We start from the raw sequence: 142,567 nt of genomic DNA on the forward strand, positions 1-142,567 counted from the left end.
CGTAAAGAGGAAGGAGAGCCTCCCACATGTTGAATGCCCCTCCAGAGCCCTCCCTGGGCTGCAAGGAGCTGGTTGATATCAAAAGACAAATACTGCCTAAGTCTCCTGCTGGGGACCCAATAGTCTCAGGTCTACTGGGGCAGGAAACAGGATGGAGTGCCAAGACTGGAAGGAACTGTGACTAAGTGAGCGGCTCATGGGGATACAGTTTCAGTTCAGAAAGACAGAGAGTTCTAAAGGTGGATGGTGGCAGGACTGGCTTGATTGCACGATGCTAGGGCTGCGATTTGTGCTTTGGGGCTGGGCACTCAGACATGGTCAGAATGGTTTTAAAATTAAGAAACTGAAGTCAGGCAATAGTGGTGCATGCTTTTAAACCCAGCACTTGGGAAGCAGAGGCAGGTGTATCTCTGTGAGTTCGAGGCCAGCCTGGTCTAGAGAGCAAGTTCCAGGACAGCCAGAGCTACACTGAGAAACTCTGTCTTAAAACAAAATAAAACAAAACACCAACAGCATCACAAAAGAAAATTCTTTATGAAGGAGAGTATACTCGCTGGTTTTGTGTGTTAACTTGACACAAGCTAGAGTCATCAGAGAGGAAGGAGCCTCAGTTGAGAAATGCCTCTATGAGATCCAGCAGTAAGGCATTTTCTTAGTTAGTGATCAATGGGGGAAGGGCCCAGCCCATTGTGGATAGTGCCAGCCCTGGGCAGGTGTCCTGGGTTATAGAAGAAACAAGCCCAGAATAACAATGGAAGCAAGTCAGTAAGCAACACCCTCCATGGCCTCTGCATCAGCTCCTGCCTTTGGCATTCTGCCCCATTTGAGTTCCTGTCCTGACTTCCTTCCCTGATGAACAGCGATGCTGAAGTGTAAGCCCAATAAACCCTTTCCTCCCAAACTTACTTTTTGGTCATGGCGTTTCATTGCAGCAACAGAAACCCTAAGACATAGATGGTAATTAATACAGAGACCTGCAGTTGATAAGAGGCTTCAGAATATTCCATACCCCACCTCCCAGGGCTGAGAGATCATTGTGGAAGAGATGATGGAAAGAGTGTAAGAATGTAAGATCCAGTGTGTGTGTGTGTGTGTGTGTGTGTGTGTGTGTGTGTGGAGAGAGAGAGAGAGAGAGAGAGAGAGAGAGAGAGAGAGACAGAGAGAGAGAGAGAGAGACAGAGAGAGACACACACAGAGAGAGAGGGTGAGAAGAACGGAAAAGGAGCTGAGTTTGGTGGTGCACACCTTTAATCCCAGCCTTCAGAGGCAGGAAAATAGCAAAGAATTCAAGGTCAGCAAGGTCTACATAGACCCAGAAGAAGAAGAAGAAGAAGAAGAAGAAGAAGAAGAAGAAGAAGAAGAAGAAGAAGAAGAAGAAGAAGAAGAAGAAGAAGAAGAAGAAGAAGAAGAAGAGGAGGAAGAAGAAGAAGAAGAAGGACAGTAAACTGATTAGGCTGCCCCATGAGACTACAAACACAGGTCAGGAAGTAATGTGGTCCAAAGTCACAAGAAGTTACCGGAATTGAACTCAACCAGCGTTATCAGCAACTTCCAGAAAGTCTCACAGGAGCATGCCGTGTATGGAGCCAAATGGCTAGTCCTCAGCCATCCCAGACAAGCTGCTTCTCAAGCAGATGATTGGCCAAAGAGCTAGGGACAGAGCTCAAGGGACATCTCTCCACCTCTAACAAATCTGTCTTCATAATCCCCAAATGTAGATGACTTTGGTCAAAATACAATCCCATCAAGGGTTCAAATGTGAGAGCTACAGTTATGTTTTAATTTGAAATTCCTGTGCTTAAGAGATGTATAAGACAAAAATGCCTCTAACCTGTAAGCCCCACTCGCCCAAAGACAGTTAATGAGTAACCTGCCTAACTTAATTTTGATGACAGGAGCCATCATACTGTATTGTTAAAAATAAGTTTCCATTTCCTTTAAGAACTGAGTGGCTGTTTTTATGACTGTTTCCTGGAGACTGACATGCTCCAACACACGACCTTGACTTGGTTTTGAGAATTTACCCTTCCTAGTCGCATGGTGACCACATGAAATTTTTTGAGACTTTTTTGCATTTCCTTATTGCCTCACTGTAGAGGCGAGTTTTGAGGTCTCATATGCTTAAGTCATGCCCAGAGAGAGACCACTTCTGTCGCCTGTATGTTAATATGTAACAGCTCCTTTTCCAGCACTGTGTCTGCCTGCATGCTGCCATGCTCCCCACCATGATGAAAATGGACCAAATCTCTGAAACTGTGAACTGCCACCTCAATTAAATGCTTTCCCTTATAAGAGATGCTGTGGGTCATGGTGTCTCTTCATAGCAATAGAAACCCTAACTAAGACAGGGACTAACCTGTAAATTTTCTGGTGAACATAGGTGTAAACAGAGATTGTGCTTTCATTTCCGGGCCACCCAGACCCAAATAATTGCACAGAAACTATATTAATTACAACACTGTTTGGTCAATGGCTCAGTCATTACATCTTAAATTAACCCATTTCTATTAATCTGTGTATCGCCATGAGGCTGTGGCCTACTGGTAAGGTTCTGGTGTCCTTTACTGTTGGCAGCTACATGGCATCTCCCTGACTCTGCCTTCTTTCCTCCTCTATCTCTGCTTGGATTTTCCACCTTGCTATATTCTGCCCTGCCATAGGTCAAAGCAGCTTCTTTATTAACCAATGATAATAAAGCATATCCACAGCATACAGAGAGGAATCCTACATCACACAGGGGCTACTTATTTAGTATTACAGAAGACCCTATGACCTCTTACAATTGAACAAAGAAAGTACAGGAGCAACAGGGGTTATCAAAGAATACAAATGGACCATAGTCTGGAGTGTTAATTAAGGAAATGTGACTCATTACTGCTATTTCTGAATATCATTATTCTTTACTGGGGCAAAACATCCAGAACAAGCTCCAGGCAACAATATCATTCTCAGGGTACATTTCTAGGTTGCAACTGGGAAGCCCTGCTAAGACTTACCTTACCTGCCCAATAAATGATGAATTTCTGTTCCTCCAAATTCCAACCCAATCCCTGGAAGGGAAGTGGAAAAAGTTAATAATTCAGGAAGTTCCTACAGTTTGGGCAAAGAACAATCCTCCTGGCTTGGCAAAACATGTGCCACCTGTCATAGTGTGTCTAACATCTGGGGTAAAGCCCAATTCCAATCAAGCCCTACACCATTAGTTCGGAAGCTAGGGAAGTGGTTAAGATTCACATCAGGTGCCTCCTTGAAGGAGGCACACGTATTCCTTGCCAGTTAGCCTGGAATACCTCCTTGTTTCCTGTTCAAAAGCCTGGAACTCAAGACTATAGACCAGTACAAGACTTGAGGAAAGTAAACAAGAGGGTAGAATCCACTTACACAACTGTTCCAAATCCCTACAGTTTGCTCAGTTAATTACCACCTGGGCATACAGTTTATACTGTTTTGAGCTTAAAAGATGTACTCTTCTCCATCTCCAAACTGAAGTCAGCCTATGTTCACATTTGAATATGTAGACGATTTATTATTAGCTGCTAAAGATGAGGAGGACTGTGTGAGAACCACCAGAGGCCTTTTGGAAACTACAGCTGAGTTAGGTTATAGAGTTTCTGAAAAGAAAGCCCAAATTTTCTAGCTTTGGATTATCTACTTGGGATAGGATCTAAGAGAACAGGAAAAGACTACTGTGCCAAGCCCACATAGTGGCCATAATGCAAATCCTAACTCCAACCATCAAGAAACAGGTTAGGGAATTTCTGGGAGCTGTTGGATATTGCTGTCTTTGGATACCCGGGTTTGCTGAAATTGCTACACCCTTGTACTCTGCCACAGCTGGAGGCAAGTCCTTTGGAATGGACTGAGGAACATGAGTAGGTACAGGCCTATTTTCACTCTTCCTAATAGCTCCAAGCCCTTTCCTCTTTTTTATTTTAAATTATTTTATTATGTATACAGTGCTCTGCCTGTAGGCCAGAAGAGGGCATCAAATCTCAATACAGATGGTTGTGAGCCACCATGTGGTTGCTGGGAATTGAACTCAGGACCTCTGGAAGAGCAGGCAGAGCTCTTAACCACTGAGCCATCTCTCCAGCCCAAGCCCTTTCCTCTTTACATCCATGAAATAACGGGCATTGCCAAGGAAGTCCTGTCTCAGACTCTGGGTCCCTAGAAAAGGCCGATAATTAAAAGGAGCAAAGAAAAATATGAAATGTGCAGTTTGAGGAGAAAAATAGCCAGGAAGTTGAATGGAACTGAGCCCTGTGTTCAAGGAAATAAACAAATAACATAATGGGATAAAGGTAGTTGTGACCTCATGGGGTCAAGATCCCAACCAGCTAAGTTTCCAACTTGTGAAAATGAATTAAAGGAAGCTTAGAGCTGGGTGTGGTGGTGCATGGCTTTAATTCTCAGAAGGCAGAAGATGGTGAATCTCTGAGTTTGAGGCCAGCCTGATCTATAGAGCAAGTTCCAGAACAGCCAAGCCTAGGCAGTGAAGGAAACCATTGAAAACAGAAAGGTGGTGACGATGTAACTGAATGAGGGGACCATGTTCCAGCCCCAGGGAGCAGCTACACTTGGCAGCTTCAGCCCCATTGTTCTGAATTTAGAATCAATAACAGAAGAAAGGGTTTATGTAATATTCCTCTGTTACTAAGAAAAGCTGCTGAGGCCAGGCGTGAGTCAGGAGTTTCTCTGAATGGAGGCCTAGAGAGGCCATTGTGTGAAGCTATGAAGATGAAGCCTGGATTGCCTGGAAGACCTTGAGGCCTTGAGGTGTTAGAAATGCCAGAGTCATGGGATACCTGCTGGGGAGAGCTGCTAACAAGGAGTGGAACCAGCCCAAGAGAAAGAAGTGTGTAGCAGTCAACCAAGCTTGTAGGAGTTGGAGATCCGAAGAGCATTTTGACATCAAAAATGGAGGTGGAGAGTTTAAAGTTTGCCTGGCTGGTTTTCGGTCTTGTTTTGGTACAGCGTTTTCTCACTATTCTCCCTGAAGGAAAAATGGGGAACATCTACAGAGATAGCCAATATGCATTTGCCATGGCTCATGTTCTTAGACAGATAGATAAATGGGGTTTTCCCTTCAGACTTTTAAAAATGAAGATGAAATTGTCTAGTTATGGAGGCCATCTGCCTACCAATGAGCTGGTCATAATCCACCAGCCAGGACACCAAAAAGACAAAAACATCCAAACTCACGGTAACAACCAAAGATCAAGTTATCAAAGAGGTTGCTCTTGGGGAATCCAAGCTCCAGACTGTTCTGGAACTATCTGATGTCCCTGAGCCCCTCCTCTTCCCCAGTGGAGATGTTTCTAGGTACAATCCAGAAGAGATCAAGTCATATTCTGACTTGGGGACTCAGAAGACCCACAACAGATGGTGAATTTTGCCTCATGGAAGAATCTGCATGCCAAAGGTACTGGGCCAAAACTGGCTAACTACCCTGCATCCCGCCGTGTGCTTGTCATCGAAGAAGATCTCAGAACTCAGTTCTCCTCATGCCTGGTTATCTGGACACCGAGAAAAGCTTCAGAGCATGTCAAACCACCGCCTGACCTGTGCTCAAGTAAATGCAAAGAAGGACACGCTTCTCCTAGGTCAGCAGAGTCAAGGTACAGTTGGATTTGGGGATTGGACTTGACTGAAGTCAATTCAGGACTGCATAGCTACAAATATTTGCTCGTCCTTGTTGATACAGTCACAGGCTGGGTAGAGGCCTTTTCATCCCAAGTAGGAATGGCCCAAGTGGTAGCTAAGAAATTAACAGTAGAAATTATTCCCAGATCTGACCAACGTCTCCATATCTCTGGGGTCTGATAATGGTCTGGCCTTCATTGCCGAGCGATCTCAATTGTGCTCTAAGGCTCTTAACATCAGTTGGGAATTTCATTGTTCGTATCATGCTCAGAGCTCAGGAAATAGAGAGAGGATAAATAGAACCTTAAAATAGGCTAAAGAAAATATACTCTTGAAACTGGGGGTAACTGAGTTGACCTCTTGCTTTATGCCCCCTTCAGGGTCTGATGTAATCCCTACTGAGAAAAGTTCACCCCACACAAAATAGTCATGCTGGGCTGTTATCAGATTGCCCCCACTCCAAACTCGTGAGTTCCTAAAAGGATTGCAATTAACCTTGGATAAGAATTCCTTGTGTCCAAAATGCTCAGCCTGTTGGGTACCACCCACCTGACCAGAGATGCTGTATTAGACTGTCACATTAACTGAGGCTTGAAAAAGGAGACCTTTAAGTCCTCCCACACAGTGATACACTTCCTCCAACAACATCCACACCTACTTCAACAAGGCTGCATCTTCTAGTAGTGTCACGCCCTCTGGGGGCCATTTTCTTTCAGGCCACCATAGTCATTCAGTGGGTTTTAGATGCTTGTTATCATTCAGGGGGATTGGTTACAAGCTGTTATTGGTAATGGTCAGGAAAAAAGCTGAATAAAGGAGATTAGATTCAGGTATCTCTTTCTGAAGAGAAAAAGAGGGATAAAGTATACAAATGATGGGATAAAAGGGTAGATTGCTGAGTCTACTTTTGAACAAATACTAATCTCAGACATCTTACATTGGTATGGATTTTGTATATTGATATCAATTTAAGGTTATTTTTGTTATACTATATATGTTTCTACTGTTGTTTAAGGTATTGTACTTACATAGGTCATTTTAAAATGTAAAGTTCAAGTCCTTAAAAGCCATTACTATAAACCATTTAGGATAACTAAGAAATGCAAGTTAGTAGTTAGTCATCTATAACAACTAAACTTGTAGTCATGTTTGGTATGTTTTCTTTTTTTTCTTTTAATCATTTATTTATTTATTTTATTATTATGTATACAGTGCTCTGCCTGAATGTCAGAAGAGGGCACCAGTTGTTTCCTATACATAGACTTGGGAAAGTAAAGAAAAAGGATAGAGAAAGTCCTTAAAAAATATAGTCAGGCATGGTGGTTCACACCTTTAATCCCAACATTTGAAAGGCAGAGGCAGGTGGATCTCTCTGAGTTCAAGGTTAGCATGGTCTACAGAGTGAGATTCAGGATGCCAAGAAAAAAAAAAGAGAGAGACACCCTGTCTCAAAAAAACCAAAAACTAAAACTAAAAATAAAACAAATAGGTTTTTAAAAGCCACATAAAGATGGAAAATACACAGACAATCTGGATACTGTATTAATGTTATTGTGTTGTCTTTGAATTGTTTGCTAAGGAAGAAGCAACATCTGCTAAAAAGACATTTGACTATAAATGCTGCTGGATTGGTCCAACCTATATATTTTGAAAATGCCTTGAATTAAAATTCAAATTTTAAGTCAAAAGATATGTTACTTTAGAGAAAATGTTTTGCTTTTGTTTCCACAGGAAATGAGAGGCTGTAGATTCATTCTGAGTTAGAAAAAAAAATCAGGTTTGATCAAGGGATAACCTCCTGAAAAAAAAAAAATCTCTGTTAGGAGCAGATGGCCCAGATGATTCAACATTTCAGAGCACCTCTGTTGTAGTTTCTTCTGAGTTCTACACCCAGAACAGCCTCAAGACTGCTGGCTGACATGATTCAGACTCAAAGAATACTCTAGTCAGGACTTGACCATAATCCTAAATTTTCTTTGGGTCCCCATAAGATTATCAGCAACCCCAATCAGCAGGAAGTAGCCTAGAAAATTACACCCACATTCCCACAATATGAATTATGTATGTTTGTCTTTGTTTAGAGTGTTGGTTACAAGTTGTTAAGGATAATGGTCAAGAAAAAAGCTAAACAAAGGAGAGTAGATTCTGTAGTGGCATTTCAATCGCAATTTAGTAAATACAGCCTGCCTGAAGATCAGACAGTAAAACAGCTCCACTGGTCAGCCTTACAGACCAGGCCATGGTAACACACACCTTTAATTCCAGTAACCATGCTAGTTGCCATAGAAACCAGGTGGTGCATGCCTTTAATCCCAGTGGTGCCCACCTTTAATTCCAGCCCTAGAGAGGATTATAAAATGGGAGGAAACAGCTCTCTGACAGTCCCATTCTGAGATTCCTGGAGGCTGGATCACCCTTTTTAGACTGAGGTTGAGGTAAGAGCCAGTGGCTGGCTGCTTTGCTTTCCAGATCTTCAGGTTGAACCCCAATTTCTCACTCTGAGATTTTATTAACCATGCTTCAAGATTCAGAGCTCTTGTTTTGAAAAGAAAAAAAGGGGAAGTGCTGTGGGATAATGCTTTTGTACCCTGTAAAGATTTGTCACTTGTATTGGTTTAATAAAATGCTGATTGACAAGTAGCCAGGCAGGAAGTATAGGCGGTGTGATCAGTCTAGGAGAATTCTGGGATGAAGAAAGGCTCAGTCTGTAGTCACCAGTCAGATACAGAGGAAGCAAGATGAGAATGCCTCACTAAGTAAGGCATCAAGCAACATGGCTGAACATAGATAATAATTATGGATTAATTTAAGTTGTAAGAGCTAGTTAGTAATAAGCCTGAGCTAATAAGCCAACCAGTTTATAATTAATATAAGCCTCTGTATGTTTTATGTTTTGAATGGCTGTGGGACTGGGCAGGGCAGAAACTTCTGTCTATAGTGGCTTGCACTGCACATCTTGTTTACTCAGGTAATATATCTTTTTGGATTCTTTGATGAAGTTGAAAGATCAAGTAGTTATAGTTGTATTTTTCCTTAGTCATGATAGAAAGTTAATTAGGTAAAAAGCTTTGGACTCACCAAGATAGGATAAATAATAGAATATTTTCTTTAAATCTGCCAATTATGACTGGATATTGTAAATGCAATCTTTACTCGATAATTGTTCTTATTGTACATATTTTTTACTATGATAGAGTTATTTTCTTTTTATTTAGACACAAAGGGAGAAATGTTTTATTTATCAACATAGCAGCCCCTCAAGAAATAGATCCCAACTGACTAATGGACAACCTGGATTGGTGGGCCACAGAGGAAGCCAGCATCTTGCCCTGCTGCTGCTGTAGATGGCAAGGTCCTGAGACCAACATTATGTAATATAAGGCATTTTCCTGGGTGGTTAACAGGACACCAAGTTTTCCAGTCTAGAAAGTAAAGACATGACTGCTCCAAGGTATGGTTGAGAGGAAGTTCTTTATTATAGATACGAGGGACAGTGCAGAACAGGCATGGGAAGAGTCCAGAGCAGGGAGGGAAAGTAAACTAATGACCAGTGGACTGAACCAGACCATAACGAGAAGGGGAGCAAGAGAATGGGGGCTAAGATAGCACCGAGAGAGAGAGGATCAAGAAGGCACATGGTCAAAATGACAGAGTTATGGAGGAAGGAAAGTCCCTGAGTTGGAGAAGTTTAGGGTTGGGGATGGGGTGAGAAGAGTTGAGAAGTAAGATACTGAGTGATCCCAAAGGCCAGCATGTTCTTTGGTATGTTCATAAGCACCATAGTTAGCCATTTGTCCTGAGTTCCTTTTAGATCCAACATCCCAGCCTTTTTGTTAATGATAAGGGGTGATGTAATCTCTCTGTAACTGCTTCTTAGTGGAAATTAGGGTGTTGTCGTCAGGACTCAGGAAGGCTGGAATGCTGGTCAAAGGCCAGGGAAAGGAGTGCAGGCTGGCAAACATTTGTTTCACTCCTGCCCAGGTTCTGTGCGATGGCCTGGGGCTAGGAAGTAGTCCGCTTTGGAGTAGTCTGGAAGTGCTGGTTTGAGTCAGGCGCTCAGGCTGGTCGGAAGGTCTGTCGGAAGCATCTAGTTTACATCAGTCCAGGGCTAGCTGGTTTTGATTAGGAGCATTTTGCAGTCTTCTTTGGAAATCTATTTGGATAAATACAGCCTAGTGTCAGAAGTTAAGGTTAAGGAACTAGGGGAAAATATTTACCTTGGGTATACACTTGAAACTTCCAGGTCTGTGGCCCTAGTCACAAGACTAGGGGGAGGGAAGAGAGAGAGAGAGAGAGAGAGAGAGAGAGAGAGAGAGAGAGAGAGAGACAGAGAGACAGAGAGAGAGAGACAGACAGAGACAGACAGAGAGACAGACAGACAGAGAGAGAGAGAGAGACAGACAGACAGACAGACAGAGAGAGAGAGAGAGAGAGAGAGAGAGAGAGAGAGAGAGAGAGAGAGAGAGAGAGAGAGAGAGAGAGAGAGAGAGAGAAAACCTACTTTCCAGAACAGGCAGAAGAAGGTGGGAAGCTTAGCCTGTTGGTTGACAGGAGTGTCTATCTGAAACCTGTTTGACCGATGACAGGCAGAGTCAAGTCAGGACTCCCTGAAGCTGACATGAATTTTTCAAGTTTACAAAAAGAGATAAAAGTTTTACATATATTATCATTACCATTGTTTGTAAACTATACTGATATTTACACTGTGGAAAATTCACAGACCCCTGCCTTTAAATCTTGTGACCATGATTCTAGTAGACAATGCTTTACCAGCGCTAGATTAATAGTTTATCAGAACTTCACTTAGTAATGTTAAATATCTGAAATTTTGAAGTCTATTTTTACAACAATAGCATAGGAAGAAGAAAGTAAATCTGAAACATTTCTAATTTCTCACACACCTTAAATCACCCCCTCGGACCTTTATGTCTTGCATTTGTATGTCTTAAATCACTTTCTTAGACCCTCATAACTTACTTAAGCTTTTACATCCTCGGACCTTTACAATTTACATTTACATACCTTAAATTACATAAACATCAAAGATTTTCTCTTTCCATCCATAATTTACCATGAGACACCAGTGATTAGTGAGAGTAGTCATTGTAAAACACGTTCCTTTAAATAAAGGAATAGTAAAAAGTTACACTGAAACCTGTTTTGTGAGTTTATTTCTTTTATAGGGAAGTCAGCCAGCAAGGTAAATTCTCTGTAAGTTTGATTTTTATACATGAAATAGACTGACCAGGCAATTGAAGCCTTGTGGGAGGAGCTGGGTGCTTGCTGCTGTCAAACTGACAAAGCTAAAATTAGCCATCAACATCATCAGCGAGCTGAGAAGGATACATTAGAGCATGAAGTATAACCCAAATGGCTTCTGTACCAGTTAAAATGACAGAGACTCACCCACTACCTGGAGAGTTACCCTAGGTTCCCCTGTGGCACACAGGACAGCATTAATTCTTCAACTGCTAAACTTAGAATGTCTGAGAGATTTTCCTGTGGAGGAGGAACTTGGGAAAACTGACATATCTTGGGGAGACACAGAAGGGCTGTCAATCTAACAGTGGCTACAGTTTGGGCAGGGCCCTGATGGTGTGTGAGGCATGGGCCAGTTCTTTGCCCAGGGGCAAACCCAAGTGTAGCCATCTGTGCCCCATCTTCTTCTTTGGAGATCTTAGGGTCAATACTAATAGCTGGCATTTCTGTCTATCACAGGAAGCTTTTTTGTTAAACACTTTAAATGTCACATTCAGCAGACCTCTGAGAAGTTTGAGAACCATCTATTAAGTATACCTAACTTTAACCAAACTTTGTTTTTAGTTACTTGCTTTAGGCTTAGCCTGGAAAACATATACAAGAGGCTAAATAAAGCTTGTCCCTGTAAATGAATTATATATGTACTTAGTATGGCTATGAGCATAGTTCTGAGCACATTAAGTAATTTGATTGCTGGTGACTGAGCATTAATTTACATGTCAATAATTTTTAACAGCTTATAGATTAGCATCTTATACAAGACTAGGATTTTACAATTTTATCCCTGTTAAGTCTGGGCCTTAAAAATTTGAATTGAATACAGTCACAAAGACAAAGAAGTTAGATATATATCTTCAAGTCAGTTTCTGGTAGCCTGAATAGACCTTAGGAATTTAAAAACCTTTTTTTTTTTAAATCAAACATATGTTGTTCTCTATTTAAAAATTTCTCTAAGTCTAGAGTGGAATACAGTCAGAAAATACACAGATAATTAGACATAACTCTCTAAGTTAGCTTTTGATAATCTGAATAGACCATTATAATTTAGGAATTTATAAACTTTATTTATCAAATATTCCTTATTCATCAAGCATGCGTTGTTACCTAAAGTTTTCAAGGAACCTGGTGTTGAACAGTTAGCAAAGACGTAAGTAGTTAGACATCTTTAAGTCAGTTTCTGTTATAGACTAAGGAATTTATCATCAGGCAAAATCTATCCTAATCCAAAATAACTTGGAGACCTGCTGTTACCTCTGTAGTCTCAGAAGCAGACACAGTGGTGAGCAGAGGGCTCAGGAGGACTCAGAAGTTCTTTGATTGTTGCCTTAGTTGGTTTATACCACATGGTTACCTTAATCATTGCATGTACTCAAGATAGCTGCCATTCCGAAGAGGTCATCAGCCAAAGATGGAGGCAACCCACATCGCTGATTTCTTTTTTCAAGACAGGGTTTCTCTGTATAGCCCTGGCTATGTAGACCAGGCTAGTCTCGAACTCACAGGGATCTGCCTGCCTCCACCTCCCAAGTGCTGAGATTAAAAGCATGCGCCACCACTCTGCTATTTTGCTAAACAAGAGTTGAATTCAAGTTCCATGTTCAGATACAGTATACTACAGCAGATCTATTTTCTGAACAAGAGTTGAATCGCATATATTATATGTGATTAATATGTAGCAAATTAAGATTACCTATACATAGATTTTTTAAACTATCAGCCTTTTGTTAAGTTAACTCTTTATTACAGATTTTGCAAATTTTTAACCATACCTAATGAATTTACAAATCCTGAGATAGAATTCACACAATGGTCTTAAGAGATTTTCTTTGAGAGCAGAGAGCAAAGAAACCATAGAGAAAAGATTTTCAAAGGTGAAAAGTAGAAAAAGCTTTGAGAAAGAAGAGGTTGGGAAGTGTAGAGCAGAAGAAGCTGAGGTTTAAGAGAGTTGGGGATCGTTTGTGCCATGGCAGGCGTGGTTAGCACCTGAGAGAATTTAGAAGTCTGGTGTTCCGTCTGGGCCGTTGGCCTGTACTGAGGCCAGGACATTTGCACTAAGACAACGGGGCTTCAGTGAAATTTCTGAGTCCAAGGAGGAAAAGAGAAAGGGTTGGAGATGAACTCCACCAGAGGGAAGGTTCCAAGAGGGAGCTGAGACACAGAGACAGGGTCCAAAGGAGGAGGAACTCCATGCAAGGAAGATTCCATTATTGTAGAGGTCCAGGAGCATGTAAAGAGGAGGCAGAGCAAGCAGTTCTGAAGGGAAGGCCAGGAAAGGGTATAAACAGAAACTCCAACTGGAGGATTCCAATATCCTAGAGGCCGAAGGGGCATAAGGAAGCTGCAGGACTTGCAGGAGGGAGCTGAGAGATAGAAGGGACCAAGGCAGAAGAGAGAAGGTTAAGTGTCCTAGTGACAAGAATTTCAATCCAGGGCATCCCCAAGGGGACTGAGAGACCTGTCAGATATGTCCTAAACCATAGAGGAAAGGTATCCCTTTCCATGTGATGGGGGCCCCTGGAGGGTGAGAGGAAGCTTCCTGACACATAGGTGTGACTTTTACAGTAATAATAGACAAAGCAGGCAGCTCCAGGAGACACTTAGCCAGTAGAGGAGGAGGGATGAGTGGGTGGGGCAGTTAGGGAAGAAAACAGCTGAAGAGGCAAAACTAGAGAGGCTTCTGGGAAAAGGCAGGGTTTCAACAGAGGAAGGGGGCAACTCTCTCAGCACTGTGATGCCCATGTGGTGGGTACCCAAGAGGGCACAGCAGGCCCCAGGAGCCAGAGACTGAGAAGAAGCTGAGTAGGCAAGAAGAGACAAATAGAGTAAGGGTAAGGAAGAAGCAGCTGAAGAGGTGAACTCTAGAACTGAGGTCAACCATGGGGGCTGGCATGATGTATAAAGTTAGGACATGTGAGGACATGTCTACTCCAATTACAGTGGGTTTTTTTTTATTGTAGGCATGAGGGAGAGTACAGCTAGAGGCATCTGGAAGACTCCAGAGCAAAGAGAGAAAGTAGAAGATTAAACATGGCCAGCAAACTGAGCCGGGCTATGAGAAGAAGGGGCAGGGAGGAGGGAGAAAGAGAGAAAGAGAAGAAAGGACCAAGAAAGAGGGAGCAGGGCTGGAGAGATGGCTCAGCGGTTAAGAGCATTGCCTGCTCTTCCAAAGGTCTTGAGTTCAATTCCCAGGAACCACATGGTGGCTCACAACCATTTGTAATGAGGTCTGGTGTCCTCTTCCGGCCTTCAGGGATACACACAGACAGAATATTGTATGCATAATAAATAAATAATTTAGAAAAAAAAGAAAGAGGGAGCAAGAGAATGCCCCAACAGAGGGATAACCAAGAAGGCACATGGCTGAATGACAGGGTTCTATAGAAATGAGAAGCTGGGAAGGGAGAGCCCACGAGCTGAAGAAGTTTAGAGTAGGGAGTGGGCTGAGAAGAGCCACAGGAACTGAGTGGGCCTGGAGGCCAGCATGCTCTTTGGTATGCTCAGAGGCACCATGGTTAGCCATTTGTTCTGAGCTTCTTTTGGACCCAGACACACAGGATTTGCCTTCAGTTAACCCGTCACTTACTCCTAAGAAGAGACTCCACCAGGTTGCTGGTCACCTACGCAGGTAATAGCAGAAAACAGCAACAACAGCCAAGGTTGAAAGAACAGTTAGTAGGAATAGCCGATTTCTTTGATCTAAAAGTGAAAAAAAACAAACAAGAAAATTTTTCGACAAGAGCAGACTTTTTTTTTTTTTTTGGCAGTCTATGATAAAGAACAAATGGAGAAGCCAACAATCTTCTTCCTGGATGGGAGGGGGCCTGATGAACAGGACAAACACAGGCGGAACTGGGTCAACTTTTTGTCAATTTGACATAAGTTAGGGTGACCTAGGGAATGTTGGTTGAGAAAATACCTATATCAGATTGCCTATAGGCAATTCTGTGGGGCATTTTCTTGATTGCTAATCAAAGAGGAGGGTCACCCTGGGTAGTACCACTCCTGAGCAGTCTAAGAAAGCAAACTGAGCAAGCCACGAGGAGCAAGCCACGAGGAGCAAGCCACGAGGAGCAAGCCACGAGGAGCAAGCCACGAGGAGCAAACCATGAAGCATTTCTTCACAGCCTCTGCTTCAGTTCCCACCCACGTCCTTTCATAGTGAATTGTAAGTTGTAAGCAAATAAAATGAGTCCTTTCCTCACTTGCTTTAGGTCAGCATTTTATCACAGTGATGTAAAGCAGACTCACAGAGGATGGAAGGGAGGCCACCATGCTGCCTGGCACTCCCGAGAGCAGAAGGGACTGGCCTTGTGTTCCAAGAGGAAGGAGATGTTCTCATTCCCAAGGGTTTGTTGACTATTCTACAGTTTGGTAGAACACACATCACACGAAACTGTCAGAACACAGCCGATTAATCCGAGGTGTCTTTATGTGACTGTGCAGCCATCTCCACACCAGTCTCTAGAACTTTCTCATCTTCCCTCACTGACCTCTGTCCCCAGTGGACACTAACCGCCCAGCCTTGCCCCCGACTGTGGTTCTCCATGTTCTCTATTTCACGTCTGTCAGCTTGTTGCCCCAGGACTGCCTGGGAGTACAACTACACTTGGCCCTAGGGCCAGGCTTATTTCACTTAGCACACTGTCTCCAAGGCTTATTATAGGGCTGTGTCAGAGCGTCTGTGCTTTTCAAGAGTGACTACACAGACTGCATTTGTGAGTTCATTTATCTACCCGCAGACCCTGGGTTCCTTTCCACCCTTGGGCTGTTGACACTCACAGGTATACATACAGTGCTGGAACTATAGGCCAGGGCCAGTGTATCCCAGTCGGATTTTACTGGGGTTTTTTTTTTTTTTTTGAGTCCTAGGGGTTGAATTTAGGGCTTCATGCATGCTAGGAAAATGCTTTACCACTGAGCTTCAGCAAAGTCCTAATTTTTGCATATATTTTTAAATAAGGTCCAACTTCATTCTTCCCCACATGTACGTTCATTTGCCAGCATTATTTGTGGAAGAGGCTGCCTTTTCCCTACTGGATGTTTGGCTCAAGAGTCTAATTACTATAAAGAATTATTAAAAATTCCACTAACACACGAATGAAGACAATGTGAGTTGTACATGATGGTTCAGGCATGAAAAGGAATGAGGCCCTGACAGCTTCAACCTAGATCAGCCTTAAAACATGCTGCTCAGGTGGCTGGAGAGATGGTTCAGTCGTTAAGAGCATCGGCTGCTCTTGCAGAGGACCCGGGATCAGTTCCCAGCATGCATATGGTGGTTCTCAACCATCTGTAACTCCAGTTCCAGGGAATCTGTCACCTCTTGTACACATAAGGAGCACAGACATACATGTAGCAAAACACCCATACACATAAAATATTTTACAAGAAAACATGACGGTCAGGGACCCAGGCACAGAAGCTACACATGGTGACGCTACCTCTTTGAGCAGTCTAGACTGGCCAGGCCACTAAGGCAGATTGCCCTAGGAGAGTCAGGGTCTGACGGAGACAGAGATTCCTTTTAGGGGACGTGTGTTTTGCAACAGATGGAGGGCTGGTTCTCGGTGTTATTTTGATGTCTGCTTTGAAACAGTTAATGTTGTGCTGTGTGAATTGTCATTCACGAAGAAAATAGTCATGGTGACTAAGAATGAATCTATCTTACTTGTCCCAGCTGAACTGCACACTGTGTTCGCTCTGGAGCTGCATTCCTGGAGGACAGGGATTCCCTGGGGACACCTGCAAAGAGACACCCTCAGTTCTTCCTGCCAACCAGCAGCAAAGGATGCCCAGACAGGCTTCATGCCTGCTTCAAACCACATAGGCATCATCATGATCCAAGATCTGAAACAGGGCTCTGACCACACAGCTGTGACCAGCCCCACTGCATCTCAGACACTATTGTGTGATTTTCACTAAATATGACACAAAATTTATTACATTTCCCTCTTCTATTGATTTCCATAGCCTCTTTGGTGGCCTTGGAGGGAGAAAAAGGACAGTCCTGCCCTGTTGTCATCAGGGACTGATTTCAGATTTCCCAGTGCGACAACACTCCCCAGGCCTTCTGCTTGTGCTGGCTCCCCCTCGTGGTTTGAAGATGCAACAACTCCATCTGATCCCATACAGTTTAACCCAGACCTATATCTTCCTGGGAATGAATGAGGCTTTCCCCAGCCCTCCCAAATCCTGATACACTGAAGAACCCTCCTCGAAGATATCACTCAGGAATACTGAGTCCCTTGGCTGGTGATATCTACTTTCTGTCAAGGGACATTAGCCTTGGATATGTCTAGCAATCCCTCAGGGCCACAGAGTTCCCACCTCCCCTGACAAGGAATGACACAGACTGTCCCCTTTTCTGGACACTAGAGGTCACTCAAACAACGTATAAAGCCACCACCAACCCATGCCACAGTGTTCTTACTTGCTACACGGGAGGCAGAGTTCAGGGGATTGAGGGTCAGCATAGAAATGACCCACTCGACACTGGCATTTCCGGTCACTGGTGGCAGAGCAATCGGCCACCATTTCCTGGTCTGCAATCCAAGGAAGAGTAGAGTCTGGTCAAGGTGAACATCCTCAAATATGTACACAGACCCCACCATCACCTGAGAGGAACAGTGTGTCCCGGCACAAGCCTTACCAGCCATCACAGATGTACTGAACACTAAAAAGCACTGCTATGAACCTCTTACTTGAGACTGACTTGATGGCTTAGGAAAGAAGGTGACTTTCCCATTGGGGTGTTCCATCTAAACCTGTGTCTACAGCTGAGTGCACCACAAGCATCCGACCTGTAAATGTCACCTCTCACGGTGCTCTGAAGCTAGGCTGTGTCCATTCTAAGAGTTCAGCAGCGGGCACAAGCAGGGAGGACTCTCAGCCCTGCTCTCTGGAGGTGTCTTAGAGCATCAGGGGATCTGTGACTGTGGAATGTGGTTCTGTCTGTCTGTTCGAGATAATATTTCTCTGTGTAATTCTGGCTGGCCTAGAGGTCACAACACAGGTCAGGCTGGCCACACACCAAAGTGACCTATCATCTATCTATTTTTCTATCTGTCTGTCTGTCTGTCTGTCTGTCTGTCTATCATCTAATTATCTATCTATCTAATTATCTATCTATCTAATTATCTATCTATCATCTATCTATCTATCTATCTATCTATCTATCTATCTATCTATCTATCTCTGCCTCCTGAGTCAGGGAGCAGAGATGTGTGCCACCGTACTCAGCCTGCTTCCATCCTTATGCTTTGGAGATGCCTATGGCAGTGCTGAGGCATGGGATATTGTGGGATTTGTCATTTAGTTTAACATGATTCAGTATCTCAGGAGTGTGTATACATACACACATCCATGTACACACAAAACAGAATTTTTTCCATAATGCTAGCAACAAACCCAGATCTTTTGCAGGCAAGCACTCATTCACTGAGCTGTATCCACTGCCCCAGCAATTACTTCAAGTTTGTTTGTTTCACTGTGTAGCTCTGGCTATCTTTAAACTCACTATACTTGCCTTGAGCTCACAGAGATCTTCCTCCAGCATGCTTGGATTAAAAGTATATACCACTGTTGTGGAATATTATTTTAAGATGGGTTACATTTGTTTATGCTGTGAAATACTTGTTTTAATGATGCAAAGATGTGTTGCATTCCTTTATTCTGCATTTGTTTAACTCTGTGAAGCTGTGTTATTGTGCATGCCTAAAACATCTGATGGTCTAATAAAGAGCTGAATGGCCAGTAGCAAGGCAGGAGAAAAGATAGGCAGGGCTGGTAGATAGAAAGAATAAATAGAAGGAGAACCCTGGGAGGAGGAAGAAGTAGCAAGAGAGATCCAGGAGCAAGAAAAGAAGAGGCCGGCCACCCAGCCAGTCACGAAGTGCAAGTAAGATGTACAGAAGTAAGTAAAGGAAAAAGCCTAGAGGCAAAATTGGGGATAATTTAAGAGAAGCTGGCTAGAAACAAGCCAAGCCAAGGCTGGGCATTTATAAGAAAGAATAAGACAACATGTATGGTTTTTTGGGAGCTGGGTGGCAGACCAAAAAGCCAAAAGGGTAAAAAAATTAAAACAAGCAGCAACATGGCACCATGCCCGGCCTGCTTAAAGTTTTTGGAAAACTAATTTTGTTACATACATTTCCATATCCTCTTGGTTGACTCCTGCAGGCGTGTGCCTCTTCTCTGAGCTGCCTCCCAGACCCATACGCCCGCCGCTCTGCTCTTTAAGCTCTTCTGCGTGTTTGGGAACTTGCACACATGGTGCCTGTCCTTGGAGGGGGGATTTTTCTCATTACCTGCGTGTGTTTTTACTAGCTTCTGCATTCAGTTGACAATTAGGAGAGAAATACTTAAACCATGGCAGAAGGCTATCTTTGTGGTTGTGATTTTTTTTCTGACATTCTTACTGAGTCCTTCTCATTCATAAGGGCTAATTTTTGCTTGGGTTTGGTTTTGAGACAGGGTCTCACTGTGTAGCAGTTGCTGCCCTGGCATACACTATGTAAACAGGCTGGACTTGAACTCAGAGATCAGCTGCTTCTGCCTCGGATTAAATGTTGTGCAACCATGCCCACAAAAAGAAAACAAAATTTAAAGGAAACAGATTTTAGTGGGACTCCCCAGCTGCATCCTGGTATCCATCAGTCATGGCTACTCCGTCCCAGTGGTGGACAAATGCTTCTGACTCTATTGCCAGTTCTCACAGCTGGACAGTGAATGTCATTACAAGTCCAGTCTCTGCTCAGTCACATACTTACTTTTATCACAGCTGGAGCAAACTCTACAAGAGTCGAGGCCATTACCAGCCTCTGTGAACATCCCTGGATGACACGGCTCACATTTTCCTTGGGTGTGAGGGACCGTGCAGGACTGCTGGACAAACTCACCTGTGGGTAAGGGCAGATAGGGATCAGTCTTGCTCCAGGCACACAGGGCTAAGGCCTATGTTGCTCCAGGTGGCCTTAAGTCTTTGACACAGATCTAAATTATCTCTGGGCTGTCACAAACTGCTTGAGGATCTGTAACAGCTGGTGGCTTCCTGAGCTGCACCCATTCCTATGGATACCTGACCTCCAGGGTCTAGGAACCGAGAGAACCAGTGGTGAGTAGAATGGGCTCCTTAGGCTCCCTGCGGGGCTCAGCTTCTAAGCCACAAGTAACGGACTCCTGCCCTTCAAGTCCTACGTTCTCCCCTTTGAGTGGGCAGTCCCAGGTTTCTGAGAAGCATTTGAGACCAGGGTGAAGTCAGGTTACTTCCATTAAACTGCCTCATAAACATGTCACTTCGCAAGAACTTTCTTTCTCCGGCCTCTTTTTGTTGTTGTTGGTGGTGCTAAGTCAGGGTGTCATGGTACAGCTCAGGTTGGTCAGAAATTCATAGCAATCCTCCTGCCTTAGCCTCCCGAGTGCTGGGATTATAGGCGTGAGCTATCATGTTTACCTTTTTATCTTTCTTACTTTTTGGGGGGGTGGGCAGGTAAAGTCTTATTCAATAGTCCCAGCTGACCTGGAACTCACGGCAGGCCCATTGCCTCAGTTTCTCAGTGCCAGCATTATAGCTGTGAACCACTACACTCCACTTCTTATGTCTTTCCTAAAGGCAGGACAGTTCTTAGTCCTATCAGGTTCTCCTGGGACCATTTTGTACCTCTGGGTTCAGGCTCTCTGATGCCAATTTAGAAATGTTCAGATGGCCCTGGGAATTTCCTTTCCTATGAATTACAAAGGAAAGTATAAACTACTAATTTTGGGGAAAATGATCAAGTCCAGCAAGCATGGTCTCTCATGTGTTCCCCGAAGGACAGTTGCGACAGACATGACCAGGCGACAGACACGTCATGGAGAAGACACACGAGTGGCATGAGACTGAGACGTGATAGGGTCAGAGATGCACTTGATAGACTGCGGCCATGTCAGGCAGGTCTTCAGCTAGGCCTGAAGTGACTCCAGCCTGGTGGATGACCCACTGAGTGCTGGCATTGGTTCTTGTATCTATTTGGACACCAATAATTTTTCATTTGCATCAATTGATGGTTGCTGCTGTTTTTAAGATTTTTAGTGTGTGTGTGTGTGTGTGTGTGTGTGTGTGTGAGAGAGAGAGAGAGAGAGAGAGAGAGAGAGAGAGAGAGAGGCAGGTGCCCATAGGGAGCAAAGAGGAAATGTACCTGATGTAGGTACTGGGAACCAAACTTGGGTTCCTGATAGAATAGCAGCTCTCACAACTGAGTCGTCCCTCCGTCCCTGTTTCCTTTTTGAAACAAACCACGTTGAAATGGGAAAGTGAGAGATCATAGAGAAGAATATTAAAAATCAAGCCATAAATTTTGGGCCTCCTCGAGTCATGAAGACCTTATGAACTACAGCTTGGTGAGCCGTCCTGCCAAGATCCCACTGAGTGAGGGCAGGGGGTCTCCTGGCACGTGTCGCGAGTACAGGTGGGTGCTATTAACCCTCCCAGCTCCCTTTTCTGAACTTTCCTCTCAGCTGGGTAGGTGGGCGAGCTTCCACTAGTGAGGCCTTGGTGGAAGTATTGGCACCAACTCTTTTGAACACTCAAAGAGGCTCCTTTGGGGGTCTGTGCACCTGGGTTAGGAGGCACTTCCTAGAGTCTGAGGGAGTAGGCAGTGGCTGAGTTGAGCTCCCTGTCCATACCTTCCTCATCCTGTACAGCCTCTGGTGTGCTTCAAAGGCCATGCCTGTCTGTGCTCGGCACTGGGTCCCATTGCAGAACTCACCCGCACTACAGAGTTTGCAGCAGAGGTCCCCAGACAAGTACTCATCGCCGCCGCAGTCAAAGTGGTTCTCATTCTGTCTGGAGCGAGGTTCTGAATAAACACTTCCCAGTAGCTGGAAAAAAGATAAGGGACAGCTTACGTTTATTGATAACTGCAGAGGGTGGTCAGATTATGGTGGAAAAGGCCATACCAAAAAAGGAGCCCCTTTGTGGTCAGCTTACAGGGCAGGGACTATGGGAAGCTGTGCTGTAGAACGCTGGAGAGCCTGCAGTTGTCTGGAGAAGGCTGCACAACAGATCACTGCAAAGTTGGGTGGCTCTCTGCTGCTTGCACAGAAGTATTCCCCAGTTCTCTTCCAGCAGCCAGGAGAGCATGTTCTAGAGCAACTTGGGACCTACAAGGACCCTGTCATCCAAACATCAGGCTCTCGTGGCTGCTTCCTGTGGTGGGGCTGCAGATGGAGGCACCAGTTGGAACAACTTGCAAAGGGTTAAAGGAGTCAGGGCTCTGCTTGGGTTTTGTTTGTTGTTTTTTTTTTTTCTCCCCTATGTGTCCCTGGCTGTCCTGGTTCTTACTATGTAGACCAGGGTGGCCTCAAACTCACAGAGATCCACTTGCCTCTGCCTCCAGAGTGCTGGGATTGAACACATGCACCACTACTGCCTCACTTTTTTTTTTTAAATTCACCTTCATATATTATTTCTCCGAGTACCCAAATGTTTTAAAAGTTTTTCTTGGGCTGGAGAGAGATGGCAGTCAAGAGTATATGCTGGCTGGGCATGGTGCATACACCTTTAATCTCAGCACTCTGGTGGGCAGGCTAGTCTCTGTGAGTTCCAGAATAGTCAGGGCTCTATGTAGAAAGACCTTGTCTTTAAAAAAAATAAAAAGACTTGGTGGTGGTGTTAATCCCAGAATTTGGGATGCAGAGGCAGGCGGATCTCTGTGAGTTCGAGGCCAGCCTGGTCTACAAGAGCTAGTTCCAGGACAGGTTCCAAAGCTAAGAAACCCTGCCTCGAAAAACAAAGCAAAAGGCTTGACGTGGTGGTCATTGGTGGGGGATTGTTGGAAGGACAGTGTCTGTGGAGACATGCTATCACACAGGCAAGTCCAGAGCCTCTAAGGTAGTAGGTGACACACACTGGAAAAACTTTCACCCTTGTCACGGCTCACCTTTCTCCTCTGTAAAATGAAGATGGTGACATCCTTACTACTCAGGGTCGTGAGATTAAATAATGCAGGTAAAACAGTTGGCATGTCCCCAGCATGTTCTCTCTCCTCCCCACTTCCTGCTCTAAGTGACCAGCCTAAACGTAAGGGACCCAAAGTAAGAATGGAGATCATTTGAGCTCTGTGCCAAAGAAGTCAGCAAGCGAGGCCCTCTGCTTCATGTTTGCATTCGTATGGCACACTTCTGAAAACTCCCCACAGCAGCAGCCCTTAGGACCCATCTGCACATTCGTGGGAGCTGTCCTCTCTCACATCCCCACTGCTCTCTGCTCCCATCTCATGGCTAGCATCCTCCCCACAGTCTTATCTTCCTCTGGTTCTGAGCTCCTGCCTTCAGCAAGATTTCCTCAATAAGTGAGAGAAATTCCTTGGCTGCAAGATTTCCTGGCTCAGAGATTAGGATCATATAACATGACCTCCCACCCCCGACACCCTGCCATAGTCTTGGCCCGTTTATTCTGTCATTAAGTCAGGCAGGAGTTTCTAGCTTCCTCACCTTCCTCCCTATGTCCTCTTCACCCCCACTATCTGTCGAATATGACAACTTGTCATCAGCACTCGGAAGGCAATGCTCACTATTGTCCCCCTGCCTTGCAAGGACTGAATGCTTGCCTGCTTCGCCTGTGCTTTCTTTTAGGTAGACTACAGGTCAGACTGTGGATTTGCTAAAATATCTTTATTTTTGGCAGGGCAGTGGTGGTGCACACCTTTAATTCCAGCACTCTGGAGACAGAGGCTAGCAGATCTCTGTGAGTTCAAGGCCAGCCTGGTCTATAGAGAGAGTTCCAGGACACTCAGGGCTACCCTGGGAAACCTGGTCTCAAAAAATAATAAAAAAATAAAAAATAAATCTTTATTTTCAATATTCTTTGAGGATAGTCTGTTTTTTGTATTCTTTAAAGAGATGTTATCTTCAATATTTTATTTTATTTTTATTTATTTATTTATTTTTACAAGACAGGGTCTCACTACACGGCTCTGGCTATTCTAGAACTCCCTATATAGACTTACAGAAATCTGCCTGTCTCTGTCTCCCCAGTGTTTGGGCTAAAGGTATGTGTCACTACACCCAGCTCATCTTCAATCTTTCTTTGAAGTACCTTCTTTTTGTGACAGCATTTGAGTCAATTATTTTTTTTTCTTTACCACTTCCTTTACAACATTGTCTAGATTGCTTCTGGAGATTTCTGGAATTACAAAATGCAGAGCCAATATGTCTCCAGAGATGCCTCAGCAGCCCCAACTTGGAGGGCCAGAGAAGTTTGCCAGGTTAAAAGCTACTCAGGATGTAGCCATTCTCAAACTACTGTTAACTTTGAAGTCACCTCTGAGTCACCCTTATTGCACATCTGCTGGCAGGCAGCCTGTGGAGGAAATCCCAGGGACGATCAGATAGAGTGGCAGTCCCTGCCAAGTCTGCTTCTGAGAGGAGAAGGTACAGGAAACAGCCAGCGAAGGGGTGCTCTTAACTAGTGAAGTACTTCTCCAGCCCCGGGTGATTTTATAAAGCACTGATTGATGTAAATGGTCTCTGACTGCTCAAATACTATCTTAGAACAACATAAGGATTATTTTTTGCTGTTGTTGTATCTAAATGTGTCACACAAATGCTATATCCTATCGGGTTTATAAAACATAAATCTTTCCCTGCTTAGCAGGGTTTTTTTTTTTTTTTTTTTTTTTGGTTTTTTTTTTTTTTTTTTTTTTTTGAGACAGGGTTTCTCTGTGGCTTTGGAGCCTGTCCTGGAACTAGCTCTTGTAGACCAGGCTGGTCTCGAACTCACAGAGATCCGCCTGCCTCTGCCTCCCGAGTGCTGGGATTAAAGGCGTGCGCCACCACCACCCGGCTTGGCAGGGTTTCTTTGTGCAGCCTTGACTACGGCTGTCCTAGAACTCTGTTGACCAGGCTGATCTTGAACTCATAGAAATATGCCTGCCTTGGCCTCCCGAGTGCTGGGATTAAAGGCATTTACCATCACCACCTTGCTGTTTTAGTTTTGAAGACAGGATATCACTGTTACCTCAGCTTAGTTTTGAAGACAGGATATCACTATGTTACCTCAGCTGAGTTGGAATATTCTTACAGAGACCAGGCTGACCTCAAATTTGTGACAGTCCTCCTGCCTCTGTCTCCTGAGTGCTGAGATTACAGGTGTGTGACACCAAAACAGGCTTAAGAGAAGTCCCATGAGAAAAGATTGACATAAAATTAAGTTGACTGTAACCAAAAGGTCGTTTACAGGGTTGTCTAGGCTTCTTGTTTGTTTTTCAGAGTCTTACTGTGTGTGGCTCTGACTGGCCTGGAGCTTGATATGTAGACCAGGTTACCCACTAAAATTTAACTGCTGTTCACTATTAAAATGACAATGAGCGATCTGACAGAGATCAGAAAGGCCCCTGAAAGGCAATGGGCAGAGTTATTTTTGTAGTAGAATAGTTAGCATACCTCGGGACCAGCTTGGCTGGACCCATCCAAGGAACAGAGGACTGAGCCACTGAGCGCCTACATCTGCATCTGTGCGCGCCTGCCCGCCAAAGGAAAAGAAATGCCCCAGCGAAGCATCAGAAGAAATTTTTGTGCGTTTAGACGCTTTCCAATGAGAGGGCGGTGCGGCATACCCCGCTTGTCCCAGTGCTTAGAGATACCGATGCTTCTCTAGGCTGTGCACTGAGGAGCTGCTAGGCGGTGCCCGGACTGATCCCGGAGCGCCGCGCTCCGGGACCTGTCCGCTGCCAGCCGCCGCCAGCCGCCAGCCGCCAGCCGCCAGCCGCCAGCCGCCAGCCGCCAGCCGTAGCTTACCTACCCCTGCAGCCCAGAAACCCGGTGCCAGGACGGGGGTCTCAGTCCAAGCCCCGTGACGGCTGTGTCCACCGCCAGCCATAGCTTACCCCTGCAGCCCAGAAACCCAGTGCCAGGACGGGGATCGGGGGTGGGGTCTCAGTTCCGAGCCCCGTGATGGCGTCGCTCACCAGTATCAGCAGAAGCAACTGTAACCAGCGATCCAGATTGAAGGCCAATACAGGACAGAAGATCATGACTTTGTCAAAGTACCACGCTAGGCTACTGACTGCTGTGCCTAAAAAAACCCCCCAGGGGTGACCACGCCTCTCCTCCCATGCTTCCTGAATGGACTGCCCAATCTCTGGGCTCTACAGCGCCTCCCCGACTCGGCCCCGCCTTCCCTGTACTTATTAGTCATTCTTTGCCTCTCTACCTAAGGCCCTGGGAGCAAGGGAGTGGAGCCTAGTCCACCAGCCCTCACCTAAGGGGGGACAGTGGGAGGGGCCAATTCTTTGGCCAGTTTGTTCCCTTTCTAATTTCTTGTCTTCCCTCAGATCTGGTGTCTGCTCAGGCCTAAATCAAATCAAAATACAAAGAAGTTTCCTTGGGAAGTTTGATGATCCCCTGAGGTACTCAACACTCTGAAGTGTCCCCCAGCCTTGAGAAGCAGAGGGAAAGTGGAGGAAGGGAGAGGAAAGGAGTATTCATGGCTCAATGCTATTGTCTCACCTGCCAGCCAGCTCCTCTACTAGCTAGGGAGCTGGGGGAGGTTAGTGACCTTCCCTTCCTGCACACACACACACACACACACACACACACACACACACACACTCCAGGGCCTGTCTATTCCACTCTGCAGGGGGAGGGAAGAAGAAAAGCCTTGTCTACTCCAGTAGATTTTTGGACCCCAAGCCCCTCTCTGATCCCTGCCCTTTGCTGTTTTAAAACATTTTTTTTAAAAGGTGTGTGTGGGAGTGCAGGTGGCTCCAGAGGCCAGAGGTGACAGATATGCTAAAGCTGGAGTTACAAGTGGTTGTGAGCTGCCTGATGTAAGTCTGTGAATCAAACCGGGGTCCTCTGCAAGACCAGTGCATGCTCATCTCTCCAGCTGTGTCCACCCTTGCTCTTTAAAGTGGAATAGCATCCTGGTCCAGGAACTCCGTAAGAGTTCAAGGCAGCTGGGTGACTCTCTCACATGAGTGTAATAGCCCTTGATGGTCTTTCTGCAGAGATGCCCAGAAGGTTGCCCACATGGAAGTGAGGGGCTGGCTCAATACTGGGGGAATCTTCTCACCTCTAAAACAGATGCGGGAATCTCTTCTGGGGATAGTCCCAGGTTGCTGTTGCTTGCTGCTGGGAATATGTGAGAGATTCTGCTTGTGCTCTGCCATTTCTGGGGCTGCTGTGTTGATCTCGTAGCAATCATCACCACACACAGTAATAAAAGGCTGTAAAGGGAAGGGAAAGACTTTGGTGGGTGAGGGTAGATCCTGAGCTGGGGCAAGAACTCAGTGGTATAGAGAGGCCTGGTAGTTAGTGTGACTTATGGGCCCAGCCTGGAGCTTTTCTCTTTTGTATTCATTTTTTGGACTGACACATACAATGGGAAATGTTCTTAGGGTGAATGTAGTGTAGTATTCTGTCCATCTCTGGGCAGGTGATACACATGTTACTACATACGTCCAGTCTCTTACAGATTCAATATGGTGGGAGTCATTGGAAACTTAAATGTTTCGCTGTCTTCAAACACGTTTGTATGCAAACTGTATACAATACCTATGGCCCCATGTGACAGAACATCTCATCTCTGTGCTAGTTTGTATACAATACCTACAGCCTCAGGTGACAGAACATCTCATCTCTGTGCTAGTGTGTATACAATACCTACGGCTCCATGTGACAGAACATCTCTGTGCTAGTTTGCCTTTGCCTCTCTTCACCAAAACCAACTTGGGGAGAAGAGTTTATTAGGCTTTCAGGTCACAGTCCTTCATGGAGGGAAGGCTAGGGCAGTAACTTGAGCAGGGCAGGAACTTGGAGATAGAAACTCAAGCAGAGGCCATGGAGGAGTACTGCTTACTGGCTTGTTCATTGTTTGCTCAGTCTGCTTTTTTATTACAACCCAGGACCACCCTGTTGTCTGGACCATCCCCTGTTAGATAAGAAAATGCTCCACAGCTATGCTCACAGGCTAATCTGCTGGAGACAATTCCTCAGTCCAGGTTCCCTCTTCCCAGATGACTCCAGTTTGTGTTGAGTTGGCAAAGGAACTAACTATGACAGTCTCCCAACACCACTGTGTGAAAGACTTAGACAGAAAACCTTGGAAGCTGGAGAGAAGGCTCAGGAGTTGGTACTTGCTGCTCTTGTTTGTCAGGTAAAAGACCTTGCTATCCAAGTCTGAAGGCCCTAGTTTAAATCCCCAGACCCCACATAATGGTGAAACCACAGGCCTGGAGGTGGTGTCACGTGGGAGGTAGAGGCAGTCGGATCTCTGAGTTTGAGGCCAGCCTGGGTCACAAACTGAGTTCCCATACAGACAGGCCTACACAGAGAAACCCCGATTGAGGGTAAAAAAGGTGTGTGTGGGGGAACCAGAGAACCAATTGCACTAAGATGTCCTCCTACTCAAACACCATACACACATATGCACTCATGTGTGCACTTGTACGTGTGCACATACACACATCATGCACACACAATAATAACACTTTTTAAGTGATTTGAAAATAAAATAGGTGGACTTGGTGGCACACATGGCTTTAATCTCAGCACCAGATAAGAAGAGAGATGAGGAACCTTGGACTATATAGTAAGTTCCAGGCCACCAAGGCTACACATTGAAAAATAAGACAGCTAGATTGTTTTACAGACTTTTCTTAGAGCTTGGCTTTAACTTGTGTATCATGGATTGGCTATATTTTGTTTGAGTTCAGTCTTGAAGGTTATGGGTAAATTTAGTATTAAAAAAATCATTATTTGTAAACCTCTGTTACTCAGTTTGACCAAAAAGGAGAGGAGGTGTTTCCTTTAGAGACCAGATCAGACTGGATGGGGTGCTATGTTATGGTAAAAAATAAAATGGCACCATTCCCTGAGTGGTGGCAGTGGGCAGCAGGCCACGAGACCACAGAGGGCCATGAAAGCAGCTGGTCCCAGGCAGGGAGTCATGCAGTAGGTGAGAGACCTCAATGGGGCAGCCAGTCCCACAAGGAGCTGCAGTCGTGGTGGGTGACAGAGAGAGATAGGCACACACCATACAGAGAAAGGGGGTATTTATTTAGTGGGTTATTGAAGAGAAGGGAGAACTCTCAACAAAGGACTCTAAAATGGCTGAAAGATACTTAAGGAAATGTTCAATATTCTTAGTCATTAGAGAAATGCAAATCAAAACAACTCTGAGATTCTATCTCACACCTGTAAGAATGGCCAAGATCAAAAACCGTGATGACAACTTATGCTGGAGATGTTGTGGGGAAAAGGGAACACTTCCACATTGCTGGTGGGAATGCAAGCTGGTACAACCCCTTTGGATGTCAGTGTGGTGATTTTTCAGAAAATTGGGAAACAACCCCCCTCAAGACCCAGTAATACCACTTTTGGGTATATATCCAAAGGATGCTCAATTGTGCCACAAGGACATGTGCTCAACTATGTTCATAGCAGCATTGTTTGTCATAGCCAGAACCTGGAAACAACCTAAATGCCCCTCAATCAAAGAATGGATAAGGAAAATGTGGTACATTTACTCAATGGAGTACTACACAGCAGAAAAAAAACGACATCTTGAATTTTGCAGGAAAATGGATGGAGCTAGAAAACATTATTTTGAGTGAGGTAACCCAGCACAGAAAGACAATTATCATACGTACTCACTAATAGGTGATTTTTAAATATGAAACAAAGAAAACCAGCCTACAAACCACAATCCCAGAGAACTTAGACAACAATGAGGACCCTAAGAGAGACTTACATAGATCTAATCTACATGGTAAGTAGAAAGTAGAAAAAGACAAGATCTCCTGAGTAAATTGGGAGCACGGGGACCTTGGGGGAGGATTGAAAGGGGTAGAGGGAAGGGAGGGAGGGAAGCAGAGAAAAATGTAGAGCTCAATAAATATCAATAAAAAAAACAGACAAGCCCTACCCTCTCCCTACCCTTTTCCCTCTCCCCGTACGCCAAGGTAGTCAGTATCTTTCTTCCACTTGTAGCGCCTTCCTTTTTGCCTCTTTCTCCTGAAGATGTAGCTGTTGCTGTGGCTCCTCCCCATCCCTGGTTCTCGTTCTCTCTCTCTCTCTCTCTCTCTCTCTCTCTCTCTCTCTCTCTCTCTCTCTCTCTCTTTCTCCTTTCCTCTCCTCCCTCCCTCTCCCCCTTTCCCTTACCTTCTATAACCCACTAAATAAATACCCACTTTCTCTGCATGGCATGCCTGTCTCAGTCACCTGGCCCCCCAGGCTGCGGCTGCTCAAGGGACTGGCGGCCCCTCTGAGTTCTCTCACCTGCTGCATGGCTCTCTGCCTGGGACCCACTGCCCCTCGTGGCCTGTAGGCCACTCAGGGATCTGCAGCATTTTATCTAAACCATAACACGTTACCCAATTTTTTTTCATGTCCTTTGGGGCTCTTGTGGTTTCCCTTGGGAGCTTCAGAAGACCCAGGCTTCCTCCCAACCCAATCTCCATCTTCGTGATGTTACCCTCCCTGCCCTGCTCTCTCCCTTCTACTCCACTGCTGCCCTGCAGGGTGAGCAGTGCTGCCCAGGTCGCAAGAAGCAGGGTAGGCCTTCAGCCTGATACTGCACAGGGAACCTGCAGTTCCTGTTGCCTTTTGCCTCCTGCTGCCCATTAGGAGAGTGGGTTCTCTGCACATGATTTCTTGGGTAAGATTCTTAAAGAGATTTCTACCCAGGTAGATAGAGCAGGCATACAGGAAGTGACATGTTCTGAACATTGGTCCCTCTTGCCAGGGCTGTGGAGCTGGGCTTCATCAAGCTGGGCTGAGATCCAGGCACTGACTCAGAGCGAGGGCTGTGGAAGAGAGGGTGGTGCTGGTACAGGAGCCTCTCAGAACTGCTCCTGTAAGAGTTGAGAGTGCTAGGAGCTGGAGAGGTGGGTTAGAATATTTGCTGCTCTGGCCATCTGAGAACTCACTCTAGAAACCAGGCTGGCCTTGAACTCACAGAGATCTGCCTGTCTTTGCCTCCCAACCCCAGTGCTGGTATTAAAGGCAAGTGCCACCACACCCAAAGCAATGTATTCAACCTTGCTGGGACCTTAGCCCCCGCCTGACCCCTGACCCGAGCCCAGCCCTGCTGAGTGCTCAGGCAAAGAGACAAAGGATCATACTTCAGCACTGAACAGGAAGAGGGGCGGCTTCTAAGGTTTCTTCTCTTCAATCCAGGACACCTTTCTCCTCTTCACGCATGCCTGGGCATTTCCTGCCACAGTTGCTTCACGTGTCTGGGGCTCAGGCTTGGTTCATGTTGTGCCCAAATCCGCGAAGTCCCCCAAAAGCCAACAGGGAGACTGAGTCCCATATGTAAAAGCAAAGAGCCTTTATTTTATGCAAGTTTGCAAACTTGGTCTCCCCACATGTCCAACATATTGGAACAAACGGAGAGCCCCGAGCTCAGTTAGAGTAGGGTTTTTATAGAAGTAAAGGGGGGGTTGAGGGGTTTCTGAGGTTCAGGACTCCTGATTGGCTGACATTTGTCTAGGGGTGTCCTGGTGAGTGTGTCCTGGCAGGTGATCCTATCTACAGCGAACGTTAGGTATTTCCTTTGGATGGTCTGTTCTTCGGTGGTGCTTGGGTAATCTCAGTTTGTGGTTCTTCCTGCAACCAGGTATTGCTTCAGAGTAAACTGCTGAGACTCAAGCCTCTATTACATTTATGGATGGCTGAGTTCTACTATGGCAGGTGATAACAGTCGGAAGTAAAGAACTTCCTTTGGGTGATCTGTTCATATTTAGCTTATCATGGCTGGCTCCTACAGTTCACAGGGTCCTCCCTCCCAGTTCTCTCCTCCAGGAGTTCCAGCCCTGATCCTTTCTGCTAGCTCCAGCCTCACTGGCGGAAACACCTACCTGCGTTAACAGCAGGGTTGCCACAGCAGAGTGGAAAGGCTCTTCCTAGGCGTTTAAAAAGAGCTGCAACCTGTTAGGTTCCTCTTTTGGGAGTTTACTTAAATATCCTGTGGGAGTGGTCCTGACACCCTCCCCCCCCAGGTAGGTGTCAGGACCTGGCATCCTGGGATTTGGAGTCCAGACCAACACAACTCTCAGGCCTGGGGGCTGGAGGCTATGCGCCCAATTTAACATTCCAGGCTCTAGATATAGGGATGATAGGAAATTTAAGTGATAATTGTGACCAACAATTTGGGCTCTCTAGGAAAAAGGGGCATTGACTGAAGTCTGGCTACTTCCTGCAAGTATAGGGTAACATAGGGAAGAGGAGAGCTAGGTGTTGATGGGTCCACGCTCAGTGAGAGGAATTGGCTGGAAAGATATCCCATATACTGTCATCCCAGAGACATCAGGCATCTGTTCCTTGGGGGAGGTGAGAAGGCAGATGTCTAGCAAGAAAATATTGTTATTACCAAAAATGAGTGTGCCAGGATGAGGAGCAGGTATGCCCTTCATTGTAGCATCCTGGAAAACTGGAGGGTGGAAGGTCCTGTTTGCTAAACAGACCAAGTGTCCTGAGTAGGTGCCCATTTGAGCCTAGAGAGATGGTACCAGCATGGGTGTCCCAAGAGCTTGACAGCTGAGGGGCTGGTGAGGATTACCGTGTGAGGTCCTGTCCATCAAGGTTCGAGAGACCCCTGGGGAGAGCGGAGCAGGTTTAGGGGTATTAGGGTCTACTGGTGTGGTGGCAGGGAGACAACTGTCAGCATGTGAACGGAGAAGGAACCTTAAAAGGGAGAGGTAGGGTAGGTACCCCGCCAGTGGAGGAGTTTGAACTGGGAGGTGATGGTTAAGGAGTAAGGGCCTGCCAAAAAGCAGCTCAAAAGGGCTCAGCCCATAGGGGAATAGGGGGTGGTCCTGACGCAAGTAAGGGCAATGGGGAAAGAAGGGAGGGCCAAGATAACCTGAGTTCAATGGAGAGCTTGGTTAGTTGTTTGATGAGTCCATTGGCCCTCTCCACCTTTCCCAACGATTGTGGATGGTAGGGGGTGTGGAATTTCCAGGAGAGTTGAGAGCTTCTGACATGAGCTCCATGACCCTGAGCCACCACATCTGCTGTTTCCCTGGAGACCGGAAATGCTTCTATCCATCCTGCAAAAGTGTCCACAAGTGTTAAGAGATCACGAAGTTTTTTTTTTTTTTTTATGAGTAGGCATATGAGTGAAATTATCCTGCCAATCTTCGCCCGGTTGGTGTCCACAAAGCTGGTGTAGAGACTGACGTATTTGGAGAGCCCCTTGTGGGTTGGCCTGGGCACACGTCTAGCAGGAGAAGTGAACTTGTAAAATAGAATCTCAAAGATGGGTAGGGTCAAAAAGGGGCTCCAAGAGGTGGAACAAAGCTTTGGGAAAGTGGCTAAGAATTTCTTGACCCAGTAAAGTTGCTGGGCAAGCAGGTATCACTAAGAAAGAATGAGAGAAAAATTGTCCTGCAAGAATGCAGGGAAGTGGCAAAGTTTTAAATGGGGAGAATCGGGTCCTGTCTACCCCCATAACTGAAATTGGTGAGGGGAACGTAAGGCCCAAGTGAGAATAAAAGTAATGGACTTACCCGCTACTTGCAGCTTTACCCTGGGCTTCGGGATATATCAAGTCTGGGCAGCGTCAATCCTCAACAAGGCTGAGAAGTTCGAGGGCTGACACAGTTTCACTTGTTGATGGTGATGTGGCCAGTGTTATTCTTTTGGTCCCAGCCCCTTTCCACGCCCACTCCCAGCGACCTCTGGTCTCTTGGAGTCATCCTGAATCTTTTCTCTTCCCTCTCTCTCTTCTCACTGCCCCCCTTTTGCGTGTGCACACGCGCCTCTCTCTCTCTCTCTCTCTCTCCTCTCCCTCTCTCCTTTAATAAAGCTTTATGTCTATTTTCTGTGTCTGTGCCCTTAACCCGCCGCCGTACCGTCTGTTCACCCGCCGCCCTGGTCACAAGTGTTCCGCGAGTCTCCGCGCAGCTACACGCAGCTGCCCAGCTACTAAGTTTTTAAGAACAAAAGCCAGGGGCTGGAGAGATGGCTCAGAGGTTAAGAGCATTGCCTGCTCTTCCAGAGGTCCTGAGTTCAATTCCCAGCAACCACATGATGGCTCACAACCATCTGTAATGAGGTCTGGTGCCCTCTTCTGGCCTGCAGGCACATATACAGACAGAATACTGTATACATAATAAATAAATAAATAATTTTTAAAAAAAGAACAAAAGCCAGACATCCATGGCGTGGCATAGAAGACAAGCCCGCACAGGGGCATTGTGATTTCCAGTTTCCAGGTTGCTGGCAGATAGGGCATAACCTCAGGGGAGGCATAGTGCAGTATCATGTCATGTGACCATTTAGGATACACTTGAAACAGCTTGCCTGTGAGGTTGATTTAGGCTGGGCTCTATCAGGGTAGAGCCTTGTGGTTGGCTTCCCTTGTCCCCCTTCCTGCGACCTTAGGGAAGCTGCTAAGGCCTGGGCCTGTAGATTGTTGTAGCCCAGGTCGCATGGAACCGAAAGAGAGAAAGTAGGACGGTCCAGGGTGTGGGGCAAGTTGTAGTCAAAGACTAGAAAGGGAAAAAGGAAAATCATAATTTTTATCCAGAACTCAACCCAGAAAGGCTGACAGATTTAGAAGCTCAGAGCTGGTAGCTACTGCTTCAGGAGGGGGGCTTCTGGGAAGAATAGATACATTATTTCACTAAAGGGATACTTTTCTTCCCATCTCCTTAGCCTTTAGGTGAATCATCACCTGTGTGGGTGGCCAGGTGATTTACAAGCTGAGTGGGGTTGAGCGAGAAGACGACAGTATGCAAATGTCATGCCTCTAGGGCAGGAGTTAGAACTCCCTTTATTCTTTAGACCAGGAGGAGCTAGCTTCCCGTGCTGATTTCAACTAACTCCAGTGCTGCAGCCTCTCCAAAGGCAATTTTGCAGCTTTCCTTCCCAGGTTACCAGGGAAGTGGTAATTAGTGTTCAGAGCTGATTGTGAAGGAAAGGTCCTTCATTAATGGCCTCTGAGCCTGCTAATGTCAGCCTTGAAAGCTAACAGCAGTCAAATCACACAAAATATTAAGGTCCTCCCTTACTAGGATCAAACCCAATGTCTGCCGTGTTAAGCAAGCACTCTGCTACTAACCCATGCCTCCAATCCTCCTTTAAGACAGGATACTAAGTAGCTCAGGTTGGCCTTAAATACCCGATGTAGCTGAGGCTGACTGTGAAATTCTGATTTGCCTCCCGAACCTAGGGATTACAGGTATAATGATCTGTCCTGTCCCTTTAAAAGACAATCCCCTGCCCCCATCCGCTGAGGCAAGCAGATCTTCCTTCCTGCTTGCAACCTGGGTCTCTTCCTTTTTCTGTCTCTCCCCTGCCTGCCTGCCCCCCCCTGCCCCCTCAAGAGACAGCTTCTACCTCACCTCATTCTCCCCACTTCTCCCCTTCCCCCCTCTGTTACTCTTTCTCTTCATCTCTCCCTCTCTCATACTCTCTTTCTCTCTTACTCTCTCTGTCTCTCTCTCTCTATACACACACACACACACACACACACACACACACATATGTATATATATCTGTCCTCTTCTCTCCTTCTCCTCTTCCCTTCCATAACCCACTAAATAAATATCCAACCTCACTCTGCATGGTGTGCCTATTTACGTCTCTGTCTCTCACCCAGCACAACAGGTCTCCCTACCGGCGACCATCCCAGGACCTGCTGACCACTGCCGCTGCTCAGAGATCTGCAGTGTTTCTGATGCTGCAGCCGCCGGGGATCCTGCAGCATTTTTAATTAATCCATTACAACAGGTGATGTTAAGATAGAGGTTTGGAGACAGGGAGTGGTGTCCCGCTCCCCCCTCCCCTCCAGGGCCACAGCTGCTGTTGCTGTGGAAATCTGGAAACTCATCCAAGAAGCCTGTGCTTACGCGGAAGTATGGGAAACCAGCCAAGAAAAGAGCCCTTGCAGGAAACCAGCCAAGAAGCCCGTGCTTACCATAAATAAATAAATAAATAAATTCAACAACAAAAGCCCTGAATTAGTTCTGAATTCCAAATTAAATAAACCTGCACTTTATGCTTTTTTTATTATATTGATATTTATTGAGCTCTACATTTTTCTCTGCTCCCCTCCCTACCTCTCCACTGCCCCCTTCAAAGCTCCCCCAAGGTCCCCAGGCTCCCAATTTTCTCAGGAGATCTTGTCTTTTTCTACTTTCTACATACCAACTGGTGTCCAATTCCTTGAGTTCTTTGTATATTTTGGAGATCAGACCTCTGTCTGATGTGGGATTAGTGAGGATCTTTTCCCACACTGTAGACTGTTGTTTTGTCTTGTTGACCATGTCCTTTGCTTTAAGAAGCTTTTCAGTTTCAGGAGGTCCCATTTATTAATTGTTTCTCTCAGTGTCTGTGCTGCTGGGGTTATATTTAGGAAATGGTCTCCTGTGCCAAAGCATTCAAGTGTACTTCCCACTTTTTCTTCTGGCTTTATGTTGAGGTCTTTGGTCCATTTGGACTTGAATTTTGTGCATGGTGATAGATATGGGTCTATTTTCATTCTTCTACATGTTGATATCCAGTTATGCCAGTACCACTTGTTAAAAATGCTTTCTTTTTTCCATTTGATATTTTTTGCTTCCTTGTCAAAAATCAGATGTTTGAAGATGTGTGGATTGATATCTGGGTCTTCTCTTCGGTTCCATTGGTCCTCCTGTCTGTTCTTATGCCAGTACCAGGCTGTTTTCAGTACTGTAGCTCTGCAGTAGAGTTTGAAGTCAGGGATTGTGATGCCTCCAGAAGTTGTTTTATTGCACAGGATTGTTTTGGCTATCCTGGGTTTTTTGCTTTTCCAAATGAAGTTGAGTACCATTCTTTTGAGGTCTTTGAGGAATCTTGCTGGGATTTTGATAGGCATTGCATTGAATCTGTAGATTGCTTTTGATAAGATTGCCATTTTTACTATATTAATTCTGCCTACCCAAGAGCATGGGAGGTCTTTCCATTTTCTGGTGTCTTCTTCAGTTTCTTTCTTCAAAGATTTAAAGTTCTTGTCATACAAGTCTTTCACTTGTTTGGCTAGAGTTACTCCGAGATATTTTATGCTCTTTGTGGCTATTGTGAAGGGTGTTGATTCTCTGATTTCTTCCTCAGCCCCTTTATCATCTGTGTACAGGAGGGCTACTGATTTTTTTGAGTTAATCTTGTATCCTGCTACATTGCTGAAAGTGTTTATGAGTTGTAAAAGTTCCTTGGTAGAATTTTTGGGGTTGCTTATGTAAACTATCATATCATCAGCAAACAATGAGAGTTTGTCTTCTTCTTTTCCAATTTGTATCCCCTTGCTGGGAGTTTCTCTCAATTTAGGTTGATGTTGGCTGTTGGCTTGCTGTATATTGCCTTAATTATGTTTAGGTATGTTCCTTATATCCCTGCTGTCTCTATGACCTTTATCCTGAAGGGATGTTGTATTTTGTCAAATGCTTTTTCGGCATCTAATGAGATGACCATGTGGTTTTTATTTTTCAGCTTGTTTATATGGTGGATTACATTAACAGATTTTCGTATGTTGAACCATCCCTGCATCTGTGGGATGAAGCCGACTTGGTCATAGTTCTGATGTGTTCTTGGATTCTATTTGCTAGTGTTTTATTTAGTACTTTTGCATCAATGTTCATGAGTGAGATTGGTCTGTAATTCTCTTTCTTAGTATTGTCTTTCTGTTTTTTGGGTATTAGGGTAATTGTAGCCTCACAAAAAGAGTTTGGCAATGTTCCCTCTGTTTCTATTGTGTGGAATAATTTGAGAAGTATTGGTATTAGTTCTTTTTTGAAAGTCTTGTAGAATTCTGAGCTGAAATCATCTGGTCCTGGGCTTTTTTTGGTTGGGAGAATTTTGATGACTGTTTCTATTTCTTCAGCAGTTACAGGTCTGTTTAATTTGCTTATCTGGTCTTGATTTAATTTTGGTAAGTGATATTTATCCAGAAAGTTGTCCATTTTCTTTAAGTTTTCCAATTTTGTGGAGTACAGGTTTTAAAAACATGACCTGATGATCCTCTGTATTTCCTCCCTGTCTGTTTATATGTCCCCCTTTTCATTTCTGATTTGTTAATTTGGGTATTCTCTCTCTGCCTTTTGGTTAGTTTGGATAAAGGTTTGTCTATTTTGTTGATTTTCTCAAAGAACCAACTCTTTGTCTCATTGATTCTTTGTATTCTTTGTTTCTATTTTGTTGATTTCAGCTCTCAATTTGATTATTTCCTGCTGTCTTGTTCTCTTAGGTGTGTTTGCTTCTTTTTGTTCTAAAGTTTTCAAATGTTCTGTTAATTCACTAGTGTGGGATTTTTCCAGCTTCTTTATGTAGGCATTTAGTGCTATGAAGTTGCCTCTTAACACTGCTTTCATTGTATCCCATAAATTTGGGTATGTTGTGTGGTCATTTTCATTGAACTCTTTAATTTCCCCCTTTATTTCTTCCTTGACCCATTGATGATTCAGGTGAGCATTGTTTAATTTCCATTTGTTTGTGGGTTTTCTGGAATTAGTATTGCTGTTGACTTCTAGTTTTAAAGCATAGTGATCTGATAAGGTACATTGGGTTATTCCAATTTTTTTTGTATTTGTTGAGGTTTGTTTTGTTACCGAGTATGTGGTCCATTTTTGAGAAGGTTCCATGAGGTGCTGAGAAGAAGGTATATTCTTTTGTGTTTGGATGGAATATTCTATAGATGACTGTTAAGTTCATTTGAGTAATAACATGTTAGTTCTCTTATTTCTCTGTTCATTTTTTGTCTGATTGACCTGTCCAGTGGTGAGAGGGGAATGTTGAAGTCTCCCAGTATTAGTGTATGGGGTTTAATATATGATTTAAGCTTTAGAAGTGTTTCTTTGACATATGAGGGTGCCCTTGTATTTGGGGCATAGATGTTCACTGTTGAAATTTACTCTTGATGGATTTTTCCTGTGACTAATATGAAATGTTCTTCTTTGTCTCTTTTGACTGATTTTAGCTTGAAGTCTATTTTGTTAGATATTAGGATAGCTACACCAGCTTGTTTCTTAGGTTCATTTGATTGCTATATTTTTTCCCAACTTTTTACTCTGAGATGATGTTTGTCTTTGAGGTTGAGATGCGTTTCTTGTATGCAGAAGAGGGATGGATTCTGTTTTCGTATCCAATCTGTTAGCCTGTGCCATTTTATAGTTGAGTTGAGTCCATTTACATTAAGGGATATTAATGACCAGTGGTTGCTATCTCCTGTTAATTTAGTTTTCATCGTTGGTGATGTTAATTTGTGTATTTTTTCTACTTCGGGATTTGCTGTAATGAGATCATCAATTGTGTGTGTTTTTGTTGGTGTAGCTATCTTCCTTGGGTTGGAGTTTTCCTTCTAGTATTTTGTGTAGGGCTGGTTTGTGGTTAGGTATTGGTGAAATCTAGATTTGTCCTGGAATATCTTGTTTTGTTCTTCTATGGTGACTGACAGTTTTGCCTGGCATCCATGGTCTCTTAATGTCTGCATAATGCTGGACCATGACCTTCCGGCTTTCATTGTCTCCACTAAAAAATCAGGTGCAATTCTGATAGGTCTTCCTTTATATGTTACTTGGCCTTTTTCCTTTGGAGTTCTTAATATTCTTTCTTTACTCTGTATATTTAGTGTTTTGATTATTATGTGGCGAGAGGACTTTTTTTTTCCAGTCTATTTGGTGTTCTGTAAGCTTCTTGTATCTTCATAGGCATATCTTTCTTTAGGTAGGGAAGGTTTTCTTCTATGATTTTGTTAAATAAACTTTCTGTGCCTTTGAGTTGAACTTCTTCTCTTTCTTTTATACATATTATTCTAAGATTTGACCATTTTATGGTGTCCCATATTTCATGGATATTTTGGGTTAAGCTTTTGTTAGATTTAATGTTTTCTTTAACTGATAAGTCTATTTCCTCTATTGTATCCTTTTATGTTTTAATTCGACTCAATTGGATTTAATGCAGCAGAGGTGGAGGGGTGCATTCTGGTAACCACTATGACTCATGAAGGGAGTTCCTCTTTTCAAAGTAGAATTACTTTTTTAAATGTGTATAGTTGTTTTGCTTGCATGTATGTCTGTATACTCCATGTATGCAGTACCCAAGGAGGCCAGAAGAGGGGATCAGATTTCCTGAAAGGGGAGTTTCAAATGGTTGTGAGCCTCCATGGGGGTCCTGGGAATTGAAACTGGGACCTTTGGAAGGGCTGCCAGGCTCCTAACTTCTGAGCAATCTCTTCAGCCTCTGGCTTGAACTTTTGATCTTCCTTTGCCTTTGCTGCTCACAGCCAATCTAACCAGAACTGCCCTCTAGGCTCAGCGCCTCCTGACCTACCTATCCCCCAGCCTTGCCCTCCCATGCCTCCATGGCCTGTCAACCAGAGCCTGGTTGCTGGAACGACCCACTTGCACCAAGAGCATGAAGAGCAGCAAAACCACTAACGTGCCCATGAAAGCAGCAGCAAGAGCCCAAACAGACTGTACCACATGGGCACTCCCAAGGACAGAGGGGACTGACCTCTGTCTTCCAACACAGGAGACATCAATGTCATAAGCCTCTCAAGCCACAAGAGTCGCCAGGTCCCTCCCCTGAGGACCTCTAACTGCCCGGTTCTGCGCACAGAATACGCTAACTGCTGGATCCTGCCTTCACCCTACAGAGTAAAAAGCCCAGTCTCTGGCCATGAAATCCTACCAATCTTCTTCCTGGAAAGCTCCACCCTGAAAAGTTCCACCCCCTTCCCAAGAACAGCAGATACCTGCCTGTATCTGCTTCAGTTTGCTGCTGTTTCTCACCGGAGCAGAGGCAGACACCCTCCTGTTTATTGTGTTATTGGGATACATCATAGTATCCCTTAGCGCCCAGCTGCCAGGATGCCTTTCCATCCGAGCTGTAACACTTACACATGTTCCCAAGAGTTTGCTGAGTATTATACAATTTGGTAAAACACACATCACGCATAACTTAATATCTTATCCACTTTCAGAACACAGCTGGTTAACCCGAGGTGTCTTTACGTCACTGTGCAGCCATCTCCACACTAGTCTCTAGAACTTTCTCATCTTCCCTCACTGACCTCTGTCCCCTAGTGGACACTTGCTTCCCAGCTTTGTCCCCAGTCTGTGGCTTCCCGGCTGTCATCTTGTTGCTCCAGGACCGCCGGGGAGTACAACCACACTTGCCCCTAGGGCCAGGCTTATTCCACTTAGCATGCTGCCTTCAAGGCTTATCATATTGTTAAGTCAGAACTTCTGTTCTTTTCAAGGCTGAATGTCATTCTATTGAATATACAGACTGTATTTCTTAGTTCATTCATCTACCTGTGGACCTTTGGCTGCTCCCACCTTTGGGATGTTGGATGGGTCTGAGATCTTGTAGGGATATACCCAGAGGTGGGCTGGCTTGATCCATTGATGCTATTTGTAATATTTCGAGGAATATCTATGCAACTTTCCACAGCATCTGTACGACTCCTGTGCCCACCAGCAGTGTGTAAGGTTACAATCACTCCTCATCCTCCCAAACATTTCTCGTTTCCCTGGCTTAGGTTTTATTTTGTTTCAAATTAGTAGCTGCTCTCATGGATGTGAAGTGTCTTGCATGGTTTCGTTTTCTCATGATCAGTGATGCTGGTCCCACTCTGTGCTCTCTTGTGGGTCTTTTGGCCGGACATGAAGGTGCATGCCTGTACTAGCATTTGAGAAGCCAAGAGGGACTCACATAACGCAGGCTTACCTCAAACTCAGGTTAAATAACCTTTAACTTCCTTCTACCTCTACAGAGCAGGGATGACATCTTGCTGGACTTGAATTCAGAAGGGTCCAGCTTCACTTTTTTACACATGGATATCCAACTCCCTGAGTCATTTACGAAGGAGGCTGCTCTTTCCTCCCCGAATATCTGGCTCAAGTCTATTAATAGAAATAGAAATCAAGGAACTGCAGAGATGGCTCAGTGGTTATGAGCACTGGAAGCTCTTAACAGAGGACCTGGGCACACACTCAGTGACTCACAGTCACTTTTAACTCCTGTTCCAGGGATTTGATGCCCTCTTCTGACCTCCACAGGACCAGGCATGAATATGGTGAACAGACATACATGCAAGCATAACACATGTGAATAAAGATATAAAATTAATAAAATAGAAATCAACATTTTAAATCTTTCTTTGTGCTTTTTTTAAAAAGTTTTTTTTTATGTGTATGACTGTTTTGCTTGTGTATATGTAAGTGGACCATGGAGTTCAGAGAGGGCATTGCTCACATCCCTGGAACTGGAGTCACAGATGGCTGTGAGCTGTCATGGAGGTGCTGGGAATAGAACTGAGGTCCTCTGTAAGAGCATCGGTGCGCTTAACTGCAGAACTATCTCTCCAGCCCAGTGTGTGCATGTTTTTATAAAGGGCTGAAGTCTGTATCACAGCCCCCTACTGAATGAGTTTGTTAAGTTTATAAAGAAACAGGAGTAGAATTCAAGAGGACATTCCAAAACTCCAGGGTGTATGATGGTGCTGTGAGAGACAGGCCCTAGTTCCGCAAGGGCACAAGGTGCAGGAGACGAAGTGAGGGGTTCAGGGCTTCCTGTCTATACCAGAAAGAGATGTCTGTGGTATAAACTGGCCACCTGCAGATACTCATGTTCCAGGGTGACTGGCTGCTTCATGGAGGTCCCACAAGCAGGGTCCTCTAGCGTCCTGGGATGTGATCCCATGTGGCTCTTCTTTGCCCCACCCTCTCCTGGGGGTTGCCTGGCTACCTTGGTTCCCTCTGGTCTCTGTTATCTTCCAAGTGTTGTTAAGCAGGCTACAGCTTCCCTTTGAGGTACCATGGGGTGTGTTGCCAAACACCTAGGGCTACTCTGGATACCTCCAGGCTATGTGAGCATACAGAAGCTTAATCATTTCAGCAACACCATGCTGGCAACAGCAGGCTGACCAGTCTTAGAAACTCCTTTGTGGTGACTTAAAGAACCGGGCCCCCATCCCTTCCCTCACTTTCCCAGTTCTGGTAGCTCCCAGAATGCCCCGACAGGCATCATCCTTCCCATGTCCACAGTTGCTCCCTGGCTCCCAAGGGCTCCAGAGGGGCCATCTTCTCACTCCACACTGTGAACCTGCACCCCATCTTTTGGATCCCGCATTTGGTACCTCCAGCTCAAGACAGCCCTATTACACTGTTTTTCCACCTCCCCAGAAGTTCTTCCTTGTGCTCAAGGATCCCCCAAGAAGAGAACATACATGTATTTCCATTTATTTCAAGGCATGGAGCAGACATACCTCCGGGCTGGGGAAGGAGAGAAACAAACGGATACAAAACTTGAAAGGGTCAGTTACAGTGGAGATGGCACCAACAAGGTATTAAGGCTCCGAATGTGAGTACGTGTAGGTGCCCACACATATGCACACGCACGCACAGAGGGCCATCCACACAGGGCTGGGGCCGGATGCAGAGGCTGGTCACTGCACACAGCTGCCTGGAATATTGCAACTCTATGTATTCAGAATGTCAACAGAATGGGAAGACTGTGTTGGTCAGGGCATGTGGCAAGCCTGAGGCTCCCTGGCCTTTGGGGGTACCCCCTGGGCACTTCTCCTGCTTACAAGCTCATACTGCAGTTGGCCAGGGTACTCCCCTGGCACAGGTAGGTTCCTCTGGCTGTAGGGCAGATGTGGGTGCAGTAACTCCCTGAACAGGCTCCTGTCCAAACAGCTTAATAACAGGATAAAAGTCCCAATGTCCTCACCAGAGCAGCCACTGCTTCTCAGTGCTTGAGCGGGCAGACTGTCCAGAAGTCAACATCATCACACAAAGAACCCTGAGAAGTCCTGGGGTCTTCCTTCCCGCTGCTCCTGGAAACCTCCTTGCTTTCCCCTGCACTGCGGTGAGGGGCTGTTCAGAGCCTGCACAGGTCCTCCTGACCCCCAGATCTAAGTGGGGGCTGGCTTGGGAGTGTCAGCTTGAGATGCCCAGGGGCACACTGCAGGGCAGAAACTGCATTTGGCTTTAGCGTTTAAGGCCGGTGCTAGGTGGAGGGCCCTGGAGGGGAGGCCAATGCTCCCTGGAGTGTCCTACAGCTGGGGTCACAGCACCCTCAGAGCCCCAGGTCCCACCTGTCATCCTCTTGTACGAGGACCTTTCTGTCCCAGTGGCCATGCCTGTGGGCTTCACTGCCTCTGTGGGCTGGTGTAAAGTGCTGGGTGCCTAGGAGGGGGCTCTGCAGGCATTACCCTGGAGACCCCAAGGGCTCTTATTTGAGGATATAATTAATGAATAGCTGACATGTCAGGAAGATGCAGAGCAGGAACCAGGAGCGGGGGTTCTGCAGGAGGCTGGGGGCTGACGGTTGCCCAGCACGCACTGTGGAGCTCAACATGGCTGAGAGATGCCTGCAAAGACAGGAGCGGAGGCTGTGTCAACGCCAACATGGCTACCCTCCTAACCTACAAGGGAGTATGAGACAGGATGGCAGGCCTGCCTGCCGGGAACATGATTACAGGGTGGGTGGGGGGCTCCTTAGGGAGAGGGGTCCCAGGGCAGGAACCTGGGCTGTGCTTCCTGGGTATCAATTGTGGGACAGGAGGGTCTGGGCTTGAGGAATAGGCCTCTTGCATCCTTCCTACCATCCCTGGGGTGGTGGCTGAATGGTGTCCTCCTCCTCAGACCTGTGCTAAAGTCCCCTCAGCTATTGGAGATAAGATCTCAGAAGAGGTAGCTACATTAAAAGGTTCACTAGGGTGGGCCCTTAATCTAGACTGGGATCCTAAGAGGGGATTGAGACAGAGACACCCAGAAGATGACCATGGCTGCAAGCCAAGGACAGGGCACAGGGGAGAGACGGGCCTGAAATTTCCATCTTGAACTTTCAGCCTCCAGAATGTGAAATGATCAGTGTTGACATCCCAGGCTGTGTGCCAGCCAGGGGCAAAGGAGCAAATCCACCAAGCTTGGACTTTGATGTCTGGGCTCTGTTTCCTGGATGGCAACAGTCCTTTTGGGGGGGTGTACCAGGTTTCCCTTTCTTTGCCCACACTGCTTGGGTAAGAAGTGGATGGAAAGACAAAAGTCATTGTACTGTTGAGACATCGGCTAGAGGCGTCAACCTGGATTGACCAAAGGATACCTAGGAACCTGGTCAAGCACCTCCGGGAAGACCTTCTCCTCAGCAGGCTGTGCACAGCCCACTTCACACACACACCCCAGCCCTCTGTCAGCCTTCTGGGTCTGCGTCTTCCCACTGTGACACTGGAAGAACCCCAGAGGTCCTCGAACTCCTCACTCTCATTAGCTGATGTGTATTTATGTGGCAGCAGCAGGGAGAGCAAACAAGGCAGCAAGCACTGAGATTTTCATGGCTTCACTGACGGCCGTCTGTAGGCAAACCATAAGACATACAGTTCCCAGAACAAGAGAGAGGTCATGTTTGACTCAGATCCCAGCACCTTTTGCCTCTGATGGCAAGCCAATTTTCTCCACACACGCCTGTGGATTACTGAAGGTTTTTTGTTTGTTTGTTTGTTTGTTTTGACCTCTAGAATTCACAGATATGGTAAAGAGAAACTGGCACTTGGCACGGGGAGCACTGCTAGGCTGGCAGAGACATCAGCTTTCCTGGGGTGAAGATGCAGCCACTCCAAGCTCTCTGCCCCTTAGGCCCTAGGTTTTTTTTTTTTTTCATTTGTTTGTTTTGTTTTGTTTTTCCCAGACAGAGTTTCTCTGTGTATCCCTGGGTGTCCTGGAAATCACTCTGTAGACCAGGCTGGCCTTGAACTCAGAGATGTGCCTGCCTCAGCCTCCTGATGCTGGGATGAATGGTGTGCACCACCACTGCCCAGCAAGGTCCCAGGGTCTTAAGTCGTTCCTCCCCCTCCTTAAAGGTACCCAAGGGCTTCTAGTCAGTGACCTATCACCTTCCAAAACTACAGCAGTTGACTTCAGCCAGCACATAGTCAGGTATCGAGATATCTATGTGGTGCTGTATAACTGGAGCCGCCTGACCCAGGAGGTACTCAGCACATCCCACTCCTGGCCCCACCCTCCTCAGTACCCAGCCCTGACTCATTTCTCTCTGCTCCATGACTCATCCCTATCAACCAAGAGCTGAGAAAGAATCAGAGTCAAGTACCGTGCCAGGTGCCTAGAGGATGGGCACAAAACTTGCTGTCCATACCCTCTACATTCTGCCACCCCCTCAGTTGGCTCTGTTATTAACTCCTTTTACAGGCAAGAACCAAGTGTGATGGCATACGGTGCCCTCACATGATGCTGTGTGCTGACAGGAAGGAACTGTGTAGCCCTGGTTCGTACCCACTGAGGTCACATAGAATAGCTCTCAGACACTCCCTTTGCTTTGAGGATAGTCTGTACAGAGGTACTGGTGAGCTGCAGGGAGCCTGGGACATGCAGGAGGGCTGCTACCTGCTTTCACACACCTGGAGTGGGTGGGAGGAGGGTCTCCCCTAGCTCTGCCTTTCTTCTAAGCCCCTTGCCTGTGCCCACTGGCTCCTGCATGAGGGTTGTACTCTCCTACGCTGGCAGGTCCCTCCACCTCCTGTGTTCTTACCTATGCAGTTCTTGCTGAGCTTCCCGAATAGACAGCACAGCCTCTTGTAGCATCCGGAGTCGGTGCGCCTCTCGCCTGCACCGAGGGCATGGGCTCTCGCTACCTGGATGTCCAAGATGGAGACAGCAGGGAGTAAGAAACCAGGGTGAGCTGGGATGTCCTGGCTGACCTAGGTCCTGATCAACTACCTGAGAAATCCTCAGGAGCCAGCCACAAGGAGACAGGGAAAGTTAGTATGGGATGCAGGCTCAGCTAATCTGAAAGCATTAGAGATGAGTGACCAAGACAAGGCTGGTCCACTGCAGAGGTTGGGGAGACATAGATGGCTCAGTCACAACAAATGAGCAGAGTCCCATCAGGATAGGGTCAGAGTCAGGGTCAGGGGCTGGGCAATGAACAGTATCCAACCAACCTCTCACAGTATCCCCGAAGCTCAGGAAAATCCTACCCTGGGACCACGTCCTCTCCCAATCCCCACTTTTGAAAGTAGGTTTCATGTATCCTAGCCTGACCTTGGACTCACTATGTAGCTGAAGATCACCTTAGCCCCTGACCTCTTGTGTGACCTCTGGAGTGCTGGGTTATGGGTGTGCATCGTCAGGCTGGGTTTATGCTGTGTTGGGACTGAACCCAGGGCTTCATAAATGCTAGGCAGGTATTCTACCACTAAGCCACACATCCAGTGCTCTCTTTTCTTCCCCATATCTTGACTACAGTCCTCATCAGGCCTGACTGTCCCCAGACTCTGAGAAAGCAGATCTCATAGGGAGAGGGGAGGGCAGGACAAGTAAAGATGTACTATGAAGACACCTGCCCCTGCATCCTCATCTCTGGAAGGTACATCCTGGTCCTTACCATCCTGCAGAGGGGCTGCAGGCAGGATGGGTCCTCTCTTCCTGCCTTCCCTCTTAGTCAACCTTCAAGGCTTCCACCAGCCAGGGCCAGGGCCTGCTTAGCATGCATGAAACCCTGGGAGCTACTCACCAGGAACAAAGTCCTCATCAGAGAGGTCTGGGCAGGACTCAGGTGTGGAACCGCTGCTCTCGGTAGCCTGGCTATGGCCAGATGGCTGGTCACTGGCCTTGCGGAGCCGCCGGTCAGGGCCAGGCCTCTGTAAAGAGATGGGAATTCCTGTATCTAGGGTCTCCTCCCAAGGGCCCTTTGGGGACATGGTGGCCTGTTAATGTCAGGATGCACTAGAGTAGGGCAGTGTGTAGAGGATGGGCCTGGTGGCTTTGCAGTTGGACACAGGTGGTTTAAATCACCGGGCATGAACTGTAGCCATTCCATCTCTGGCGCCTCAGTTTCCCATCAGAAACATAAAACCATTGACCTCCTCTTCAGGAATGAGGAGCAGTCAGCTCTGCATGGTCTGGCCACCAGGTTGTCACAAGGCCAGTGCTATTCACACTGAAACTCAGTGCATGTGACTAGGTACACCTGGTGGCGCCATTCCTAGTCCCACCTTACATAAATGTGTGTTTCCCTCTTTTTGTCTTTTCCTGGAGCTCCCCCAACCCTTTGACTCCTTCCTGCCTTTCCCAGGCCCTAGGCATATATGGATGCTGGCTTCTCCTCTTCCTCCCTAGGCTACCCTAAGCCTGAGTTTCTTTAGCTGTAAAATGAGACAAAGAGGCTTCTGGAGGTAAACAGGCTGGCAGCCAGCTGATACCTGCATGGAGTCTTAAACTGGGAGGTCCAGGATACCCATGAATCAGATATTCTGTATCTTGGGTTCCCCACTGGAAAGGAAGGAGTAATGAGAAGCCTGGGGTCAGTGAAGGCCCACAGCCAGGTAGGGTTTGAGACATCTCAGACACGGGCACTGAGGGAGGAGGGTCAGGTGGCCAGGTGGAGGGAGTGAGGGCTTCAGTGGTAGCCAGTTGCTGAGATCAAACCTGGGCTGGAGCCTTGGTGAGGGGTACTGACCTTGTGCCTGGACCCCGGACTCCCTAGGAAGGTTGTCTGGCCAGACATAGTCTCCCTCTGTAGTGTGTGAAGAATCCCATCTTGTTCATATTGGGCGATGTCCTTCAGGGGGTCCCAGGGGCTGTGGCTGGAGGGTCCAGATGGTGTCCATCAGTAGAGGTGATGACCCTCACTGGAGAGGGTTCTGTCCTAGCCTAGACTTCAGCCTCTCATGATGACCCAGGGGATGACCACTGCTCAGGGTCTGCAGGGAAGGCTTAAGGGGCCTGTCTGACCATCCCTTTGTATCCCTTATCCTTGGTACTGCTGAAGGCAGGGAGAAGAGATTAGAGACTCTGTGACATCCCCAAGTTAAAGCCAGCACTGCGGAGTCCGTCTGTAGGATCCAGCTTCAACTGTCACCTGACACTACCCAGAATTCCCTGGGAAGGGTCTCAGTAAGGGTTTTCCATCAGACTGCGGGCATGTCCTGAGGGATGACTGACACAGGATGTCCCGCCCACTGTCACCCCTGGGCAGGGAAAGCTGTGCTGTGAGCCACTCACTTCTCGTATCGGTAGCGCCATTCTTGGGTGAGTGGGTCCAGGTGGAAGAGCTGTGGCTTCCACGGAGTGAGGCTCTGCTGGTGCTCCCGGGCACGCTGCCGCTGTGCCTCCTCCAGCACAGACTTCTCCTGTGTGGCTTTATGCTGGTCACCTTCACGGATGGCCTTGGTGACATGCTGCCAGAGCCTACAGGCCAGAGGACCAACCCACCAGGGACTCAGAGTGGGGCGGCTCCATTAATCAGCAGCCCAGAATCAGTCCCCTCTACATCGGAAGGAGGCTTAGACAACTACTTGGTTGTCTTCAGTGATAAGGGGCTGACTATCTGGCAGGAAGACTGTGTCTCTCAGGTTTTGACTCCACACTATAAACTAAGCTGGGCTCCCACCTGCCACCGGCAAGGATCTCCTTGCTGGCTATGATGAGGCCCTCTCCTCCAGCTGTCCCCAGTAGGACAGTTGATCTGGCCTGAGGGGTCTATTCTGTCTTTGACAGACACCCTGGAATGTGCTCCCAGCACTGTGACCCTGACAACCCACTCCTCTGGCCAGCAGTCTGTGGCCAGCAGGGCTCCTGGACAGAGGGCCTCACCTCTCAGACTCCAGCTCATTCTGTTCTTCCAATAACACCGTGTGCCGCTTCAGCCGCTGCCTGCGGACCTCCTCACTCGGAGTCCAGAAAAGCTCGGTGCCTCCACCGCCCTCTTCTTTGATAAACACATCTCTGTCCTGCCGCAGATGGCACAGCAGCATCAGAGCTGCTGGCCTGGTTGGTGATCACCCTAGGGCTCAGCCAGGCTCCTGAGGAATGATGTCTTACCCAGTGTCCGGTGAGGCGTGCCAGGACCTCCTCCCCCGCCATGATCTTCCCAGAGATCTGGTTGATGCTGGTGCTGTTTCCAAAAAAAGGCTGCAAGAGAAGGTGGCCACTGGATGAGTGGGGGGGAGGAGGCTCTGCTTAGAGGCACACCCTCTGAGATCCAGGGCACTCATTCTCATGACTATGGCTTAGATGAGGTTCATACTAGAAAAAGATGCCCTCATTCCAGTGCCTTAGTCTGGACTCAAATCTGTAGTCTTTCACCATGAGGACGATGGGACTTAGGCCTGCAGGCTCTGCTGTGTGGCCTGTGGGCAACCCTTTCTCTCCCTGGGCCCTGTCTGTGGGGATGCAAAGGTGTACTTGTTTGGGGCACTTCGCCTGGTGTGGAAGGAGGGGATCAGCCCTCCCTCCCTCTCTGAGCTCCATGCACTGCCTCCCACAAGCTGCATCCATTACCTTGAGCTTGAAGTCCAGTTCAGCTTGGAGCTTGTTCTTCTCACACGCAATGGTCACTTTGCCCCCTAGCTCCATCGTCATGGTGCCATATAGAATCCCTGAAATGCAACTGGTGTTGAGATTCATCCCTGAAAGCCTGTGTCAGCAGACAGGCAAGGAAGGTGGGGAGGGTGTGTGAAGGGGTGTGCTGAGTTCGAGCCAGAAGCCTGCCTGTCCTTCAGTACTGTGACCCAGGAAGGAGCCTCTGCTCTGGTCTGGAGATGCCACACCCTTCGCTGAGTCAGCTCCTTCAGGAGCCCCAACTCCAGTGTCTGAGCAGTCACATTTGTGGCTGGGTTCTGCACCAAAACTAGAGAGTAGCTGTGTCTGTTCCCCGCCGCCCCCAGGACTGTGCTGGTGTATCTGTTCCCAGCTGTCCCCCAGGACTGTGTTGTGTGTATCTGAAAACCCAGTTGTCTTTTTCTCAGTCCACTTCTGGTCATATGGAAAATAGAATCTAATTTAAAAATCACCACCATGACTGCGGTAGTTTGAATAGGAATGGCCCTCATAGACTCATATATTTGAATGGTTGGTCATTAGGGCATGGTACTACTTGACCAGGATTAGGAGGTGTGGCCTTGTTAGAGTAGGTACAGCCTTACTAGAGGAAATGTGTCACTGGGAGTGAGCTTTGGGGTTTCAAATGCCCAACTCAGGCCCAGCAGCTGTTTCTTCCCACTGCCCACTGATCCAGATGTAGAACTCTCAGCTACCTCTCCAATACCACTTCTGCCTGTCTGCCATCATACTTCCTGCCATGATGACAATGGACTAAACCTCTGAACTGTAAGCCAGACCCAACTAAACACTTTCCTTTATAAGAGCTGCCGTGGTCATAGTGTTTCTTCACAGCAATGGGACACCAAGACAATGATGACACAAAACACCTAAACATTTCCATTTGAAAACTCAGAAATGTGAAATAAAACATGTCATTTTCAAAAATGAAAAGTAAAAAAATTAAATAAGTGTAGCACGAATTCTAGTTGGTCTTACTAATAAAATCCCAGAGTCAGATATAGGGGTTACTGCTGAAGGTCAGAGAGGCAGTGAGGCCAGCCACTAGTGGGACCTTTCCCTCTACCCATGCGCAGATACAACAGGCCATCCTGTCCTCAGACTTCTCCTCTCACTGCAGGAGCGATCCTCAGACTGCAACTGTCTCTCAGCTCCGGTCTCTTCTGCCTTATATTCCTCTCTCCACTCAGCCTTCACTCCTGTCTGCATCTCATTAGTGCTGGGGTTAAAGGGTGTTTGATCCCAAGTGCTGGGATCACCTTTGTGTGAGCTCTGTTTCTCTTTTAGACAGATTCAATCTTGTGTTGCCCAGGGTGACCCTGAACTAACAGAGAGCCCCCGTCTCCCAAATCCTGGGATTAAATGCATGTGCCACCACTCCCTGGCCTCTAGTAGCTTAGCTCTGCACTCTGATCTTCAGGAAAGCTTTATTTGTTAAAACAAACAAAATATCACTGCAGGAAGAGCCATTTGTACCAGCAAAAGGCTCAACCCCTACCCCTACGTTCTTCCAAGGGGACTGGCTGTATCCAGCAAATGCCACAGGGAACTACATAGTTTAGAGAAAGGCGGGATCTTCCTGTTGCTCCAGAGGGTTAGGGTTAGGGTTAGAGTTAGCCTAACTCTGGGCTGCATTACAAGGTAAGAAAAGTCAGCTACAAGTTTGGTGTAATCTCCGCACTTGGAGGCCGAGGTATCAGGATTATAAGTTGGAGAACAGCCTGTGCTACAAAGTGAGTACCAGGCCAGCCTGGACTACATGAGGAGACTGGCAATTTGAATGAGAATGTCCTCCAGAGGCTCACGTATTTGATTATCTGGCCTCCACTTGAAGAGGTTTAGGAGGTGTGGCCCTGTTGGAGGACATAAATCAGAAGGTTGGACTTATAAATTGGAGGCCGTGTTGGGAGTTTTTCGATATTTTCCTTTGTTCTTTCTGTTTCTGGCTTGAGGTTCAACATACGAACTCAAAGCCTCCTGCTCCAGCTGCCATGCCTGCTGCTTGCTGTCATGCCTCCCCACAATGATGGCTAATTATCTCTCTGGAATTGTAAGCCCAAATAAAATCTTTATTTCATAAGCTGCAAGATGCTTGTCAATATGCCTGAGGAGCTGAGTTTGATCCTCGGGTCGTACACGGTGATTGGATAAGACCAACTCTTTCAAGTTGCTCTCTGACCTCCACATATGTGCAGTAGCGTGTACATGTGCGCGCGTGCTCATGTGCGCTCACACACACACACACACACACACACATGCGCGCGCGCGCGCACCCCCCCTCCAAAACAACTAAATAAATAAATGTAATAAAAAACAAACTAAGGGAAGAAAGAAAAAGGAAGCTAGCTACAGCTCCAGGTGGGTACAAGGCTCAGGGCTCTGAAAGAGACACAGTGTCAGTCACACCTTGTTTTGTGTTTTAGATTTTAGAATCAGGTACATATTTTATACACACGATTATAAAAAATAAGGTAAAATGAATGAATCCTTTGAAGTAGCTGAAACTCCCAAACTAAGACAGGTGTATGTGATGTGGGAAGTCCTTCTGTATATATGTTGCTTTTATTGGTTAATGAATAAAGAATCTTCATTGGCCTGTGATAGAGCAGAGTAGAGCTAGGTGGGGAAAACTAAACTGAATGCTGGGAGAAAGAAGGGGGATTCACGAGACACCATGGAGCTGCCAGAGGAGAACGATGCGAGCTGCCAGGTGGAACCTTGCTGGTAGGCCATGAGCCTCATGGTAAAATATAAAATAATAGAAATGGGTTAGCCAAAGAGATAAGAGCTAGCTAGCAATACATTTAAATGATTTGGCCAAGCAGTGATTTAAATTATACAGTTTCTGAGTGGTATTTGGAGTCTGGGCAGTCGGGAACAAACAAGTGGCCTCCTACAACAGGTGTGAGCAGTGGTGTAATCGTGGAGGGGACCTTTCCACTCCATGGGACTCCAAAAGCCCCTGGAAGATATGCTGAACACAAAGCCAACCACGGAAAGCAAAATGTGCTGTCAGCCATAGCACCAAGAGTCCCATTATCCTAAGACTGCTTCCTCCCGTGCCATATAGCTAGATGGGAGAAGAACCAAGGTGGGGCTATCAGCCTGGATTCTTGGAGCTGGAACCTGGAGAGGCAAGCCACATCTGCTGCCCTGAGCCTGGCAGGAAGTGTAACTGTGAACTTGGTATTTTATTTTATTTTTTTTATTTTTTATTTTTTGGTTTTTCTGTAACAGTCCTGGCTGTCCTGGAACTTGCTGTTGTAGACCAGGCTGGCCTCTAACTAACAGAGATCTGCCTCCTGAGTGCTGGGATTAAAAGCATGTGTCACCACCACCCGGCATAAAATTATTTATTATTTATTTTTAATTTATTACCATTTTTTTACATTTGCAATGTAGCTCAGGTTGGCCTGGGGCTACCTTAGTCTCTTAAATGGGGTTATAGGTTTGTAGCATCAAAGCTAGCTCTTAGGATGTTCTTTTAAGTACCTGGATGAACAGATAGGGAGAAAAGAAGACAAAGGAAATCCCAGGTCAAAAAAGAAAAAAAAAATAAAGTAGAAGAAGGAGAGAGTGAGGGTAAGGGGAGGGTTAGCAGCACTGGCTACCCTTGCAGAGGCCTGGAGTTTAATTCCCAGCAACCACTGGGTGACTCAAAACCACCTGTAAGTTCAGTTCTAGAAGAATCTGGTGAGATGACCCCCCTCTTCTGGCCTCTGTGGGTACTACAAGCACGCATACATGGCAGACAAAACAAACACATACAAAGATAAAACTAAAAAGGACAAAGGGATGGTGAGGGAGAGGATAAGAAGAGAGATGGGGGAGAGCTGAATAGATGAGGTGGAAGAAGGGGCAGTCGTAAGGATCTGAGACCTCGGCAGGTCTTGGTCCTAATAGCTGGCAGTTTGTCCCCAGCCATTTCCACACCGCAGAAACTTTTATAAAGTGTCTCCGTCCTAAGAGATTACTGCAGAAGGCCTTCCATAGCCAAGGAAGCATCAAGGACCAACGACATCTCTCTGGCTCTGGAGATTTCAATGGACACTTCCTGTTGTGGCCCCCAAACAGCCTGCTTCGTAGAGCTGGCACAGATGCTCAGAAAAATCACATCATCTCATCTAGGGTCCGAGGCAGCCATTGTTGGCTCCTGGGTCTTGTCTACCCCTACAGCTCTGAATGCTTCCTTCCGTGCGACCGTATGACACTCACACATCCTATACTCTAGACCTTAGACCCCAGAGTCATCCACTCAACAACAACAACAGCAACACTTTGGTTGTTTTTTGTGACAAGGTCTCACTATGCAGCTCTGGCTGTCCTGGAACTCACCGTGTAGACCAGGCTGATTTTGAATTCACAGAGATCTTCCTGCCTCTATCCCTAGCGTGTTGGATTTAAAGACATGTACCACCATGCCTAGCTCACTAAACAAATTTTCCTGAGCATCTTTTAGAGTCTTGCTGTTGGCTGTGGAATACATGTCACTCACACAACAGGGCATGAATATTCCCAGACAGAGATGGCAAGACAATCACATTTAAGACGATAGTGAGGATAGTTCTCTGGAACCTACCCAGAGAAACCGCGTCACGGCAAGCTGCTGCCCAGCTGTTGTAAGTGCCAGACTGCAGCAAAGCGCGTGGTCAGAATCCCGATAAGATCAGGGAGGTGGCACACCCAGCGCCAACAGCCACGTGTGTTTCTGGAGTCTGGCTTTGCCTGTGCTTTGGCTGTGTGCTGTGTTTGTTTCTCTAGGAGCACATCTGCCTTGCTGCTTTAATAATACACTTGTCGCTCTCAGGCCAGGTCTGCATCAGCTCTGCCAGAGACTTAGAGGCACTCGAGAAAGAAGCTTGGCCAGCAGGGTGTGGAGACTTAGGGGCATAAGCTAAACGTTGCTCCCCAAATCCAGCTGCACTTGACCAGCTCATTCTTTGAGCTGTTGGAGCTGTGCCAGGTCAAAGGTAAATTGTTTTTTTTTTTTCTCTACTTTTTAAGATATGATCTCACTATGTAGCTCTGTCTTTGAACTCACAGAGACCCGCCTTTGCCTCCCAAGTACCGGGATGAAAGGGATGAGCCACCATAGGAGGTTTAGCATGGATTCTCAATTTTATTTTTGGGAGTTCATACTAGCTTCCGCAGGCTCAGTATAGCTCTGCTGCTGAGCTTCAGCTTCAGCCCCTAACCAGAGGGGTTTCGAGGGTGGGGAAGCTCTTCAGTTTGACACTACAGTGGCAACTCAATGTCACAAGTCTTAAAACCTGCAGAATATATACAATGAGTGGACCTTAAAGGAAACTGCAGACTTCAGCTAAAGGCTAAGTCTTAATCTGGGTTTGCCACAAACATGTAACAATGTCTACCATGCTAAGGAAGATGTCTGTGACAGGAGCCTGGGGGTGAGTAGGGGTTTACAGGAATTATACTTCTCCTGGACCTGTGTGTGTGGTACTGGGACTGGACCCAGGGCTTCATACATACCAGGCCAGTGTGCACCACTGAGCAGTGAGCCCAGCTCCCTTCCTAGCTTAATTAATTTTAAGACACGGTCTCACTAAGTTATTCAGGCTGGTCTTGAACTCACTCTGCAGCCCAGGCAGGCTCTGAAATTTCAATCCTCTTGCCTCGGCCTCCTCAATAGCTGGGACTGATCACTAACACAACAGGAACCACAGGCAAAAATCAGTGAGGAGAAACTAGGAGTCGACCCAGAGTTACACCCCCAGTTCTGAAAAGTCACCCAGGTCAGGACACCTTCAAACAAGGGAGTGCTTAGCATCTGCTCTGCTTCATCTCGATCGTCAGTGCCCTCTGAATTTGGAATCCCCTGGGAGGCATACCTCTGGGTAGGTCTACGAGGGTCTTCCTAAGGAAATTTAGCAGAGCAAGGAAGACCCACATCCTGAGGTCCTTGGCTGAATACCAGGATCATCTCTCTGCTTTCTGACTGTGGATTCAATATGACCAGCTGCGTCACCTACCCCTACATGGTGGGCTGTGCCCTCAAAGTGGATTCCAAAATAAACTCTTTCTTCCTTTCTTAGTTGTTTTTAACATATCATAAGAAGAAAAGTAACGGAGTCCGCTACACCATGACTGAGGGCTAGCCTGGCCTATCGGGGAGTGGGGCGTGGTACAGTCACTCACCTCGGCAGTGGGCATAGGGCATGGTAAGGGTGTACTCCTCCTTGCGGTTCAGGAAGGTGAGTTTAGCTTTGCCATCCAAAAGTGCTGACAGGGAGTTCCCTGCAAGGACAGAGCAGGGGCTATTGAAGGCACAGACCCTTAGCATCAGTCTGCTGCTGGACCCCAAGGTCTGAGTGCCCTTTCAAAATATCCCAGAGTTCCCAGTGCCTCCAGCTGGAGCACCGAGGGAGAGAACACAACCTCTGGTCCTTGGATATCATAAAAACTCTTTAGTTTGCACCCTTTATGAATCCTGGGAAAATCATCTGCCTTGCAGCGTGTTTGTGGTCTAACCTACTTACTCCACCAGGGAGCTTCAGGGTGGAGACTATAAAGCTTCTGGAGCTAGCCTGAGCCCAGAGCACAGGTGGGAAAGGTGAATGGAACATGGATGCAGATGCCACATGCTACCATCTGCTGCTACCGGGCACACAGGCCCTGAGCACACACCTGCACACCAGTCATAAAGGTAAAGAGGCACCTGAGGGCGAAAGGGGAAAGGGGCTGGTGAGGTTACTGGGCACTGCCATTCCCCGGCTCAGAGCAGCCCAGAAATGCAGCACGTCCTGTCATCGTAGGCTGCTCCAGCCATGTGTGGCTACCAAAACACTTGATGGGACCCATGCAATGGAACACTGTGCTCCACTCTGATTCACTTCTATATACCTACCTACCATCTATCTATCTACATATTACCCATCTCTCTGCCTCCTACCCACCTACGGATTATCTATCTATCTGTCTGTCTGTCTGTCTGTCTGTCTGTCTGTCTGTCTGTCTATCTATCATCTATAGGCTGACTTTCTATTTCTCTATCCATCTATCTACCTACCTACCGTCTGTCTGTCATATATCCACCATCATCCATTGCAGCTCTGGGGATGGAACCCAGGGCCTCTGCACACAGGTGCGTACTTTCCACTGATCTGCAGACCAGCTCCCCTTTTAATCGATACACACAGCCACATGTGGCTGACAGCTATGGAATCAGGTGGCTGTGCTGGAGCAAATCCTTCCCTGCAGGCTTCTCCTCCTTTGTCCTCTTGCTTCCCTGCAGAAGGTATCTACTCTAAGCAGACTTGGGGCCACCCACATCATCCTACCACTGGGCTTCTGGGGTTCACTGGCTTCTGGAGTGAAGTTCTCCTCCCATCCCCCCCCCCCCGGAGCTTCCTCACCGTAGAACCTGGACTTTGCTGTGATGCTGCCGCTCATGCAGAAGCCATCCTTCCGGTTGCTGACATAGAAGGCAGACACGGGAGGATGGTGGGACACCTGTATGAAGAGAGGTGACTCTGAAGATGGCTCCAGAAAGAGCAGTCCCAGAAATGACATACCTCTGGGTCCCAGGAGGAAGTGTGGAATGAGGGGCACATTCCTAGAAGTACCGGGCAGAGCCTGAATCCGAGTATTTGGGAACCTACTCAGATTTCTGAGTCATCTAAGGATGCCCTGTGCTGGGAGGTCAGGCTGCTGCCCTCCTCCAGGTGGCGCTCATGCCTGTCTGTCACAGCATCATGCCTGTCCTTCTTAGAGAATCCCCAGGGACAGTGACCAGCATGCAGCCTCTCCTACGGCAGGGTATGGGCCACTGAAAACACCACCCTCGGTCCCACAGGCCCCTGCCCACCTCCCACACTGAGCTGGGCAGTGGGGTCTTGCCTGCTCTGCTATGTAGAAGGTGTGGCTGTTGGTCTGAGGGTGCAGCCAGCGGCAGCGGAAGGTCTCCCCCAGGATGGGGTTATAGGGTTTCTTGATGCCCTGTGGGGAGCACAAAGACATGCTGGAGGAACCAGGAGGAAAAAGTCACTTCCAGGGGTCTAAATGGGGTGAGGTGCAGAAGAGACAATATAGGGGTACTCCTGCTTCTAGAAGGGGTTTTGACTTGCTATTAGCACTCTGCTTTTGCTTTGAGGAGACGACTTTTTGAGGACGGCTCACAGTTGGAGGCGTACCTCAGGAATTCCTGGCTTTTACTAAGCTCAGAGGGTCCTCAAGACCCCAACCAAATCTGACTGTCCAGGAATGGGGCACGGCCCACACATAACTGGGTCAAAGCCAAGCTTGGGAGGTGACTGGGTTCCCTTGGTCTATCTCAGTCTACCGTATGACTCTGGGTTGGTCTCTCTCTGGGCCTCAGGCTTACATCTATATGAGACGCAGAAGTGGAATTAGACTCACTGGAATCTTCCTGCTTTTGCCCCCTGAGTGCTAGTATTATAGGTGTGAGCTACCACACCTATGTGTGTGCTTGTGCGTGTGCACATGTGTATGAGTGGACATGCCCGTGGAGGCTGGCAGTCAGTGTTGAGTACTGCCCCGCAGAGACAGGACTGCTCACTAACCTAGCACTTGCCAAGAAAGCTAGGCTGGCTGGCCTGTGAGCCACAGATTCTCCCATCTCTGTCTCCTCAGCACTGAGGTTACAAACATGCGCTGCCTCCCAGTTCACCCAGTCCTGTGAACCTAAGCAATGAAACCCAGGTCTTCATGCCTGCAGGGCAAACATTTTACTAACGGAGCTGTCCCCCATCCTCCCTCCCCTTTCCAAAGATGGATTCTCGCGTATATAGCCCAGAAGGCCTTGAACAGGAAAATCCTCCTGTCGGTATTTCCCTAGTGCAGGAATTACAGCTGTGCACCACCACATCTGGCCAGCGTCTTGGTTGTCAAGTTTGTGTACTATGGAACCCCAGCTTCACGTAGACCTGCAGTCCACTCCGTAACCAGGGCAGCTGCTACCAGCAGAGTCCTGGGCTGGGAGTTCTTGAAAGGGGCTCTGTGACAGATAACCCCAAATCCCAGGGGCACGGTGTAACTCAGGGTCAACACTGTTGTGTGTGGTGGCACCTGTCACACAGCCTGAGGCTGTCTCCTTGGAGACTGAGAAAGGATCCAGTTAGTGGACCCAGCATTGAGAGCTGGGCCTGAGAAGTCCAAGAAAGGACTGTCCTCCACCTCTCGGGATCTGGGGCCATGGTGGGCAGAGCTGGACGTCTTCTGGGCCACAGAGGAGAGTGTTGGTCCCACTCGTGGTGGGCTGACAGCCCCTGCTTAAGACCCTTCCCTTCCCACAGGCCCCCTCACCTTGGGCTTCTTGTAGAAGCCAGACAGATACCATCGCAGCACAAGCTTCATGCGGCAGTAAGGGTCTTCCTCCGCGGCTGCCCTGGGATGGGGGTGGAGAGCTCTGACTCAGGCTGGGTCCCCAGCTACTCCCCCAGCACTCACCCCTTTCTTCAACCCTTCCAACCTCCACCCAGTTGTCTGAAAGAGGCAGCCTCATCCCAGACGACCTCAATACCCTAGCGCCATAGTTCCAGGTGGGCCAGAAATAGGCAAGTGGGTTTAGCACATAGCCAGAAAGGGCTGTGGCCACTTCCACACGGGGGCAGAGAGGGCTTTGCACGCTCCGGGCTGCTGGGGTGCTCTCACCTCTAGGAAGAACCCTTGATATGCATGCCTTTACTTCCCTCTTCCTGGCTCTACCCTGCCCCCTGCCTCTGCAGCCCTCAGGGGCCCTGGAAGCCCCTTCTGTCGGTGACGCACCTGGAGAGCAGGTCCCCATGATAGTAGTAATCCGAGAGCTTGCTGAGGAAGGATCGAGGCTCCAGCACGAAGGTGGGCAGCACCACACGAGACAGGTCCATGCCCGGCCGCAGCTGACGTAGCAGCACCCACATCAGACTCTTGTTTTCCTCTGACACGGTCTCCACCTGGGATGTCTCATCCAGCTGCAGCAGAGCAACACAGTCAGGCCCTGCGAGCTGGGACGTGGAGCCCCCACTCTGGGTTGACCAAAGGAGCTGAGGGACAGGGAGTCAGCACGGCACATTTGGTCCTTGCCCACAGGATACATGTCTGCCCTGTGTGAATGAGTGCCACCGCCCATTCTGGGCCTGGGAGTGAGTGGGTTCGTCAGTGGGTCTGAGAACAAGACCAGCTTTTTTCTACCTCTGGTGTCCCGGCTCTCCTTCTCACAGGTACAACTGTTACACGTGGCTCGTTCACAAGGCCCTCACTAGAGGCCAAACCCACAGGACTGCCCCATCCTGTACGTCTGGCCTTCAAAACCTGAGCTAAAAACCCTCTTCTCTAGAAGTTCCAGTTTCCTGGGTCATCTGTGCTTGTGGGTGTGCCAGGCAGCTTTCTGCTGCTGTAAGAAACGCCCAAGGCAGTCAATTTTAAAAGAAGAAAGGTCTGAGCTAATCTCAGCACTAAGGAGGCTGACAAAGAGGACTGCTATTTATGGCCAGCCTGTGCTCCTGAGTGAGTGCTAGGCCAATCACGGCCCAGTCACAAAGGAAACAAGTTTTATCTTCAGTGTGGAGGGCTTGGTGTGGGTTGCTGAGCAGCACTGCTTCAGGCCTCTGGAGAGGTGGTACGGCATGGAGGAAGTACATGGCAGCACAAATGCTCGCGATCAGGATGCAACTGAGGAAAACCTCAGACCCCTCTCAGGCCACGCCCCCAGTGACCTAACTTCTTCCTCCCAGGTCCCACCTTCTCAAGGGTCTATCACCTCCCAGCTGTGACAAGCTGTCCACACTTGGTCTTTGGAAGATGCTCAGCATGCAGATGATAACAGTGAGAGCCAACACAGGTTCCTCAGGGGCCCAATGCTGTCCGACCCATGGGTCTCCCAGGGGCGGGGTTATGCTAGGTGTATACAGGTCCCCAGTGTGTACAAGAGTTTGTCGTCTGTCCAGCAGGGAGGGCTGGGATCTTTCCTAATCTTCCTGTCCTCTGGTCACAGTCCACCCCAGTGCAGGAAAGCTGATGTGGGCCCTCACATCACCCCTGCATCTCATGCGCGGTGGGCAGGGCATTCAGAGACGTCCACTCATGGACGCAGATGCGAAGATTGCAGCCCTAGCCCCCACCCCCATCCCCCGTATCCCGTTTCCACTCTCTAAGGTGACAGTGGCTCTTACCTCTCCCAGCTCCTCCTGGACCTGCTCCACATAGGTCGTTCCCCTCCGTGGCCCACCAGGGCTATCCAACGGGTCGCTCCCACTCTCATTGGTCTTGTGGCTGTGATCCTGGGTATCAGCATCTGAGTCTTCGGCGTTCTCTCGTTCTGACTTGTCGGAGAATGCATCATTCTCCAGGTGGTTCTCCAAGGCAGACCCGTTCAGCCTGGAGAGTGGAAATGCCCGTGGACCCCCAATTCCAGGCGGCACCTAGGACCTCAGACACCCATCTTGGTACCTGGCCTCTCTCACTGCAGGGACTTCATACACTGCTCCTGTTTTACCAGTAAGGATGCAAAGACTGGTAGCCACGGGAACAAGTCTGCCACCCTAGCTGGCCTCCCTCCTGCTGCTTATGGGGACAGCATGCAGGCCCCCTCTCACCCAGATCACTCACGGGAACAGATCTTGGTCTGGGATGGTGGTTGAGGTGGGCAGTCCGTAGAGAGAAGAGGGTGAGGCATCGGGTGAGGACCCCTGCTCTCCGTCTCGGCCCTGCTTGCATGTGCTCAGTCGCAGCAGGCTGGAGCAGCGCAGGGCCAGCTCCAGGGCATCCAGCCAGCAGCGGCCTGGGGGACACAGAGTGAGTCTGGTGGGGTGGCCTTCCCTGTCCTTCCCCACTGTGGTAGTTTGAATATAACTGGCCCCTATAATCTCAGTCCACTCCTTTCACCTGCAAGGTGTAGGATTCTCAGCTCCTTCTCCAGCACCATGTGTGCTGCACACTGCCATGTCCCACCCTGATGATAACGGACTGAGCCTCTGAACTGTAAGAGCTGCTGAGGTCACGGTGTCTCTTCACAGCAGTAGAGACCCTAACTAAGACACCTACCAAGGAACCTGATCTGTCTGTTGTTGGGAAGTGGCTTTCAAAAAGCAATCTCCTGCCAAGGTACCCTGTCTTTCAGTCATGAAACTTCTGGTCCCACGCCTTACTCCATCCCACTAGGGTCAAGTTAAAGATCTGCCTCTCCACAGACCCCGAGCATTGCATGTAGCCATCTTAGCAGGAATGAATATAAGCTAAAGAGACAGGCATGCTCTATTGGCCATCAGACTATTGAAACCATGGACCTCAAGACACTGGAATTTTCCCAGGAGTCTCACACTGGGGAAGAGAAAGGCTGAAGCCTGGTGCCAGTAGGAGGGGGAGCCTGTCCCCCAGAGAGATCTCAGAGTTCTGAGAACTTGTCAGACCGCCTTGCAGGAGAGCCTGGAGCTGACAGTGATGGGTCAGTGACGGGCAGGACCACACCCTGACCAGGACTGCTTAGCTCTGCACACCTCCTGCCCTCTACCCTAAACCTAAATTTCACACCAAGATCCTAAAGGTGGACTCGAGGGCCTTCGTTTCTCTTCACAATGTGTCCACACTGAATAAATCTCCCTCCCCTGTGCTTCACTGCTGTTTGAATGTTTAACTCTTAAACTGAGAATAGATGGCTGAGTCCAGCTTGTTGGGGCTGCCAACAGCTCTGGGAACATGTGTGCACATGTGTGTGCCCTTGGGAATGACAGAGCGTGAGGCACACATCAGGGATCATGTGTGACTAGGGACAGAGGCTGGGCAGGGACCTAGTATGCCAGTGAGGAGACAGTGACCAGGCTTCAAGAGGCAACAAAAGACAGCCAGGGAAAGCAGGGGACAGGCAGAGCAGGGCCTCTGCTGTGGCCCTGAGGTCCCACTTTCTTCATGACAGTGTGTGTGTGTGTGTGTGTGTGTGTGTGTGTGTGTGTGTGTGTGTGTCTGCAGGGCTCGGTTAGACCTGTGTCACACCACTGTCCTGGGGAGCGGGGTGGGGTGACAGATAGGAAGGTGTTGTTAGGAGCTATGGGGAGAGGCACCCATGAGGGTGACACCAGTGTCCTGGCATAATTACTAACAGCAGGGCTTCCATCCACCCTGTGCCTCAGAGCCTCCTATAAATGATACCTTAGTGTCCGAGGGACTCATGTGTGATGGCCCCAGCTTAAAGCAAGATAAGGAAGCTTTTGATTCCTAAGCTTCCATGCTGGGTGTCCCCGGGTACTGTGGGCTTTTTTCCCTAACTTAAAGCTACACAGCCTGCTGTTAGTGAGCACCTAGGGCTACACTGGGAAGCTCAGGGGGACCCACCAGGTGACCTGGAACTGCCCTCTTGCTGAAGGATGTCTGGGATCCTGCAGGGCTCACTGTAGGCTTGCTTTGAGCACAGTACTACTGGGCATTTGTGGGGACAGTGAGAGGATCATGGGAGGTTACACAACTCAGGGTGAGACCTGGGGAGATCATTGTGGAATTGGACGTAGGGCTCAAATGTGCATTGTGTGGTTGCCATAAAAGACTAGACATCCTGAATGCTATACATCCTTAGAAACCCATTTGAAAGCCCCTGGCTCCTCCTGTAGGAAGCCTACCCTGATACACATGGGGCTGCAGATAATCTTCTTTGACTGTGGCCCCCGACAATCAGGGCTTCAGTTCAGGCCTGCCATCTGTTGGCAGCTCATTGCTTAGACTCCCAAGGTGTGCAGGCTCTGTTAGGGCGCAGGTTGTCTGTCCACCCCAGAGTCCAGCAGGACCAAGGTGAACAATAACATTAAAAGCATGACAGAGTGGGTGAGTGATAATATTAAAAGCATTCAAGATAGTCTTGGCAGGAATGTGGATATAATATATTTGACCACCAGGGGGCGTCATAGCACCATTATGGGATTCCAAGCCAGGACAGCGGGACCCTAGTTGTCAGGGCCTTTGACCTCCAGCAGGGGGCACCAGCTCTGAGGTTTTAATAAGGAGCCATAGTCCTGAATAGAGGCTGTCACCTGAAGGATTCCTAGTTACAGAGATAATGAGCTGCTGCTTGGAATCTGTTATCTAATTCAGAGAATCTGGATTTAGGGAAGCCTACATTAATACCTGTAACCTACTGCTAGACTACCTCTGGGTCGCCTGTTACTTAGTGTTCCCACCTGCCAAACATGAAGTATCACAGTAGAACTTGTTGGTGGCATTCAGAACTATCACCCGATTATCTCCATACAGCCCTGAGATTCTCAAAGCACTGGGGTGACAGGTACAGCTAGTCCCATTTAACCCACGAGGGAACTGAGGCTTGGCTGAGAGAGAGGTATCACTGTAGGGCAGGCTCAGTCTGTGACTTTGGGTAGCTGATTCCAGGGGACTCTGGGATGGCAGAAACAGGGCAGGTGGTACTCACCGTCCGACTCAGAGGCGGCTCTGAAGATCAGGTAGCTGCTGGGGAGTGGCTGGGTGATGGAGCCCACACTCTCACCTTTGGGGCCCTGGAAAGGCAGAGACCTGCAGTGTCAGGCACTGAGCCAGGAAAGCCAGGAGGAAGGGGGTGGGGGCACTCCCCATCCCTTTCTGAGCAGGGGCTCCTTCAGTTCGGGTCCCTGATTATGGTGACCACACCCAGCTAAGGTAAATCCTGGAGTCATAGTGGAATGGGGTCTCCAGAGGGACAGCTAAGGGCTGCTCAGTGTAAGGAAATATGTCTGGTATTTGGAGTAAATGTTTTGTTTTGCTTTCCTTTTGAGACAGGGTTTCACTATGTGGCCCTGGCTAGCCTGTAACTTGCTCTGTAGACCAGGCTTGGCATCAAACTCAGACCCGCTTGCTTCCGCCTCTGGAGTGCTGATTAAAGGCGCACTCCAGCAGGCCAGGCTGGAGAACATCTATACAGTCAGCATTTTCATATAAAAGTTTTATTTTTCTCCTTTTTGGTTTTTCAGACAGTTTTTGTTGTTGGTTTGTTTTGAGACAAGGTCACCCTCACTCTACAGCCCAGGCGAGCCTAGAACTTTCTATGTAGCTGAAGATGGCTTTGAACTTCTGATCCTCCTGCCTTGACCCCCCAAGTGCTGCCCACCTTTGGGTGATGGAGTGTCCTCAGCAGGCTGAAGAGAGGCTGTGCCGTGCTAGCTCAGTCATGTTCATAAATTTTTGATGTGCAATATTTTTAATCCACAGTGTGTTTATTCAGCTGTGATTTCACCAAAAGTGGAGAGAATACTACTTTTAAAATTAACAGAAGCCAGGCATGGTAGTTTATACCTGCCTGAAATCTCAGCATTTAAGAGGATGAGGCAGGAGGATTGTCACACGTTCTAGGCTAGCCTGAGCCACAGAGTGAGTTCTACATCAGTATGGGTCATAGAGTAAGAGAAACCATGTCTCAAAAAACCAGACCAAACTGGATGAGATAGTACACTCTTTCAATCCCAGCACTCAGAAGGCAGAGGCAGGCTGTGCTCTATGAATCTGAGACAAGCCTCCATAGAGAGTTCCAGGCCTGCCAAAGCTACACAGTGTCACCGTGTGTAAAGCTACACAGTGTCACCTTGTGTAAAGCTACACAGTATCACCTTGTGTAAAGCTACACAGTATCACCTTGTGTAAAGCTACACAGTGTCGGGGCTGGAGAGATGGCTCAGTGGTTAAGAGACCTGCTGCTCTTCCAGAGGTCCTGAGTTCAATTCCCAGCAACCACATGGTGGCTCACAACCATCTGTAATGAGATCTGGTGCCCTCTTCTGGCATTCAGGCATACATGGAGGCAGAATGTTGTATACATAATAAAAAAATAAAATAAAATAAAAGCTGCACAGTATCACCGTGTGTAAAGCTACACAGTGTCACCTTGTGTCACTCCCACCCCCCACCCCGGAATCCAAGCAAAACATAAACTTTGTTGTTTCTCTGAAACCCAAACGTCACTAGGTTTCTCCTAGGGACCCATGCCTGTCCTGATCAGTCCTAGTTGAACAGTCGTCCCCTCCTCCCCTCCAGACAGCACTGGATGAGAGACCTAACATATAGCCTGAATCTGCCCCATCTCTACTTCCCACAGCTCATCACGGGATGCTCACCCCTCCAGGGATCCCTTGCTAGAGCTCCTGTTTTAGAATTGGGATGCCAGGAGAAGCCCCCAATCTCCCTGGACCCCCCCCCCCCCCCCCGACGCCCTGTTGATCAGCTCACCTTTACGGCCCACACAGACTGGTCCAGCGGGTGGAAGAGTTTGAAGCAGAAGCCGTCCTTCTTGGAGGGGCGCTCGATGAGCTCGCAGCAGTGCAGCAGCACCGTGCCCACCCACTGGCCCACCTTGGGCGTCTTGTAGATGAGCAGCACGCCTGGCTTGAGCACGCACCACAGCTTCGTCCAGCTCTTAAGGGTCCCTCGGATCTGCAGAGGACTTCGCGGTCAGGGGCACCCATGGAGGATACCCCCCGAGCCAGCTACACAGATTGGTGGGGATGACCAGAGGCAGGGACTTGGGTGATGGACTCCCGGGGGCTGCAGGAACTAGGAGGAGTAGCCCAGAGTTCCGGTGGGAGTGTGGTCCTCACAGCACCTTGACTTTGGACTCTGCCCTCCAGATAGACCTATGAGGAGCTGGCTTCAGTGTGGGGTCATTTGTTATCATAGTTCAGGGTTTTGTAGTAACAAACACACGCGTCTCCCAAGTATCACAGATGTCCTGGCCTACAGGAGCCCCTGTGAGTGGCACCTGCCTACCTTCAGGCTGTCAGCCATGATGACCACACTGGGATCAGTCAGCGCACTGAAGAGCTGCTTTGTGGCCCGCTTCTTCTCCTGTCGGTAGTTCTCCTTCTGTGCCTGCAACCAGAACAGAAGTGGGTCACGGAGAGCATGGGCTGCCCCAGCTCCTCCCACTGCCAGCAGGGCACCGGGAAAGGAGGATGCAGAGCAGTGGCTCTCAGCCTGTGCATTGTGACCCCTTCCAGAAGGGTCGCATATCAGATATTTATATTATGATTCATAACAGTAGCAAAATTATAGTTATGAGGTAGCAATGAAATAATTTTATGGTTAGAGGTTACCGCACGAGGAACTTTAACATTAAAGGGTCACAGCGTTAGGAAGGTTGAGAGCTACTGATGCAGAGGGTGTGGGTGTTTCCTCCGTCCTCACCCTGAGCCAGGCCCACCTTGAGAGCGTCCTTCTTGGAGACCCTGGTTGTTGGGGAGGTACATTCCTTGTCAGATCCATTGCATAGTCTGTACTCAGCCTGTAAGAGAGAGAACAGGGTGCTAGGGGTGTCAGGGTATGGTTGGGGCTGCCAGGGCCAGAGCAGAGAAAGCAGAGAGCCCAGAATAAACAGAAATGAGAAAGCGATCCGGGCACCAGCACTCATCTCTGCTTCTGATTGGATGTGAGGACACCAACTGCCTCAGCACTTGCAGCCACGCCTTCCCACCCCACCCGACAGACTGTGCCCTTGAACTCTGAGCCCAAATAAACCCCCCCCCTCCCTTAAGGAGCCTTCATCGGGCATCTTGTCTCAGCAATGAGAGAAGAAACATGGTGGGGTTTGCAAAGAGGGTTTTGGTGGTAGCTTGGCCAAGGTGGTGACTAACTCCTAGGCTGTGTCAGCCCTAAAGACAGCATCCCTATCTTCCCTGATGCCCAGAACCACTCCTTAGCTCTGGGCAGGGTCAACAAGGAGACTTTGGGGTAGGGATGGCCACTGGCTCTGGGGGAGGTATGTCTGGAGGATCAGTGTCTACAGACGGGAGCCAAGCATTTGAGCCTGGGGCCACAGCTTACTTCCTGGACCCAGAGCAGTAACCTGTTCAAGGAGCCATAGCCTCACAGAGGAAGAAACTGAGGTCTGGGGTACAGAGCCATAACTTTGTCTAAAGGTCACAGGTTTGGGGATAGCAAACTGTGCGGTGAATCCCACATGCCACCTGTTGCCGGGTCCCTAGGCTCTACAGGCATGATACACACGATACAGAAGCTGTCACATGCTATTGGAGCTCACTGAGAAGCTGCCTCTGGGAATAAGGCTGCACCCCACCCCCATTTTAGACCCATGCAATGTTTGTCACAGTGTCCCCCAAGGCCTCTGGTCTCTGACCTAAAGAAGTCAAATACTGTGCCCTTGAGAACAGCGGAAGGTGACCATTTCTAATGGAGGAGGTTACCATGGTTCTTCCCACAGTGTAACAGTGCTCACAGTGGGAACAAGAAGCCAGAACTCAGCGGCTGACAGAAAAGCACAGTGAGAACTTCAGGGGACGGCCTCCACTTCCCCAGACAGTTTCTGCCAGATGTTGTGAGCCCCGGGTGCCGGAAGTCCCTCTGTTCACCCTCTCTAGCAGGCTATTCCAGTCACTTCTGCCGGGTGCTGTAGACGCCTGATTTGGTGATATTTTGCTATCTGCTGCTTCTTTCTGTTGGCTACCTACACGTGTTCTTGTACTTTGTCTTGGTAAATACTTAATTAACACATTCATAGCTGGGCAGTGGTGGCACACGCCTTTAATCCCATCACTTGAGAGTCAGAGGCAGGCAGATGTCTGAGTTTGAGGCCAGCCTGGTTTACAGAGCAAGTTCCAGGACAGCTAGGGTTATAGAGAAACCCTGTCTTTAAAAGCCAAAATTAATTAATTAAAAAATAAACACACTCATTCAAAATTCAAAACATGTTTATCAGCTGTCCTAGCTTACTCTCCTGCACAGAACAAGCTGAAGCGTCTGGAAAAATAAACCAAATGAATATTTCATGATGTGAAAATTATGGTGTGAGAGCCGGTTTTAATTGTCAACTTGACAAAACCTAGAACCACCTGGGAAGTGTGTCAGTGAGGGGCTCTCGAGATCAGGTTGGCTGTAGTTTTCTTAGCTGGGTTGACAGAGGTGGGAAGACCCTGCCTAGATGTGGATAGCACCATCTCCTGGGCTGGCTCTGGGCTGAATTAGTCAGCTCAGCTGCTCTCTGTCCTTGACTGTGGTATGGGTGACTGTGATGTAGGTGACCAGAGCTCCAGGTTTCTGGTGCCTTGTCCTCCCTGAAGTGATGGACTGTAACCTGTGCTTGGCTCTGTGGGACAGACTGTAGTCCATAGGTTCATGGAGGCTGTAAGGGTGAGGGGTTGAAGTACTACGTGTGGGCTTTTGTGTTGGTGGGTATCTGTATTCATTATTTTTTTGAACATTATTTGTGTGTGTGTGTGTGTGTGTGTGTGTGTGTGTGTGTATGTAGGAAGGTAGGTAGGTGGGAAGACAGCTTGCAGGAGTAGGTTCTCTCCTACAGTGTGGGTTCCTGGAATTGAACTCAGGTCATTGGGCACGGGGGCAAGTGCCTTACCTGCAGATCCATTTCACTGGCCTGTATGTGCAGATTAAACAGAACAGCTCAGCTGGGTGTGGTGTTAGGCGCCTTTAATCCCAGCACTCGGGAGGCAAAGAAGGATGACCACTGTGAGCTGGAGGGCAACCTGGTCTACATAATGAATCCCAGGCCAGTCAGGGCTACACAATGAGACCTTCTCTCAAAGACAAACCGACTGACTACAACAGCTTAGGCCATGGTGTCACCTGCAGAGAAGGGGACCGTACCATAGCAAGTCTCAGAAGCATGCCCTGGTCACGCAGTAACCAAGGAGCCACGCTGGGATTGAAACTGGCAGTCTCCCTTCAGAGTTGCACCCTCATAGCTGCAAAGAACATTCTGGATCATCAGAGGAAGTGCCCAGGGGTTCTGCTCAGAAGCAGTCATTGAGCTGAGGGTGAATGACAAAGCACGGGCCAAGTAGTGGGCCTCTAGAGACAGGCCCTGTGGGTACTCTGCAGAAAGCTCCCCAGCCTGGCCTGCTCCTCCACGTGGCTGGGTAGATGCATCTCTTCCTCAGCCCCCAAATGGCCTGCATAGAAGGAGGACAGCTCTGACCACACTGGTGGTGACAAGCTCCCTTGACTTGACTAGGGCTTAGATAGTCCCAGCCCTGCAGGGACTGTGGTTAGCTGTTTGTCAGAGTGGCCCTGTGGGGCAGCTAACTCAGTCCCTGCTCAGACTAGCAGCTGGCATTTTTCAAGAACTATGAAGAGATGGACAAATCAACCATTTAATGGTTTGAATTGAAACACTATTTACAGAGAGAAATGTCCCAGTAGTTAAGAGCCCTCGAGAGGACCCAGGTTCGATTCCTAGCATCTACGTGGTAGCCTCCTAGGATACCAGGCATGCAGGTGCTGCACACGTGCATGCAGGCAAAACATCCACACACAAAATAAAAACAAATGCATCTAAAAATCCCACTATTTACAGCCTTCCACCAGACCAGGTTTAACCAGCTATGCTTATTATCGGCCACAGAGAAAGAGGGGAGGCCAGATGGGGGCCTGGGGTGGAGTACCTGCACACCAGAGGTCCAAGGTCACCCTTGTGTCCTCATGTGTACCGGGCCACATAGGGACACCTAGGAAATGGGAAGGCCCCTCAGAACAAGAATTTGAGGGTTCTGGGGAGGTGGCTCAATGACTAAAGCATACACCACATAAGCATGCAGGCTGGAGTTTGGATTCCTAGAAGCAAGCCATCGAAAAGTAGGACAGATGTTGTAACAGCCTGTAATCCTACCAATTGAGAGGTAGAGACGGATTCTGGGGCAAGCTGGCTAGCAAGAGCAGCCAGAATTGGTTAGCTCTAGGTTCAGGGAGAGACCCTGCCTCAGTAAATAAAGTAGAGAGCAATAGAGAAGGAAGGACACCTTCAGGTCTCCACATGCATGCACACATACCACATATACCAACGTAAACTTAGCATTGCACCCACACATACATATGCAGTAAAATAAGATAAGCTGTAATTGGGAACAAATGAAAGAAAGTATTTACAAACCACACATCTGAGAAGGGTGAAGGACTGGGAATATATATATATATATATATATATATATATATATATATATATATATTTCTTACAGCTCAATAAGAAAAAGACGAGCAACCCAAATGGAAGATAGGTGAGAGACTCAGCAGCATCCCCCAGGAGGATGCACATGATGCCGTGCAGATCTGAGTCAACACGGAAACCCAGCCATGCTGAGACGCCAATCAGGAAGGCTACAGTCAGAGACAGAATAGAAACCCTCAGTGCTGGCTGGGGAGACCTGAGGGAGGGCGACCGGGGACATGCTGGGGCTCACCAAGCACACAGGAGTTCGGCAGTTCTTCAAAAATGAAACAAAGAATGTTTTAGAAGTCTACAGTTACTTTAGCACCTGGCAAGTTCATAGAGGGCTGTGGCCCAGACACATGTGTACACGGGTGCCCACGGCAGCTGATTACTGCAGGGAGAGAATGGAAACCACCAGGAAGTGACTGCAGAGGGAACAGCACAGACGAGTGTGGAAGGAGGATTGGAGCAGGCTAGTAGCTTGGAGGGTCCCCCTAGACAGAGGGGGCTTCCTACTCCTCAGATAGCTCTGTCTGGAACACATCTCAGGTCTCCTGGGCTATGCTCAGCTTCTAATAAACCGAGAGACAGAGACTAAACCCCATGCAGCAAGGGTGTAGCCTGAGAGTTGAGGCTTTTCCTTTTAAGTATGGGGATCGCAGGCTCAGCCAACACCCTGTTGTCCCTTTAGTTAGGTTCCCTGCCTCCCAGTCTTCCCACAGGCAGGCTCTTACCGGTGGTACCTTCGTGGCAGAGCCTGGGGTCAGGGGCTCTTCATCTCTGGGTGGTGACTGGCCATTGGACTCCATGTCCTTCCCTGGAAGACAGTGGGTAGGACTCCTCAGAGAGTGCCCTGGAGGCTGCCTGGGAGGGGCAGGAAGCCACTAGAGTGTTGTGGCCCTGAGAGGTGGAGTGAGCTTCAGCAAAGGGTCCCAGAGGCTCTGGCCAGGCCCTCACAACCACAGAAAGGAAACGGGAGGAGCTGGCGGAAACGGGGGGCAGCTGAGCCAGTGGGGTGTGACCGAGGCCCTTGGATCACCAAGCAAGCATGGCACCCAGGCTCAGAGGCACACTGGTTCAAAATCCAGGACTCCGGTAGTCCCGGAGTCTTGCTCCAGAGTAACTGAAGAGGTGGGAGGGAGGCTTGGCACCTGGAACCCTGCCCTGCTTCCCTGTACTCTGCAGCCTGAAGGAGAGAGATGATGGTGGGGTGGCCTGAACCAGCCATGGGTATGATTTGGCTATTGTCACCCGCTGCCTGGGGAAGGTGGTGCTGTGGTTTATAAGAGGCCATGAGTCAGTGGTGGGGTGAAACTCTTCCTGAAGCCATAGGCCAGCAATGGGTATAAGGGGAAGGAACAGTTGGGAGGCTAGGTGTTCTGTAGATCACCTCCTAGGAACTCTGGGAAGGGCTGGGCAATGGGGACATCCTCTCGAGAAAAGCTAGGACAGTGACCTATGGAAGTAGTTCTACCCACCAGTCAGAGAGCAGTAGCCATCTGAGGTCATCTGACATCCTGATCTAGCATGGTGACTACTCCCCCCATGTGGCTGAGCCTCAGGAGCTCCCACTTTCTGCCCATACAGCCCCTGACTCAGGCCTTGGTGACAGGGAGGCAGCTGTCCACTCTCAGAGGCCACATGTGGAAAGGTGCATGCTGATGGGGAGGGATCATGCTCCAAGCACCCAAGAGCACAGAGGTGTCACGTCACGCCAGTGCAGACAGCCTGGTATTGGCTCTTTGCCGCCACACATACCCTGTCCACACCCCTGCTCCTGGAACCTCTTGCATTCCTTGAAGAGGGCCTGGTGCTTCCCAGTCCTGCCCTGCCCAGTCAGTCCTTCCACAGATCAAGTCTTCAGAAACTGACTGAGGCTTGCCACTACCTCCTCTCTTTCCCTCCTCCCCACGGGAACCCAGTCTTCCTCTCCTCTCCTCCCTGTTTCTATGGCACAGGTGAATGATGCCTGTGGGTTACATCGTAGGCATCAACCTTCCTTGTATGCCAGAGACTGTCCAGAGTGCCTTCCTCACTCTGAGCCTCAGTTTCCCCTTCTGGTGGCTGAGACTGTTGATGGCATGACTCTCCTTCCCTGTCATGACCTTCCACCTGCCTCCTCCTCAATCTGCACCCAGCCTTGGGAGGTAGAAGAGGGAAGAGGGCAGGGCTAGAGTCCTCAGGAGCAGCGTGATCCCACTTCCCACTCCTCAGGGACTCCTGAAAGGTGTGGTAAGGCTAGCTGTTACCTACAGCGTAGAGGGCTCAGCTCGGACTTGGTTATGGGTGGGCAGGAATGGAAGCCATAGGTCCAGAGGCTGTGAGAACATTCTTTGTGGTGGGGTCCACATTCCAGGACCCAGAACTTCATCCACAAGTGGCATGGAGGTAGCACAGACTGAACTGTTCCCTCCCAGGGTTCAGGACCTCTTGGAAGTGGGACATAGGTACTGATGTTGCCTATGTTTTATAAATGGGTAAACCGAGTCCCAGTAACCGATCTGCAGGCACCTGGCTAGGGCTGGGTCAGGTGCCGATCCTCACAGCCCCTGTTTGATACAACTGCCCTCTGCCGTCCCTAAGTTGAGTCCCTTGTTAGCAAACTTGGTCCTTCAGCATGCTGTGCACCCTTTGCTCATGAAATCCTTAAGTCTCCTTCATGTGGGAGCCACCCTCACTGGCCATGAAGGTCCTGGAGGGGTGGGACACCAGCTGAGCTCTCACAACTGCAGGGTCAGGGGGACCTCTGCTTGCCCATGGCCTGTACCGACCTGGGGTGATGGGACCAAGCTCATTTTCGCATCCCAGAACCAGGTTCCGTGGGAGCTTCCGGGGGTCCGTCTTCTGTGGAGTAGACGCTGGTGGACACAGCGAGAAGCGGCGCCGGAGAAAGGCCTCTTCCTTCATGGCGTGGGTACTGGGGGGCTTCTGAAAAGAAGAACGGGGGGCAGGTGGTCAGACCTCACCTAAGGTCAGGGGGAGGGTTCCAATGAGTCCACAGAGAAGTCAAGAGAGGACAGACCAGGTGACCCCAAACTGTCAGGAGATAAGCTGGTAGGAGGCACCATAAGGAGACTGGGGTGTCCTGGGGTGTCCTTCACCCGCTTGTTCCATTTTAGGGCACATGAGATCCATGGCACTGCCTGAGTATCTCTGGTCTTGTGTGGGTCCCTGGACTTGAAGGCCTGAACAAGCTGAGAAGGTTCAGGTGTGCTCTGACAGGTTCATACCAGCCAATGACATCACCTACCTGCTAGGAACAGCCCTGGGAACAGGAGAGGCCACAGGGGAGGAATGACAGCCAGCCACTCCCACACTCTCAGCCACTGCAATGCCTTCAGCAGGGCCCAGGGCCCCACAGCCTCACCCGAAACAAGGCCTGCCAGCTGAGCACAGGTGATCAGCCACCTCCCAAGCCTTTCCCTGTTGACTGAACAGAACCCACCCAGTCTCAGCTACTCTTTATATGAGGAAAACCACAAAGGCCCGCCTCCGGAGTTGCCTGACCAGTTTTTCAGTCTATTGACCAGCTTTCCCTTGCCGAGCTTTCTAGGGACATGGCCTGAGCTTTTTAGCTGGCCAATAGCTTCCCAAAGAGCCACTTTACTCCCTCTTTTTCCAATGGCCTGATCTCAAATAAACATAGCTTTCCTGCTGGACCAGGTGGGGCTTCAGGAACGAACAGGGACCCTGGGGTGTCAATGGTTCCAGTGGTTTCTGTCTGCAGTCTAAAAAGCCTGTCTGTGACCCCTGTCTACTTCTTTATTCAGCTAAGATTCCCTGGTTTGTACCAGGCCCAGGGCAATCAGAGCAAGCTGGACCCTTAGGGACCTGCAGGGGGTAAGAGGGCTATCTCTGGCAGCATAACAAAGGGTGTTGACAGAGTTGGCTTGCCACACCTGGAGCTTCACTTTCGTTAGGGATTGAGTAACACAGGCTTGGGGCAGGGTTTACAGTTGACTCTCAGCAATCCTATCATGCCATCTGCAGTAAGTGTGTCAGGGGAGGGTGTGTGTAAGTAACTAGAGGGACTCATCGAAAAGTGCACCCCATGCACACCTCATGCGCACTACCTTGTCTTCCTCACTTCTCTCCATCTACCTAATCATTCATTTACACATCTGTCTGTCCTCCCTCCTCTCCTTCCAACCATCCATTACTCACCTCCCTACTCATGTATCCATGTGTCAGTCATCCATTCATCAGTGTATCCATGCATCATCCACTCACTCACCCACCCTTCCATCCAGCATCCATCCATCCATCCATCCATCCATCCAGCTATGTATCCATCCATCCATCCACCCATGCATCATCCACCCACTCACCCACCCATCCATCCAGCATCCATCCATCCACCCACCCATCCAGCTATGTATCCATCCATCCATCCATCCACCCATCCATCCATCCATCCACCCACCCACCCATCCATTCTCTCATTCTCTCATCTTCCCTTCCTAAATCTTTCCAATCAGTCAGCTGACCAGCCTGGTTCCCACTTCCTTCTCATTCCCCCTACACTCAGACACACGAGGTGGGAGGGGTAGTGACTACCCAGCCAACATGAACAGAAACCCCCCCCCCCCCAGCCCCCATACAATTCAGGCGTACGCCCAGAGCCATTGGCTCTATAGCTGACACCTACAGGCCAGTGGTGGCCCAGCAGCTTCCTTCAATCTGCTCGCTCAGCAGGAGGCTTCAGTTCTACAGAGCTATCCTGAGGCCCCTACTCCCCTGTCCTTTGTGCCCTGCCCGTTAGAGGCCTGCATCTGGAGGACACTGTCAGACACTACGTGTGTGTGGGGGGGGGTACATCTCACAGGCCAGCCAGTCTCGTAGTCCCGAGCTCTGCCCACCTTCCTTTCACCTACTGGACTCCGGCCTCTTCACAGTCCTGACAAATGCTGAGCCCGAGCCTGCTGAACGACCTCTGTATGGCTCTGCTCTGCTCTGCTCTCTCCATGTCCCCACCCCTATTGTGCAGGCTGGGTTTTGTCACATTCCACTCAGGAAGAGTGTCCTCTGGGTGACCACTCTTTGGCTGCACTGTGTGCATTCTCTGCATAGCACTGGAGGCTCCTAGACAACCCCCCTGGCAGTTCTTTACTTTGTTAAAATTCTTGGCAAGAGAGATGGCTCATTTCATAAAACGTGCTAGACAAGCGAGAGGCCCCGATCTCATCCTCAGAACCTATAATCCCAGTGCTGGGGAGGCAGAAGCATGTGGATCCCTGGGGGCTGGCTAGCCAACCCGTCCGGGTCAGATCTGGAAGGCCCTCAGCTAGTGAGAGTCCCTGTCACTCTGAGGACTGCACCTGAGCTGTACACACTATGCCACACATGTGTATCCTGTACTCAATGTTGCACTCTGTCTGGTTCTGTCTTGCCCACCACGTGATCCCACCACCCAGGGAAGCAACAAGTGAGGCAGGTCCTGGACAGGGACCTAGGAATGTGGGGCTATATATGATGTCCGCAGACACTGTGGAGTAAAGCTGCGCTCCCTGAACAGCGTGCCTCCTACACTGGGCGCAACCCAGGTCTCCAGCTCAGGGAGGAGTTTCAGAGAGGTGACCAAGGCAAGGGCTGCTGTCCACAGTAACCACCACAGTCACTGTTTCTAGCTAGTGGCTAAGAGCGCTTGGAATGGTTAAGGAATGGGGTAGGAGGCGGGGACCATCCTACATACAGAGGGAGCTGTCAGTGAGCGCTGGGCCAATGGTCTCCTCCCAACAGAGCCTAGTTGTCAGGGTCCTGGGAGCTTAGCCCCTATGTATGCCCACCCATGGGAGCTCCAAGGGACGAATGGGACTAGAAAGAAGGATGGATGAGGAAATGGAATGCTGGCGGCGGCAGCAGAGACCTGGTCCTCTGAGTGATTTCAGGAGGACTATTTGCCCACCTCTGGCCCATGAGCCTTCTGGGAAGTCTCCTGGACTTTGACGCTAGGGACCAAGGTCCAGCCAGATTCTCTGGATCCCGAATTCTGCTTACCCAAGGTCACTAGAAGCCAAAAATGTGCTTACCCCAACTATTTCTCTAACCAGAGTCAGCAAGGCCACCTCAGACCTCACTGTTACTCAGTGCCATCTGAACGCAGCTGGTCCTTGCCCACAGTTCCAGAGCCCCTCCCTGCTGCAGAGGAGCCTTTCTATGTTGTTGTATCATCCCCTGCTCTCGTGATCCTCAAGTCCAAGTGCACGAGGGGGCCCTGTGGGACCTGAGAAGAAAACCCAAGGCAAGCATGCAACACACCGGGACCTGCTGGGGTTCACGGGTGGAAGTCTAGGGTGGTGCCATTTCTGCCCAGGGGGGACCTAGCCCAGAGACCCTGACCCACTGAGGTAGGATCACACAGAAGGCCAGGCCATGAGGCAGAGGCCATGACCAGCAACACCCAGTTCTGGCCCGGCCTCAGAGAAAAGCTTTTGTAAGACAGGAACACAAGGCAATCCAATAGGTCAAGGGCAGGCTGGGGAGCCAGGACTCCCCATGGAATAGCCTAAGCCAGTTACCTCCAGAGTGAAGGCCACAACCTCTCACTATGCAGTAAGGTGTGGTCCTGGAAGGCCAATCAGGCAGGCAGGAGTGGAACCGGCCACCCAGCGCCCCTGTTTGGGAGTGAAAAGCTATCAGTACAGCTTGGGGTAGCCCCTGTGATTACAGCAGACGATCTTCCCCCAGTTCTGTGTCAGTCAGACCCACTCCTTAGGGCTACAAAGGCTGCAGGTGAAGCATGGGTGCCACCTATCTTCCTCCTGTGGTGTCTGGCGGGAGTGGCCCTTATCTGGGCAATTCTCACACGGCCACTCGGCCTGGCCGTCAAGCTGACCTCTTTGCATCTGGCTGTAGAGCCCAGCGAAGGTAGGGACATACAACCTTCAGGAAGGGGGCATTTAGAACGGGGCTTCAGAACCCAGACAGGTGACTCTGAGGTGTGATGGGAGTATGGTTGAAGTATGGGGGGTGGGGAAGAAGGGGGTGCACTCCTGATCCACAGGGAGTCAAAGCTGAGTGTCGAGGCAGTGACACCGGGAATGCCACGAGGCCCAGGCAGGGCCCGCTTGCCGGCAGAGCATATGGAAATGGGGTGGCGAGGGTGAGTCTACAGGCTATATTCTGAGTGTGGCTAGACTAGGGGCAGGTAGGAGAGGAGGAGAAAAGGTGAGCCACCATATCCACCCCAGTCAGTGTATGGCCACTGTGTATCCATGTACCTGGGCCTGGAAACAGCAGGGGCTCAGACAGCTGACTTGTGGCTCCCACTCACGCCTAAGAGTCACCGTGTGGCTATCTTCCCGTGACTACAGGTCCTCCTTATGCATTTTCTCAGGGCTTCCGCTCTCTCCTGCCCAGCTGAGGGTCAGGAAGGTAGCAAAGCAAGAGCAGGGGGAGGAGGCAACTGCAACTCTTACCTTGGCCCCGCCCTCCACATGGACCCAGACAGGCGCCACAGAAGCCTGCTGTGGCATCAGGGTGATGCTGCTTCCCTGTTCCATCAGTGCCACGTCCCTGTGGACAAGGGTCTGGAAAGTGGGCAAGGATCCCTGCCAGTTGGGACACCTCGTACCGTGGGGACACCACCACCTACGCCATCCACTCTAAGAGAATATCCCTCCATCTGAGACCCTCAATCCCCAATGAGGACATCCCTCCCAGCTGGGTCACCCCACCAAGAAAGAGCCAGATCACTGACCTCTGGCTGCCTTCCAAGCAGGGATCTGGCTGCAAAGCACCACTCCCTCCACTGCTGACAGACGCCCACCTTCAGCCCAAACAATGGATTCTTTGTGGAGAAAGGTCAGGGCCACACAGGAGGAGGCGTGGAACTGTGATCTGGGCCCAGGCTCGCCTGAACCTCAGAGGAGGAATCAGTGAAGTCTCCCATTCCCAGACTCCCTTCGTCCACCTGCACACTCAAGTGGATGGGGCATTCTGACCTAAGTCCTTTCTGTCATCCTGCAGAGGCCTGGGGACCACAAGAAGGACCATGGCTGCTTGGCCTCAGTTGGCCACATTCATTTTCCAGCTATGTGTAGAGTCTTTCTCTGAGTGGGGCCTCGAGGTACCTGCAGCAGCCAAGTGATCTCCCATGGCTGGCTCTGTGGTCTTTGGGTAGCTTCCTTACCTACAGTCCCTGGGGAGCTGCTGGAGGGAGGCTGGCCAGGGTCCCTGGGGAGAGGTGAGGCTCCAGATGCTGGGGCTCTCTATCATGGGTAGAGACCTCCATCTCTATGTATGTGCTGATGGTTCTGTCTGAACTTGGAGTCTCATTAAAGGCTATTGGGGGGGGGGGTCAACCCTTGAAACCAGCTCAGGGGTGAAGGACTATGGCTTATAAGCTCAGCTCTCTGCATGCTCACTGAAGAATGGACAGACTCTATAGAATGATTGCAGCTACTACTTAAAAGGCCTGTCCCCACCATGTCCCGTCCAGTCCTTGCTGTCCCATCCAACTGAGATGACATTGATTTTGGACACAAACTGCAATAGGAGCAATGCTCTTGGTGGTCATGCAAGCTGACATGGGGGACTATGGAGGGCGGGAGGAAGAACAGAGGATAGTGCAGCCAGGGAGAGGGACCTACCGGGGTCAAGACCTCTGCCCCACTTTCAGGCCAGACTCAACATGAGTCTCCAGACCCCAATATAAAACAGATGGGAGGAGGACCAGGCTTCACAGGGACAGACAGACAGACTTCTGGGAAAAATTCTACTGCAGAGTCACGGTCAGCCCTGTACCAAGTGGGCCTACCTGAGGGGCTCTCGGAGGCGGTTGGTGTTACAGAGACGCCCCTTAGTTTAGCTCTCCCACTCTAGTGCCCAGCATGCCATCCCCAGTGGGATGGTGCTGTAGGTCACCATCTACCCTGGGTGGGGACTGATGGAGCGACAGACAGCTGCCACTAGGTCACCCAGCAGGAAAGCTGGGTGAGTGCTGACAGGAATCGTTTGCTGACCTGGTCTAGCCACTCACTTTTCCCATGTAGGCTGTATGACCTGGATGGGCCACAAGAAGACTGGAGGAGACAAGGTGGTCACGGTCTCTCTTGCTTCCTCCCTATAGCACCAGGGACCCAAGGCCCAAAGGGCAGCAACTGCCAGAGCTGGCTCTGAGAGACCTGTACACTGCCCAGACACCCCGAGCTCCTTCTTCCATCCACTGTTCACCCCATCCCTACTGGGGACTCCTGTCTTAGGGAAGCTTATGCTTCCTGGATATGGTGGGCCTGCTTGGACTCTGGACATGGCTTCTGCCCCTCAATCAGAAAGAAGGATACAAAGGACCCAGCATGCCAGTATCTCTAAGATGGCAGGTGATCTGGCTAGCTGTATGAGCCTGGTGTCTGAGACCAAAGAAATTGCCAGAGGGACCTCTGCTGCCTGCTGTCCCCATACCAGTCCTACCATGGGATCTGTGGGTGCCCAGCTACCCCGCACATCTAGAAGCTACCACCTGTGGGGTGTAACAAAGCCGGACTGGCCCAATACTAGGGAGCAAGGTGGGGTGAGGGTCTCTCCACATTGCCAAGCAAGGCCGCAGGGGTCCTGTGGCAGAACCATACCTTGGAATGTGAAAACTGTCAGGAGGCCCTAGATCAAGTGACCACTGGAGACAGACACCCCATACTTTCTTCAGCTCTATCTGATGAGTGTCAAGGGTCACAGGTGTGGGACCTTGGAATTGTTGTGAGGAGTCTAGTCCAATGTCAAACACTGAACAACACCCACATCAGACGTGCCCACTCAGGCCCTAGTGGTACTCAGGGGACAGGGCCGGTGATACCACATGGTAACTAAGGTCTAGTCTTGACCCAGTCCTTGCTCTAGATCACCTCGGGGAGGCTTGTAACATATACTACAGAATAGCCCCAAATTACCTCCCATCCTCCCCTGTCCTCTGGTACCAAGAGGCATTCCGCCTTGAGAGGGTTGAGGAAAGATTTGCATAGTTGTACACCTGGGCTGCAGTAGAACTTAAAACCAAGAACCCACTATTCCAAAGGCTTGAGGGGAACTCCCAAAAGCACCCTTCTGGGGCTCCACCATGCAGCAGCTCCCCTCTTTGTGTTCACCTGGTCACAGGCGCTTCATGTTAGTCTGGTCAAATTTTGTATCAAACTGTCCTCTCCCCTAGACATCCTGCTCTTCAGGAAATAAGCTTCCAGATTGGGGAGTGAGGAGCCCCTCCCTCAGATGTAATGAGCAACAAGTTCCTCACTTGCTGGAGGGGTAAACTGAGCCCCCTGATCCCGTGAGCTCACATGCCCCCTGCCAAGCTGGAGAACGACTCTCCCAGAGAGGCTCCTGCTCACCTGGGCTCTCTCTCACCTGGCGTGGTCAGAGTTCTGGCTTCCTCCATGCAATGCTTCAGACCCCACCTGTCCTTCTGCCCTAGTCTGTGGGCCGAGTCACACAGCCCCCTCTGTTGTCCACCCCATGAAAGACTTTCAGAATGGCCTGGAGTGGACACAGGACCTGGGAGCTTCATGCAGTTTGGGTTGTCAGGGGGAGGGTTACACGGTGAAATGCGAAATGCCCACAGGGCAAAGCTGCCACTGATACCTAGGTTTGGCAAGTTCAGTCTCATCAACTCTTTCGGGAGCCACCCCTGCGCTCCTGCCCCTGCTTGCTGAGTATGGCAGATGTCAGGCAGGCAGCAGGCCCCTCCCCTTCTTCACTACCTCCCATTGCCCAGAAGAATTCTGGTGCTTGCAGCAATAAAGACCCTGGAGATTTAGAGATGGCTCAGGAATTAAAGTATTTACCGTGCAAGCATGAGAACTAGAATTTTGGTCCTCAGAAACACATGTAAAAGCCTGATGGGTGTTTGGTATCCCATCCGTAATTCCAGCTTCAGAAGGCAGAGACAGGGGATTCCCAGGGCAGGCTGGCTCAAGGAAGATTAGCCAAACCCACCAGCTCTGGGTTTGATTAAGATCTTCCCTCAAAACAACAACAACAACAAAAACAAACAAAAGACAAAAAACAAACAAACAAACAAACAAAAAACAGGTGGAAGAGTGATCAAGGGTGATCCCTGACATCAACCTCAGGCTTCCACACAGTAACTGCACACGTGTACACACATTCACATGTGCCCACATATACAAAAAAACATACATGCACACACGTACAACACATGTAAAATAGGGAAAAAAAGGAGGGGGAAAGGGTCCTGAGGCTTCTAGCACTCTCTCCTGCCTTCTCTCTATTTGACAGATGTGGTAACTGGGGCACAAGCAAACACGGAGTCACACACACACCCTCTAGATGACTGCCAGCGTCTGTGGGGACCACCAACCAGACCAAGATGGCCCAAAAGAAGAAGAGCTTTGGGTGCAGACACCTGGGGCCCACCTTCCTCCTTGCTCTGCTCTGTTCCCACCAAGAACCCAGGGCCCCTCTCTACTTGATGCTCAGGGGACCCCACCCACAACCCTCCCTCAGGCTTCACGCCTGGTGGTTAGTTCCTTTCCAGTTTTCATATAGGGAAACTGAGACACAGGAAAAAAGAAGTCAACTGAGTCCCACAGTTTGATTTAGTTCCGGAGCCGGAGCCTCTCTGCTAGCCAGCCGGACGTCCTGTACTCACCCGAGGCCAGGGTCTCCCACGGCCGCGGCCTCAGCCCTCAGCCTCTTCTAATCACTCCAGGAATTAGCTGGCAGCCTGACTGGGCTGCTGCTGGAGCCCAAGCAAGCGAGAGACGGTGGGCAGGTGCAGGACCCTCGTGGATAAGCAGCTGTGGCAGCCCTGGGCCCCAAACCCTATGCTGCGGGTTACAACCTCAGCTGGCCCCTCCCTGTGCTTTGTGGGGAAACTGGTTCCGTCAGTCAGGTGAAAGCTACAGCGAAAGCTGCAGGCCCTTCTGACAGGTGGGTGGGGCCCAGCACTGCCAGGTGCCATTCTCCACCACACCCCAAGATAGGCATAGTGTTTGTGTGAGGGGTGACCAGCCTATGGGCCTTGGTGCTGGTTTCTCGAGTCACAGGCCTCTGAACCCACTCCCCAGCTCCAAAGGTCCACAGGTGGGTGCATGGGTTTTCAGGTGAAAGAAGGAACTGACCATAGGGCCTGTCTGTCCACTCTGGACTATCTCTATGGAGGTCTCAGCATGCATCCTGGCAGGGGTTCCAGTGAGCACTGTGCAGCCGCTCTTCCTCCATCTTCTTAGCCTGGTCTAGCCCTCTCCTCTTCTTGTCAGAACCATCAGAAATCCTGGGTCAGTCCCTCATGAAGAAGCCCCATTACTCAGATGGATCAGGGTAAAGATTACTCCCCGCTACCATTACGACACACCGTGATTGGTCATTCCACCAAACATCCCAGGGACCATGGCCTGACTCTTCCACTCTTTAGCAGAGTCCCTGGAGGGGCAGAAAGACAGACCACTTGAACAGTGAACCACAAGGGACACCCAGTCCTCTGCCATGGCTGGCCAGTTTACTAGCACCGAGACATAGAGGGGTCCAGAGACACCCCACCCCCGCAGTGGTCCCAAGTCCCCAGAGCTATCAGGGCTAAGAAATAGTTCCAGAGGAGAAGTGAGAAGGCATGGCTCGTCCTTAACATTCCCTGGCCTAAATTTGGATCTGTACGCTGACATTTTGGTCACACTCTGAAATGACAAGTTCTAAACCAGAAGCACAGCCACAGGCCCCGTGAACAGCAGGCGACAGGTGAGACAAGAGAGATGCTTGCAGGCTGTGTTGTAGAGACCATGATGGGTCCCTGGTCACACGACACTCTCAACCCTTCCCATGCCCAGGCATTTTAGGGACACACACCTCTGAGTCTGATGCTACAGCCCACTATCCCTGTCTTTGGGGACCGTTCCTCAGGAAGTGAAGCCTTCTAGACACACTACACCCAGGCCCTCAGCCTCCTTCTGATGGAAAATCTAGTTGATGGGGGCAGGGCCTTGACACCAGCTTCCCCAAGAGGGGGTGCGTTCCTCTGTGGGGCAGCTTTGACAAAGGACCACAGACAACGACTTAAAGGTTTATTTGCTCATGGGTCTGGAGGCCCCAAATCCAAAATCAAGGTATCAGCTGAGTCACAATCCCCTCAAGGTCTCCAGGAGAGGGACCTGCCTGTCGTTGCACCTTCTGGGCACCCTGGGCACCTCCAAGCGTCTAGTGCATCTTCCAAGAATCTATGTGCTTCTTCTTTTGAGGACTCATTGGTTCTCCATTCTCCCCCAAATCCAGGCTGATCTCCACTAAGACCCTCATTCACACATGCAAAGACCCCACGCCAAGTAAGACCACTTTCAGACGCCTGGGACGAGGGCTTGGGCATATGTGGGGCAATATTACCTTACACCCTACAAGGAACTTCTGGGGCATGGGGCCTGGTGGAATCCTTGGGGAGAGGGGTCAGCTCGTCACCCTTGGGAGGGAACTCTGGATGAAAGAAGGCACACACAGAGAGAGAGAGAGACACAGAGAGAGAGAGAGAGGGAGAGAGAGAGACAGAGACACACACACAGAGAGAGAGAGAGACACACACACACACATACACACAGAGACACAGAGAGACACAGAGAGAGAGAGAGAGGGAGAGAGAGAGACAGAGAGACACAGAGAGAGAGAGACACACACAGACACACACACACACACAGAGGGGGGGGGCACATGGGCACACAAGCATGCGCATCACATCAGAGGTGCCAAATGCCTCAGCCGTCAGCTTCTGTTTCCTCTACTGTGTGGTCAGGGCAGGGGAGCTGTGTGGCTGTGAGTGGCCATCGAGGCAGCTTCCTCCACAGAAAGCCAGTGAAGACCTGGTCCCAGGGGTAGAGTCCCAGGTCCCCAGGGAGCAGACAGTGCAGTTTGATTTTCCTTGTTTGGATGAGGGCTTTTGGAAGACTGTTTTTCCGTTCCCAAGGAAATATGCTGATGCAATGGCTGCTGTTCCCTCCTCCTGGGGTTGTTCCTCTGGGGCAGAGGATCAGACCAAGTGTCTCAGAGCTTAGGAGGGACCCAGGAGCACATCCAACATGGCCAGGCTGGGCACTTAACGCAGAGGTGTGGACCTGGAGAGGTAAGCTCAGGTCTCCCTCGGGGCCAAGACAGTGTGGAATGCTGAGGCTCAATCAATGCCTGTGCCCATTAGGGCAAAGCACAAGATCCCTCAGGCTACCCCTCCTCCTGGGAGCATCTCCCCATCAGTTACACCAACCCTCCTTCCCAGCTCCTCGCCCACTGCCTGGGCAGCCTAGGTCTCACCCCTGTCTTCACTGCTCACATCAGTAAATAAGATAGCACACTATCCCACCCCAGTCCCCAGCCCAGGACTGATTGCTGCTGAGTGGTGTTGCTAGTGTAGCATCGCTCTGTCCCAGGGCCCAGCCCCTTCCTCCACCAATTCCATCAGCTGGGTCTGCAATGCTGCCTCTTAGCTCATCTACCTCAGAGTCTCAGGAGCTCTTGACCACTGCCTAAGGGTATAGAAAGTGGTCTTTGTCCCCCCAAAACATACATCTAAGTCCTAATCCAGGAGTATGGTGTCTTTGGGAATAGGGTATCTGTAGAGGTAACTAGTTAAAAGAGGTTCCTAGAAGAACTGGGGTCCTGTTGGTGACAGAACGGAGACACAGACACAGAGAGAGTGACATGAAGATGCAGGAGGGACTAGAGGGTTGTGGCCGCAGCTTAGTGACCCCAGGTATCCAGAAGCTGAGGAATTAGGATGGTCCCTCCCTGATGGTCCTCAGAGACAGCCTGCCCTTATCCCCACCCCGAGGAAAGACTACACAAAAAGGCTTTTCTATTGTTTTGATATCCAGTGTCTGGTCCTCTGTGATGGTGGCCCAGGATGATGGAACCCTGGCTGAAGGGAGTGGACACTCCCCACCCTCAGTGTGTGGCATTAGAAGTCTCTGCTCCCAGCAACACTTTATCTAAGGTCTTAGATAAAGTCGCTGCTGGCAAGGTGACCCCCTGCTATGCTAGGTCATCCCTGCTGGGCTAGGTGACCCAATTGACCCACTGCTATGCTAGGTGACCTGTAGGCCCATATTTCTGTATAGTGTGGCTACCAGGCACATAAGCCATAGGCCCGATCTGAGGTGGTCACGTTGCTCTGCAGACAAGTTGTCTGCCTAACAAAGATCAGGATGTGCAGCTCCTTCCACTTTGCTTATTAATGTAGATCACCTGAGGAGAGGTGTTGGCTGAAGCTGTTCAGGATGTTTGGTGCTCCTTTCTTTTGTAATTTGGAAGATGTCTTATAGAGATGCTAAATCAGGCCTACGTGACAGCTAGCGTGCTCGCAAACGGGTAGATGCGAACGTGACAAAAAGCCATTCACCTGGTTACCTAGGAGACAGCCTAATGTATTTTCCACGCTCAATTGATGTGATGGTATATAAGTTGTTTGGAGAATAAACACGGGAGATCATCAGATGGTCAGGAGAAAAGACCCTGAGATGCCCTTCAATGATGACCGTGTAAGTTGTGTTTGATTATTCCTTGCGTCTCCGTACCAGTCTAGTTAGGGAAAATAGTTATCTGTGTTGGACCCACACAGGCCTCAACAGTGACCCACTGCTGGGCTAGGTGACCCTCGGCTGTGCAAGGTGACCCACGGCTGTGCAAGGTGACCCACGGCTGCACTCAAACCCAGCTGTACAGCCTATCCCATCTCAGGGGCTCCCCAACAGCCCCTATCCTCTCCCCACAAAGAAAAGAAGGGCTGGAGGTGAGTTCTCATCCTGACTCCCTACTTAGCACTAAGCCAGATCTCCTGCTCCTCTTTGATCCACTGCTGCACACCTGCCTGGCAAAACCCAAAGGGAAATCAAGTCGCCTCAGAGAACTGTTGTTGGTGCTGCAGGGGCCATCCCAAGCCCAGGAGCCGGGTGGTGGTTCTCGGGGCAGCATGCCGCACTGAGATGGCTGAGTTCCTGGCAGGCAGAATGCAGACTGTTCTCTCCCAGGCCCCACATGCAGGGTGAGGCTGGTCAGCTCCCAGCCCCTGTCCACTCCTAGGGAAAGGCTCACACTCAGAGCTCTCAGAACCAGCCCCCGAATTTCCTCTTTACTCCCTGCCAGACTGAATGTGTCCCTGTCACCTGCATTTCCTGATGACACTGGCAGCTTGGGTGGCCTCACCTAGCCCAGTCAGGGAAGCATAAGATCTGCCTTGATGCTCTTCTGATCTCTGGACGCCATCAAGGAAAGGGGGCTGGCTCCCATGCCTCCAACCCGCTCCTCCCTCTCATCTGTTAGAGACGGTGCTCCTGGCAAAGCCCAACCTAGGAGTGTTTGGGGCCAGTCTGGACTACATGGTTAGCAAAAAAGATAAAACCACTTCAAAAATTACAAACCAAAAAAAGATAGTAAGCATTCAGTGGCTATAGTATAGACAGACACAGTACAGCTAGGCACTGGGCTCCTGGATGTGATTTAATTAGCCATGTGGCACACAAGATGCTAGCCAAGTGCAAGAGCACTTACTTGAACTTGGGAAGTTGAGGCAGGAGGATCCTGAGTTTGAAGCTAACCTGGATTAGATAATGAGTCCTGAGTAGTAGGGCTGCCTTGAACCATCCCTTCGTGAGCAGGACTCAGTGGCAACCTGTGGTCTTCCTAGGTTAGCACATCCTGTTCAGCCATACTCCTCCATGGCTTCCTCACCCTAGACAGGTCCCGAGGGCAATCCCAGGACAGCCCATCTCAATACCATGGCTAGACAGGTTTTCCTTTCCTCCCTCGTGGTTCCATGTGTGTCCCTCAGGAAGCCGCGGTGCTCAGTCCAAGAGGACAACCCTCCATGAATAGAAAAGGCTGGGTCTTGGTCCAAGGCTCCTCTGCTAGAACCTCCCAAGCTCTCAAGGCTTGTTCACATTTCTAACACCACCACTTATCTGGTTGCCCAGGCAACAGTGGACTTAGCCCCTCCCATAGGAAGTGTAAGGAGTCTGGAGCTGTGGCATAGGCACAACTGTAGAACACTGTGGTATCTCTCTAGAGTCTAGTGTACCACTGTGTGGGAGACACTGCACGGTGCCAGTTCCAACCCCAGCTTTGTATAGGGTGGTGACCTGGGGAAGCTCTAGTCACCTCTGAGCCTCAGTGTCCCCATCTGTAAAAGGAGATGACAACAGTGTCTACTGATTAGAGTTATTTTAAGTGCAAGCAGAGATTAGTCACTAAAAGCCTACAGGGTTGGGGTCGCGGCTATTGGCAGAATGTTTACCTCCTAAACAAGTGAGGTGGTGCATGCCTGTAATCCCAGCACTCAGGAGGTGGGAACAGGAGATCAGCAGTTGAGAGTTATTTTCAGCTATACAGCAAGTTTGAGGCCAACCTGGGCTACCTGGGACCCTATCTCAAAACACTTTTTAAAAAGTAAATAATTTTTTTAAAAAAGCCAAAAGGGCCTACAAAATGACTCTAGTCACAGGAAGTGGGTTATTTCTTTAATTACTTTTATTTTCTTATTATGTAGCTAGCCTTGGATGGCCTGGAACACCATATGTCAACCAGGCTGGCCTTGAACTCACGAAAGATCTCCTTGCTCCTCTCTGCCTTCCGAGTGCTGGGATCAAAGGCGTGTGCCACCACAGCTGGCAGGAAGAGAGCTATTCCTCATGTGCACCTTAAGGTCACAAGGAACCGAGTACCTGGTGCCTTGACGCCAATCTACTTCCACTGAGCATGGAAAAGAGTTCAAAACTTGGATACCAGCAGGGTTAGCAGTGCGATCTGGGAAAGAAGCCCCAGCGCCTGAAGAAGCTCCTAGGGTCCACAGTGGCTGACGGCACTGGGAGGAGGCTCCAGGGATGACGAATGACCACTGACAGAGGGTACAGACGCCTGCTGGAGATACACAGCTTGTTTCCCGTACAGGCAAGGTTTGCAAAGAAATGGGAAAGCGGGCACGGGTTAAAAATAACGCTCAGGGTGAGGGTGGCTGTTTGTGTGCAGTCATTCATTAAACTGCAGTTTACACCAACGGGAAGCTAGGGCTGCTGGGTGACACAGACCCAAGTTGGGAAAACTCCCAAATGACCCACGTGGCCAGGCCACCAGGGATGGGCAGTTGTCCACCATGCCTGCCTGGGAGGAGCCTCCAGCTTTCCCCCTACACGGCATTGGAGTTCTCAGCGTCTGAGAGCACAGGCTCCAGCGGCAGGAAGCCCTGGGTTTTCTCCCTCCTCTTCCATAGGCAATATTCTCAGGAGCGCTAGGCACTCTGGGAGCCTCAACTGCCCAGGAGTGCTGAGGGCACCCTCCAAGGTCTACAGGAAGTACCTGATAAAGGAAACGCAGGGAACCAGGGAAGAACCCAGACCCCTCACTACTAGTGAAGCAGCGAGTACCTAGGAAAGGCAGAACACCAATGGCGCTCTAGCCTGTGGATCCTGGCCTGGGAATCTATGATTGACAGGGTGAGGGAAGCCCTACAGTGGAAATGACCAGTGACTGACAGGGCATGACCACGGAGCCTTGTTGGCCCTGCCCAGTATGAACCCTGAGGGATTAGTGCTTGGGTCGGCATGCTCACCTAAAGCTTGGCCCATGGCCATCCTAGCCCAGGCTTTCTGGGCCACAGTTTGAATAGGTGAATGCTGAGAACATTTATGTTGTGTGTTTATGGGTACAGAAGGCTATAATCACATCACAGCACACGTGCAAGGCAATGTGGCACCACAGGAGGTGGCAACAGCGGGCCCTGTGCCACCACTGACTCCAGGCAGACCCTGCCATCCATCCGTCAGACTCTACCCTTCTGGATATTCAGGCCCTCAGGGAAGGTCAGGCCAATTTTTTGGTTTTTAATTAACAAAATGTATTGGCCAATTAGAAACACTGGAGGGCCTGGCAAGCATTGTGGGAACAAGCTTTTATTCTGCAAGCTGGGTGGGGGGGGCACGCTCTCTCTAAAATTCTCTCTCTAAATGGATAAGAGAAATTGGAGTCTTCTTGAACAAGAGATTAGATAGATGTGGTAAATGGATCCCCTAGGGCCAGGAGAGTCAGGAATGCCCTTAGCTGGAATGTAATGACACCCCAACGGGCCGCTGATGGGCACCCTTAACCATCCATTCCTTAGGAGATCTTCACAGACGCGGCCAAGGAAACCTGGACACAGTATTCCAGCCAGAGAGAACCGAGGCAAATGAGACATTTCCACACAAAGCAGGAAGACAGCAGGCCCTGTAACCAGAGGGCAAAAAGGCCAGCCGCCCACGCTGTGCACCACTTTCTGCTGATTCTGAGATGCAAGGAGAAGGAAGGTGTAAACAAAATGAAATCCCAGAGCTCCAGAGGCTGACTTCGAAGCCAGCCTGGGCTACAGAGTGAGACCCTGTCTCCAAGCACCAAACGACGCAGATGGAGAATGGACCATATGTATATAAATGAAGGCGGAGAACGGTGTCCACTCATGAAGGTTCATCATCCAACAACGAAGGCAGTAAAACCATGCCTGGAAACGGCCACTTGGACAACCTGAGGCTGCAGGGCCCTGGGGAAGGTGCAAGAGCTGAAGGACTGAACAAGGTCCTTTCTCCCTTCCTCAGCAGCATGACTTTGGTCTCTCAGAGCCAAGCTGCAGCAAATACAGACAAACACAGGTGCCTTGATAACGCTGGTACACTAGGCCTCGTGCGGCTGGCATGGCTTCTGTGATTTTATGTGGTTTCTGTGTTTAAAGCTTTCAAGATGTTTAGCTATTAATGTGTTTTTATTAACAAAAGGAAGTGTTTCTCTCCATTCTGAGAACCCTGCCATCTCCAAACAGAACTGTGGGCCCTGCCCTTTCAGTGTGTGCTCTCACCAAGTTCTCCCAGCATCCCTATGAACCTGGCAACATGGTGGCCCACTTCACAGGCAAATGGGGAAGCTGAGGTCTGGACAATCAGGTCCACTTGGCGCAGAAGTTCCCATGAAGTTTACTGGATCCACGTTCTAACTGCACGGGTACTTGGCATCCATGACAACAGACTGCCACTCAGACAAAGCACATGGGTCAGAAGCGAGTAGCTCCAGATGGAAGTGTCTCAGCCTTCTGGGGCACGTGGCTTCATGGCTAATGATCCAGAGTCTATATGCCTCTGTACCCAACAAAACACCTAAACCACACAGACATGTACACAGCTATCACGTGACACTCACTGGCGAGAGAGAGAGAGAGAGAGAGAGAGAGAGAGAGAGAGAGAGAGAGAGAGAGAGAGAGAGAGAGAGAGAGAGAGAGAGAGAGAAGAGTGGGCTCCACTAAGCCTGGATAGGATGGGGCCAGCAGCAAGGAGATCATGGCCCATTCAATAAGTGAGTCTTTGACACTAGGATAGGACACTATCATCTACAAAGTTCACACTGTGGAATCACACAATTGAATTACGAAACAACAACAACAACAAAACCCAAACTCATGCCTCACTCCAAATACAATGTTTTAAGTAAGTTTTACAGTTTTGTCTTGGGCTATATTTATTACGAACCTCGGCTACGTGAGATCCATGGGTCACAGGTTAGACATGCGTGAAAGAGGGCTAAGGGAGGCCCATGAGATGGCTCACTTGATAAAGAAAGGCACTTCCGGCAAGCCCCATAACCTGAGTTAAATCCATAGAACCTACATGGTAGAAGAAAAAAACCAACTCCCACAAGCTCAGACCCCCACAGGCGATGTGTCAAGTTTACTCCTCTGCCCCCCAAAGTTATTTCCCCCCCCCTTTTTTTTAAGGAAGGAAACGGCTGGGTGTGAGGGCACACATTTTAATCCTAGCAACCAAAAGGCAAAGACAGGCAGTGCTTTTTGAGTTCAGGACCAGCCTGGTCTACATAGGGAGTTCCAGGCCAGTTAGGACATACAGTAGTCTCAAAAACAAAACAAATAAAAGGTATATCAAGTCAGACTAAAGAAGGGTCACCCTGTAAAAGGGGTGGAGGTCCAGAAGACATGGGTGGTGTGAGCCAGATCCTGGGTGCTAAGCCTGCCCCAAATATCTTGTGTCTACTATACATGTGCTAGGAGCACTGGGTTAGTGCCCCAGACAGAGACAGGGACAGGCCTTCCAGTCAGGGAAGGACATCTGTGAGGACAGACAGATGCAGGCAGCAATAAGGCTCAGCTAAGCTAGTACCATGTTCAGGGAAGGTCCATAGCACCAGTCCTGTGTTCAGTCTGGCTACTACCACAAGGCTACTACCGGCACCAGCTGCCTTGAGTCATACTATAGGTCGTACAGACTGAGGGTAACTGTACCCCTGGCCACAGGGACTGCACACCTCACTCTTCCACCTTCTAAATGAGGTTCTAAAAGTGTGGCCCAGGCTTCCCCACTCAAGTTCTCCTGAGAAGGTGGGCACTGGTTATGGTGGTCACCATCAAGGAGGGCTTGTACTGGCAAAGAGCCCACTGGGATACACATAGGGGAGGGAGGGCAGCAAGGATGTGGGTCCTGTCGGTCTGGATTCATGGAACCTGTACCAACTGACAGGCGCTCTTAAGAGGCCATCGAGGCCATGTAACCAATACAACCCCTTGGGGGCCAGTCATCAACAGGGAAGTCCTCTGTCCCCTTTCCCCATAAGACTCTATAACAGATCACCTGCCTGGCCAGCAGGGATAACCAACAGTGGCCGCTGGGACAGGACCAGCCACTAAGCCCTATCCTAAGCAGCCTCACCCTGGGGTTAACACACTGGGTCTGAATTTCTAGGTCAAAGCAACAGTCCCTTTTACATCCCAAACTCCCCATCAGTATGTAGCCAAGTACCCTCCTCTTCCCAGCAGCCTCCCCTGCCCTTTGGGGACCTGCTTTCCAGGGACTTGTCATTCTGTTGCTATTCAGAGGCAGAATCTAGGCCTCTCAGCAGCTGGGGCCCACGCATTCCTGCAGGTGCCAGGCCCAAAGTGGAAACCCAGCATAGCACCACAGTGGGTGAGTGCTCCCTTCAAAGCTGGCTGTTCCATTCCTCTGCCCACAGAGGTCAAAGAATGCCACAGGGTCATCAGGTAAAGGCTTGTTGCTCATGCTGGTACCCATTTTTCACATCCGCTTCTGTCCTTTCCACACTATCCTGGTCCAGGGACTGCGGGACAGTAGGGTGGGCTTTGCCTCCCATAGCAGGTACATCAGCCATGGAGAGGCCACAAGAGGCTGCACGTGCAGTAGACTAGAGGGTGCTGAAGTGACGCTGAAGATGCAGCTGTCTGTGCCAGTGTGTGAGAGTTGGTGGAAGGAAGGAGAACGGAGAAGCTTTCAAACTCTTTACAACAAACAGAAAGTTTGTGCCTAAAACATGATGTGGTTCCAATGATAGAAAATGACTCAAGAAGCAGTGCTGGTGGCGCTCTGTGGAGAACTTAGGCTTTGGAGGTGTCCAGCTGCATGCTAAGCTCACTTCCTAGACATCATGTGCTCACAGGAGTCCCCGGATCTGATGGTTAGGGGGCAGTCATAGGGAGGGAGACTTAAGAATGGAGAAATTGAGGCCAGGCGAAGGGTAATCTTGCATTCCTGGGTCCCCAGCAAATGAGAGCTGGGGTACTGGAAGCCTGCATTTGCCCAGGGAAGCCTGGGAAGGGATGGAGAAACAGGGCTCAGGATCCGGCACGTGGAGCTCTGGAGCAAAAAGGTGGCACCTAAGAACTCAGAGCTGCCAGTCCCTTCCCGTGGTCAAGTCTTCTCCGGGGATAGGCATTCTCCAGAGACCAGTATGGCCTGGGAACTGTCACCATTACCGTCTGTCATCTCGGAGACTGAATACCGGCTCTGGTACCCAGAATGAATGGTCTGGTTCCTAAGCGAAGTGCTGGTTGTTAGGCAACTATGGATCAGAGATAAAGACACTCTAGTTCTCTAGGGTTTGGATTAGGGCATCTCGCTGGACCTGCTCCACGTGGGGATTCTGTGTACTGGGATCCCAGCTCTGTGGGTGATAACAGGCATACTCTAGAAGCTGGGGCCAGACAAGTCCCCTCCCATGGAATCACTGCCTCTTCACAGGTTGGGTGCCCAGGACAGCTGGGACGGAGGCTAAGGTCATGGGCAGAGGGGGGGCTGTAAAGAGGAGGGATGGGAAGGTCTGAGTAGAAGGCCCATAGTCACAGCAGGGGGCAGTGCCAAGGGAGATGATAGCTGGAGGGTTGACAGCTTTGCCTGGGACTTAGGGAGCATACAAGTCAGTTATCACATAATGCTGGGGACTTCATGTGAGCCCAATGACACACACAAGGACAGGTAATTTGGAGACAAAAGAACATCACGGCAGACACTTGGATTGCAACATTTCTGTAAGGTTCCCATAGGCCAGGGCTTTCCATCTACTCTTCCCACGCAGGCCCCTGTGAGTCTCAGAAACTGTACCAGCAATCTGAGCGGCCTGGGCGGTGCTGGTATTTGGGATTGCGGCTGGTTGGAGGGGCCGAGGGCAGCCCAGAGCTGAGTAGCCTCTCGCCGCCCTGGCTTACCCTTCCAGAACAAGGAACACAGGTCTTACTCCGGTCCCTGCAACAAAGGCCGGAACCCCCTGAATGAAGGTGACTTTCTGATGTGGCTGAGCATGAAGTTTGTCATGTAAACTGGAAACCGGCCCTTCCTTCTTCCCCCTGCCCTGTGCCTGTGATCAGCCCCAGAGTCCTCTGCACTCTTAGGGAAGTGGCCCTGGCTGTGGGCCACAGACCAGAATTTGGGAGGTGCCTGGCTTCTCTTCTACCCTGAAAAAGAAGGCAGAAGGCTGAGCTCAGACAGGAACCACCCTCGCCTGGCCCGTGAATGGAGAACACTGTCCAGGCCTGATCCTCTCCACACTGCACTCACCCAGGGGGTATGCAGAAATCTCACTGCTATCTCTGTCCAGGTGCCACTGCTCCTATTCCTGCTCATGTTCCCCCAGGTGTGGAGTGATAGCCTGTCCCTTAGTGGAACCACACAACACTCTCGGCTCTGCTCCTATCAGGTCCTGGAGGCCTGGCTTCTCCCGGTGCAGGCACTCTGTGTGCCCACCTATCCCTGGAGAGACAGTGTTTCTGGGATGACCTCACAGACAGCGTGACCTGGCTGGGTTTCCAAACTGCCCAGGCATTTGTCCAGGAAGGGTGATTCCACACCAGCAGGCAGCCTGCGGGCAGGGCATCCTGATGTCTCTACTCATGAATCCCAATGGGTTAAATCTCTTCTGTCTGGCTTTGAGGCAAAAGCAGCAGCCACCTGCACACACCACATAAGAATACCGGTGTCTTCTGCTTTGAGGCTAATCTGCAGAAGTTGGTCCTTATTTAGAGGCTGGAGGCTGGGAGACATGGGTTACACACAATACCGAAGCAGAACTCTTACCTCCTGATGCTGGGGAAGCAGGGGTAGGAGAGGCAAGACGGGCAGCTGACCTCAGACCACTGACTTCCAGGGAGTTCCCTTCTAACCTCACACAAGCACAAGGCTTTCTGGGTGCCAGGCCCTGGGAATTGAGCCTGGAGCTCACATTCAGACAACAGAGAATGATGACAGGTGACAGCAGCCTCCCTCGGGCTACCTCTGGCCCAACTGTTCCCTGCATATTTAGACATCCAATTAAATAAATCAAGATAATTTCAGATATACCTCCATGCTGCTAAGAAAGAAACATGGGAGCTAGTGAACTTAAAACAGGAACTTTAAGACAGGGGCAGAGGGCGATTCGCGGAAGTGACGCCTTGGTAGAACCTGGATCTGATGGAGTTCACCATGTTCAGATCTGCGAGAGAGCTGACCACAGAGTACAGTCAGCGCAGGGCAGTGGGGTAAGGAAACCAGGCATGCAGGTGAGTCCCTGGGGGTGAGGAATGGGGCAAGGTGAAAGCAGGGGACAGGGACCAGGGGTAGGTCCCTTGTGACCAGGGATTATCCAGAGAAGGGCTCTGAGGGGTCAAGTTACATGAAAACACGCGCGCATGCGCGTGTGCGCAAACACACACACACACACACACACAGGCACGCACACACACGCACACACACACACACATACACACACACGCACGCACACACGCACACGCACACACACACACACGCACGCGCACACACGCACACGCACACACACACACACACACACCTTTGCACCTTGGCAGTGCTGGGGATGAAATCCAGAGCCTCACAGACACTAAGGGCTCTGAGTCTAAGTCCAGGATATACAGCCATACTGTTTCTGGCTGGATGCTAGGTGTGACAAGAAGGGAGAGCCTGTGAGCTGGGGAACAATGATGCTCCACGCAGGATCTGGGCAGGTGGGAGGCTGGCAAAGCCCTATAAAGCTTGAGCTTACAGCCTGGGTGGCTTTGAGCCTTGATCAAAGGCCACTGTGTATTCTAGGCCCTTCTACACTTGCCCAATCTGCACTGGCTGGCCAGGCTCCTGTCTTGAACTGTGAAAGCATTCTCTTCTGTCTTAATGACCTGGGTGACCTTGGTAAGGCTGTGTTGACCAGGGCTACCCTAGGGGTCTGACTGGGTGGCTCCCAGGCCTTTCTCAATTGTCTTCAAGCCCTCCACCCCTTTTTACAGGTCTGTCATTACCCTGGCAAGGATCTCCTCTCCAGGTCCCCAAGCCAGCTTCACAGGTGCGATTCTGCCACTAGCTCTATAGACAAAGAACTCCAAGTTGGAGCCTCTGTTTTGCCCCAGTGGCATCACAAGCCCTGTCCATGACTGATACCAGTCCCCCCCCAGCTTAGATGCCAGAACAAGGCAACCTGTTATCCACGAGGGCATGATCCCGAGTGAGTCCTGACTTGGGAACTGCAACACAAAGACAATGATGTGATCCCAAGTCCAAAGCCTTTGTACCTGACTCTAGGCTCAAAATTCCCTATCTCTGCATACATCTCAAATGGATGGCTGGTAAACCCTCAGGGATGGGGCAGATTATGAATTCCTGTCTTTGAGCTGAAGGCTCAGTACACAGGTATTTTTTCTATAGAACAGCCTTCAACGATGACAGGACATTCCGGGACAGGAAGCCATGGCTTTCAGTGGGTAGCCTGTGCAAAGGCCAACCTCACTGTGCTGCCCCACCCAACACTGAAGATGCTCACCCGGGTTGCCCCGCCAACTCTGCAAACAGCCTGCAGTGGCTACAGGGAGGGATCTGAACCCAACAGCCCTGTGCTTGGGGTCATTTATGCCACTATCTTGGAGTCAGGATTCAAGCTCCCAGGCCTCACTGGGAGACCCCCATGTTTTCAAGAAGCGGCCCCACACTCAGCCACCCTCCTCTTGAACAATAAATGGGAATGAAGGTGGGACACACCCCTACCACCTAGAGCAAGCTCAGAACCTATGTCAGGAGTGGCATGTGTCTACTTGAATGTGGCTGACCACAAAACGCACAGATGGCTCAAGTCCCCAATACAGCTGCCAGACACAACACTCCCCAGCGCGTGCCACTTCTGCCTTCCCGCCTCATGGCCTGTCAGATCTTTATTGTAGCTCAGAGAGCTTCTTGGAAGAAGCCCGGTGTCAGGAGAGACTGACTTTGGAAAGCTCATCATGGCAGACACATATGGGGTGTGGGAGAAGGGATGCGTGAGGCATCTGGCAAGAGCCCAGAGCCAAGTTCTGAAGGCCTCAGACCCTTTGGCTGAGAGAGAGAACCCCTCTGACATCCAGGATGTGCTGCTGGGGTTGGGCCTCAGCACAGCAGTCTCCCTGAGACAAGGCACAGTGCTGTGAGGGGAGGAGCCTCACCCAGCTGCTTCACCCTTCTCTAAACACTGCGGCGAGGAAAACAGACAGGCACAAGCACTTGCCTCCTTGGCACCCAGGGCCTGGTGTTAAAAGCCCCCACTAGGCTGCACCATACACGTGCAGGCAGACAATAGAGCCGCAGTCAGGAGCCTGAAAGGGACAGCCAGATGTCACCACTTGCTACCCAGGTCACCCTGACTTGTCTGACACCTGCAAAGCTCTCTGGGCTCCTCTGAAACCCCACCAAGTTCAAATGTCAGCAAGCACCCCCACCTCCACCCCTGTCCCCACTTGAGTAAGGGGGGGGGCGCGCAAAAAGGTAGTAAGGACACAGCCACTTGGTTGTTATTAGCAGGGGTGTTCCTGTGAGGGTAGGAGTGGGGGTGGCTGCTGGACTCAATCAGGACAAACAAATTCAAAAGTGCAATAGCCACCCCCAAAGGTCTTGTCTACCTCTTTAGGACCTGATGCCACCACTCCTGCACCTGTGACCTGACAAAGGCATCTTGCAGAGGCTGGAGCCAATGGCAGACACATATACGAACCTTTAAGTATAGACAAGTGGGTGACAAGCCTCCAGGGGAGACCGAGATGGCAAAAACAAGAAATTCAAACCAGGGATTCTGGTAAGCAAGCCCCTCCCAGCTACAAGCCCCGCCTGGCCCAAGGTGGGTGAGACGTGAAGCAGCCCCCTTGGCTCTGGAGTAGGTGTCTGCCTACACCCCTAGGAGTCACTCACAACTGGGACTCCAGGGATTTGGAACTACAGAGCCAGGATGTCTGGTTGGGAGGCAAAGCCAGGCTAGACTTGTAGCTGGGAGGGGCTCAGGTCCTACTCCACCCCAGTCCCAGAAATCCTCAAGCGCAGTCTCAAGTAATCTCGACAACGCCAATTTCCTTCCCTTTCTTTAGGGACCCAGTCCTATGGATGGAGGCGATGGATGGGTAGAGTCCAAGGGCAAGGTAGGGTCAGCAGCCACTTGCTCTGCTGACCCTGCCGAATCATCTGGGAATCAAGCCAGAGACCTGAGATCTCAGACTTCTTAGATTCCTTGCTATGACTGGGCTGGGGTACTCCGACCCAGGGTCGCAGGCAGCCAGACCTTCCTACCCACTCGCCTGGTCCTGACTCCTTTAAGCCCCACTAAGTGGGAAGAGGGGCTGGGCATGCCGCACCTACTCGCGGGCCTCACCCGCCACGCAGAAGTGCCCGACACACCCGGGATCCCCAGCCAGGCGCTGTTCCCCGTACTGGCTGCTGCCAGAGTCTACCCAGCTGCATTCAAGGAGCTCCCAGATCAGCCTGTGAGGGCTCCCTGACCCCCACGCCGGCTCCGTGGCCCTGCAGCCTCTCAGGCCTGATGAGTCCCCTCCTGGCCTTCCCGGGCCTGCCCACCATCCCTATCCCTCCCGGTCCCCAGCAGCGCAGCTCCTACCGTGGCGGTCGCACTCAGTGCTCGGGCCGGGCCGGGCCGCGCTGGGCCCGCGAGGGGCTCAGCTGTCGCCGAGCAGCAGGAAATACCAGAGGGCTGATCCAGGCGAGGCGGAGCGAGGGAGCGGAGGGCGGAGGAGGGAGGAGGGAGCGGCGGACGCAAAACCCCGGGCGGACGGAGGGCGGATCGGCTGCTAGGGAGACGCTCTGGGGATCCAGTCCCAGCCTGGAGCCTGCTCCTCCTCCCCGGTGCGCGCTGGGGACATAGGAATCCTTAAGTATAGACAGTGGGTGGCACCTGCGAGTCTGGGGACACCGCCCCACAAATAGCCAGAGAAGGGGAGAGCAGTGGTAAGCAGGGTCAGTCTTGAGGGTCTTCTGTTTGAGGGGTGAACCTGTATGCAGGGCCTCCTCCTTTCTCAAAGCACAAGATACCCAGAAACCAAACACACTAGTCTTGTCCTACATAGGGGTCAAGAGGACCCCTAGGTAGCCATCCATGATTCCCGCTAGATTTCTTTCAGGATGCCTTGGCTGAGAATCTGACTCTTGGGGCTGGAGAGATGGCTCAGAGGTTGAGAGCTTATGCTACTCTTCCAGAGGACCAGAGGTCCATTCTCAGCACACAGGTAAGGCTCCTTACAGCCACCTGTAACTCCGGCTCCAGGGGATCTGACGACCTCTTTTCGCTTCTGTTGGCACCTGCACCATGTGACACACACACACAAATAGAAATAATAATAATTAGAAGTCCCAATTTTTGTAAGAAAAATCCTGTGTGACTACCATCCTTTCCCACCCCACAAGAACTCTCTAGATACCTCATTCCTTCCATATTTAGAAGACACTTTTCTAATTCTATACCACCCATAGAGAGGGGCTGATCTTAGGAGTCTCCAGCCTCAGTCCTCAGCATGAGGTGTTTGGGTATGTGGAAGGGTCCTTCCCAAGGGCCACCTAAACAGAAAGTTGGGCCTGCCTCTTCTGGACCCCTGAAATCAGGTGGGACACAGGTGTGGCAGCTTTTCCCAACAGAACCTTTAACTTTAGGAATCCAGGCGTGAATGTGGGCAGAATTCCACCTGATTCCTGCATTATCAGTGAGTGCGGCTGTCAGCAGACATGCTTCCAGGCTGTGGAGCTCCACTGCTGCAAAAAGCCACTGGGCAGAGCTGTGGAATGCAAGCCTGGGATATACAACTTCCAGGCCCTGTTGACCCCTTGTCCACCCTGCTAGACTAGGTGGCGGGGTTCCACCTGGTGGACAAGGTGCACAGATGAGCAGGCCAGGTGGGCTGCCTGGACTCGCTGGTCCTCAGTTCATCCTAGGACCATCCCTGTCCAACCCCAGTCACCTGGCGAGGCCTTCGGATGCAGAGCTGCTCAGACAAGATGCTCAGGGCCATGGTGGAAACTCCTTCTTTCTTGAGATCTGAGGGATGGCTCTGCCCTTCCAGCAGGGCTGTGTGTAGTGTGGGCCACCTCGCAGATGGAGACCAGTCTGTCTGCTAGGTCTGCTCCAAGCTCAAACAAAAAGCTGGGTGTGGCTGTCAGAACCCAGTAAAACAGCAGTTGCTAGGGCCAATCCTCAGGGGAAATCAAAGGAGAAAACAAGGCCCCTGTCCCCTGGGGCAAGGTCTCAGCAAATTGCCTTCACTTGTTACTTGAACTTGGACGGTAGGGGCCAGATTACTGGCAAAATGGTGGGAGGGCTAGGCAGGAAGAATAAGCTGGGGGTGGGGTGGGGGACACAGTTTGAATGAGGTTCTCCCAGAGGCAGATGGCCAAGTGTGGGCTGAGGAACATGCCACCTGTCTGGCTCAGGGACAGGTGCACAGCTGGAACTAGGCTGACCAGAACCCACCATCCTGTTCCTTGCTTGGCTGGGAAAGGCAGTGCGGTGACTAGAGGCAGGCTCCAATCTTGCCGCTGCTGAGCCTGGCTCTGTCACCGTGCAGCACCTCATTCCTCTTGGGTTTTAAACAGAGCCTCATGTGGCCCCGGTTGGCCTCAAACTCACTATGTAGTTGAAGATGAGCCTGACCTTCTGATCTTCCTGCCTCCGCCTCCCTACTGCTGGGATTACAGGTGTGTGCTGCCACACCTGGTTTCGGGTGGTGTGGTGGTTTGAAAGAAAAGGGCCCCCAAGGGAGTGACACTATTAGGAGGTGTGACTTTGTTGGAGTGGGTATGACCTTGTTAGAGGGAGCATGTCACTGTGTAGGTGGGTTTTTGAGGTTTCCTAAGCTCAGGATACCACCCTGTGTCTCAGTTGACTTCCTGTTGCCTTCTGATCAAGATGTAGCCAGCACACCCCCCATGTTCTCTGCCATGATGATAATGGACCGAACCTCTGAAACTGTAAGTGAGCCACCCCAATTAAATGTTTTCCTTATAAGAGTTGCTGTGGTCATGGTGTCTCTTCACAGCAATAGAACTCCGACGACATGTGGTGTTGGGGCTAGGAACCAGGGTCTTGTTCACTCCAGGCAAGCACTCCACCAACTGAGTCTGAGCCCCAGCCCCAGCCTGAGTGTCCTTCTGGATGGACCGCCTTTTCCTTGACTGTCAAATGAACAAGAGCAAAAAGTCTTGGAGCTGGCCTGTGCAGGAGCAAGTTGGGCAAGGGCACACTGTTGAGTTCCAGCACCTAGGACAGCCTTGAGCGAGTTGTGCAACTCTCTTTGCCTCAGTTTCCTCACCTGTAAGTGGTGATGATGAGAGCAGTTTCCACCTCCAGCTGCTCCAGGGAGGGAGCTCGTGTGGCATCTGGAACTCAGGACAACCCAGGCAGAGGAAGCAGCAGGTGCCAGGAGTGAGGAGGCTATGCTCTTGGTGTTCATGGGGTGGCTAGAGGTTGAGATGGCCAGGACGGCCAAGTAGGGAGAAGGGCAGGAGGTGAAAGGTTTGTTGAGCCCAGGGCTTCTTAGGAGATATATGGATTTAGGTTTTATTTCGATTGGAGTGGATTAAGATAGGGTTTCTGAGAAAAGAAAGACTGGTGTTATTTGCGAGTGTGCATGTGGAAGCTACAGGTCTACCCCAGTGTGGGTGCTCAGGTGCTGTCCACTTGGCTTTTTGGGATAGTCTCTCAATAGGACTTGAATTCACCAATGAGGCTAGGCTGGCTGGTCAGCAAATACTAGGGAGTCCTTTGCTTTAACCTAAGTTGGGATTACAAGTGTTTGTCACCATGCCTGCATTTTTTTTTCAGTTTTGCTCTTGTTTTCTGTTTTGTCTTGTTTTCCAAGACAGGGTTTCTTTGTGTAAGCCTGGATGTCCTGGAACTCACCCTGTAGACCAGGCTACTTCGAACTCGGAGATCTGCCTACCTCTGCCACCCAAGTGCCAGGATTAAAGACCTGTGCCACGGCAGCCCAGCCTGAACTTTTTATTTTAAACTTGAGTCCTAGGGATCAAATTCAGGTCCTCCTATTTGCAAGGCAACCATTTTACCAACTGAGCTGTTTCCTCAACCCATTGATATTATTTTTGATTGTGAAAAAAATCTGTCCCTAAAGGTTGAGCAGTGGGTCTCAATCTTCCTGATGCTGCGACCCTTTAATACAGTTCCTCATATTGTGGTGACCCCCAACCATAACATTATTGGTGTTGCTACTTCATACCTGCAATTTTGCTATTGTTCTCAATTGAGATGTAAATATCTGGTATGCAGGATATCTGATATAAGACTCCTGCAGAAGGGTTGTCTGACAATCCTGGGAGGGTCACTACCCACAGATTGAGAACCACTGATGTAGAGGGACAAGCATGGCAGAGGGATATGGCTCTGTAGTAGAGCACCCGGCATTGGTGATCAAGAGTCCCATGAAAGGATGGAACTCTGTCTAGGCTTGTTTAAGGAGGTCAAGAGGCTGGAGAGATGGCTCAGTGATTAAAAGCACTTGCTGCTCTGGCAGAGAATCCAAGTTGAATTCCTGAGTTCAGTTCACATTGGTTCAAAACTTCTTGTAACTTCAGCTCCAGAGGATCTGGCACCCCCTTCTGGTCTCCTCATGCAACTGTACTCACAGGTGCATGCACACATGCACACATGCACACACATACACACACACCACACACACACACACACACACACACACACACACACACACGTATGTGCACATTATTAAAAGTAAAAGAAATCTTCAAAAAGGAGAGACTAAGGTTGACATACACCCAGCCTATGACATCCAGGATGGGGAGGGAGGTTCCCAGTCTAAGGACGGGAAAGCTGTAGTGTCTAGCATGGGGGGTCAGGGCTCCAGGTGGCTCCCTGCCACAGCTGACTTTGATCTGTAAGTGCCTCAGTTTCCTCATTGTCCTTTCATGATAATACAAAATGGACTTCAAGGAGTGCTAAATCTCCATTGAAGTAACTGAGGGGCACATGTTTTCTATGTCAAAAGCACGTTGTTGGAAGATTTTTTTTTTAATTGGGGCACACTGAAGTAGAGTGTTCATTTGGTAAGAAATTTATTCAAAAAGTCATTAACACTATAGACAGACAGACAGCAGCATGGCAAGAGCTCTGGGGAGAATTCAGGCCCCAACATCATAGATAAACAGCATGGTGGGGTTTCTGGTGAGGGTTCAGGCCCACATCAGAGATCGATGTCCCTTCTTACAGGTCTCAGGGAAGAGAGAGGTTTCATGGAGTCAGGCTGTCTCTGGTTCCCAGTGAGCTGGTATGGAAGGAAAGGGGAACTTTGTATTGCAGGAAGATGGATGTGGGGCAGTGAGGAAGAGGGGTACATCCGGCTGAGGTGTACCCACGGTATGGGTGGGGGATGGGCCACCCCACAGCCCTCTGAAGTCCTGGAGTCTGGCAACTTGAGCCTGGAAATGTTCGTTCATGGGCACTTGTGTCTGCCTTTCTTTCCTGGAGTCCTGCACCTGGGGCATCTTAAAGGACAAGGAGTCACAGGCAGGCTTTGGGCAGTGCCTGCCCTTTTCTTTACAGGAGGCTGCTGCAAGTGGGTGTGGCCTGAGCAGCAGATTTGCCTGGATTCTTTTCTGGTTTTAATTTAAAAAAGAAATTAAAAGAATTTCACGCTTAAGTACTGCATTTACAACATTTCCACTGGTTTAGACTCTACCATTTGTCTTCTGCCGCCGGCGTGCAGGGCGTATGACCTTCCCTGCCAGCCACAATCTCCTGGAGGTCAGAGCCTGCTTCCTTCTCTCCAGGAGTCCCCTCCCCAGAGTCTGTTCATAGCAGATGCTCTAAGAATGACTGAGAGTGTCATAACACAGAGGTGAAAAAAAAAAGGAATGGATACATTGTTCTCAGATCATAGGCAGTGACTGCTAGGCCTGCTGGTGCCCCCCCTGTGTTCCTCTGTGCTCCCAGAACTGCAGAGGCCAGTCTGGCTACATAGGGGACTCTGTTTCTAAAACATTAAGAGGAAACACAGAAACAAGCAGAAAAAGCTAACCAAGTCCAACTGTATGTAAATACCATGCCCATGTAGGATTCCTTACACTGTCAATATCCTGCATCATCACAGCACACTGAAAAGAAAAGCCATACAGTCCTCCCCACAGAAGCAGACTACGTACTCCGCAGAACCCAGGCGCTGGAGAGAGGGCTCAGTGGTTAAGATTACATACTGGCTCTTTGACCTTGGTGGCAGAAGCAAGATGATGAAAGCAGAGTCATCTTTTGGAGAGCATCACAATAAGACACACATCTGTGCTGCCGCTGGGGCTCTGAGGCCTACCAACTTCAGAAGCAGACCTGTGGCAATGTGGCTACCCCACCCAGTGCAAGAGAAAGCATAACTGGAGTGCCCAGGCCAAGGGACAAAACACTACCAAAACTGGGCAATTGAGGCACCAAGGGCATGGATTCCATGAAGAAACAACACCTAAATCTAAAAGGGCAGTTGTTGCAACATCCAGTTCATCCTGAGGATTTCAACAATCAATCAAAAAGTAAATATTCTGGCCAACTGGTGGTGGTGTACATCTTTAATACTAGTACTTGGGAGGATAAAAGTAATTTTAAAAATCTTCTGATTTTCAAAACTATATTTTTGAAGAGTGCATAGAGCTATTGCAGAGAACCTACATTTAGTTCCCAGCATCCACACCCAGATAGCTCACAACCACCTGCAACTCCGGGCATGTGAGAAAACCCACTACCAATATCACAGGGGACAGAGAAACATCAGTGCTTTCTCCTTAGGGCAGGAATAGAGCGAGGCATCCAGGGTCTTGCTGCTATTCAGCAGTACTTATGGGTCCTGGACTACTCAGTGGGACAAGAAAAGGGTATATGCAATGTACATCCCTATCAGTGCAGAACTAAACACAACACCTAAAACTTCATGGGGCAGAGACTGGTGTTCAGTGGCAGAGCCCTTGTCTAGCTTTAAAAGCCCTGGTGTCTTGGTTTGTTTCCATGTTGCTGTGATAAACACCATGACCAAAAAGCAACTCAGGGAGGGAAAAGGTTCATGTGGCTGACAGGTCACAGTCCCCCATGAAGGGAAGTCAGAGCAGAACCTCAAGGCAGAAACCCAGAGGCAGGAACTAAAGCAGAGACCATGGAGCAATGTGATTACATGGGTTACTCAGCCTGCTTTCTTGTACAGTCCAGGGTCACCTGACCACTGTGGCACCACACACAGTGGGCTAACTCTCCCACAACAATCATTCAACAGGAAAATGTCTCACAGATTTGCCCATGGCCAATACGAGGGAGACAATTCCTTAACTGAGATTCCCTCATCTCAGATGACAACAGCTTGTGTCAACTTGACAAACAAACAAACAAAACACCTAACCAGCACATCTGGCCTCCATCCCAGCACAGAAGGAGAAAGATGGGAAGGAAGAGAGGGAGAAGGAAGAAGAGAAAAGGGAGAGGGGACAGGAGGGGCAGCAAGGCATATTGGGAAGGGAGAAATGACATTTCGTCTTTTTGCAAGGGATATAATTATCTATGTGAGACATCCTACAGAATAACAAAATGGTTAATCCTAGTACTGGGTTGAACAAGGTCATAACACCGTAAGGTAAAGTTCATGTGTGTGCGTGCGTGCGTGCGTGCATGCGTGTGTGTGTGTGTGTGTGTGTGTGTGTGTGTGTGTAAGTACTGGGAAAGAAAACACAATAAAGACATCAGTACTAGGTATTATTGAAGCATTCACATACAGTTAAGTGTGGGAAATACTCAGGTCCAATCTAACCACGCAGCATCTATCTGTTTAATATACCAAGGGTTTAGTTACAAACAAAACCATTGGAAATCTCAGTTATAGTCAGGAGTCATCATTGCTAAGACTCAGTGGGATCCCAACAAAAGCCTAGCAGGGTGATTCTAAAATTTGTACCAATAGGCAACATTCATCATGATGTTATTTGAGACAGCCTAGGGGTGCATTCACAGATGCACAGTGGAGAAAATGAGGCATGTTCAGGGTCAACAGATGAATGTGCACAATGGAGTTGTAGATCAGGCCTGAAGAATGAAATGGGTAGAATTGGAGATCTCGCTAAGCAAAACAAACCAGACTCAGAGGATCCAAGTTCAGTTCCCAGCAGTAGCAAGTTGTGTTATATTTACTATCAATGAAAACATATTTATTTGTAAACATTTAAATTTTTTTACAAAAAGACATGAAAGAAGAAGGGTGCCAAGGGAGATGTGGGAAGGGTATATTAATAAAAACCACTTTCAAGACCCGAGCAATCAAACAAAACACAAAAGAAACCCATTACTTTGTACAAGTCATGTATATTAATAAGTTTTTGAAAACTTATTATAATTAGTGTTTTGTGTGTGTGTGTGTGTGTGTGTGTGTGTGTGTGTGTGTGTGTGCATAACATGTGGACAGGGCACAATGCTGCAGCATGTGTGTGGAGGTCAGAGACCAACTTCCTGGAGTCTGTCCTCTCCTTCCATCTTTATGTGAATCTTTATGTGAATTGAAGTCAGGCCATCAGGCTTGCGGGAGGTGGAGGAGGGGACAAACACCTTTCCCTGTTAAACCATTTCTACTGCCAAACAATATTTTTTTTTTAAAAAAAAAAAATCTCTTTTGAAGTAGCTGGGGCTGGAGAGATGCCTCAGTGGTTAAGATCAGGCACTACTTTTGCAGAGGATCAGAATTTGGTTACTAGTACCCACACTGCATAGCTCACAACAGCCTGGAACTACACTTCTGGGGCAACTAATGCCTCTGGCCTCTACAGGTACCTGCACTCGAGTGCACAGGCCTCCACCTAAGCACACGTTCACACACATAATTAAAATAGAAATAGGTTTTAAAAGTAGAATTGCTAATGCAGCTTTGACACTGTGGTGGGAGGGCTCTTACCACTTGGCTTAGGGACTCACCGTAAATACACAGGAATCAATTCTGTGCTGTATTAGTGTTGGCAAAAGAAAGACACAGCTTAACAGAATGAAGCAGAGTCCAGGAATCCATGGGCCATTGGTTTTAGACACAGACACAAAGATTAAAAAAATGCAGGTTAGTGGAGAAAAGGCAGGCTGCCAAACAAAAGGTACCGTGACAATTGGCCTTTTCTCTGCAGATAGACAAACCTTAATCCATGTCACCTCTTAGAGAAGTGTCTGCCAAAACCACGTAAGGAGGATTTGTGTCCAACCTGTGGCACTACTGGGAGGAAGTAAGACCCTTAGGAGGCGGGGCTGGGATATGCTTTTGGGACCTAGAGCCCATTACTTCCTGGCAAATCAGATCACAACAGATGGTGTGGGTGACCATGGAACAACAGCGCCCCTATGTGTCACTGAAACGAACGCCAAGTGGCTTTCTGGCCTTCGGAAGGCAGATTGGCAGTTTCTGATTTACACACTTCTAGAAGACTCAGCGGCTTTGTTGCACTGCACCCACCCAAGCAAAGCGACATCTGCATGGAAATGTGTGTATTGTCTATGGCTTCATTTACAGACGCTCAAGACGGAAGCAAGCTGTCACGTTTCAATGTGATGCAGGAGCACCAGGGCTTTGACATCCCCCCAGCCCCTTCCTCTACTCAGCAGCAAGCAGGAATCTCTGAAGCTCTCCACAGCGTGGAAGAAGCACAAACAAATGTCTACCCACCCACTGTCCATACAATTTTCTGGAAAAGGCAGAAGTGTAGGGACAGGAGAGAGAACAGGTTTGCCAGGGGACAAGGTGGACACCTGGAAACCCCAGGACTGCTCTTAGAGTAGTGTCCAGTCTGCTCTGCAAATGGGCGGTGGCAGCAGTTACACCAGTGTGGGCACACAGCCATACACTACCGAGATGATCTGAGCGGACTTATAGTGGTACCCTGTGTGAAAGTTAGCTTTAGGGGTCCACTTGCCACAACCTAGAATCACCCAGGAAGAAGAGAATCTCAGGGATTAATCATTTACATGATGAGGTGACAGGGAGCGGGGACAGGTGGCGACTGTGGGCCTATCTGTGGGGGATTGTCTTAGTGAAGCTAATTGATGCCACACTGTAGATGTCACCATTCCCTAGGCAGGTGCTCCTGAACTATAGGATAGTGGAGAAGTGGAGCTGAGCACAAGCAAGCAAGTGAGGGCGTCTGAATTAATTGATTAATTTCCCTTTGCCCTTGACTATGGATGTGCTGCCTTGACTTCCCAGGTCTCATGGACTATAAGCTGGAATTTTAAGTTGAAATGAACCCTCTCTCCCCTAGATTGCTTCTGTCAGGGTGTTTTATCAGCATATTTATCAGAAATGAAACTGGAGCTGCCCAGAAAGTCACATTGATGGAAAGAAATGCCAGCGACAGGGAGCAGTCTCCAAAAAGAACATGTGCACATACACAGAGGGACCATGGGACATGTACACATACACAGAGGGACCATGGGACCATGGGACATGTACACACATGAAGAGGGGCTGTGGGACATGTACACATACACAGAGGGGTCATGGGACATGTGCACATATGCAGAGGGGCTGTGGGACATGTACACATACACAGAGGGATCATGGGACATGTACACACATGAAGAGGGGCTGTGGGACATGTACACACATGCAGACAGACCGTGATATAGATACAAGCTGAACAACTGACCCTAGAAAGGCCCTGGAGGTCATTCTGTCCCAGATCAGACTTGGTCCAGTCCAAAGCAAATTCCATCCTGGTAGGTCTTGTGTCTAGTCATAAGGGCACAGTTTGGGTCCTACATCCCTCTTGGGGGTATGAGAATGGGCGATAGAGGCTACTGGCATTTTCAGTCTCTGACCCTGGGACCTCAAGCAAGCATCCAGCAGAACCAGAGTGTAGTCTTATCCTGCCTGGGTGAGGAACCTGTTGGCATAGGAGCAGCTGGGCAGTAGGTGTCAGGGCTCCTCTACCCTGGGAAGAGCAACTATTGGCTCAGAGCCTTGCCTAGCCCTAGTCCCAGGTATACAGAAAGGGGATGGGTTGTATCCTGCCCCATTGGAGGCCATATAACTCCTTTACAGGCTGGCAGTCCAAGCTCAGACCTTGATGTCTCATTCTGCTGGCCAGAGAGGAAGGGACACAGGGTAACCTGGAGTGATCTGGATGGGATTATGAGGCTCAGAAGAAGGATGGGGAGTAGCAGAGGCCCCTCCTGAGCCTCAGTGAGCCCACTGCTCTGGCCTCAGGTGGGAAAGTCCGCTTCATTCCTGAGGGTAGAGGGGACAAGTGGGTACATGTCAGAAGAACATTCATTTATGGGGCAGAGGACAGAGCAAAGAAGCGGTGAGCATATCCTCCCTGTCTGTATGCAGGTCTGGGATGGGAACCCCATCCTCCCCCTGCTTCCAGTGGGATGTTTGCTCTCTGTATAGCCTCCTGTCCCGTGTGTGTGTGTGTCCCCAAGACCACCCTCGAGTGTTGTTCCTCAGGCACTGTTCACCTTGTTTTTTTCAAGTCTCTTACTGGCCTCGCACTTTCCAATTAAGCTAGGCGAGACTGGCTCACTCCCAAGTCCCAGGGAGCCACTGTCTCCACCTCCCCAGCACCGGGGTTACAAGCGTGTGCCACCATGCGCAGTTCTTACAAGTGAAGTTCTGGGACTCAAACCCAGGTCCTGTGCTTTCACGGCAAGGACTTTACAAACTGAGCCACCTCCTTCCCAGCTCAGAACTTGGGGTTCTGACACCTTCAGGCTCTTACAACCAAAAAGGATGCTATTTAACAGAGCCTTCTGGAATTATGAAAATATTCTATAAGCAAAGCGGCCTGGTGTGGCTGCCACCAAACACACATGAATGCAGACTGAAGGTGTAGTAGGCAACCCAGGAACTCACTTTAGGAAATGTAAATGTCAGCTTAAAGAGCCTTAGGTGGCCAGTGGCTGCTAAGGCACACTGCTTTGTGACTAGGATGCTGAGCTCACATGGGATGTGGGTGGGAATGTTCCAGAGTTGCTCCTGAATATGTCCTACTTCCAAAAGCTGCATGCAAACTTGATGGATCCCTGTTAAGATGCATGAATTTTCCAAGAACTAGAAAAAAACCCTAATACGCAGGTAGATCCTGATAGCACACAGATGTAGAAAACTAGCCCTGGCAAGCATGGTTAATTGACTTCGACAATGGTGTCAAAAGTCTCTGAGAGTGGAGCAGTCTCTTCCTAGACAGAGAGGCACCGTGGTCGACCACATGCTGAGGGGTGTTGCTTGCCACACATAAGTAAAAATAAAATAAATTTTTAAAAATTTAAATGAATGGTCCCATGGGCTGAGTGTGACAGCATGGGGTGGCCCACAGCCATCTTAAGGTTGACAGCCTTTCTTTGATGTCTCTTTCCACAGAGTAATCAAAGAAGCTGTGTCTGTCACTGAGCAGTGCTGCTGGGTTCCAGACCCATTTGGGCTTTGAGATCACCAGGGAACACATACGTAGCATGTCTGCGTGGACTGACTGCAGACATAGGTACTTGGGCTCTGGCCAGGGACCCACAATGCCTGGCGAGGAGAGAGAGCAGAGGAGAGCATTCTGACACTGGCCACAGAGCTTTGTTAACTGTTTGGAGATTATCTTGCTATTGGGCCTCCTTCCTCATGCCCCGCCTGTGCTGGAGGTCTGTGTGACCTTGCTTTTCCCACACACTTGACAAGGACAGCTGAGGTGAGGTACAGGGTACCAGTTACAAGGACAAGTCCCAGGTCTGGAGAAATGCAGAGTTTGCTCATCATAACCTTTGGCTCAGAAGCCCAGGGAGGCCAGTTCAGGGCCCAGATGGGCAGCCAGCAGCAGCCTCACAGCTGTTCAGCGCTCAGGGGTGACACGAATCTGGTGAGGGTCAGGCCCTGTATGTCCCCGGGGAATCCATCTGGTGGCGAGTGAGACTGAGTCCCATCTCGCAGACTGTTGTCTTGGGGAGCATATGGTTAAACACAAAAAGATGGATGGGCAGCCTGCCTGGAGATCCCCCCTCGCCACCCCTCCCTGCCTGCTGTCTCTCCAACAGCTGCAGCAACTATGTCTCCCGCCTCTTGTGATACCAGGGAGCCCCAGCCTGAGATGGTTCTGGACAGTCCCTGGGTCTGGAGACAGAGCCAAAAAGACGTGGCAGCCACCCACTCCTAGAACAGCAGGGTCTGGAGAAACAGACACTGGTGTGACAAGGACAAATGATGAGCCACCTTGGACTGCTGTCCTCTGAAGGACAGCTCCTGACTCAGCCAAGGTGTGACTCTCACCAGAGGGAGGTGAAAGATGAGGACAGAGTCGCAGGTCACCCTGGCACTGGGCGTCCTGCAGGTTTCTCTGCCTGGCAGGCCTCGAGTACCTTTGTTTCTGCTCCAGCTTCGCCCTGGAGACTGTGAGGAGGAGATAGGGTGGAGCGATCTGTCTTGTCTGACTCGTGCAATGAGGGTCCAGAGGCTTGGGGTGCATGAGGTCTGGGGATGGGGCTCTGACTGAAGAGGAGCAATAAGCCCAATATTGGGACTTTGTTATTGTCAAGCCCTCCCTGTCCCTCATCCAGATAAGATATGCCCCTCTCCAGCAGCCACCAACCCAAACACACCCCCTCCTCCTGTCATCCCTGCTCCTGGCTTCTGTGGCTCATTGATCCTCTACCCCAACCATGGCTGTGGCCTCAGTAGAAGGTGGCCTTGAATTGGCCCTCATCAGTCAGGGGCTCTCAGGCATCTTCTCACTTGAGCACCTGCTGGCTTCACTTCCCGCCAGCTCTTTTCCTCTCCTCCTTGGCTGGAAACAGGAGCTCTAGAGGCCTTTCTCAGCCCAATTGTTATTCTTGTCCTCACCTCCTCCTGCTCGCCAAGGCCAGGAGCCGGCCAGAGACAAAGGATGTCGAGGAACTGGGAGCCAGAGATCCCTGAGGGAGAGTACATGGGGCCCAGTCTCCCAGGCAGTGAGAGATGTCTGGATGGGGCCCAGCCTGGGCTTAGGGGCCATCTAAGCCATCAGGACATCAGGCCTGGTGTCTACAAAGCACAGCAGGTCCCACCTCTTAAGGACAGCAGTCCTTAAAGCAGAGCCTAGCATACAGGTTCCAACAGGCTCCTTCAATGTAGCCCTTGTTTGTGAGGTATCTTCTTGTGGAGGGGACTGACCCTGCTGGGTCCCAAAGCTCAAGGATATTTTGCTAGTGGGTCCTGTGGGCACTGTACCTGAGTCTACATGCTGTGTTAAAAGTACCAAAACTCTGAGTCCTCAGCTGGGTGTGGTGATGCATGCCTGTAGTCCCAGAAACCAGGAGGTAGAGGCAAGGGGATCAGGAGTTCAGACAGCCTTGGCTATACATAGGCATTTTGAGACTAGCCTAGGCTATAGGAAACTCTCCCAAAAAACCAAAGTGAATATAAATCCAAACTTCCAGTTTGTCCATATGCAATGTCACATCGAAATGAGTGATGTTCCAGTGGCCTGACCATCACCAGGGCCAACACACAAAACACCGATCTCACTACTCACCATGCAAACAATCTGCAAGCATTGAGTTCTGCCGAACACAGCGGGCGGTCGCTATCATGGGTATTATTCTCAGACAGGAAAAGCACAGCAGAGAAGGCTATAAATGCTCACTCCAGCATAGTGGTATCAAGACTGGCATCTGAGCCTAGGTCCTGAGAACACAACCTTGCCCCACTGTCCCTGCCTTGGTCCCTGCCACCTACCCTACATTTGTTATTTGATGGGCTCCACGCAGGGTCAGAAGAGCCTCGATGAAAACCTCCCATGTCTCATTTTCCATTTCCCTGGGATGGTCTCTGCTCCATCCCAGCTACTGATTTCAGGGCAAGCTTAGCTCATAGAATAGAGTACTTCAGCCTGGGGACCTCTCCCGAGGGCTTCCTTGTCACCACGTGTCAAGTCAGCTCAGGGTTGCTAGGGCAGAGGTGTTTGTACTGCTCTGACTGGTCCAGTAGATGTCTCAGAAATCCTGGGACACTATGAAAGTGCACTACCTAGTAGATCTGGGAACAGGGTGAAGGCAGAACCCACAAGCCACAAGGGCCCACTGGAGAGGCTGTCTGGCAGGTGTACTCACTGGCCCACTGGCCACAGTATACACTGAGACCTAGACCTGGATCTTGTCACCTGGGGATGTGGCCTGCTTGCTACCTGGGGCACCCAATCAGAGGCAAAGAGGCAGACAGGCAGGAGTAGGGACATACAAGGAGGGCAAGGCAGCTGTCTGGCTCCACTGCCCTGTGTTGGCCCTTTGTTGCCTTGCTTGTGAGACCTCATAGGAAAGAGCACGGCAGCAGTCAGTGGAGTTGAGGGCTTGTCGCTAAGGGGAGGGTAAAGGACAGCGTAGTGATACAGGTCTGGGCATAGACTCCGCTCCAGATACAGAGAGGGCCACAGAGTTGGGAAACAGTAATGACTCCATCAGCTAGACAAGGACCATCCAGAGGGGCAATGCAGGGGGCACTGTTGTAACGAGGGCCATAGCACTCCACATCCTGTTAAGACCTTTAGAGAAGCAGACAGCTAGGACTCACAGGACCCTGGAGCCCCAGCTTCAGACTCTCGACCATACCTGACTCATCTAGCCCCATTAGTTCTATCTTCCTAGGATTAGTGGCAGTCCTGGGCCCTGGACTATGTCATGGAGTTGCCCTGCAGTTTTAGGTGACTTGGTGCTGCGAGCTCTTCAAGGCATGGTGCTCAAGCCTTTACAGCAAGCCTGCTGTCCCCCTGAGCATGCATGTCCTACGCAGGCACATCTCTCATTTGCAGATGGGGAGACTGAGGTGCAGAATGGCATTGTGGTCCTCCAAAGCCATAGAGTCAGGATTGGCTCCAGCTTCAGGTTCCCCACCTCTGCTGCTCAGCTGCCATATTTGCCTAGAAACAGGGCTGTTCTGGCATGATGCTCCAAAGACTCCAGAGCACAGCAGTCGCTGGTGGGTGGGACCCTCGGCTGGCACATGGAAATGACAAGGGTAGAAAGCCCGTGAGTCTGAAGAGCCTTCAGGAACCAGGGCTCCCCGGTAGGCAGGCAAGCCATCTATGGCTGCCTCTCACAAGGTGTGTTACATAAAGGCTGGCAGAGAGCGGGCAGCAGCCGTCACCCTTGTTCCTCCTGGGCTTTGGCCATGGAGAGTGGTAACCCCGACTTTCCTAGTACCTGGGGAGCATGAGGTCCCAAAGGCTCCATCACTGCCTCTGTCCTCTCTAACCAGTACTACCACCCAGAGTCCAGAGCCCCTTGGGGTCTAGAACTGCAGAGAAACCCTGCTTCTTTGCAGCTGCAGTAAGGCGCAAGAGCCTTGGGCATCTGTTCCCCCCTGGAAGTTTTCATGTGACCCCAGCACCCCCACACTGACCAGCACTGAGGGTCTCAGACCAGCCTTGCTCCACACATGTGCTCTTGGAAACGTCTAGAGCCAGGGTAGAGAAGCTCCTTTCTCAAGATCCATCCCAAGAGCTGATAACTATGTCTCCTACACACCCATGGCACTTAGACATCATACGGGCAATGGAGGGGGCAGGTTATGGGCAGTGCGGGGTAGGCGGTGTGTCTCTTCATATCAGTCACAAAGCCAACTTCTCCTTAGGGCAGTGGTTCTCAACCTTCCTAATGCTACAGCCCTTTAATATAGCTCCTCATGTTGTGATGACCCCCAACCATAAAATTATTATTAACTGTCATTTTGCTACTGTTATGAAGATCTGATATGGAGGATATTTGATATGTGATCCCAAGGGATCGTGACCCACAGGTGGAGAACCACTGGGAACCTGCACCAGTCAGTGTCCCAGGAGACCAACTATGCTCAAAGACCTCAGCTAGCCCCACCCAGGGAAAGTCAGCCTGCTGACTCCCAGTTGACCCCAGCATCCCCATTCCTACCATGAAGAGATATGTCCAAAGAGCACCTCAGTTTTGCCCCAAATCTCACAATGCAATATTAAGTTATGAATTTAGAAACAGCCCCTTTCTTCTCAAAGAGTGAACTAAGCTGAAAGTCTGAGCCAGCCTGGAAGAGGGCTTTGCAGGAGGAGGCATAGGACCTGAGCCTGTTGGGCTTCCCTACCAAGGAAGCACATGCAGGTCCCTCGCCACTCTTGGCAATAGTGCCGGCTGTGGTGGTGGCAGTAGCCACCTTGACAAGGGAGCAGGCCCCTGCGTGTGGGTGCAATGCAGCATCTTGCCCAAGGTACCTCAGAGTTGCTGGAACCAGCTGCCTGCTCCCATCATGCCTGCTATCCGCCAGTGAGGCTGACAACTTCTGGGTGACAGCAGACCTGAGCAGAGATGCCCCTCCGACCCTCCCACGTCTGGTTCAGCTGAACAAGTGCAAACTTTGAAGTCAGCAGAAAACCCTAAAGGGTCCCTAACCTCCCCGCATGACTCCAGACCCCCAGATTCCTAACGCATCTCAGCAGCGTAGGCTCAGGGATGGGACAAGGCTCCGCGGCGTGGGGTGGGGGGTGTTGCACACTCACCGTGCAGCACGGCATGAGGGCGCGGGGCGGATTTCTCCTCCAGGCTGGTCCTCAGTTCGCCACGCTCAGCTCTGCGATCTCCAGTGGGTTTGGCCACCGAAGTGGGCTAGTCCCGCCTCCAACTAGCCGCTCAGAACCAATAGCAAACAGGACCCGACCGCCCCGCCTCCAGTGAAGGCTCTTCCTGGCGGGATGGCAGCAGCCACAGGCGAGTGTGGGTCTGTGTAGAGGGCGCGTGAGGCACGCAACTTAAGGCTGAGAGGCTCACTACTGGAACTTAACCCCAGAGACTTACAAATAATGACTCACAATGGTCCTGTGTGTGATGTTCGGGGACGACGGTCCCCTCCAGCATGGTCCTCTGCAGCCTTCCTCTGGGCATCCAGCCCGACCTGGATGCAGCAGGAGCTGCCTTGGTGAGAGCTGCGCTTACCTAACACCAGGGCTGTCTCTTCTGCGGCTGATTCGGGTACGGGCTGCAAGAGGAGAAATAGCTCTATAACAAGCACCGAAGACCCTACTGACAGACACCCTAACCCCTCTATGGTCTTTCTCCTCCGGGGACAAAGCATAGAGGTGTGTGACCCACCTTTGGTATTCTAGTGCAGTGTGCATTACGTGGGCACCAGCTTTTCCCCAGCACAATGCCCAACCTTTTCCTGGCCCTTTCCCCTCTCGCACCTCTCGTGTCCAGTGTCCTTCCTCCCCTGTAGCTTCTAGGAGACCTCTTTGGGAAGAAGCCCCATGCCTGCTCCATAAGGGCTCCATGGGGGTAGTTGTGGGGGTGGGAGGCAGTTGGACAGACAGTCTTAGTGTCTCTCTGCTGTACTTAGGATGTCAGCAAAACTGTCCCTGCCTCCCCACAGTGGGTATCTGCCCCTGTGTGTTGCTATGTGACAAGGACCAGCTTGCTTACGCTTGGCTCTGCCCCCTGGCAAAGACTCCTGGATAGTGAACCTATCCAGAGAGTGCAGGGGAGAGTGGTCAGGGCCACAGGATTTGAGCAGCAGAGGTTGCTCAATCTAGCAGGCCACCCCTGCCCTGTCCACCTCAAAGAGGAAACAGGAGGCCTTAGAGGCCACCTGCCGGCAGAACATAGGTTCTCTCTGTGCCTCAGTTTACCCACTTCGTAAGGGTTAGGAGAAGTGACCTTTGTAAAGAGATGATGAAGTTTGTGATAATAAGTGCGTAGGAAGCACACGGGGATCTGCTTTTTCTCTCACCCAACTCTCAGACGCTCCTCCTGGAAGGTGTCCTGTTGCCTAGAGTGTAGATGTGGGCACTGACCCTCTCAGAGGCTCCCTGGCTTGTCCTGGACACTGTGGGGGGACTTCAGGAGATGGGGAGCTTAGTATCCTATGTGTACTTGGTGGGTACTATGGCAGAAGGAGGCTGCTTTATGGACAAGCAGGACATGAGGAGTAGCTGTAAGATCTTCACTTTGTTCATCCTGGGCGCCCTTGGTTTCCTTGGGCATCCTGATCCCAGCAGCTGGGGCTGGATTCCTAGCATTGGCCAAGAGGACACCTGCAGACCCCTGTCGTCCTCTGTAAAGATGTGTTACATTTGTTTATGCTGCATTTGTTTAGCTATATACAGATGTGTTGCATTTGTTCTTCCTTGCCTGCCTAAGGTACCTGATTGGTCTAATACAAAGCTGAATGGCCAATAGCTAAGCAGTAGAGGGATAGGCGGAGCAGAGACAATAAGTAGAAGGACTCTAGGCTTGGGAGGAGAGAGAAGAGAGAATGAGGGAGAAAGGAAGGAAGATGCCCTGGGCCAGCCAGCCAGGCAGCTGCCAGTCAGCCAGCCACAGAGGAAAGTGGGGAAGTAGGTCAAACAGAATGAAAAAAAAGGATATATATATATATATATATATATATATATATATATATATCCCAAGGCAAAACATAGGTGAAGAGAAACAGGTTAAATTAAGTCGTAAGAGATAGCTAGAAATCAGCCTAAGCTAAGACTAAGCAATCATAACTAATAATAAATCTCCGTGTCTTTATTTGGGAGCTGGATGGCAGCCCAAAGATAAAGCCTGCTACAGTCCTCTCCCTGTCTGCCACCCACCTATGCTTCCTTCCCCACTCCCCTCCCTCCCGGAATCCCTCTCTGATCTCCTGCTTACATCTTCTCCTACTTCTTCCTCTCCCTCTTCCTTGCTCATTTTCTCTACTCCCTTCCTCTTTTCACTTCTTCCCTTCCCTTTCCTCGACTCAGCATCAACTGGGCACCTAGCTGGCTGCGGTCCGATCATGACAGTATCAAGTTCAAGGCATGGCTTCTGACCCCACGATCACTTGAGCTGGCGTTTGTCCTTGGCAGGCGGTGTGGATGCCTTAGGGGAGGAGTGGTCGTGATGGTGATGAAAAAAGCCGTGGTGTTGATGAAATTGCTGATGATGGCGATGATTGTGTTGGTACTGGTGATGGTAAGGGTGGTAGTGATGGTGGCAATGGGGGTGATGATGCTGATAGTGGTGATGGTGGTGATGGTGCTCATGGTGCTGGTGGCAACAATAGGGTGGACGGTGGTGGTGACATTGATGTGAGAGGTGATGGTGACAGTGACGAAGAGTGTGTAGTGGCAGGGATGATATGGAATATATGGGTGGACCTTGTATGAGGCCATACCCCAGTTCCAGAGCTCTCCTGGATGCTCAGGGCCCCCGCATTTCTCACCGCAGCACCTGGGTGATATGGTTGCTCTTCTGCCTCTTGCTTGTGGCCAACGCTAGTCCATCTTTTCTTCTGTAAGAAAAGATCTCCCATGTCATTTTCCTTTCCTATTTTGGCGGGTCAGTTTATCTAACTTTACCCCACTAAAGCGCAGCTCCAATAGGATTTTGGAGCCTGTGAGAGAAAGGAGGCAATATTTGGGGTGAGGAATAGCTCCCCAACTCTCCTCCAGAGTGGCTGTCCTGTGTTGAGAGAAGTTGCCCCCCTTCCCTGTGCATATTCTAAGCAACACCCCCATGATCTAATAAGGCACTAATGAAGATGGCGCTCTGCCAGGCCTTGCTGATTCCAAGGGGAGGCCCCATCTGTCTGCTTGGCTCTTGGCCTTTGGTGAAACTGGGTCTACCTACCTCTCCACAGGAAGCTACCAAAGGTCCTTACTCAGCGTCTCTTAGGCACCTCCTGTAGCCAGCCTCTTCCAGACCATTAACTCTGTCTAGCCACCTGCCGCCCCTGCTGGAGGGACTGTATGCTTGTTTAGAGGGGCTGGGGCTATCTCCGCCAGGCCTGAGCCTCTGGGCTACTGAGGTTCTGCAGGGCTCACATAACAGGTGCTTGGCAGAGCCAAGGCTCTGAGCATGGCAGACGCCTAAGCAGAGGCCCTGGCTCCATCTCTGCTGAGTACCAGTTACATCAGTTACCTTGCTTGGCTGGGCCTCAGACTTTCTTCTCCTGTCGAGCTAAGGGCTAGGATGAGGTAGATTCCTAAACTGGCAGGGAAGTCATTGTGGACAGTTTGTTATCCGTCAATCATGAAGGACATGCCTGTAATCCCAGCACTTTGGAGGCTGAGGCAGGTGGAATACCAGAAGTTAGAGGCCATTCTGATCTACACAGGGAGCTCAAGGCTAACCAGGGCTACACGGAAGATATATTTGTTGCTGTGCAGACAGCCTGTGAAACTTTCAATGACAAACCTAAATTCAAGGATAATTTGTGACTAATCTCCGCTTCTCTGGCTGTAGAATACTGCAGGGCAATCTGATAGTCAGGAGAAAATGCCCTCAGGTGTGCCTTGAGGAAGTGTGTTCACAGGTAGCTCTGAGCCCTTCTGACCTCCAAAGCTCTAGGTAAGGCCTGATGATCCCAGTAACCCTGTAACCCAATTCTGCCCTTTAGCACACCAAACTGTAAAATAACACTGTTCTCTTTTCCACATAAAGGAACCCAGAGAGTCTGTATGTCTATGGTGATTGCTCTTCCCTCCCAGGAACTCCAAGTTTTAGCATTTGCTGCTAAATAAATAAATATATTCGCTGCTAATAAATATGTATATTTAAGGCAACTATAGGAGATGAGCAATTAAGAACACTTGCTGCCCAATCATGAGATGAGACTCTGGAAGCCAGCACCCACCCTGGGCAGCTCACAGACACCTGTAAATCCAGCTGCAAGGGCTCTGATGTCCTCTCCTGGCCCCAGAGGGTGCTGGACCATGGGTATACTTACACTCACACAGACATAAGCACGCACACGTATAAATCAGATCAAGTCAATCTTCTTTTGTTGGGTCCAGGGGGGTCGCGCAAAGATGAGAACACCACCAAGTCTAATAAACCAGAAGCGAACTTTATTCCAGAAACCAGATCCTAGGAAAGCCAGAAGCAAACTTAAATAAAAAATAAAGATTAAAAAAAAAAAAAACCACCACGGGCACAGAAGCTTATCAGCTAGCTGAGACCACAGCCAGAGATGGTGTTTGTTAGGCTGTGGCAAAAGGCAGGTTTTTGAACCCACATTTTATAGTAGGGGCACCAAGCATTAGCTCTGAACAAAGGAATTTTTACAATCTTGCCCTGACCCGTGGGGTCAGTTAACATAGACCCTAAGGAGGGGAGTGAGTTCTAATGTCAGTGGGTAACTAGGCAGCTTTCATGAAATATGTTTTAGAGGAGATTACAACGAAAGTCACTAATTGCAAGAAAACAGGTGTCTTTAGCAATTAGTCAGAAAAGGGACTCCTAGTAATACCAGAAGGTTAATAAATTAGAATTAACTGGTTTTTACGCTGAGAACTTAGGAGATAGCAGAAAGCTTTTCACACTATCTCAAGATAAAGCTCAGATACGGACTGCCATACTTTACAACCTCCATTATCAGAGCTCATTAGTCAAATCCGTGTTTCTACCTTGTCCACTGTCTCTCCTGGTTCCTCCAGGCAGTGTATACTGGAGCCCCATGCCTCTTCTTTGATGGCGCCAGTTTCCCAAACCAGAGACAGAGCCTAACCCAGAGGTCAGTATCTCTGTCTCCTAAAGGTTAACTCAGTTCACATCTGTCGTTTATCAAGAATGGCCAGGACACTACTCTCAATTTGTAGGGAGAAGCTCTCACCTTGTAAATAAAACAGCCAGTCGTAAACTGAAATGACCTAAACTGATGGAGGCTTCCCAAGCATCCGAGAAAATAGCTCACAGTGAATGACTGATCTGTAATCTGCTGAGATAGCTGTTGGTAGTTAGCTTAGGTTTACAGCTTTATATGTCACTCTTCCTATACCCTAAACCTCTACATTCTAATTGTTGCTGTCTATATTTCTATTTTTATATTTTCATTCTTATTTCCAGACCCTTCACTTTAAAATGGTTTTTGCTTTTTTTTTTTTTTTAATTCCAAGTCGGGATCTCACTATGTCGTTCTGGCTGTCCTGAATCTCACTCTGTAGACAAGGCTGGCCTTTAACTCACAGAGATGTGCCTGCCTCTGCCTCCTGAGTGGTAGGGATTAAAGGCGTGTGCCACTACACCCAGCTACAATGAATTTTTTGTTTTAAAAAAGGCAAAAGCAAACAGGTGAAAAAGAAATGGTAGCTGCTCTTGTGAGGGCTTCCTTGGTGAAACATACTGGTTTTCTACAAATTCACAGTGAGGGGAGAAAGAGCAATGAACCTCTCCTGTTCTCTTCAAAGAACATTTGAACCTCTTCAAGGGCTTTACAAGGAAAAAAGGGTCCCGGAGCACTGATGTCCAAGAAGGATCCGGGAGCACTGACCTCCGAGCATAATAGCATTATATTTTCATCAGATCAGTTGTGATGACCTACAAGAGACTCAGGATGCAGCCTATAGATGCTCCCGATGGAGGGTGAGTAGGATGGCCATAGACCTTCCCCTGAGATTCCAGCCACTCCTATCTGCTCTTCCCTCTTAGCTGTAGGAAATTCTGTCCCAGCTGTATGTGGTCCTAGCAGGCATCAGGATACAGAGTAGAAGGTTAATGAAGGGGGACCTACATCTATGTCTCTCCGGGGAAGTAAGCATCTATGCTGTGGTGGGACTTTCAGTAATGCAGCTATTAGGTGGCAGCCACCTACACTCCCAGAACCCCACTAGGCCATTGGTTCATCAGGCTGGACTTGGTGAAACTGTTAGTCTATCGATGCATTATCTGAAGCAAGTAGATGTTTTCTTCGTGACTCCCCAGAAACAACAGTTCACTCAACAGTGGACAGGTGCCAGTCTCCCTTGTGTACAGACATGTAAACATCCTTACCAGAACATGAGCAAGTTCAACCTGTGCATCTGCTAGGTGGATAATATATCATGATCAAATGAGGATTATCCAAGAAACTCGAGGTCAGTGTTGGGAGATGAATCGGTGTCATTTGGGCTGGAGTGGGGCTCGCTGGTAGAGTGCTCTCCTGGCGTGAGCAAAGGCCTGGGTTGGATCCTTAGCGCTGCAGAAAATTCAGTGCAGGGGCTGGAGAGATGGTTTGGCAGATGAGAGCATGTACTGGTCTTACAGAGGGTCAGAGTTTGGTTCCCAGTACCCGTGTCGGGAGATCCCAGCTGCTTGTCACAACAGCTCCAGGGATTCTGGCTTCCTTTGGGGGCCTCTGTGAGCAGCTGCATACTCATGTGTGCACCCCCGCCCCATACACATAATCAAAAATAATACAACATATTTTGAAAAAGATCAGTGTAGCTGGTGGTGGTGGTGCACACCTTTAATCCCAGCAGACAGGAAACAGAGGCAGGTAAATCTCCAAGTTGGAGGCCAGCCAGGTCTACACAGAGAAACCTTGTCTCAAAACAACAACAACAAAATTAATGCAAATCACTCCATTAACAGACAAAGGGGGAATACAGTGTGATCATCTTAACAGAGGAAGGAAAGGACCAGCTGATAGCATCCATATGCATGTATATTTGAAATGCTTTTGGGAAACTGGAAATATGTGGAAATTACCAGCATAGTGGGGATATGCAAATCAGCAATATGCCTGCATCTGGATCAGTGTATATATATATATATTATATATATATATTATACACACACACATATATATAAACACACACACATATATATTGAGCGTTTGCTTGCAAGCACTCACACATGCCAGAAGAGGGAGCCAGATCCCCTGAAACTGGAGTTGCAGGTAATTGTGAACTGTCCCGGGGGTGTTAGGAACCAAATCCTGGTCCTTTGCAAAAGCAGCGAGTTCTCTTAATGGCTGAGCCTCTGAGCTGTGTGTAGTGGTGAAGGAAAGGCATTTTCCCTGTAAAACGGGGATAAGACAGCGGTGCCTATAAAGAAGGCCTTTGTGATGAAGCAATAGGATAGCATGAAAGGCAGAGAGAGGGGTGATGCTTTGTTGTGATCTAACAAATAAAGCTTGCCTGAAGATCAGAGTGTGGAGTGAGCCACTAGTTAGCCGTAGAGGCCAAGCAGTGGTGGCACACACCTTTAATCCCAGCACTCGTGAGGCAGAGACAGAGGGATCTCTGTGGATTCAAGGCCATCCTGGGCTACACGAGATTGATCCAGTCTAAAAGGAGAAACAGCCAGGCTCTGGTGGCTCCCACCTTTAATCCCAGTACTTGGGAGTCCCACACCTCTAATCCCAACACTGGGAGGTAGAGACAGAAAGGAATATGGCTGGGTGGAGAGAGGAATATAACGCAGGAGCTCACCTGAGGACTTGCAGAGTCAGGGATACCCCATTCGGTCTGAGGATTTCGTAGAGGTAAAAACTAGTGCCTGGCTGCTCTGCTTCTCTGATCTTTCAGCTTTCACCCCCTAATATCTGACTCCGGATTTGTAGTATTTTGACCAATTAGAATTCACACGAGATAGAGACTGATTATTTGCAAATCTCAGAAGTTTTCACGAAGATCCTGGAAGACGTCAGTGAATGCAGAAGATGGAAATGATGGTGTTAGGTCAACATCCAAATCAAGCCAGCGCTGACAAATGGAAAGCAAGAGAGAGGAGATCGTGTTTACACAACACGCAGAAACCACAAATCCGTCAAGGAGAGTTGGCAAGATATGTGCCAAGACATCTGTATAAGCCCTAAAGGATAGCCTACAGAAGCACGGGAGCTGCAGGGAGGCGGAGGGCAAGATCTCATTCATAGTCAGGAAACACCATTGTTAAACTGTTAATCTGGGAGCTGGGAGATGATTCTGTCAGGAGAGTGCTTGTTATACAGCATAAGGACCTGAGTTCAGATCCTCAGCACCCATAGAAGATGTCGAACGTGTGTGTTGAGCGTGGTGACGCTGTAACCCCAGCACTGGGTAAGTGGACACAGAAGGATCCCTGAAGCTCACTGGCAAGCTAGCTCAGCCAAACCAGTGAGCTCCAGGATTAAGAATAAGATGGAGAGTAATACAGAAAAAAAGTCCTTGGGATGGGAATCATTGGGGCGGGTCTGCACCCCCAGCACCACACCCAAGGGCCCTGGCTCCTCCTCCCCTCCAGGGACAGAGTGACTGCTGCTTGCTGACTCTGAGCCCTCCTGAGCACACCTGCTGGAGAGAGATGCAGAACCAAGCAGGCAGACAACACACTAGCTGTAGGGGAAAGAACCCCCACATTAGGCTTTCTGTGGCAGTGTGCATGTGTGGTACCCAGACAGGTAAGAAGAACAGAGAACAAATTCTTCTGCCAGGAGCTACAGCACCACAGAGTCCACAGACAATGCTCTAAGCAGGGACAGATACAGCAGCAAGGAAGAGGTGTGAGGTCAGGTGGGCAGGGTGCACGGGGCATCTCTGCCTGCTATGAAAGGTGATGTCTTTGGCCTTGAAGGTTGGAGCAGGCTGTCTGGTGCTAATGGCTTGGTTCAGCTGTCCTGGAAAACATCTGCAGACCGGACTCTGAGCTGCCCGGTGACCCCTAGATGTCATCTAGCTATAGAGGTGCCAGAAGGCAGGAACCTTGCCACCCTGAGATGGAGTCAGATCTGTTCTGCATCTGCCCCAACTTAAGCCAGCCCAAGGGCAGCCTTGACACTCTATGTGAGCCCCACTAGTTTTAGGGTAGACATGGCTGCTGCCTCTGGGCTTCACTGTATCCTCACAGCCAGCAATGGCCTGGAGAGCAGAGGTCCTGTGTTCCCCCACCCCACCCTGCCATCTGTCTAGACCAAGCCATTTATCATATGCCCCAGGACTGTCGGCTGCTGTGATACTCGCCTGTCATCTCTGATGCGCAGATGGCTGCCTTACAGAGCCCTGCATCTGTGTCCTTGGGCAAGGAGGATGCAAGATGACTTCAGGTTTATTCCACCCTTATCCCAGTGGCAAACCTTCTGGGAAGGGACCACTCTGTTCCTTGGGGTCTGGTGTGAAGATCATAAAGAATCGGCCGTTCTTTCCTACTCTGCCTCCCCAAAGCAGCCTCCTCCGCTGGGTCCCACCCTTCCTAAACCTATGTTGGCCTTTCATCTAAGGGTCTCACAGGTCTCGGATTCTCCTCGTCAGAACCACTGCAGTCTGGAGGGCTTCGTCTCAAGGAGGGCTAGGGACACGGAATTGCGACAGTTGCGTCCTGGGGAGGATTAAAACCCTACAGAGGTGGCTCCTCTTGGTTGGAGCTACAAGCAGGGTTTTATTTCCATTTTAAGAACATTCTCCAGTGTAGTAGGAGTAGCAGCGGGCTGCGTCCTACTGCCTGGCTAGCTTAACCCCCAAAATAACCACACAGAAATCTGTATTAATTAAATTACTGCCTGGCCATTAGCTCTAGACTATTGGCTAACTCTCACATCTTGATTCAACCCATTTCTAATAATCTGTGTCATCATGAGGTCATGGCTTACCAGGAAAGATTCAGCATGTCTGACCTGGCGGCTGGCTCCATGGTGGCTATATCTGCCTGCCTTCTTCCTCCCAGCATTCTGCTCTGTCTACTCCGCCCACCTAAGTGCTGCTCTATCAAAAGGCCAAGGCTGTTTTCTTTATTCAACCAATCATAACAACACATAGAAAAAAGACCCTCCTACACCACTCCAGAGTCCCCAGAATGAGTAGCATATTTATCTTTCAAATGGGGAAGCACAACTTGATCTAGTAGCTATCAGGTCACTGTACTGGGTCCCACATAGGCAGAAAGAACATCTTTACTTTTAATTAAAATATCAAAATAAACAGCTCAGTTGGTAAAGTACACGCCATGTTAGCCTAAGGTCCTGAATCCGGTCCCCATGTAAAGCTCAGGCGCAGTGTTGCTTGGAATCCCACTGCTGAGGAGATAGAGACAGGTGGATCCTAGGAACTTGCTGGCCCACGAACCCAGCTGAATCAGAAAGCCCCAGGGCCCAGCGAGAGACTCTTGTCTCAAAAACCATGAATGGCTCCTGAAGACAACAGCCCGAGGTCGGCCTGTGGCCTCCGTGCACGTGTGTGTGTGTTTGTGTGTGTGCCTACACTCAACCCACATGGGCATCTATACACCTGCCCTTCCCTATCCACACACAAAGGGAGGAGTTTTCTGAGGGTGTCTATCAGACACAGGTGGAAGGTTGTTTTCATACCCTGTGTTTTCATCTGACTGGAAAGTGTGTTGGCAGCTTATTTTCCTGGTGTTCTTGGGAAGATTTGAAAGTTGTTCTTTTCATTTTTATTGTATGTGTCCAAGTGTTACGTCTGTGCACTGTGTGTACACAGTGCCTAGAGAGGCCATAAGAGGTCACTCACCTAATCCCCCCTGGAACAGATGGTTGTGAGCTACCATGTGGGTCTTGGGAACTGAACCTAGGTCTTTTGGAGGAGAAGCCAGAGCTTTTAACTGCTGAGCTATCTCTCCAAGCCCAGGGCTTGAATGTTTTAAGAATGACAATCAAAGTAGTTTTTTTTATGTTTAAAGAACCATCATAAAACATAGAAAAACAATGTGCACTTTGGAAGCTCGGCTCTCTTCCTCTTTTCTCCAACTGCAGGTGAAGCTGACTGGTCAACCAAGGTGGAGTTTACAAAAACAGCTTGACTGAGCACAATCTTGGAGGAACAGAGGAATGGGGATGGGATCTGGGGAGGAGTCAGGGGAGCCCTGCTGGCACTGAGAGCAGAAGTACCCAGTAGAAGGAGCCAGGGGTGCTCTGGGGTACCATAGAGGCAGAAATAGCCAGGATGCAGCATCTTGGGGTGGCCCTGGGGCTGGGACAGATTGGGTCTGTTTAATGGTAAAACAGCGCCACCTCGTGGCCTTCATTGGTAACACCAGGCTGGAGAATTGGGGAGGCAGCCGAGTGTAGTCACCTGTACTATGAAGGCTTTGTAGCAAACGTTGGGATGAGGGAGGGAGAAACAGCAGTTTAGAAGAGGCCCTGTAGTGGATGCCCCCAACATAAAACCTCTGTGCCCAGAGCTGAAGGGCCAGTGTCCCCAAGAGCAGTGAATGCTCCCCAGGAGCTGGTGCTGAGCCGCCAGTCACCTGGCCCATCTATGGCAGGAGGAGGCAAAGCTCCTGTCATCTGGCCCACTGGGGCTGAGGGGCAGTTTTCTTGGGTTGAGTACCATGGGGCAGAAGGATGCAGGGCACATGCTTTCACTGTAGCTCTGGGGTCCTCCTTCCTGCACCTGCCCCTCTATCTCTTCCTGTCCTCCTTGACATGCCCTTTAAATTTCCAACATGCAACCTGGACTCTTTCCCTTCTCCCCTGCTTATGTGAGGGAGCCCTGAAGTCTCTAGAACCAGAGCTGGGACATGGCAAGGGTTTGAGCAAGACTGGGGATCCCTGGCAGCTCTGAGGGCAGGGCAAGTGAGCATAGGATGGCCACTCTACGCTTGGCTCATAGGCAGGGATAAACCCCCAAGGTTTGACTGGGACTCCTCTCCTAGAGCCCTGTTTAGGACAACCCGCAGCGGCTCCTTCTTCCTGAGCTGCCGGCCCTTCATGTAGTACAAGAGGGGCTTTACGCTGCTGTCAACGCAGGCTAGGAGGGTGGCCAACGGCAAGAAGAAGGGGAGCAGGAATGCGATGACCGGCCGCAGGCTCCAGTAGACAACCATGGGCAGGTGACAGAAGAACAGCAGGATCCCGAGGCACTGGGCCACCTTGCAGAACTTGGGGGGTGGCTGCAAAGAGCAGCAGTTCCCGCAGATCAAGAGAATCATGCTGGCCCCACAGGCCATGCTCACCAGCACCCCTAGCCACACGACGCTGACCCAGTGATATCTGAGGCAGATGAACACGCTCATCCCCTTGTACAGCAGGCCACAGGCATTGGCTGGCAGGAGCACGGCCGGCATGGTCAATGCCCAGATCAGAAGGCAGAGCACAGCTGAGGTGTACCGGGGGCGGCAGCTGGGGCTGCAGTAGGAGGGGAACATGTAGTTGAGGCAGCAGTCCACAGAGAAGGCAGCCAGCAGCCAGAGCCCCACCGCAAACCATAGGAAGATGACCGGGAAGTGGAGTGTGCCCTCATAGCCCAAGGCGATCTCAGAGATAGAGAAGCCCACCTGGCAGGCGAGGAAGAGGAAGTCGGCGGCAGCCAGGTGCAGCAGGTAGATGTTGAAGGGGCCCTTCTTGATGTGCAAGCCGAGGTGCCAGAGCAGCAGGGCGTTGCCTGCCAGCCCCGCCAGGCTGACGATGAGGCTGAGATAGAAGAGCACATTGATGAACGTGCCCCAGATGTTGAATATGGAGAACATCCCAGCTAGCTTCCGCGGGTGATCCGGGAGGCCCCTGCAAAGGGTGGCGGTGCTCGCTGCCCAGCTGCTGTGCTCTGAGTGTGGAAGGCAAGACAGCTTGAGTCCCTAGCTTCAGGAGTTCGAGTTGCCATGGCCCCCTGCCTAGCTGCGCATGCTCTTGCCCCCTCCCCAGCATCTGCTGTGCATCATTCTCTGCCCTCATCTTGGCTGGCCAACCCTTCCTGTATGAGGTATCCCTTGCAGAGGCCTACCACATTCAAGCAAAGGGGGCACAGGTGGCAGGACCCCCTTTCCATCATGTACTAGTGTGAGGGCTCCAAGTCCCTAATGGCACCCACCCAGGCGTCTCTGATGATGCCTGCTCTGACTCCAGGGTACTCTATTCTGTGCTGGTGAGGCATTAGGGGACTTCCTACACACTCCATCTGGAGCAGGACACTGAACCCCCATGGTCCTGAAGGACTATGACTCCTCCGAAGCATCCTGCCAGAGTCTGGGCTTTGGTGATGGGTCTCAGGACCCTGAATCTTCTTGGGGACTGATTAGCAGTAGGAGGGTTCCTGGTGCTCTCAGTGGAGGGGATCCCAGAACAGTACCTCTCTCAGCGGATGTTCCAGGTATGAGGACCCAGGCCCAAGTTCTGGAGACAGGGGCTTCCAGGGAAGAGCAGCTACAGGAAAGAGACAAAGACAGAGAGATTAAGAGAGTCAGAGATGGGGAGACACAGACAAGAAGACAGGGACAGAGAGACAGAGAGGGAGGGGTACAGGGGACAGTGACAGAGACAGAGATCACTGTGTAGTTGGTGTTGTAGTCTCACTCCCAGCTTGGGCTGTGTCCCCTGCCCAGGAGGGCACCTTAGCTATCTCTCTACTCCTAGAGAGCGCCCCCCTCCCCCGCTTAGACCCTGCTTCCTCTCTTGATCCAAAAACTTCTCCAAGGTTCCCTTAACTGCTTTCTCTTAGGGAAGGAAGGCCCCCTTTGGAGAACATCCTCAGAGCCACCAGCGCGACTGTCACCCCCTTGCTCGTCACCAAGGATCCTTCCTGGAACCTCCAGGGGATGGTGGCTCAACCTACAAGCCCAGCTGTCAGGGTCAGAGTGCAGGTCCTCTCACGCATCACAGTGTTGACAGAGACAGGACCCTTTCCCTCGGTGGGCCCTTGTGCCCCATGGTATCCCAAGGGTGTTTAATCCAGACTCCTAGTCCTGTGTGGATTCTGGCTGACGGAGGCAAGGCTAGTTCTGAAAGGGGATGAGAAGGTGGACTGGAACATCTTCCTCATCCCTGTTCTCCGGGGAACCCAGAGCTGTGAATTCCAAGATTGCAGCCTCAGCCTCCAAGGTTCCCTTAACTGCTTTCTCTTAGGGAGGGAAGGCCCCCTTTGGAGAACATCCTCAGAGCCACCAGCGCCCCTCTGAGAGCCAGGCAGGGAGCAGGGTGCCATAGAGAGTAAGAGAAGTGGTGCTCCTTGCTTGGGGGGAGGAGGCAGAGGGACAGACTACCCTTCTCACCTGCTGACCGCCTGCTGACAGTGGCTGTCCCCAGCTCGCTCAGCCCACACTCAGTTGTCTTGAGCTCTGCCTGGCCCCTAAATCCCCTCCTGTCCTCTGGGGCTGGCTCCTGCCAGTTCCCTAGAAGTGGGAGGGCCTGTCACCTTTTCACAGGAACCAAAGGAATGAGCTCAAACAGAGCTGTTAGTGTGGGCGGCTCCTCCTCCTCATCTGGGAGAAGAAACCAGAGAGCCTCCACACCACCCACTCTGGTGCTCAGGACCAAAGACAGAGATGTCACTGTAGGAATGGATCAGTCAGGAAAGCGCTTGCTATGCAGGCATGAAGACCTGGGCTTGGATGCATGCTTATAACCCCACTACTGGGGTGGAGACCAGAGGACCCCAGGACTTGCTATCCAACTGGCCGTGCCAGTCGGTGCGTTTAATGCAAGATCTTACCTTTCAAAAAGTAAGGTATTGGGCCAGTGAGAAGTCTCAGTGGGTAAAGGTGCTTGCCTCCAAGCCCAGCAACCTAAATTTAATTCTGGGGATCCACATGGAAGGAGAGAATTCATTTCTGAAAGTTGTCCTCTGGTCTGGACATGTGTGGTGATGCATTTGTGTGCACACACACACACAAATAACATGTGTTTAAACCAGTGTGGTGGCCACTCCTTTAATCCCAGCACTTTTGGGGGTGGTGGGCAGAGGCCGACTGCAAGTCTACATAGAGAGTTCCAGGACGACCAGGGCAGCATAGTAAAACACTGTCTCAAAACAACAATAAAATATCATTTTAAATGATTTTTAAAATGAAGAGTATTTGAAGAAGACACCCATGTTGACCTCCAGACTCCACATGCTGCACACATGTGCATGTACCAGCACGGGTGTGCACACAGACACACACAGCAGAGGGGAGACGGAGAGGGAGAGAAGCAGACAGAGCTAGGACTGCACAGTGAGAAATAGTGGCGAATTTACTGGCAGTGGAAGGTCTTGGGGAGCTGGACAGCCAAGCACTGAGTGGGTCTCTGCATTTGGGACAGAAGACAGGGTCATCATGGTCAGGACAAAAGTGTGCTCTCAGGCCAGAATGTCTCTGGTTTATCATCGGACTCCTTCGAGAGCCATGGACATTCCTCCAAGTCATCCAGCACACACATGTTCTCACAGCCCTGTGTTACGGTCCACTAACAAAACATGTAGGGAAGCCCAACTGTGGTGACTCAGTCATGGCCGCCATCATCCGGACTATCCTGTGTGGGATGAACCCTTATGATGCACATAAGCCCTATGCAGCCTCAAATGTCTCCAACTTTTTGTTGCTCGGGTGGGGTTTTAGTTATTTTTCTTCTTCATGGTGTCGTCCTTGAGGATTAACATAATTCGCAGGGCCTGCTGGTGCCATGAGGTGATCTGCCTGGCTTATTAGAGGAGATGGCAGCAGCAGGAGCCTGGGCATGGCACAAACGCAACAGAGAGCAGAGTCGGACCGAGGGCTTAGCACCTCTCCTATGTAAGTGTGGAACTGGACAGGGCGCTGTTCTGGGTTTTCACATGTGACATGCATTGGCATGTGGAATTGACATTCTGTTTGGAGGGGATGTGGCCTGTGGGCTGTCACTAGAAGCTGCTGTGTGAATGTGACCAAAAGTGTAATGTATGATTCAACACCTTGAGCCCCAGGCTAAACAGATGGCTCCGAAGGTGAAAGCAGCCACTGTTCTGTAGGACCCTAGTCCAATCCTGACCCTGCAGTTCAGTAGTTATACCAATTAAAGGGCCAGCAGACTTATCTTGGGTGGTAGAATAGGGGCCATCTTACCTTGCATCCATGTGAACGCCAGTGTGACCTATCCTAAGTGTTCTGAAGTCACCAGGCCACCTGTTTAGTCTATGAGACTACTGGACCCTGTTTGGCTGAATGGCAAACTGCCAGGCTTCTGAGACCACACAAGAGGTTCCCAAGAGCCAATTGATCCAAAGAAGCTAAGGTCAGTGTCCTCATGTGATTAAGCCAGATTCCCCAACTCCCAGCCCCGTCACAGTGCTGCCTGCTGACCAGGGTACCCATACCCAGGGTCATCCACAAGTTATCTGTCCCAAATATCTCTTTCCCCCGCCACTCAATTTTAATTTACATTTATTTACTTAAGCGTGCGTGTATTAAGGTCAGTTCTCGCCTTCCACCATACGGTCTCTGGGGATTGAACTCAGGCTGTCAGGCTTGGTGGCAAGCACCTATACCCGCTGAACCATATTATCAGCCCCTGTTGAAGAGCAAGCACTATCCTCCCATCCTTTGAGCCGGCTGCGGCCATCTTCATGAGTTCAGCTGTATCTGCCTGGCAAAGATCATCCCAGGTGGACCTGATGACTTTAGAGGCTCGTTCATAGAAGGAGGGGCCGGGAAGGGTCCTGAGGACCTTACCTGAGTATCCAACACCGCCCCTCCCCCAGCCATTTGTATGCAGTTCTGCCCAAGCTGCGCGTCTTCAGGGTCCAGAGTGGAGTATACACTGGGGAAGGCTGCGGGGAGGGTTTCCATCTGCCCAGCTATTATCCATGCTGGGCACAGACCTTCCAACATGACTGCTTTAGAGTCACCTAACAGCACATAAGCCAGATAAACGTACAGAAAATACTTGATGCTGCCCCAAATCTCTCCAACTTTTCCATTGTCTCAATCAGTCCTGGTTGGGTTTTGGTTGTTATTGTCTTTTGTTTATTTTGGTTCCACATAATTCATGTGGCTTGTTACTCCGTGACTGGTGGCCTGTGGCTGGCCTTGTCACTGACATTGGGTAACACTGTGGGAATTGTAAACAAAATGTGCTGTTATTTCTTACACGAGACAACATCTCCTCTAAAAAACATTACACAGAAATTAGTCGTCAGAAACTCCAATTCTTCCAGCGTCAGCACTGCTTGAACTCAAGGCTGCACTCTGCTCGAAACGTCTTTCTGCTTCCCCACCTGGTTGCTCTGGCCTGTCAATCATGTAAGAATGACAGGCTGAACACGGACCCCTGGCTGTGAGGCACCGGACCTTTATTAGGAACAAAAACATAGTGGGGGACCCAACTGGGTGTGTTTACCGCTTGCTTCAGCCGAAATGCTTTTGGGTCGTGTGGTCATTTCCTTGGCACCCCAGACCTAAGACTAACAACACTGATGTTAGAGCCCTGAGGCAGTTTAAAGGGTCAGGGGGCAGAAAAAAAAGACCAGTTTGACCTCAGCAGACAGGAGTGTTTACCTCAAACATCGAGGGGCAGACACAATGGGAAGGGGAACGAGGGGTTCATATAGGAGGTTTGGGGAGTGCAATGAGTGGAGCTACGTGCAAGCCTGAGATTTCCCCTCCCGGAGCTGTTTGTCCAGATAATGTTGTTATATCTCTAGAAGCTGCCTTGTCCTGGCTATCAGGTTGTGTGTCATAGTGGGCAACTGAGTTTGGCGATGACAATGAAAGGGAAGGAGTTGGAGTTTCAGCTTAGGGTCTTCCTTGGTCACGGTCTGGCGAGTTTGTTCAAAGTTTATTCCGACATAGTCCAACTCTTAAGAAGTAAGGAATGGACTGGAGAGGAGAGGGGTTCCAGGAATAGGGCTGGAGTTTTGTGGGGAATCTGTAGGCACCGTCTAGTTCAGAGTCTGTGAAAGAGGGGGTTCTCTGCGCGCTTAGCAGGAGAAGAGTTTTAACTCGGTTGACTGTGATGGGCCATACGGTTGCCGTCATGCCTTCTAGGGGAAACTTCTGAGACATAATCAGTAGAGAGCTGAAAACAGATGATTATAGATCGAAACTGACAGATTGCCCAGGAAGGTAGAGCGAGGGGGCGGGAAGCCGCTGGGAGGTGGGGTGGGGGAGGTGGGTAAGCTGGTGAGAGGAAGTGGGTACAGGGTGACTGGGACTCTTCCCACTGCCAGGAGTGCTGCACCAGAGTGAGCTGACAGAAGCAACAGGGAGCCACAGAGTACTACAGGAGACAACAGAAGACTCATGGAAAGGATTGTATCTGGCCTGGAGTCAAAGGAGTGATAGGTCTTTGTAGCCAGAGTTTCTCCATAGCACCTAAAAGGTCTTTTTGCAGATAGATCGGCATCAGATGGAGCTGGTGTAGGGTGAGGCCCGTTAAGAGACTTACACGGAACATTTTGTTCGGGTGAAAACATAAGTACAGGGATGATACGGAACAAAGAAGTGATAAAGGAGAGGAGCCAGCGAGGGAGGGACCTGAAAGCCCATACATAGGAGGAGGTTTGTGGTTGAATTTTTTTGTCAGGTCTCTATTGAGCAATAGCCTTAGGTCATGAGGAATTGAGTCAGGCTGTACTGGACAATAGCCCCTAGCCGTAAGTAATGGCTTAGCCCTAATCAAACCATTCTGCTCCACTGTAGAAATAATATTCAGGGTATCAATATTTGACTGCTCCCAGTCACACCTCAGAAAAACAGCTGTAACTTCCTGGTAGCTACTTACACATGTGTGCGTGTGTATGTACATGTCCCTCTGCTCCTCTAAATGCTCTCTCTACCTTCAACCATCGGAAAGGCTGGGGCCCCTCGCTGTTCCAGTAAAGCAGGCTCACCTCTTGAGATCAGCTCTGTCTACTTCTTTGCCTATTTTCCCTGTGTCTTTGGACACCGTCTCAAACAAGCTAGGGTTTGTTGGTACAAAGTGGCATCATTTACATAGGACACAGATCCCCATCCTCAACAGAGCAGCATCCTTTATAGAGGAGCACAGAGACCCTATCCTCAACAGAGCATCATTTATTATAGGAGGACACAGATCTCATCCTCAACAGAGCAGCATCATTTACAGAGGAGGACACAGATCTTATCCTTAGTAGTGGTCAGGTCTAGTCATGGAGCACTGCCGTAGCTGAAGATTCCAGTTGATCCCGAAGGATGTTAAGATGTAGCATGACTAATAAAAATCCAGAGACATATATTGGGGTTCAAGCTGAAAGATCAGAGAAGCAAAGCAGCCAACTACTAGAGAGTTCTTACCTCTACGAAATCTTCAAACTGAAAAGAGCACCAGTTCCTGTCTCACCCTGCCTTATATTCCTTATATTCCTAATATAATCTAGTGCTGAGATTAAAGGCGTGCACCACCACCGCCAGGCCCTATGGATAACTAGCGTGGCTGCTGGGATTAAAGGTGTGTGCCACCACTGCCTGGCCTGTGTGGCTGACTAGTGTGGCTAGATTTGCACTCTGATCTTCAGGCAAGCTTTATTTATTAAAACACAAATAAAATATCACTATATTAAGATGGTCTGAAAATTTTTTACAGTTTTTGCGAGCTGGTGAGACAGAGGTTGACTGATGTAGAAAAGGCTTCAGTCCTTTAGTTATGAGTCCTGAAAACAATGCCTAGAGTAACAAAAGGGATAGGTTGTGTAATGATTCAGCCACACAACACAGCTGACACTTCCGGGTTCCAGGGCCACACATGTGCAGACAAGGCCTCAGGCAGACGTGCCTAATGGCCCCGGGAATCTTAAAGGACCCTGTGTGACCCATGTGCAGCATGATTGCATCATCTATGTATGACACAGCTGCGTGAGCCCTTACATGCATGCGTGAGCTCCCGTCATCTGTGTATGACGTAACCACACCACCCCCCTAAGCAGCCCTTAAAAGCTGGAGGTGCCATCTTCAGCGCACATACTCTCTCTCTCTCTTTTTTCTCTCTCTGCACACTGACTTCCCCAGGCCTGTACACGCCCCCTCTAATAAACTCCTAAGTGGGTTTGTTGAATGTGTTCTGTGATTCCTTCTCACTCGCGCCAGGTAATTTCATAGGTACCATGAGACTCTGGAGGCTCTCCCACCCCTAACCCCTCTCCAGGGATTGGGATCTGGAACTGGGTATTTTTTTTTTCACAACAATCGCATGTTCCATCTGCCTGAGTGGTATTTCTATGCACACCACTGGCTTCAGTTGGTGAGTTTCCCCATTCTGGTCAGCTAAACTGGTTCTCTAAACCTGAGGAATTAACCAATGACCTCCCAGAAATCTTCTGGTGTTTCTAGAAACGGGGGGTAGGGACAGCCCCAACCACTGCCTCCATGGCTATGGTTGAGCCCTTCACTGACATTCACCTCTGGATTTCTTCCCTTAGCTAAAATTGTGTTTGGACGACCCAGGCTCAGTCCTCCCATGACTGGGGGCTCAGGGTCCCTCAGATTTTTCTTTCCCCTTTTTTATCTTTTCTTTTGGACCACTCATCAGTGGTTCCCGCTGTGGCCTCTCTGGCTTCTGAATCGCCCCGACTGGAGCCAGTCAGGCTTTAACACCCCACCTGTGGGTAGAGGATGCTCCCTATAAGCCCTAGTGTTTGTCACCATCACACCCTGCCTATAGAGGGGAGACGTCCCCCTATAAGCCTTGTGGTGTTGCCATTTACACGGGTTTTCATGGTTTCGGCTATGGGTAGCAAGCCTTCCAAGACCATCAATCCAGCCTCCCCCTGGGATGCCTTTTAGAGGCCCTGAAACCCCAGGCCTTAATGCCCTACTTACAGATCCCCACACTTGTCCATCTTTGTTCAAAAAATGGCCTCGTTACAATTTAGATAACAATTTAAAATGGTCGCCTAAAGGCACCTTTGATCCCGATATTCTATGAGAGCTTTCTAACTACTGTCAGTGCACAGGCAAATGGAAGGAATTTCCTTATATCCAAGCCTTTTACTATCTAAGCTCTAAGTCCCAGTCTTATAATCTCACCTTTCATGATATCTATATGACCCTATCTAATAACCTACATCCTGAAGAGCACAGGCGAGTTTGGGAGCAGGTCAGACTACATGCAGTCAAGGTTCACCAAACACATGCAACACAACACCCCCCTCCCCAGAGTCAGAGGTGGTCCCTGAGTGGGAACCACACTGGGATTATAACACCCCAGGTGGAATTTTAGTTTTTGACTTGCCTTCTGGCAGGTCTCCATAAGGCTGCTCTCAAGCCAGTAAACTATAATAAGCTCTTAGAGGTCATTCAAGATATGAAGGAAAATCCTTCTGCATTTTTGGAATGCCTCACTAAAGCCCTGTTACAATATACTAACTTAGATCTAAAAACCATGGAAGGCAAACAGTTACTCATGACTCATTTTTTTTTTCTCAGTGCTACCCTGACATTACGGCTAAACTTAGATGTTTGGAGAAAGGCCCTTTGACCCCCAGGCAGAAGTCTTAGAGTTGGCTTTTAAGGTGTACCATGTGAGGAATGACAAAGTCTGCAATCATCACTGTCACATGCTAGCCATGGCCCTCTGATCAGCCAAGGCAACAGACAGCCCAATCCATGCTGTCTGTGCTGCTGCCTTGTCCCCTGGGGCTTGAGAACCACAAGGACCATGTTTCAAATGTGGTAGAGTTGGTCACTGGGCCTGAGCATGCCCTAATCCTCATCTTGGTCCCATGAGACCTTGTCCAAGATGCACTCAATTGTCCTCGTGCACATCATGACATGGAGACATCAAACCCAGAAAATTCCCAAGTTGACCTTTTAGGTCTAGTAATGGACAAATGAAGCTGCTTGGGCTCCTTTAACCTGACCACAACCGTCAACTGTAACAGGGAGCCATGGGTAAACATCATGGTACCAGGATGTTCTCTTGAACACTGGAGCTATATGCTTGGTTCTATGGGAATTATTCTTTCCACTATGCCTCCAAGAACCTCCCACTTTTCAGTTCTAGATCTCAAGGATGCTTTTTTTCTTTTCCTCTCAGCTCTTAATCTCAAAATATCTTTGCCTTCACCTGGACTGATCCTGACACTCACCTCACCGCACAGCTCACCTGGACCATCCTTCCGCAGGGATTCTGGGAGAGCCCATACCTACTTGGTCAGGTTTTAGCTTCTTATCTACTCTCACTATCTCTCCATAAGTCTAAACTCATACAATATGTGGATGATATTTTACTTTGCAGTCTATCCTTTGAAATCAGCAAAACCTCTGATCTTTGAAATTTCCTGTCCAAAAAGGGCTATAGAGCCTCACCTTCTAAGGTCCAACTGTCTACCTCTCAGGTCATTTACTTGGGATTAACTATTACCCCAACCCAAAAAGCTATTACCCTAAAGAGAAGAAAAGCTAATTCAGTCCCTTGCAGTTCCTTCTACAAAAGAAGAGGTTTTATTGTTCCTAGGAATAGCTGGCTTCCTGTGTTCTTGGATCCCCTCTTTTTCTCTCCTTGACCACCCCTTCTGCGAGGCAGCTCTCATCTCTGCACGAGCCCCTTCTCCATCCCATTACTAAACCCTTGCAGAGACTCCAGCAAGCCCTTATCCAAGTGCCAGCTTTTTATCTCTCAGATTTAATTCATCCCTTCTCCCTCTATATAACAGAGAAGGAAGGATATGCCCTTGGGGTCCTAGAACATCAGCTGGGACTTTCCTTTGCACCTGTAGCATACCTGTAAAAGAAGATGGACCTCAACACTCAGGGCTGGACACCCTGCATATGCGCTTTAGTGGCCGCTGAGCTTCTTATTCATGAGTCAAAGAAACTAACCTTTGGGTCATTCACCATTGTCTTCTCCCACCACAATCTGTCCCATCTCTTAACTTACAAAGGCTTACAAACCTTATCCCCTTCCCGAGTTCTTTCCCTTTAGGTGACACTAATAGAAGATGCCACACTCACTTTCCAATCCTGCCCACCACTTAGTATCTCAAATCTCCTACCTCAACCTATCATTAATTATTCCCATTTCATTCCTGCATAGAAATCTTAGAGGATCTACTGCCCCATTCCTCACATATACAGGAGGGCAAACTGTCCCAGGCCACTTATACCTGGTACACAGATGGCAGCTCTTTTTATGTGAAGAGACCCATAGAGCAGGCTATGCCATAGTGTCAGATACTGGGGTGGTGGAATCACAGGCACTCCCTGCCCATACCATTAATCAGCAGGCTGAATTAGCCCTTACCCATGCCTTCCAGCTAGAAAAGGGACAATATTTAAATGTTTACACAGACTCCAAATAAGCCTTTCATATCCTTGCATCCCACACAGCTATCTGGAAGGGGTGTGGGCTTCTTATGACGAAAGGAGAATCCATAAATAACTCAGGTTACATTATGGACTTGTTAAAAGCCTCCATCTCCCCAAGGCTATAGGAGTTATTCACTGTTGGTCTCATCAGACCGACAGCTCTGTTATTTCCAAGGGAAATAACTGGGCTGACCGAGCAGCTAGAACAGCAGCATTCCAGAGCCAAAACCTACCTCAGTCACCTCAGGGGTTTCATACAGTACAGCCCACATTCTCGCAGACACCCCCTGACACCCGGCAAATTCTGTCCTACCTACATCACCTCTTTCATCCTAATAGCAAAGCTCTGTTTCATCTTGTCAAGGCTCACCTCCAACCTACCCCTGAGAACATAGGGTTCTTAAAAGCTATCACTGCCTCTTGTAAAATCTGTCAAAAGTCAGATCCCAAGACCAATATTGTAGCTTCCCTTTTCCCACCCACCCAGGCCAGAGGCTCCCTTCCAGAAACTGGCAGCTTGATTTTACTCATATGCCCACAGTCAGATGAGTTAAATATCTCCTGGTTTTGGTGGACACCATGTCTGGGTGGACTGAAGTGTTTCCCACCACTAACAAGAGGGCCCAGACAGTTTCCGATGGTCTTCTCGGAGAAATCATCCCCTGGTTTGGAATCCCAACCTCTCTTCAGTCGGATAACGGTCCAGAGTTTACCTCCCAGGTCTCTCAAACTTTGTCTAAGGCTGTTAACATTTCCTGGTATTTTCATATCTCATACCATCCTCAGTCTTCAGGGAAGGTAGAATGAACTAACCGTTCCTTTAAAAATGTTCTTGTTAGGATGTCACAGGAACTTCACCTAGACTGGGTAAAGCCTTTGCCTCTGGCCCTTCCTAGGCTTAGGGCTCTCCCCCAAACCCCATTTTCATCTTGTCCTTTGAACTCATGTATGGACAGCCGGTTTTAACCCCTGGCCTCTCACCTAAAACTTCTTCCCTTCCTGATCACCTGCTTACTCTGCTGTTATCCCATCTTTGCTCCCTTTTATGGGATTTCATCGACTACTCATTACCCCAACCATGTGCCAATTCATGCCCACTGCCGACTGAAACAGATCAGGTACTATTCTCTCCCCCACACCAACACCCCTCACCCTTTTCCCCTAAATGGCAGGGCCCCTTTAAAGTAATTCTTGTAACTTCCACAGCTGCCAAGCTCGAGGGACTCTTTCCTTGGATCCACCTGTCTCATCTTAGACATTTTACTCTTCCAGCTCAAGATACCCTTGTATATGGTAACTCAAACAGGCCCCCTGTTCCCTTAAGTTTCAGAGAACACCAAGATCAGTCACTTTCCAGTTCCAGAAAAATAAAAGTTTCATCACCGTACTCAACCCTCCTGTGCCAAAAACTCCATATACTCTCCCTCTTCCTCTTTCTCAACCATGTGCCAGTTCATGCCCACCGCCAATTAAAACAGGAGAGCAGGTGCTATTCTCAAGATACTCCCTCATATACAGTAACTCAAACAGGGCCCTGCTCCTTTAAGTTCCAGAGGGCACCAAGATCAGTCACTCTTTCTCCAGTTCCAGAAAACCCCAAACTCCCCAAATTTTTGCCCCATTCCTACCTATTAAAGACCCAAAACTCCCAAATTTTTATAATAAACAAAATAATAAACACTTGTGCCAGGTAATTTCAGATTGGATGGTTCCATGGCCCTTTAGTCTCCCCTTCAGAGGTCACCCGAACTGCTTTCAAGGTTTTGGGGGTGCTGATCTCTCTGTAACTGCTTCAAGCTAACAAAATGGGCTAACAAAAGGGGTAGCAGTTAGGATGTCTCAGACGAGGGTTAGTTTGAGAGGTCACAATAAAACGTAGCAGATGGCAAAGATCCAGAACCCAAGTCAGCTATTTGGTGACAATATGTATTCTGGGAGCATGCCTTATGAGAAGTAGTACACGTACCATGTAAAAAGTGAGACTGTCGGGTGGTGGCAGCCTACACCTTTAATCCCAGCACTTAGAAGGCAGAGGCAGGCAGATCTTTGAGTTTGAGGTCTACAAGGTGAGTTCCAGGACAGCCAGGGTCACACAAAGAAACTCTCAAAAACCAACAAAATTTTAAAAAGTGAGACTGTTAGTACTATTATAATTTTTACGGGGGGAGGGAGGTGGGCTGGAGAGATGGTTTAGTAGTTACTGAGTGGGAAAAAGGTAATTAAAAAGGAAGGGCATAACCGTTCCCAGGTATGGTGAGGAAGGTTTATTGTAGATAAAAGGGAGAGCATAGCTAGAGGCAGGGACATCTGAGATTCCAGAGTGAACACAGTCAGACTGAGCTGGGTCATATGAGGAGGGGGGGAGAAGGTGAGAACTAGAGAGGAGCTTCCAACCATGAGGTGAGGCCAAAAGGGCCAGGTAACCAAAATGCCTAGATTATATAGGGAAGGGCTCTCAGTCCCAGTGGGTTCACTGGGGGCAAAGGTGGGTCTTTAAGCTGTGCTTACAGGACAGCATTCACACTTCAGCTGGCCTTTGGTTGACAGACTCTGGTCCGAGAGATTTTTCTCAGAGAAGGAACTTGGGAAAACTGACCTAGTTTGACCAGGCAGAGTAGGGAAATCAACCCAAAAGTGTCCACAGTTGGGGCAGAACCTTGGCGGAAAGAGAGGAATGGGGAAGTTTTGCCTAGTGGTTAGTGTTACCACAATTCAAGTGGAGCCCTTGTACCCTGTACTTTCTAGTTTTGTGTGTCAACTTGACACAAGTATGAGTTATCAGAGAAGGAGCCTCAGTTGAGCAAATGCCTCCATGAGATCCAGCTGTAAGGCCTTTTCTCAGTGGACAATGGAGAGGGCCAGCCCATGATGGGTGGTGTCATCCCTGAGCTGATGGTCCTGGGTTCTTTAAGAAAGCCTGCCCCCACTTATGGGTGGAGACAGAGAAGGAGTAGGTTTGAAGTGGGAGGGTTGGAGGTGGGTGGGTGGGGGAAGTGGGAGGGGAGGAGGTAGGGGAAGCTAACTTCGGTATGTAAAATAAATGAAAAATGTTAATAAAATAAAATATAACATTAATTAATTTAGAAAAAAGAAGAAAGGCTGAGCAAACCAGGGGAAGCAAGCCAGTAAGCAGCACCCTTCCATGGCCTCTACATCAGCTCCTGCCTCCAGGATCCTGCTCTGCTTGAGTTCCTGTCCTGACTTCCTTTGGTAATGAGCAACAATGTGGAAATGTAAGTCAAATAAACCCTTTTCTTCCCAGCTTGCTTTTTGGTCATGGTGTTTTTGTCACAGCAACAGAAACCCTCACTAAAGCATGCCCCAT

The 142,567-nt window shown here is 49.5% G+C and overlaps 3 protein-coding genes across 3 annotated transcripts; all 3 read right to left on the reverse strand.

Annotated features, from left to right (window-relative positions):
- Positions 1–9,095: 9,095 nt before the first annotated feature.
- Positions 9,096–25,978, reverse strand: LOC119822440 (tumor necrosis factor receptor superfamily member 22-like). Its single transcript, XM_038341761.1, has 7 exons — positions 25,848–25,978; positions 21,648–21,759; positions 19,671–19,799; positions 17,333–17,444; positions 16,571–16,644; positions 14,486–14,598; positions 9,096–9,796 (listed from the first exon to the last, which is right to left on the reverse strand). The coding sequence occupies exons 1-6, from the start codon at positions 25,911–25,913 to the stop codon at positions 14,516–14,518; spliced, it is 576 nt and encodes a 191-aa protein (XP_038197689.1). The 5' UTR covers positions 25,914–25,978; the 3' UTR covers positions 9,096–9,796; positions 14,486–14,515.
- A 17,094-nt stretch (positions 25,979–43,072) lies between these two features.
- Positions 43,073–99,304, reverse strand: Osbpl5 (oxysterol binding protein like 5). The gene is made up of 22 exons (XM_038331070.2): positions 99,208–99,304; positions 73,860–74,016; positions 71,823–71,905; positions 67,333–67,413; positions 66,900–67,001; positions 66,363–66,566; positions 64,579–64,663; positions 61,776–61,947; positions 61,340–61,544; positions 59,955–60,139; positions 59,493–59,574; positions 58,068–58,166; positions 57,584–57,680; positions 56,367–56,465; positions 50,151–50,248; positions 49,692–49,781; positions 49,464–49,600; positions 48,873–49,058; positions 48,328–48,454; positions 47,383–47,509; positions 46,399–46,501; positions 43,073–44,224 (listed from the first exon to the last, which is right to left on the reverse strand). Exons 2-22 carry the CDS (start codon positions 73,993–73,995, stop codon positions 44,086–44,088), a joined length of 2,637 nt encoding a protein of 878 aa, XP_038186998.1. The 5' UTR covers positions 73,996–74,016; positions 99,208–99,304; the 3' UTR covers positions 43,073–44,085.
- A 28,544-nt stretch (positions 99,305–127,848) lies between these two features.
- Positions 127,849–128,721, reverse strand: Mrgprg (MAS related GPR family member G). Its single transcript, XM_038311820.1, has one exon. The coding sequence runs from the start codon at positions 128,719–128,721 to the stop codon at positions 127,849–127,851; it is 873 nt and encodes a 290-aa protein (XP_038167748.1).
- Between the last annotated feature and the right edge of the window lie 13,846 nt (positions 128,722–142,567).

The sequence above is a fragment of the Arvicola amphibius genome, chromosome 1 (genome assembly GCF_903992535.2).
Source record: "Arvicola amphibius chromosome 1, mArvAmp1.2, whole genome shotgun sequence".
NCBI classification, from domain to species: domain Eukaryota; kingdom Metazoa; phylum Chordata; class Mammalia; order Rodentia; family Cricetidae; genus Arvicola; species Arvicola amphibius.

What these genes read in the sequence shown, in the direction of transcription:
- Mrgprg (XM_038311820.1), bottom strand. Translation starts at nt 128,721, where the DNA reads ATGTTCTCCATATTCAACATCTGGGGCACGTTCATCAATGTGCTCTTC.
- LOC119822440 (XM_038341761.1), bottom strand. Translation starts at nt 25,913, where the DNA reads ATGATCTTCTGTCCTGTATTGGCCTTCAATCTGGATCGCTGGTTACAG. An exon ending in AGTTGCTTCTGCTGATACTG is followed by an intron (nt 21,760 to 25,847) that starts GTGAGCGACGCC and finishes TCTTTTTTCCAG; the next exon opens with CTACTGGGAAGTGTTTATTC. An exon ending in CTGCAAACTCTGTAGTGCGG is followed by an intron (nt 19,800 to 21,647) that starts GTGAGTTCTGCA and finishes CCTTACCCACAG; the next exon opens with GTGAGTTTGTCCAGCAGTCC.
- Osbpl5 (XM_038331070.2), bottom strand. Translation starts at nt 73,995, where the DNA reads ATGAAGGAAGAGGCCTTTCTCCGGCGCCGCTTCTCGCTGTGTCCACCA. An exon ending in CCAGACCAAGATCTGTTCCC is followed by an intron (nt 61,545 to 61,775) that starts GTGAGTGATCTG and finishes TCCACTCTCCAG; the next exon opens with GCTGAACGGGTCTGCCTTGG. An exon ending in AATGAGCTGGAGTCTGAGAG is followed by an intron (nt 49,059 to 49,463) that starts GTGAGGCCCTCT and finishes TCTGGCCTGTAG; the next exon opens with GCTCTGGCAGCATGTCACCA.